The 122,313-nt window shown below is 44.3% G+C and overlaps 3 protein-coding genes, 2 long non-coding RNA genes and 2 pseudogenes across 5 annotated transcripts; 6 read left to right on the forward strand and 1 right to left on the reverse strand.

Annotated features, from left to right (window-relative positions):
* Positions 1–1,320: 1,320 nt before the first annotated feature.
* Positions 1,321–10,286, forward strand: LOC132868925 (uncharacterized). Its single transcript, XM_060902238.1, has 6 exons — positions 1,321–1,429; positions 8,541–8,855; positions 8,964–9,225; positions 9,620–9,738; positions 10,043–10,132; positions 10,231–10,286. The coding sequence occupies exons 1-6, from the start codon at positions 1,321–1,323 to the stop codon at positions 10,284–10,286; spliced, it is 951 nt and encodes a 316-aa protein (XP_060758221.1).
* Positions 10,287–14,276: 3,990 nt separating this feature from the next.
* Positions 14,277–14,771, forward strand: LOC132872100 (uncharacterized). The gene is made up of 3 exons (XR_009651384.1): positions 14,277–14,402; positions 14,508–14,573; positions 14,664–14,771. It is a non-coding gene; the product is annotated as an uncharacterized LOC132872100 (long non-coding RNA).
* A 17,966-nt stretch (positions 14,772–32,737) lies between these two features.
* On the reverse strand, positions 32,738–33,864 carry LOC132868930 (piggyBac transposable element-derived protein 3-like). Its single transcript, XM_060902250.1, has 2 exons — positions 33,511–33,864; positions 32,738–33,375 (listed from the first exon to the last, which is right to left on the reverse strand). Exons 1-2 carry the CDS (start codon positions 33,761–33,763, stop codon positions 32,738–32,740), a joined length of 891 nt encoding a protein of 296 aa, XP_060758233.1. The 5' UTR covers positions 33,764–33,864.
* A 2,691-nt stretch (positions 33,865–36,555) lies between these two features.
* Positions 36,556–43,541, forward strand: LOC132868937 (uncharacterized; annotated as a pseudogene).
* A 43,177-nt stretch (positions 43,542–86,718) lies between these two features.
* Positions 86,719–88,726, forward strand: LOC132868949 (uncharacterized; annotated as a pseudogene).
* A 4,660-nt stretch (positions 88,727–93,386) lies between these two features.
* On the forward strand, positions 93,387–97,108 carry LOC132868956 (carcinoembryonic antigen-related cell adhesion molecule 2-like). Its single transcript, XM_060902296.1, has 3 exons — positions 93,387–93,469; positions 96,351–96,668; positions 96,777–97,108. Exons 1-3 carry the CDS (start codon positions 93,394–93,396, stop codon positions 97,106–97,108), a joined length of 726 nt encoding a protein of 241 aa, XP_060758279.1. The 5' UTR covers positions 93,387–93,393.
* A 4,894-nt stretch (positions 97,109–102,002) lies between these two features.
* Positions 102,003–102,486, forward strand: LOC132872107 (uncharacterized). Its single transcript, XR_009651385.1, has 3 exons — positions 102,003–102,126; positions 102,244–102,309; positions 102,402–102,486. It is a non-coding gene; the product is annotated as an uncharacterized LOC132872107 (long non-coding RNA).
* The last annotated feature ends 19,827 nt before the right edge of the window (positions 102,487–122,313 follow it).

The raw sequence follows: 122,313 nt of genomic DNA on the forward strand, positions 1-122,313 counted from the left end.
AACATTTACATACCTCAATATGCTTCTGCAGATCGGACAGCAAGATTTTGTAGGCTGGATGTGCTCCGTTTTCGGCAAACAAAGCAAACATTTAAAACAAAACAACTCTTTATTCTTTTCAGAAAACTGAAAAATGGGCTCTAGCTATGGACCCTTTTCACGTGACGTCACGACAAACGCGGCCGCCATTTTGGACATGTACTACCAGTAGTTTACCACAGCCAGCATTGAGGAACGGCAGCAAAGAAAGTGTTTATTTTCAGCAAGACTTCCATCATGCCACTATGTTGTTGTGCACCTGGATGTAGTAACCATCAACAAACAAGGCAAGGGTTATCATTTTATCGGATCCCGGTAGATGCTGACCGACGGAGAAGATGGATAGCGGCATACCAACGCTTGTGTAGTGACCACTTTGTTGGAGGTAAGACGAATAAAATTAGCCAGAAAAGGCATTACATTGCTGTTAACATTCCATTCTAGTTTACTGTAATTATGATCTGGCAGCTATTTACACCGGATCCAGTGTAAATAGCCGCCGGAGCCAACGTCCGAGGTTCCGGAGCGCGCTCGCTCGTGGCCCGGCCAGAGCCGGCACCCGCGGAGCCAGCGCGCGCTCGCTCGCGGCCCGGCCGGACGTTGGCTCCGGCAGCTATTTACACTGGATCCGGTGTAAATAGCTGCCAGATCATAATTACAGTAAACTAGTAAATACAGTTTTCTGCATCTCGCTCCTTTTTCTTTTATGTTTGTCGCCTTCCTCGCATTCAAACCGATTTGAGCCGAAGTCCACTGCATGTCCAAAATGGCGGTCGCGTTTACGAAGGTCACGTGACTGAAAAGGGTCCATAGCCATGAGTGCATGCATTCCCCAGAAGTACCGCCTCCTTCCATTCTGCCATCAACTGATCATGTTAAATAATGCTGCGGACAAATCATTACTCTTGATTTTATCCAGTCTATGGATGAGACGCAGGGGCGTCGTAGAGGGGGGTAAAGTAGGACTAATTCACAGGGTCCTGACTACAGGGAGGGCCCCTGGCTGGGAGGTCCCCAAAAGGAGTCTATTTTTTCCCCTTTCGTTTTTTTTTTCTCAATAATGTCAATATATGTTGGTATTTCATGCAAATTCAATGTTCTCTGGGAATACATCGGTTGAAATGTATGCCCCAGCCTGCAAATAGTACCTATATCAGACACCCCCATTATTAATGCACATTGGTTTAGTCCGCCCTCTCGCGGACTTTTGATTGTATGCGCAACGGATTTTTTCATGCTTCGGCATGAAACGCAGCAGACAGTTCTTAGCCAACAAGGATCATGTCGTCAAAGAAGAAATCAGGCTTTCAGAAAAGAAAAGAAAGGCAAGAAAGGCAGAGGAAACAAGATGAAGGAAAGCAACTGCTTACTGATTTCTTTCCCAAGAAAGGTGAGCCCAAATGTGAAAATTAACAGCAGCTAACTGGTTATCCCATTCAGTTGCATACCACCGTGATAGTAGCCTAAATCAAATAATTCGAAATGAAATAATCTGTCTGTGGCAGCGGGGGCGTGGTCAAGCATCGGTCTGTGACAGGAGGGTGGAGCCGGGGAAGGTGAGTGGCAGATTCGCTACACCTGACTGTAATTAACCTGTGTTTTGTGTGTGTTTTCCCAGTAAACCGCTCCCTATTTTAAGAGGCTGAGAGAGAGCAGAGGGAGCGCGACCCGGGAGTGGAGGCTGAGAGTGTGTCTGTGTGCTGCGAGTTCGTTTAAGCTGAAAAGTTTATTAATAAAACACGCTGTTACTCCCTCCAAACGTTGTCCTGCCGTCCTCTGTGCTCCACCCACGCATTGTCCGCGCTACAGTGGTGCCGAAACCCGGGAAAAGGTGGAGCACCAGTGCTACAGCTCCATGGAATCCTCCCCGTTCGCGGACTTGGTCCACGCCCTCGCCACGGCTCAGCAGAGCCAGCACCAGGCACTCGTCACGCTCCGAACGGAGCAGGAGCGCCGCTTCGAAGCCCTGGTGCTGGCTCAACAGGAAGATCGAGAGGCGTTCCGGCGGCTCCTCGCGTCGGCGGGATCCACCAGCGCCCCGGCCGCGGGCCCGTCTCCCCTCACTGTGACCAAGATGGGCCCGCAGGACGACCCCGAGGCTTTCATCACCTTGTTCGAGCAGGTCGCCGAAGCCTCGGGGTGGCCGATGGAGCAGCGCGCGGCGCGCCTCCTCCCCCTCCTGACTGGAGAGGCGCAGCTGGCCGCATTACAGCTCCCCGCCGACCGCCGGCTGGCCTACGCTGACCTTCGCCGGGCCGTCCTCCAGCGCGTGGGGCGCACGCCGGAGCAGCAGCGCCAGCGCTTCCGCGCGCTGCGGATGGAGGAAGCCGGCAGCCCGTTCGCGTTTGGCCAGCAGCTCCGGGACGCCTGCTGGCGGTGGCTGAGGGCCGAAGATCGCGACGCCGAGGGAATCATCGACCAGGTGGCGCTGGAACAGTTCGTTGCCCGCTTACCAGCCGGAACCGCGGAGTGGGTCCAGTGCCACCGCCCGGCGTCGCTGGATCAGGCCGTAGGACTGGCGGAGGATCATCTGGCGGCTGTACCGGCGGCAGGACAACGGATGACATCGTCTTCTGTCTCCTCTTCTCTCTCTCTGTCTTCCCCCCCTCTCTCTCTGTCTTCCCCCCCTCCTCCCGTGTCCCGTCCTCGCCCCATTCCCCCACCACGGACGCGGGGGCCGGCCCCACCCCAGCCGGCCCGCCGCACCCGTGGTGCCCTCCCGTTTCTCCCTTCTGTGTCTGTCTCTCCCCCCCCTCAGGTGAGTGAGCCCCAGAACACAGTTGCAGAGGGGAGGCCCGGGCCGGTTTGCTGGCGCTGCGGGGAACCGGGCCACCTGCAGCAACAATGTGCAGCGATGGAGGTGGGGGCGGTGGTGCGGATCCCCGACGCGCCAGAGGCTGCCCTCGATCGGGCCGGAGCGTATCGCATACCGGTAAGTGTACAAGGGGCTACATATCAGGCGTTGGTGGATTCAGGCTGCAATCAGACCTCAATCCGCCAAAGCCTGGTGCAAGACGAGGCATTGGGGGGAGCACAAGGGGTGAAGGTGTTGTGTGTGCACGGGGATATTCACAGCTACCCGTTGGTGTCAGTCCACATATATTTTAGAGGGGAAAAATCTATAGTGAAGGCGGCGGTTAATCCTCGCCTTACCCACTCTTTGATCTTGGGGACCGATTGGCCGGGATTTCGGGGTTTAATGGCACGCCTAGTAAAGAGTGGGTCCTGCCGGTTGACGGGGGAGGGTCCCGGTGTCGCTTTGGCTGGAGCGGCGGTCGCAGAGCCGTCTACGTCACCTCCGCGACAGGGGGAGGAGCCGCCGGCCCCTCCTCTTTCTATTGGGGAATCCCTCGTGGATTTCCCACTGGAACAATCGCGAGACGAGACTCTGCGACACGCGTTTGACCAAGTGAGAGTAATCGATGGTCAAACGCTCCAGCCGAACGCCACCCCGTCCTTCCCCTATTTTTCCATTTTGAAGGATAGATTATATCGAGTGACGCAGGACACTCAGACGAAAGAGCGAGTCACCCAGTTATTAATTCCAAAGAGCCGCCGGGAATTGGTATTCCAGGCGGCCCACTTTAATCCCATGGCTGGACACCTCGGGCAGGATAAGACACTCGCCCGGATAATGGCCCGATTCTATTGGCCGGGGATTCGCGGCGACGTCCGTAAGTGGTGTACGGCGTGCCGCGAATGCCAGTTAGTAAATCCAGCGGCCATTCCAAAAGCGCCCTTGCGCCCCCTACCATTAATCGAGACCCCGTTCGAAAGAATTGGGATGGATCTCGTTGGGCCATTAGATCGGTCAACACGAGGGTACCGCTTTATATTAGTCCTGGTGGACTATGCAACGCGATACCCGGAAGCGGTGCCTCTTCGCAATATCTCAGCATGCAGTATTGCAGAGGCCCTCTTCCACGTCATCTCCCGGGTTGGAATCCCGAAAGAGATTCTGACTGACCAAGGCACCTCGTTTATGTCACGAACACTGAGCGAACTGTATGGGCTACTAGGTATTAAGCCGATCCGCACCAGCGTTTATCACCCACAGACGGACGGTTTAGTTGAACGGTTCAATCGCACCCTCAAGAATATTATTAAAAAATTCGTAAGTGAGGACGCACGTAACTGGGATAAGTGGCTCGAACCCTTGTTGTTTGCAGTGCGAGAGGTTCCCCAAGCCTCCACGGGGTTTTCCCCGTTTGAATTATTATACGGGCGTAAGCCGCGCGGCATCTTAGATGTACTGCGGGAAAATTGGGAGGAGGGACCTTCACAGAGCAAAAACGAAATTCAGTACGTTATGGATCTGCGCGCAAAACTCCACACGCTCACCCACCTAACTCAGGAGAATTTGCGGCAGGCCCAGGAACGGCAAGTCCGCCTGTACAACAAGGGCACGCGCCTTAGAGAGTTCACTCCGGGAGAGAAGGTACTCGTCCTGTTGCCCACATCGAGCTCCAAATTAATCGCCAAGTGGCAAGGACCCTTTGAGGTCACACGGCGAGTCGGGGACGTCGACTACGAGGTTAGGCGAACGGACAGGGAGGGGGCGCTACAGATCTACCACCTCAATCTGCTGAAACTCTGGAATGAGGAGGTCCCTGTGGCGTTGGTGTCGGTAGTTCCGGAGAAGGCGGAGCTGGGGCCGGAGGTCCCCAAAGGGTCATTGGCATCACGTACCTCTCCGGTCCCCTGTGGAGACCACCTCTCCCCGACCCAACTCGCGGAGGTCGCCCAGTTGCAGGCCGAGTTTTCGGATGTGTTCTCGCCTCTGCCCGGTCGCACGAACCTCATAGAACACCACATAGAGACGCCCCCGGGGGTGGTAGTGCGTAGCCGCCCTTATAGACTACCCGAACACAAAAAAAAGGTGGTTCGGGAAGAACTTCAGGCCATGCTCGAAATGGGCATCGTCGAGGAGTCCCACAGTGACTGGAGCAGCCCAGTGGTCTTGGTTCCCAAGGCCGACGGGTCGGTCCGGTTCTGTGTGGACTATAGAAAAGTCAACGCGGTGTCTAAATTCGACGCATACCCAATGCCTCGTATTGATGAGCTGCTCGATCGACTAGGCACGGCTCGCTTTTACTCGACACTGGATTTGACGAAGGGATATTGGCAGATCCCCTTGACTCCATTATCCCGAGAGAAAACGGCCTTTTCCACACCGTTCGGCTTACACCAGTTCGTCACACTTCCGTTTGGGCTGTTTGGGGCGCCCGCTACGTTTCAGCGGCTGATGGACCGAGTCCTCCGGCCGCACGCCACCTATGCGGCCGCGTACCTAGACGACATCATCATTTATAGCAATGACTGGCAGCGGCACCTGCAACACCTGAGGGCCGTCCTTAGGTCGCTGAGGCGGGCGGGACTCACTGCCAACCCGAAGAAGTGTGCGATTGGGCGGGTGGAAGTACGGTATCTGGGCTTCCACTTGGGCAACGGGCAGGTGCGTCCCCAAATTAATAAGACTGCAGCGATTGCGGCCTGCCCGAGGCCCAAGACCAAAAAGGGGGTGAGACAGTTCCTGGGGCTGGCTGGCTACTATCGTAGGTTTATACCTAATTATTCGGACGTCACCAGCCCGCTGACTGACCTCACTAAAAAGGGGGCACCAGATCCGGTCCAGTGGACGGAGCAGTGCCAGCGGGCTTTCTCTGAGGTAAAGGCTGCACTGTGTGGGGGGCCACTCTTACACTCCCCTGACTTCTCTCTCCCTTTTTTGTTGCAGACGGATGCGTCGGACAGAGGGCTGGGGGCCGTTTTGTCCCAGCAGGTGGAGGGGGAGGACCGCCCAGTCATATACATCAGCCGCAAGCTGTCAGTGCGTGAGGGGCGCTACAGCACCATTGAGAAGGAGTGCCTGGCGATCAAGTGGGCGGTCCTCGCCCTCCGTTACTACCTGCTGGGGCGCTCTTTCACCCTCTGTTCGGACCACGCGCCCCTCCAGTGGCTCCACCGCATGAAGGATGCCAACGCGCGGATCACCCGTTGGTATCTGGCACTCCAACCCTTCAACTTCAAGGTGGTCCACAGGCCGGGGGCGCAGATGGTCGTGGCGGACTTCCTCTCCCGTCAAGGGGGGGGGGAGTCGGCTGCGGGCCGGACGGGCGCCCGGCCTGAGTCGGGCGGTGGGGGTATGTGGCAGCGGGGGCGTGGTCAAGCATCGGTCTGTGACAGGAGGGTGGAGCCGGGGAAGGTGAGTGGCAGATTCGCTACACCTGACTGTAATTAACCTGTGTTTTGTGTGTGTTTTCCCAGTAAACCGCTCCCTATTTTAAGAGGCTGAGAGAGAGCAGAGGGAGCGCGACCCGGGAGTGGAGGCTGAGAGTGTGTCTGTGTGCTGCGAGTTCGTTTAAGCTGAAAAGTTTATTAATAAAACACGCTGTTACTCCCTCCAAACGTTGTCCTGCCGTCCTCTGTGCTCCACCCACGCATTGTCCGCGCTACACTGTCATTTTGTAGGCTGAACCAGCCAGCCCCGGAGCGCTAGCTAGCCGGCCAGCCAGCCCCGGAGCGCTAGATAGCCGGCCAGCAAGCCCCGGAGCGCTAGCTAGCTGGCCAGCGAGCCCCGGAGCGCTAGCTAGCCGGCCAGCGAGCCCCGGAGCGCTAGCTAGCCGGCCAGCGAGTCCCGGAGCGCTAGATAGCCGGCCAGCGAGCCCCGGAGCGCTAGATAGCCGGCCAGCGAGCCCCGGAGCGCTAGATAGCCGGCCAGCGAGCCCCGGAGCGCTAGATAGCCGGCCAGCGAGCCCCGGAGCGCTAGCTAGCCGGCCAGCGAGCCCCGGAGCGCTAGCTAGCCGGCCAGCGAGCCCCGGAGCGCTAGCTAGCCGGACAGCGAGCCCCGGAGCGCTAGATAGCCGGCCAGCGAGCCCCGGAGCGCTAGCTAGCCGGCCAGCGAGCCCCGGAGCGCTAGCTAGCCGCCCAGCGAGCCCCGGAGCGCTAGCTAGCCGGCCAGCGAGCCCCGGAGCGCTAGCTAGCCGCCCAGCGAGCCCCGGAGCGCTCGCTAGCCGGCCAGCGAGCCCTGGAGCGCTCGCTAGCCGGCCAGCGAGCCCCGGAGCGCTAGCTAGCTAGCGCCAGCCAGCCCCGGAGCGCGCTCAGTAAACTAGTAAATACAGTAAAGGAAAAACTTATAACGGGCCATGTCTCAACAGACTAAGAAGTTATTTCAATGACATTTAATAACATTTTGTTTATCCTGAGGACCGAAAGTAAATGAAAATGTGAACAAATCTTAGCTGTCAGTGAACAATCCTGGTGGAAGCAGGTAAACGTCGTTCTCTAAGCCTGCTAACCTCAATTTTTGCAAATACCTCTCCCTCTGCTCGCCCTGTAAATGCCCTACGTCGCTGGATAGTGAAGGTGTTTTCTGCATCTCGCTCCTTTTTCTTTTATGTTTTTCGTTTGTCGCCTTCCTCGCATTCAAACTGATTCGAGCCGTGCCGTCCAAAATGGCAGCATCACATGACTTGGTCACGTGAGTGAAATACCTCAATAAACCTTCTCCACTGGTGTGCGATGCCGCGCGCCCTCCTCAGGGGTGCCATAGAAACGTGGCCGACACTAAGATATAAAATGAAATGTAATCTAAATGATTCGGCCACAACATCCTTAACAACAATACCACAACACCCATTAATGAGGTCAAGAGATTGCCTTCTTGTCCACATCAAATTTGTAGAGTCTGTCCTCGTTACCTTATGAATGTGAATCGACGTCCATCAGCTGCCATGTCAAGGCGGCGGTGCGAATGGGCAGCGCAAGGAGGGAAAAAAAAACAACTTCCAATCGCGAATCGTTCTGTCATATCAAATAGACTGCATGCTTATATCTGTATATATTTCATGGTTGTAGAGGGCCAGTTCAAAATGTTGTACTGCCTCTGGTGTTGTTAATTTTATATATTATGAATAAAGAAAATGAAACAAAAAACTGTGCATGTGCAATATTTTCTGAGGAATCAATGCAATTGAAGCGGGGGAGGGAGGGGGGGGTCCACGGAACTGGTGGTTCCTGGGGCCCCAAATTTGGTGCTACGCCCCTGATGAGACGTGACCCAAGTGATTACTGATAGGCTGTCTCAGTGTCACCGACGAAAAAAACAATAACGTTTTAGAAAAGAAAAGAAAAAAACATCCACTTTCAAAGCTGCTTCATAGTAACAAGTAAAAAGGAGCTTGATAGAAATGTAGTGGAGTAAAAAGTACAATATTTCTCGTTCAAATGAAGTGAAGTAAGTCATAAGTTGCCAAAAAAATTAATACTCAAGTAAAGTACAGATAGTTAAAGTGTACTTAAGTACAGTACTCAAGTAAATTTACTTCGTTACTGTCCACCTCTGATTTTGTGATGAGTGGATGTTAATAAGCTGACTCATGGACTTCAGTGAGTGGTCGATGTTAGTGAGTTGTAGAGTTCCAGGTTGTCTGTAGTTGTGTAGAGTTGCTGCAGATGGTGAACTGCTCATTAACACATCATTAACTGCTGTGTTCCTACAGGCTGCAGGCTGGAAGGAAATGAAAAGATCACAGAAATCACTGCTTACACAGGAGGCTCAGTACTGCTGCCCTGCTCCTGCACTGACCTCCACACCACACCTGAGACATTCACATGGGAGAAATACATAAATGAACAGAAATGGGTAAAGATATCTCCTGAGAGTGAGCAGTACAAAGAGAGATTTCAGCTGGTTAATGATCGCTCTTCAGGAAATCTCTCTCTGCTCATATCACACCTGACTGAAGAGGATGGAGGATTTTACAGGTGTAGTGTTAAAGGGAGTCAATACAGAGACCTCAGACTCACTGTTAAAGGTAAAGGACTCATTTTTGTTCACAATGCTACTTCAGTGATAATCTCATGACAGATTAATCTGATGTTGTAACAGCGATGCAATATGTTGATGTTTGTTCATTCTCCAGGTTGCACACTAAATCAACCGGCAGTGTATATGACTGGATACGTGGGACAGTCTGTCCTTCTGCCCTGCTCCTGCTCTGAACTACAAGCCAAACCACACACTGTCACATGGACGTTTTTAAATGGTTCTGATTCCAAAGAAATCTTCCCAAAGGACCAGACAAATGTCTACACAGACAGAGTTCAGCTCTTTAATGATCATCTTCCAGGAAATCTCTCTCTGCTCATATCACACCTGACTGTAGAGGATGAAAGATGGTACAGGTGTGAGATCAGGAACAGAATTTCATTCACAGAACAGAATCTCCATCTCACAGTAAGAGGTAAAATGACCTTCTGTATATAAACCATGTGTGAAGCTGACTACAGTATGTAGGTAAAGCAAAGAAATATAAAGAAATAGATGTAAAGTGCAACATAAAATCAGAAATAAAATGTAAGAATCAGATGTGAAAAGTTTCTGTTCTGTGTTCTGCCCCTCGTCTGTGTTTGTGTTTATGATGATGGTTTATCTGAGTCCGTGTTCTGACCTGCTTTCACTCCTCACTGTGATTCCTGGATTGTTGTTAATAAAGAACACGCCGAGTTTACACACTTGTGTCCTGCCTTCACTCGCTGCATCTCACACTCTTTATTTCTAACTTTTCTCTCCTTGCAGACGCACCGACAAAACCTTCAACATCTGCACCAGTGACCACAACAACTTCATCTCATTCCAAACCAGGTACCACACACCACTGATTAACACTGGAATGAAAAAGGTTTATTCGTCTGTTAGTACATCAGCTCACAGCAACAATCTCACACTAACTTCATCTGGTCTTTTACTTCCTGTACATGTCACAACAACAGCCTCAAAATCAACCCCAGTGATTAAAGACAAAACCCCTGCACCCGCTGAAACAGGCGCTGATCAATACACTACATTACCTTCTGTTCACTTCAGAAGCACTTACCGATAATCTTCTGTGTGAATTATATAACCCCAAATTTAAAAAAAAAAATGTTGCGACAGTATGTTGAAATTAAATCTGAATACAGTGTTAAGGTAAAGTTCTGAGTGATATTGATGTCTCTCCAGAGCATCTTCCCTACGTCCCCTTCGCCGTAGTGACTGTGTTCTTTCTGCACATTATCGTGGCTGTGGTCTATTACACCACCAGAAAGAAAGGTACAAACACTTTCCGGCTCTTTGTGGAAATTTATCATCCACGTCCCCAAAATTTCAGCTGCATGAACTGAGCTTTTCTTGTGTATTTTACTCTCCAGGTCCTGATACAGTTCATTCCAGCAGAGCTGATGGAGATGGAGCAGTGAGTCTGTAGTTGAGAACTCAATGAGCTGATCCATCAATAAATTAATAAAGAGAGTTGTTCAGAAATAGTCTTGCTGAAAAACACTTCTCTAAATACTGTCGCTTCATTTTCATTCACAATTTGTTCTTTTCAGCCCTTTTAGACTTTCAGCTTTCCCTTTGATGCTGAATAATATTTTGACTAAATCACAGAATGTGTGTTTAGATTTAAACGTGTGTCATTTACAGTTTTATATCAGACACTCACATGCTTTTGAAGCCTGCTTCACTTTCACAATATTTACATCATTAAAAACGAGGCACATTGTATTTTTTTCCTCACATGATATTGTAATGTTCTTGGACCTGTACTGTAAACGCTATCAGAACTGATGTATTCTGAGTAACGCTGGTACGCTTTCCTTTTCTATTTTTAAAATTAAATAAAATTTTAAAGAGATACACATTTCTGTATTTTAGCTTCACTTTCCACCACATTTGCCAGAATAAATAAATTTGTGTCACACAGATGATTGTAAACAGCTTTACTCCCATTGATCAGTTTCATCAATGGAGTCCATCTTCCTCTGCACAGACACCCTCAGACACAATCCTGTCCTTATATCACCTGTTACCTGATGGAACTGGAGGAAGAATTCATCATCACTTTGTTTTGCTCTCTTTCATCACTTTCACATTCTTTTTTGCTCGGCATATATCCTTGACTTGCAAGTGACGTCAAAGCAAAATAGAAACCCGGATGTCAGTCATGTTGGTGGATATACAAATGCAGGGTCAAGCGACATTCTATAAAAAACAATCACGCGTGCACAACTCTCTCTGTTTTTCCACTCCTTTAAGCTTTTAGCTATGCCATATCTTTGTGCTGTATTTTACGGTTGTGGTCACAACTAGGGATGAGCGAGTACAGCATTATCTATATCTGTTAACCATATGAATTATCTGTATCCGTATCCGTACTCGGAGTGGGCCTAACCCGGAAGTGGGCGGGATTTAACCCAGAAGTGGGTCTGGTTGTCTTGAAACGGGCGGGGCTTTAACCAGTATGTTATTTTAAGCATGCAATTGATATGGGTTGATCAGAAATTGTTATATTTATTGCTGATTAGAAAACTATTTACAGGACAGCATCAGCATTGAGCTTCAGATCAATGGTTTTGATCACGATAGCAAACGAACTATTTACAGAACAAGTTTTGCAACAATGAATACAACAAATATGGTTGCAATTATAAAATGAAATGTAATGAACAAGAGTTTTCATACTCAACATAACTTTCTTTTTTTAACTTTTAATTTTTTTATGATCAGTGTGAATTTTTTTTTTTTACTTTGGTTCTTTTTTCTTTTTTTTATTTCCACACCAGGTGTGTGTGTGTGTGTGTGAGTGAGAGTGAGTAAGGGGGGAGGGGGGGAGTCTGTGTGTGTGTGTGTGTGTGTGCAGAGCAGTGTGTGTAGGGGAGGGGCGCTGTGATGCTCTGTGAGGATTTTCATTCAGGCCGAGCACAGATATTGACTCGTATTACTCGTATAATACTCGTACTCGGCAAAAGTGCTTTATCTGTACCGGATACTCGTTTCAGCCGAGTATCCGGTTCAACTCTAGTCACAACAGTACTCGTGACTGTGGCATGTTCCAATTTTTTAGAATTCCGTCCATGATTCGGAAAGAGGGCGAGGAAACGCTTAGGCTTAGTACGGAGAGGAGACGAGGGGATCAGGACACTTCATCGGCGGCACGGTCGTGTAGTGGTTAGCACGGTCGCCTCAGAGCAAGAAGGTTCCGGGTTCGAACCCAGCGGCCGGCGAGGGCCTTTCTGTGTGGAGTTTGCATGTTCTCCCCGTGTCTGTGTAGGTTTCCTCCAGGTGCTCCGGTTTCCCCCACAGTCCAAAGACATGCAGTTAGGTTGATGTGGGGCAGCCTTGGGCTGAGGTGCCCTTAAGCAAGGTACCGAACCCATGACTGCTCCCTGGGTGCTCTGGTGTGGCTGCCCACTGCTCTGGGTGCGTGTGTTCACTGCTTCAGATGGGTTAAATGCAGAGGATGAATTTCACTGTGCGTGAAGTGTGCATGTGACAAATAAAGGCTTCTTTTTCGTCCAATCGTTAAGACATCCAGTCGAAAGCCTTTTTCATACGCACTATCAATTATTTTACAGTATATTTCAGATATTCTGGGGTTTGGAAATAAAAGGCCTGTGAGAGCGCTGCCTAAAGACTTAACATGATCCAGCCGGCTTTAAAAATTAATAATTCAGCCAGTGGAGCTCATAGTGAAGCCAAATTTTACAGGCACTTCCCTCTAAGCCTCCCCCTTCAAAAGAGTATGGTCTTGGGCTGGTAGGCCCACGCCTTGGCCCAGTGTTCACGAACAAATCCCCTGCAAGAGCACTGCTCTGCGCCTGAAGATTTAATATGATCCAGCTGGAAACAAAGACATGCAAGTGAGCAGCCTGCAATGACAAGGGAGTTAACTCATCCCAGGGTCAGCAAGTGGCACGCGCCGACATGGAAACCCCCCTTAGTATGCGCTTTAGTGTCGAAACGCACATACGATGGCACTCATTTGCTTTACAAAAATGTGTTTTGCTTTGGTCAAATTCCATTGAGAATTCCTCCTTTTTTTTGAATAAACAAATACCTGAAATATAAAATAGTTGATAGGGTGTATGAAAAAGGCTTTGGACGAAATGACCTGTATTCATACTTGATGGTTGGTAGAAGCGTCTTATCTTCAGAAAAGTCTGACTTTTTTAAATAATATGGGTTAAAACCACACATTTTATTCCAAACCAGGTACCACACACCACTGATACACACTGGAATGAAAAGGGTTTGTTAGTGTGTTAGTACATCAGCTCACAGCAACAATCTCACACTAACTTTATCTCAGGGATGCAAACAGCGCGCCTTTTGGCGGATGGCGCCTTTTTCACGGCTGAATCGCGCAGATCCGAATTTTTTTTTTAGGGGGGGGGGGTGTTGGAGTGTCTGATTATAATTTCAAAGTAAATTCTGTATTAAAATTACTAAATAAGCAAATCCGTGACAGTCCATGAAACAGGAAGTATAAGGATGAGGAAAAAAACAGTTTAAATCGGGAAGCTGCGCACATTTGCGCAGTCCTGCCGCTCAGGCTGCACAAATGTGCGCAGCTTCCCGATTTAAACTGTTTTTTTCCCTCATCCTTATACTTCCTGTTTCATGGACTGTCACTGATTTGCTTATTTAGTAATTTTAATACAGAATTTACTTTGAAATTATAATCAGACACTCCAATGCCCCCCCCAAAAAAAAAAAATTCGGATCTGCGTGATTCAGCCATGAAAAAGGCGCCATCCGCCAAAAGGCGCGCTGTTTGCATCCCCGTTATCTGGTCTTTCACTTTCTGCAGGTGTCACAACAACAAAAAATTAATCCCAGTGGTTAATGACAAAACATCTGCACCCTCTGAAACAGGTATTGATCAATACACTACATTAACGTCTGTCGATTTCAGATGAAGATTCATGATGTTCTCCTGTTCTTGTAACATCTCCAGGAACAGAATTCTCTCTTAAAACTACTTTTTATAAATACAGAACTTTTATAAGCTCTAAAAATGATCCAGGTGGTGAGTTAGTGAAGCAAGTAAAGCTTAAAATTAGTCTTAGGTTATCTGAACTGTCCACCAGACTGCACCCTGGGAATGAGCCGTGACTATAGATACAATAACGTATTAGAACGAGCACATTAATATGAACCTGTGATATTCAGTTGCACTTCAGTCAGAGCTCAGAACTGATTCAGCACCGTTGATTAATCTGACCAATCAGAATGGAGAACTCAAACCTCCATGTGTCCTTTTCACTTGTCTTCTGTTCCACACAGAGACTCCCACAAAACCGAAATCCTCACATCATCATCATCTGTACGGCTGTTGGGGTTCTGCTGCTGCTGCTGCTACTCAGAGGAGTCATGTACTGGAAACACAGAGGTACACACACACACACACACACACACACACACACACACACACACACTTCTGCAGTCTCACTCTGTCTGGTTTCATTCTGTAGCACAGAGACGAGGACAGACCGAGATCGGTGATGGACAAACAGGACAGAGGACACAGCAGAAGAAGCAGGTGAATACACACATCCATGTTCCAATAACAGGATCATCACATTTGAGGTGTGGGTGTGTGTGAGAGAGAGAGAGAGAGAGTCTCATGTAACTTCTTTTTCTACAGAATGATTTGGATGTTCTGTACACAGCTATAAATCCACAAACTAAACGCAAGAAAGCAGAAGAAAAGGTGTGTATCATTCTAGATTTGTGTACCTTATATGTGCATGTGTGTGTGTGTGTGTGTGTGTGTAAAAATGTTAATGTTGTATTTCTGCAGGATGATGTGACGTACTCGACTGTAGTCCACAGCAACCCTGTGAGAGCAGCACACACTCAAGAGGCATCAGGAGATACAACAGTATATGCCAGCATCAAAACTAAGTAACTAACACACACACCTGTGCTATACAGTGGGGCAAAAAAGTATTTAGTCAGTCACCAATTGTGCAAGTTCTCCCACTTAAAAAGATGAGAGAGGCCTGTAATTTTCATCATAGGTACACTTCAACTATGAGAGACAGAATGAGAAAAAAAAAATCCAGAAAATCACATTGTCTGATTTTTAAAGAATTTATTTGCAAATTATGGTGGAAAATAAGTATTTGGTCAATAACAAAAGTTCATCTCAATACTTTGTTATGTACCCTTTGTTGGCAATGACAGAGGTCAAACGTTTTCTGTAAGTCTTCACAAGGTTTTCACACACTGTTGCTGGTATTTTGGCCCATTCCTCCATGCAGATCTCCTCTAGAGCAGTGATGTTTTGGGGCTGTCGCTGGGCAACACGGACTTTCAACTCCCTCCAAAGATTTTCTATGGGGTTGAGATCTGGAGACTGGCTAGGCCACTCCAGGACCTTGAAATGCTTCTTACGAAGCCACTCCTTCGTTGCCCGGGCGGTGTGTTTGGGATCATTGTCATGCTGAAAGACCCAGCCATGTTTCATCTTCAATGCCCTTGCTGGTGGAAGGAGGTTGTCATGCAAAATCTCACGATACATGGCCCCATTCATTCTTTCCTTTACACGAATCAGTCGTCCTGGTCCCTTTGCAGAAAAACAGCCCCAAAGCATGATGTTTCCACCCCCATGCTTCACAGTAGGTATGGTGTTCTTTGGATGCAACTCAGCATTCTTTCTCCTCCAAGCACGACAAGTTGAGTTTTTACCAAAAAGTTCTATTTTGGTTTCATCTGACCATATGACATTCTCCCAATCCTCTTTTGGATCATCCAAATGCTCTCTAGCAAACTTCAGACGGGCCTGGACATGTACTGGCTTAGGCAGGGGGACACGTCTGGCACTGCAGGATTTGAGTCCCTGGCAGCGTAGTGTGTTACTGATGGTAGCCTTTGTTACTTTGGTCCCAGCTCTCTGCAGGTCATTCACTAGGTCCCCCCGTGTGGTTCTGGGATTTTTGCTCACCGTTCTTGTGATCATTTTGACCCCACAGGGTGAGATCTTGCGTGGAGCCTCAGATCGAGGGAGATTATCAGTGGTCTTGTATGTCTTCCATTTTCTAATAATGGCTCCCACAGTCAATTTCTTCACACCAAGCTGCTTACCTATTGCAGATTCAGTCTTCCCAGCCTGGTGCAGGTCTACAATTTTGTTTCTGGTGTCCTTTGACAACTCTTTGGTCTTGGCCATAGTGGAGTTTGGAGTGTGACTGACTGAGGTTGTGGACAGGTGTCTTTTATACTGATAACGAGTTCAAACAGGTGCCATTAATACAGGTAACGAGTGGAGGACAGAGGAGCCTCTTAAAGAAGTTACAGGTCTGTGAGAGCCAGAAATCTTGCTTGTTTGTAGGTGATCAAATATTTATTTTACCGAGGAATTTACCAATTAATTCATTAAAAATCCTACAATGTGATTTCCTGGATTCTTTCCCCCCATTCTGTCTCTCATAGTTGAAGTGTACGTATGATGAAAATTACAGGCCTCTCTCATCTTTTTAAGTGGGTGAACTTGCACAATTGGTAGCTGACTAAATACTTTTTTGCCCTACTGTATTTACTGTATGAGGGTTTTGCATTGCATTATTCCAAAGTGTCTACCATTGAAAAAAAAAACTTTTTTGTATCCTAATCAAAATTTACTCTCTCTAAAGAACAATGTGACTTTATTGTCTTTATATATTCAGCTTTTTTTTGGCGTAGTGACATTTTGCATCATCTTTCGATCTTTAAAACAGCGATTTGATCCAGAGATACAACTTCATGCTCTCTGCTGAAACTGTGTACATATCATGGGTTATCTTTGAGAAAAACATTTAAAGCTGAAGAAACTCTCTCTCGGCTGGGACCGAGGTGATTTCTGGGCTGGAAAAAAAAAAAAGAGAAACCTAAAAATGAAACTGTGCAGATCTGATTGCAAGGCAGTATTGTGAATCAGAGTTGTTATAAGATATTTGAAATCATATAATTTTTTTTAGGTCCGTATAAACCTGTAAAAATGCGGAAAAGCTTACGGCTGTTGATAAAGTCGTGTTCATTGTTTTTTCCTGCAACAATTTTTGTGCATGTTTATTTCTATTCCATAAATAAATAATAAAAGCTGAAAAGCTCACTGTGGACTGTCTTCTTATTCTGCATTTTTATCCATAACACAGAGTTCAACAGAAAAAATGACTATTTACACGAGTCGAATCATTCACTGAAACGAGCAAGAAAATCTTTATTATTGTTGAAATATTTTTAAATATGAATGAACATTTCCACTTACAAAATATCCATGGTCCAAGTGAATTGCTCTTTCATGATTAAGATTTGGATTTATCCCACTTATTTGACACAATCAGTCAAAGCAGGAACTAACTGCAAGAACTCAGTCAGCAATATAAAAACTTTGATGGTTAATGGTGGGTTGTGATTTCCATCACTGTAAAATACATCAAACTGTTTGACCCCACTTTGGGAGGCAGCGCTCTAGAACATTATCATGTGATCAGTAAGTGCCTGCAATGATCATCTAGATCACTGCAGGCACTTCCGGATGTATGTGCAGGGGAAAGTGGGGAGCAAACTTGAAACAAACCCAAATCGCAAAATAAGAAGCATGGTCAAAGGGCAGGCAAGGGCCGGTCGATCGGCAAACAGGGCAATATATAAAAGACAAGTAATGTAAACAAAGAGAGATAGCAAGGGTCAGAAATACTAGAGTCAGGCAGAGATAGAAAGGCTTGGTATGGACTGGAAAACACAATGACTACGTTCAGACTGCACCCTGAAACGACCCATATCCGATTTTTTTGCCCACATGCAACCTGTATCCGATTTGTTATTGACAATCTGAACGACACCGATCCGATTTTTTCACATGTGACCCAGGCCGCTTGGATATGTGGTCGTAAATCCGATGCATATCCGTTATTTTCACATGCGACTGCAGTCTGACCGGACAGGTCGCATTCATGCGACCTACACGTCATCAACAAGAGACAAACGTCACTATTCTGCGTTGGCTAATCCCGCCTCTTTGGTGGAAAACAACAACATTTATACAGTTTTCAGAATTTAAATAGACTTTAATAGAATTGATCAAGCTAATGGTGGATTTGGTAGGGACATGGATGTTGATCTGTTAGCCTGATTAAATAAAACAGTTTCTATAACTGATTTATAACTTAAACCATCCTGTATTACAAGATTATAAGATTGTTCTGGAAATTTCCAGTAATTTGACACCTGTGGTCTCATTAGTCTGCTGCCCACATTAATCAGATTATTGTGTGAGTTCCGCCGCCGCCACAAAAACCACATCGCCAGGTCTCGCCTCATCTCCATAGCAAACTGCACTGATGTTTATGCACCTTGAGCCAGCGCTGAGAGAAGTTGCAGAATTCAGCTGGCTATAAACAATCTAAATAAATATTTATAAAAATGTAGAAAAAGTTTATTAATATGACGAAATAAATATGTGCAAAGGGCGGCACGGTGGTGTAGTGGATAGCACTGTCGCCTCACAGCAAGAAGGTCCTGGGTTCGATCCCCGTGGCCGGCGAGGGCCTTTCTGTGTGGAGTTTGCATGTTCTCCCCGTGTCCGCATGGGTTTCTTCCGGGTGCTCCGGTTTCCCCCGCAGTCCAAAGACATGCAGGTTAGGTTAACTGGTGACTCTAAATTGACCGTAGGTGTGAATGTGAGTGTGAATGGTTGTCTGTGTCCATGTGTCAGCCCTGTGATGACCTGGCGACTTGTCCAGGGTGTACCCCGCCTTTCGCTCGTAGACAGCTGGGATAGGCTCCAGCTTGCCTGTGACCCTGTAGAACAGGATAAAGCGGCTACAGATAATGAGATGAGATGAGAAATATGTGCAAATTATTAAGCCTGAATTAAGTTTGGTAATACAGTGGCCGTATCCCAAATGACTGCCTACTGAAGCTCGAGTGCACTATATAGAGTTTAAAAATCCATTACTTCCTAGTAACATGTAGTGCACTTATATAGAAATTAAAGAGACATTTAGGAGTCAACCCTCGTTACCAGGCTACACGTTTTCATTTCAGTCCAGAAACAAAAACACACACGAGACCTCACACTTTAACACTAACCAGATAATTAAACAAACAAACAAAAAAGAAATCATTAAACATGAAGAGTGCGCTTTTTTTTTTTTTGTTTACGTATTACGTAGATGTGCTTATTACGTGTCAATTTGCGCATGCGGGACACTTTTGGGTCGTTTTCTGTTCATATTGGAGATCGCATACAAGTCTCATATAATTGGTAATGTGAACGGCCTAACAAAAAAATCTGATTTCACAACAAATCGGATATGGGTCGTTTCAGGTTGCAGTCTGAACGTAGTGAATGATACCTTGCAATGAAGGTGTGTGAAAGAGAGGCTAAAGTAGTGTGGCTGATGAGTTGTGAATGAATGACAGCTGATTTCAATAAGCTGGTGACAGGGGGCACTGTGCTCTTTGGGAATTGCAGTCCTGAGTGGCCATGCTTGTAGTTTGGCTAGCACTATCATTCTCAAATGTCTTTACCTACAGAACCCCCCCTCAAGGAGCTCCCTCTGGGAGCTAAATTCTTCCTAGGGCGCCCTCTTCCCCCAGGTACAGGTTTGTCAGGGTGTTGTGTATGAAACTCTTGCTTAAGCAGAGGGTCCAGAATGTCCTTGGCTCCCACGCAACTTCATTCCTCAGGTCCATAGCCCTCCCCGTCTACCAGATATTCCACTTGACGACTTCTGCATATGGAATCAATTATTCTGTTTACCTGGTAGATGGGCTCACCTTCTAGGCTTAGCGGTGGGTGCTCTTGGACTGGAGCATTATCAGCAAGAAGGCCAAGAATTGCAGTTTTCAGACAAGAAACATGAAACGTGGGACATATCCGGCTGTGAGGGGGAAGTTCTACTCTACAAGACATTGCTGATATGCTGAAGTACTTTAAATGGGCTTTTTTATTTATTTTTCTCTCTTTTATTTTATTCATTATGATTATTTTCTTGTGTTTGTGTAGTTTGATGTTTGTTTTCGTTTGAGTGTTTTTGTCCGTCAATTGAGGTGTAGCTCTGGACCCAGTTTTGGGTGTTGGTTCCCTCCAGGCCTTGGCTCGCTGTGGGTGATGCCTATGCTCCTAGCTATGGACTGCAGTGAGCTCGTTGCTCATTTTAACCTCAGGGTTGTCCAGCGCTCTGTGCTTTAGTGCTTGGTGTGGTGTTCCAAGCAATGTTGCTCGGTGGTGTCGTGGCAGATGTGTAGGTGGTTTGGAAGGTACCAGCGCTTTGTGTGGCGGTGCTTTTGTGCTCACTTTGTGTATCCATGGCGTGGTGTTCCGAGTGATGTTGCCGGCGGTGTCATGGCAGCTGTGCTGGCAGTGTGGGACTTGTTTTCATGTGCTTTTTGGTGGGACTGTGGCTGCTACACCATTGGAATGACATCCTAGCCTCTATTTGGTGGACTTTATTTATTTGTTTGTTCCCCATCACTGTAAAGCGACCTTGGGTTTTGAGAAAGGCACTATATAAATTGAACTTATTATGATTATAATGGGGCGGCACGGTGGTGTAGTGGTTAGCGCTGTCGCCTCACAGCAAGAAGGTCCTGGGTTCGAGCCCCGGGGCCGGCGAGGGCCTTTCTGTGCGGAGTTTGCATGTTCTCCCCGTGTCCGCGTGGGTTTCCTCCGGGTGCTCCGGATTCCCCCACAGTCCAAAGACATGCAGGTTAGGTTAACTGGTGACTCTAAATTGACCGTAGGTATGAATGTGAATGGTTGTCTGTGTCTATGTGTCAGCCCTGTGATGACCTGGCGACTTGTCCAGGGTGTACCCCGCCTTTCGCCCATAGTCAGCTGGGATAGGCTCCAGCTTGCCTGCGACCCTGTAGAAGGATAAAGCGGCTAGAGATAATGAGATGAGATGAGATGAGATGATTATAATGTGGCTGTAACTTCCGACAGGTATTGGGTTGCCTGAGGTTCCTTGTGGACACCCATACTTGGTCACCTGGAGAGAAATCTGGATTGTTGCTTCTGTGTTTACCTATGTGTTACTTGTATTTGGCGTTAATGGTCTTTGTGTTAGCGTACCTCTTCCCATATGGCTTGGCTATGAGAGAACCAGTCCTCCAGAACTTGTGCTTGTGATGGTGCGTCGTCCCAAGGGAACCGGGGCAGTTGGTAGCCGAGTATTCACTGAAATGGTGTTAGTTGCATCACAGAGCGTTTGAGTGAGTTTTGAGCACACTTGACCCACGGAAGGAATCGAGACCAAGTCCCCTGGTTCCTCATATAGAAGATTCTCACAAAAACATCCAGTTTCCTGGTTGGCCTGTTCCACTTGGCCTTTAGATTGGGGATGGTACCCAGATGTGAGACTCACTGAAACTCCTAACTGTTCCATAAAACAGGTCCATAGGCATGAGATAAACTGGGGCCCCCGGTCACAATGTCCTCAGGGATGCCATAGTACCTGAATACCTGTTGGAAGAGCAGTTCAGCTGTTTGGAGTGCCATGGGGATAGCAGGTAACGAGATGAGTTTCAGAGCTTTGGACACTGTCAATAGTCACCATGATGGTGGTGTTGCCCTGGAAGGGGGGTAAGTCTGTGATAAAATCAATGGCTAGATAGGACCAGGGTCTTTGAGGGATCGGGAGGGCACAAAGCTTGCCAGCAGGAGGGGTTCATGGGACCTTTGCCTGGGCACACTCAGAGCAGGAGGCGATGAACTGGTTAATTTCTGTAAGCATGTTCTCCCACCAGTACTCATTCCTGAGCATTTGATGAGTTTGTTGGCTGCCAGGATGTCCCATGGCAGGAGGTGTGTGAGCCCAGGTGATGAGTCGCCCTTGGAGGTATTTCCGGATGTCAAGAAGGCCCAGTGGAAGATTGATTGGGCTTGTCCACAGTTGGGAGTTCTTTATCTCTTGATCCAGGTCCCAAGTCATGGACTGGATGAAGCAGTTGGGCAAGAGTATGGGTTGAGTTTTGGAGTCCTGGCGTGATGAGTTGAAGGTGCGAGACAGGGCATCTGGTTTGGTATTGTTTGGTATTGTGAAATTAAAATGTGTGAAGAGTGCCCATCTGGCTTGACATGGGTTCAATCTTTCGGCCTTCTTGAGATATTCAAGGTTCTTATGATTGGTCAGTATCACAAAGGGGTGCGTGGCTCCCTCCAGCCACTGTCTCCACTCTTTGAGGGCTAGTTTGATGGCAAGTACCTGAAGTACTCTGTTACCGATGTCATAATTCCTTTCTGCAGGGGTGAGTTTATTTGAGAAAAAGGCCACTGGGTGAAGCTTGTGTTTCTCGCCGAAGTGTTGAGACAAGACTCCTCCTACTCCCGTGTCAGAGGCATCAACTTCGACCGTGAATGGCTTGGTCAGGTCAGGATGCTGTAGGACAGGGGCAGAAGTGAAGGTGTTCTTGAGCCGATTGAAAGCCTCCTCTGCCAAAGAGTTCCATTGAAGACGCTTGGGTCCCTTCTTGAGCAGGCCCATTAGGGAAGCAGCAATTGTGCTGAAGCCTCTAATAAAATGACGGGAGAAGTTGGCAAAGCCTAAGAAACGTTGAAGCTCCTATATAGATGTGGGTGCTGGCCTGGATGTGACTGCACCTATCTTGGAGAAATCTATGCTGACTCCTTCTGCACTGATGATGGAGCCCAAAAAGGAGATTCGATCCTGATGAAATTCACATTTCCCTGCTTTCACGTAGAGATGATTGGCCAGAAGACACTGGAGGATGGCTCTGACATGTTCCAGATGACTTTTCTTGTTGGGTGAGTAAATCAGGATATTGTTGATATATGCAAACACAAACTTGCCTAGCATGTCCCTTAGCACGTCATTGATCAAGCACTGCAACATGCTTGGCACTGAAGAAAGGCCATAGGTCATTACCCTGTACTCAGAATGGCCAGCGGTTGTGCTGAAGGCGGTCTGCCATTCCTTGCCTTTCTTAATTCTGATTAGGTTGCATGCAAAGTGTAGGTCGAGCTTGGAGAAGATCTTGGCAGATGGAAGTTGTTCCAGGGCAGAAGGAACAAGAGGAAGAAGATAGGGACACTTGACAGAGACTTGGTTCAATCTTCTATAGTCTATGCATGGCCGGAGGCCACCACCTCATTTCTCCACAATGAAGAAGCCTGCTGATGCTGGTGACTTAGAAGGACATATATAACTCTGTTTGAGGGCTTCTTGGATGTACCCCTCTATGGCAGAGTGTTCCTTTAGAGGAAGGGGATAGATGCGACCACGTGGAGGTGATGTGCCTGGTAGAAAATCGATGGCACAGTCATAAGGTCAGCACGGTGGTAGCCTGCAGGCTTTCCCCTTGCTAAAGACCTCTCTCAAGTCCAGGTAACACTCAGGAACATTCTACATGGAATCCGATTGTGGACTCTCAACAGTGGTGGAGGAAAGACTGAGTTGGGGACGTGAGAGACAGTTCAGAAAACAGGTGGATGATCACTGGAGAATTTCCTTGTTCTGCCATGAGATAAGTGGGTTATGAAGCTGTAACCAAAGGTAACCAAAAATGATTCCGTGATTGACAGTGGTGGTCACGCAGAGGGAGAGGAGTTCAGAGTGGAGTGCTCCCACCTGAATGTGACCGGGAGCGGTGTGAGTGGTGACGAGACCATCACCTATTGGTCCAACATCGATGGTCCTGATGCTGAATGGACTCTGCAGAGGGGTAGTAGGCAGGCCGATATTCTGGAAAATCATGCTGTTGATGAAGTTCCACTCTGCCCCTGGGTTGACATAAGCAGACAGCATGTGTGTGGAGGATACCAATTTTAACAACACAGGTACTTTAAATAACTTTGCATTAAATCTGCTCATCGGACTCACTGCATGAGCTGGGCTTTTAACTGGGTTGGTGTGAGATGGGTGGATGGGACATTGGTTGATATGGTGCTCGGAACTCCCGCAGAAGAAGCAAAAACCCTCCTTCCTCCTTCTTTCACATTCAGCATGTTTCAGATGGGTGTGAGAAACCTCCACAGGTGTAGCCTCCTCAGAGGGCTGGACTGGTTTGGAGTTATCCTTGAGCGAGGGTCAATCGGTCAGCAAATGATCCAGTCATATTGCTAAGTCAATGAGGGAGCCTAGCATTAGAGATGAGCAATGACATACCAGTTTACTGAGAATTTCTGGACGGAGACCTTGGCGAAACACCACTTTCAGTGCCGGGTCATTCCATCCGCTGGCTGCTGCTAGCGTTTTGAAGTCTAGGGCATATTCAGTGATTCCTCAGGAACCCTGTGAGATGGTGAGCAGACTTTTGCCGACTTCAGTTCCCTCGGGTTTATAGTCAAACACTCTTTTGAACAACCATTCCTGGCATATTTTCTCCGGAATGGGGAGTTGTAATGTGGAACTAGGAGAAGCCTCAGGACATGTTAGGAAGGCCTGCGACATCACAGCTGCAAGCTGCGCCATCCAGGTGTTGAGGTCTACAAGCATCTGTTGATGTTCTCCTCGAAGACGTCCCTGAGCATTCATTGCGGTTTGCTTCGCCGCCTCTGCTGCATCCATGATAGGCAAAGTTTCCTGTCAGTGCAGACACTTATGGATGTACAGTATATGCAGGGGAGAGCGGGGAGCAAACTTGAAATGAAGCCAAATTGCAAAACAAGAAGCTTGGTCAAAGGGAAGGCAAGGGTTGGTCGAGCAGCAAACAGTGCAATGTAGAAAAGACAAATAATGTAAACTAAGAGCGATAGCAAGGGTCAGAAATACTAGAGTCAGGCAGAGATAGAAAGGCTTGGTATGGACTGGAAAACACAGAACGATACTTCACACTGAAGGTGTGTGAAAGAGAGGCTAAAGTAGTGTGGCTGATGAGTTGTGAATGAATGACAGCTGATTTCAATAAGCTGTTGACATGGGGCACTGTGCTCTTTGGGAGTTGTAGTTCTGATTGGCCATGTTTGTAGTTTGGCTAGTGCTGTCATTCTCAATGTCTTTACTGACAACATAGAGACCATGTGACTGTGTGATGCAGTGTGTGTTGAAACATGAAATTGGAAATAGCAAAGGAAGTTGAAGCAATTCACTTGAAAAATCAGTCAAAACGATTGCTACATTACATGTGGGCTCTGTGGGGGGGCATGGGAGAGAGTGGGTAAGGCTGCATTTAAAATGATTGTGTCTTTGTGTCTGTGGTCATTACTGCAGCGTGGACATTAGTGAGCTGTTTACATGAGAGCTTAATAATGCAGGTGTGTTTTTATCTTCTTCCTCTTCTTCTCCACGTCACTGCAGGTGAGTCTCCGGTTCTCTCACTCTTATTTAATAATATATAGATTTAGGCACTGCCTAAAAGCAGCGCTTCCATCTGTTTCTGGGGTGTAGAATTTTCTTATATCATAGCCAGCCTCTTTCATTTTATTTTTCGACCGTTATAGTTACTATACTGTTTCCTTATGTTGCACAAAATGTCGGGCGACAACAGTAACAAGTTACTCACTACTATACTGTCCCGAATACTACTCTACTTCACTAGTTGTTGGGTTTCCTGTGGTGGCAGGCACGCACACACAGGACCGAAACCATCAGAAAACAACTCGATGGGTTACTCATTGGGCGGCACGGTGGTGTAGTGGTTAGCATGGTTGCCTCACAGCAAGAAGGTTCTGGGTTCGAACCCAGCGGCTGGCGAGGGCCTTTCTGTGTGGAGTTTGCACGTTCTCCCCGTGTCTGCCTGGGTTTCCTTCGGGTGCTCTGGTTTCCCCCACAGTCAAAAAGACATGCGGTTAGGGTTAACATGGGACGGCCTTGGGCTGAGGTGCCCTTGAGCGAGGCACCTAACTCCCAGCTGCTCCCCGGGCACTGTTAGCATGGCTGCCCACTGTTCTGGGTATGTATGTGTGCTCGTTGCTCGCATGTGTGTTCACTGCTTCAAATGGGTTCAATGTAGAGAGGAAATTTCACAAGTGTGTGATGAATAAAGTTGTCCTTTCTTTCTTTCTTTCTTTCTTTCTTTCTTTCTTTCTTTCTTTCTTTCTTTCTTTCTTTCACTACTCAGCTGTTAGGTTTCCCATGGTGTGCCTGCCACACACAGGCCCAAAACCATCAGAAAACAACTCAATGGGTTTCTTTATGTATCCATACACTATGCCCATGGGGCTCCATTCGTGTGGGCCAAAGGAGTTCCACTAATATGAAGAGTTAAAATTTAATTACCGATAGGAGTGTGGTTCAGTTAAAGGTTAAACTGATTTCCGTGGTGAGTAAATACTGACATAGCTAGTTTTGGTGTGGGGATGTTCTAAAGCAGCCTGCAAAGCATGTCGTCTAGAATGACGAATACGCACGACTTGCAGTTGCTGCTCTCCAATCGCTCCAATACAGCCAGCCAGCCGTTTGACACAGAACACGACACATTGGGAGTTGTCATTTTCATCTTTGGCACTATGTCCATCTTAGAAAATCACTGTGCTTGCGAGATAATTTGCTATCTGATGTTATTTCTGTGGATTGAGCGTAACAGAAACCACCCCACCCCCACCCAGTTTTTTCCTCTGCTCTACACCAAAATCATAGGTGACATACTATCTTATTTTGAACACAGAATGGCAATTTTCACCGAAAAGTAAAGGAAATATAAAAGTTTTCAAGGTCTTTGGTTGAAATTTTTACCCTCGTGGGCCAAGTTGCAACAGGAGCCAAACCATGCAGGCGATATTAAAGATCATAGGCAACGGTTTTCAATTTATGCACATCTGAAACTTTGTTAAAAAACCCTCTGTAATTTTCTTCTGGTCCCAAGAAGTATTGTTAATAAATAATAATTAAAATAAGTTAGTGCGGATCGTGGCAAATTTCCGTTCAGCGATTTTCGTGACCGCTTGGCACGTGACATCATTTAAGACAAACAAACCCCTTGAGTTGAGTCTATTTCCGTTACTTGCATTGCCGTTCGGCTTGAGTGCAGACGTGCATTCAGGAATTTCCAAAGAAAAAACATGCCTTATTGTTGTGCATTGAACTCTAACAACAGGACCGGTTCAGGAAGAAGTTTTTACCTTTTTCCGAGAGAGGAGAAGAGGCAGAGAGAGTGGATTGGCTTTTTCCCCGAAGAGGAGGAGCAAGAGGATTGGCTTTTTCTGAAAAAGGAGAAGAGGCAGAGCGAGAGGGTTGGCTTTTTCCAAAAAGGAGAAGAGGCAGAGCGAGAAGGTTGGCTTTTTCCAAAAAAGGAGAAGAGGCAGAGTGAGAGGGTTGGCTTTTTCCCCAAAGAGGAGATGAGGCGGAGAGAGTGGATTGTGCATGTGAAGCCAGAGAGTTGTTTTTTTCTGGAAGAGGAGAAGAGGCAGAGAGAGTGGATTGTGCATGTGAAACAAAATCAAGTAGTCAAAGAAGAAACGGAGCAACAACACTCAAGCAAAAAGGAGAAGATTGGAGGTAAACATTTTTACTTTTGCTTGCAATTGACAAGTCAAGAATCCTGAAGGATCCTGTACAATCATTGTGGAAATGAGACAAAGGGATATTTCCTCGCTTAGAGTCGGCTATAAATAGTATAATGCCGCGGATGGCAGGCTAATGTGGCCTACCAGCGCACTGTCCAGTAATCGTTACCTATATCCACTAGGGAGGGCGGTTTAATTATTCTTCAAAAGAGCTCTTATTTAGTATTACGACAAAAGTAGGAATTTATCATAATTACCAGGATAAATCGTTTGGGCGCGAGTCTTGTTGAGGTCCTGGGTCACCGCGATCAGAGTCGGCCGGGTCGCTGTCCGATTCCGAGGCCGCACGGTCAAACCAGTGAGCCACATTCACCGATTGCTTCGCAACAGCCATAGGTTCATACATACTAGTGCATCTCAAAAAATTTAAATACCATGAAAAAGTTCCTTTTTTTCATAATTTAATTCAAAAAGGTAAACTTTCATATATTCTATATTCATTACATGTAAAGTGAAATATTTAAAGCCTTTTTTGTTTTAATTTTGATGATTATGGCTTATAGCTCATGAAAATCAGAAATCCAGTATCTCAAATTATTAGAATATTCCCTAAGATCAATCAAAAAAAGGATTTACAATACAGAAATGTCCAACTTCTGAAAAGTATATTCATTTATACACTCAATACTTGGTTGGGGCTCCTTTACCATGAATTACTGTATCAATGCGGTGTGGCATGGAGGTGATCAGTCTGTGGCACTGCTGAGGTGTTATTGAAGCCCAGGTTGCTTTGATAGTGGCCTTCAGTGTATCTGTATTTTTGGGTCGGGTGTTCTCATCTTCCTCTTGACAATACCCCATAGATTCTCTATGTGGTTCAGGTCAGGCAAGTTGGCTAGCCAATCAAACACAGTAATATCATGGTCAGCAAACCATTTGGTAGTAGTTTTGGCACTGTGGGTAGGTGCTAAGTCCTGCTGGAAAAGGAAATCAGCATCTCCAAAAAGCTCGTCAGCAGATGGAAGCATGAAGTGCTCTAAAATCTCCCGGTAGATGACTGTGTTGACTTTGGACTTGATAAAATACAGTGGACCAACACCAGCAGATGACATGGCACCCCAAATCACAGACTGTGGAAACTTCACACTGGGCTTCAAACACCTTGGATTCTGTGCCTCTCCACTCTTCCTCCAGACTCTAGAACCGTGATTTCCAAATTAAATGCAAAATGTACTTTCATCTGAAAAGAGGACTTTGGACCACTGAGCAACAGTCCATTTATTTCTCTCCTTAGCCCAGATAAGACACTTCTGACATTGTCTCTGGCTCAGGAGCAGCTTGATATTAGGAATGCGAAAGTTGTATCCCCTTTCTTGAAGATGTCTGTTCGTGATGGGTCTTGATACACTGACACCAGCCTCAGTCCACTCCTTGTGAAGCTCTCCCAAGTTCTTGAATCAACTTTCTTGACAATCCTCTCAAGACTGCAGCCATCCCTGTTGCTTGTGCACCTTTTCCAGCCACCCTTTTCAGCAATGACCTTTTGTGGCTTACCCTCCTTGTGGAGGGCATCAGTCACTATGTTTACATGTACATCCAAATCGAGCTACTGTCAGTAATCGAGCAAAGGGTCCCAGCAGGGGTGCCAGAGAAATCCAATCCTACATGCACAGTGTTTAAATCGAGCTATTGTTATGAGGTGCATTGTGCACCTGAGCCACAGGTGGAGCTACACGCCCCATCGTGTTGGTACACTTCCAGTTGTCGTCATGAAGAAGAGCTATTCAAGAGCATAAACAAAGTGACTACAGGCGGAAATTAGCATGTACTGCTATAACCTGATACAGACATCTGTCCTTACCACAAGGATAATGTTTAATTTGTACACTGTCCCTTTTAAAAAATAAACTCTAAGAAGAGTGTTTGTAGTTTGTATGTATGAACAGAAGTGTTCCTAATAAAGTGGGCAGCTAAGGTGAAGAGTCATGCCGACCGAGGCTGTTTTTTTTTTTTCCGACCGAGGGTGTTGTGTTTCTCGCTTGTAGTCTCGTCACTTGTCACTTCCGGAAGGGGCAGTGCTGAAGCAAGTAGCTGGACTGTGTGGCTCGATAGGGTTTACATGCACTAAGTAGCTCGGCAAAAATCGCATAATCTAGGTCGTGCAGTTCGATTGCAAGAAATCAAGTTCGATTCAATTTCAGCCTAGCTAAGGTGTTTACATGCCATTTAGAGCTTCGATTTCAGACGAGCTACGGCAGAAATTCGATTTTCTCTATGTGCATGTAAACGCACTGACTGATCATCTTCTGGACAACAGTCAAGTCAGCAGTCTTCCCCATGATTGTGGTTGTGTGTACTGAACTACACTGAGAGATACACTGTGTTCATACTGTTTTACTCAAACTCGAAATTAAATATTCTAATATTTTGAGATTTTTTTTTATGTTTTTGTACTGTATGACATACTGATTAAAATTAAAATAGAAAAATGCTTGAAACATTTTAGTTTATGTGTAATGAGTCTATAATATATAACATTTTCACTTTCTTAAATAACTGATGGAAAATATTGAACTTTTTCACAATATTCTAATTTTTTGAGATGCACTAGTATATGGTTTCACCTCTCGATATTCAATTTGGACAGTTCCTACTTCAAAATCGCCATCAGACATTTTACACAACCTCTCACGACCCAAGTCTGTACACGTGTGCTCGGTTCGCAGGTAAACACAGAGCTGCTCCCAGTCTGTTTGCCTTAAATGACGTCACGATGACAGCCCCCTGGCGGTGAAAGTGCGCATAAGTGAGATGTAAACAAACCTTCGGAAATTGGGCAAAACAGTATATTTTAAGCGTTTTATTCAATTTTAGGGTGCAAATTAGACACTAGGAAGATTGAATTCGCTTTTTGGGCCGTTCTTCTAGACAGTAAAGTTGATATTCTACGTTTCGCCTCCGACCCTTGCCTATGACCTTTAAAGCTAAGCTAAGGGAGCATGCGCAGTGCGCAGGCAGCCTTTTGCCACCACTTTACCATCAGCTGACCTGTCGCTAGTGTATTGCTGTTTTCTTTCCTTGTCCAGACCGTTTGAATTGATCAGTATAACTGGTTTCATAAGCCCTGCTCGGCATTAATCACTGTTTGCCATCACTTCATTTTCATGCTGTGAAATGCTCTCCCCAACTGTGCTGTGGGGAGAGCGGGGAAAGGCCTAGCAGCATTTTTGGATCCCAAATGTTTGTCATGTCTCGGTCAAAATGCTCATTGTCATTTACATCTCTCATCTGTGTTCACTTTGGCTAATATCAAGAAATGCAAATGTACACACTCATTTATTGGGTAAAACTTTGTGATGACATTTCCGTATTCACTTTACTCACCGGCATTCAAACTCTGCTACTTACGGGTTTAGGAGGAACCGAGGGACTGTACTACTTGGGTCAGATAGAGGGGTTTCGTGGGTGGGTGACGGGGGGGGGGGGGGGGGGGGGGGGGGAATAGGAAAATGTTTTGAAAACAAAAGAGACACGATTCATGAAAACACTGAGTGGATTCAGAGCAACTTGTCAGATCCCGAAGGATTTCGCAGTGATTTCAAAATCAACATCACTATTTAGAATTAAATTCCTACAACTCATTTCTATTCATTCATTTTTTAACCATTTTCTTTCTCTTTCAGCTTGTCGCTTTTCTTGTGAAAGATTTCTTTGCCCGTCTCTTGCTCTTTCATCGCTTCTTTCCTTTTCTTCCTCTGTCAAAACTCTCTCTCTTCCCGGTTTTCACTTCATCTTTCTCTCCTTGGTGAACTTGTTCTGACATCTTTTTCAAGTTTGTATTAAAGTGTGTAAAATGATGATTATTGTGTTGCACTGTGAGTTGTTCTCTGTGGAAAAACCCAATAAATATTAAATCAGTATCAGCGGATCATCAGATTAACGTTTTTAAAACGATTAGTGTACACACAGCAACGCCAATACACGATTCGCGTGCACATAGCAACGCCAATACACGGATACGCTCGGCTCTGCAGGCATCCTGCGCTCCAAATCACTCCGCCCTGAACAGCGAGTGCCCTCTGGAGGGTGCGCACTCCGGCCCTGCGCAGCTCACAGAGCGCGCGAGTGAAGTGCACAAGCAGTGATTTGGGACTGAGCCGCTGTGTGTGTGATCGCAGTGCATATCGGGCACGCGCGTCACTTACCACTTGCAAGTGGAAGGATGGCAAGCCTAAAGACAATCATAACTACACAATGGGCAGTATTTGCATCAGTATCTGCAGTATTTTCATACTTTTATACTCTTTAATGAAAGGTGATACAAGGCGGAAGTCCGCGCCGTTTTTCAGCAGTCGCGTCACATGACCAACGCCAGCGAATCAGGAAGGTGGATGTCACAGTGACGTTGTCCAATGACAACGCCAGCTAGAGCTCAGCACAGCGTATCCGCGTATTCTCAATGTTTACACAGCACCGGACCAGACACGATCTAGATTGAATACGTGGACCCTGGCGGATTCCCGTTTCCCGGCGTTTCCACGCGTATTAACCCTTAGATGCATGGACGACCAGACCTACACTCTTCCATGAGTGGGGTCCAAAATGACCCCAATTGGAATTAGGGCATTTTTGAGTGAAAACTGATTTTATGTTGTTCAGAGTTGATTGTTAATGCCATATTTTGATATTTGACATGTTCATTCACCACTTTGTTTGTTTGTGTTTGTTTTGTGTGAATTTGTTGTTTGTTTATTTTTGTATGTCTGTACATGTACAGTTGAATTTGTGTGTGTGTGTGTGTGTGTGCTCATCCGTATAGCGGTATCTCAGAGGATAACATTCTCCAGTGGAGAGAATGATGAGAGAAACAGTAATGACACAATGACAACAGTATGATGTTGTATGATGTTCTCATGCACTTTATTTACATGCTTACTTATCCCCTTAACACCCAAATATAGAAAAAAAGTCTAAAAAATTTTTTTCAACCTAATATATGTTGTTCTAGGAAGGCTCTGATGCAAAAATTGTGTTTCTTTTTTAATTTTGACATTTTAGCAACTTTTTGGGGAAATGTTGTAAAATTACAACGTTGGCTCTCAAGGGTAGGTAGCAGAATTTCACTGGCATCATTCACACACTGTAAATGATCTGGGTGTGTTTGTCTTCACTTTCCTGCTGATAAAGGGTCACAGAAGTGATTGTATCTTCACAACAAACAACAACAATAATAGTCAGACATGTTATATTGTTTTATGACAAGTAATTTATTCAAAAAAAGTAATTTCCACTCTTTAAAAACACTGGATGAATGCTGTATGTACAAATCTGAAAACAAACTTAAGATGCATTTTTACATCTCCCTTCTTTACCTATGGTAGTCCAAAAAGCATTTTCTTTGTTCTGAAAAACAAAGGCGGACATCACACTTCATACAAACAGTGTTAGTGTAGCCATTAGCACACTGTTTGCACCTTCCCCCATCAGCTCTGATGGGGGAAATGCCCAGTCATGTCTTTGCAGACATCACTTGGTGGGTGTGCATTTCTCCTCTTAGAGGGCCGAGCAGCTGGAGAACTCATAGGGCTTGAGGATGGCCGCCCTCGCTTTGGCACTGGGACAGATGTGCCAGTCAGGATAAGGGAGGATGCCAACTGGGCCTGAAACCGTCTCCTGATCAGGATCTCTTTCTTTGGAATAGCCCAGGCCTTGCAGTCCCGTTTGTACAGGAGCCAAGCGTTGATCACAGCTAGAATAATTGTGTGCCAGAAGATGTAGATGTACCAACGATGGGACTTGAGAGGAAACTTGTACTTGGCCGCAAATGAGTCCAGCAAATCCACTCCCCCCATGTTTTTGTTGTAGGTCGCCACGATGTTAGGCCTCTGAACTTCCACAAATGTTTTGGCAGTTTTGTCCCAACGTTTAACCTTTTCCACTGGTTCTGGGCCAGTAAAGGATGACACAAGTGTCACCTGACGGGTGTCGTACCATGTCACAGCACAAATGTTGTGGTTCTCCTCCACTCTGACATCAAATGTCCCTCTTCCCTTTTTCTTCAAGGTTTTCTCATCATTGAGGTTGCAGTTTGGAAGCCGTACTTTACTGTTAGCACAGTAAGCTAGTGTAATAAAAATAAGTATAGAACAACATAAGTATGCAGTAACAACACAATCACACAAGATTCATTGATGTTGAAAATAAGTTAACATTTTAGGACTATTGTATGGCGAATAAAACTGATGATAATACTTACATGTGTGTTGGTGAGTAAAAATGCTCTTCAGGGTGGTGAGAATGTAAGCAGTAGATGTGTTGATCGGCAACAAATGTATTCCTGACAACCAGAGGTGACAAAAATAAAAAGTTCCTAGGGATATCAACCGAAACTCCATATAAAATGCTTGGGGTCCGTTTGGACCCCACTTATGGAAAAGTTGGGTATTGATACAAAATATAAAATAACTTAAAAGAAAAAAAACTATACATACAAATCCAAATGAGAACATATCAAAAACACCCTATTTGAGGAATACATGGAAGGTTAGACAATATAAATGTAAAATGACAAAGATTTTGCAACAAAACTACCACTGGGGTCCGTTTGGACCCCACTTATGCATCTATTAATGTAAACGGACAGTGCATCCGCGAAGAAAACGAGACAGATACGGTCTAATGTAAACTTGGCCTCAAACACACATTTTCCCCATGCTGCTTCAACCAGCCTCAAAAGATATCCCACCCGTGATACAACACTCAGTGCGTTTACATGCACATCCAAATCGAGCTACTGTCGGTAATCGAGCTAAGGGTCCCAGCAGGGGTGCCAGAGAAATCCAATCCTACATGCACACAAGGAAATCGAGCTATTGTGTGAGGTACATTGTGCACCCAAGCCACAGGTGGCGCTACACGCCCCATCGTGTTGGTACACTTCCGGTTGTCGTCATGAAGAAGAGCTATTCAAGAGTATAAACAAAGTTATCAGTTCCGTGTTCACAAGAAGAACACATTATATGAGCATATACTAGACTATATGATTCAAAGCTGATGAATTTTACTTCGACCTTGTTTAAATTGCAGTGTGTGTATTTCTCAACTCACTACTGTTGTCATGCCGACCAAGGCTGTTGTGTTTCCCGCTTGTGGTCTCGTCACTCGTCACTCCCGGAAGGGGCAGTGCTGAAGTAAGTAGCTCGACTACGTAGCTCGATAGGGTTTACATGCACCAAGTAGCTCGGCTACAATCGCATAATCTAGGTCGCGTAGCTCGATTACGAGAAATCCAGTTCGGTTCGATTTCAGCCGAGCTAAGGTGTTGACATGGCATTTAGAACTTCAATTTCAGTCGAGCTACGGCAGAAATTCGATTTTCTCTATGTGCATGTAAACGCACTGACTGTTTCTACAGCTTGCTTGACATAGCTTTCCTATCCTACTGTATGCCTGAACACTTTTACACAATTTTTACACAATGATGCAGACTTCCCAGTAACAAACGCCAGTCTTTTAACCATACAAAAATATAAGATTGAACATTTTTAACTTATCAACACAGTACAATCAATTAACAATTTTAGTCTAAATCAAATTAATGAAATGAAATAGAAATGCTCAGGAGCTCTACAGTATGGAGCACTTGCATGTGACGTCACAGCCGATCCAGATTGTGACAGACGCCATTTTGTCGGTCAAACGCCATATTCCGCCTTCTACTTCTGGTTCTACTTCTGCTTTTACTTCTACCTTTTCTTCTGGAAAACCCTACTATATACAATTCTACTACAACGGCTGCGGCTACAAGCTCTCCCTACCTGTGCACATTTTTTATGTTTTTTGTGTGTATTTTTGCATGTTGTTCATCTGTACCGGACTTCAGTATCCACTACAACCGTATGGACTTACTGGACATTGGTTTCCAGCAGAAAATGACGGTTTGTAGCGATTTCCATCGCATGCACAACATTCCGGACGAGAAAAAAACAAAAAAACATTCCGGACGAGATAGCAAGACCAGCGGGGTCTCCGTGGATTGTTATCGGAAGCAAAGCGAAGGAGGCGGTGCCGGGAGCGGAAGCAAAAGCGAGGCTGCAGGCAGAGCCGGCCTGTTGACTAAGCTCAGAAAACAGCCACTCAAATCTCCACTGCCAAGCCTCTACCTCTCCGACGCCAGATCCATGTAAACAAGACGGACGATTTGGAATTACAGCTGGAATTACCTTATTCTATTCTATAATCGGCTGGTCAGTGCTATACTCAATACTTAAGTGACTTACCCATCCAATGAGGATTCTTGTTTACAAGATGCCACATCTGAGTCGCTGACAAATCCTGAATTTCTGTAAAGATAACTGTCCAGAGATTTATAAGCACGCAGTGCTTCACCACTGAACAGCGAGGGAAAGTTAATGAGGTAATTATACACGTCCGGGTATTCCGCTGGCAGTTCAAAATCCGGTCGTGAAAACGCCGTCCGGTAAGCCATAAGGGTCACAATCTGTAGATCGTTTATTTTAGACATATATCTAGTTATCTGTTCATTAGAAAAATGAGCCGTGTAGTCCATCGTTTGAAATTGATCCATTCTGTACACGAGTGCAGCAGTATTCAGCGGTGTTTTTGACCGACAAGATGGCGGTTGTGTACTTTCCGGTCACGTGACTGCAAGATCTCTATACAACCAAATGAAAACATCAACAGTACGGCCGCCATTTTGTTTAATTGTTTCCCACAGTAAAGAAAACTCTGTGTCCCTTAAAGTTCCCAACACCCCATTTTCTATCTTAAACTTTACTCAAACAACAATCACAAAGACTTTATAAGTCCTTCAGGATACATTGTGGTAAATTAACACACATTACTAACGTGTTGTGCAGTAAAAGTACGGACAAGAGTCGTCAGTTGTGTTGGTTCAGCAGGCAGTCCTCTCTGAGGAATGTTAGCCTGGCGCAGCTTACTACAACTAGCGCTCAATTTTGGTGATACTCCCTCTTGTGGTAGAGTTGGGGAAACGCACCTTACTAAAACCCATATAGAAAACACATTTAAATCTGGCCTTTTTCATAGAAAAATACACAACAATTCAAACAACTCAACAATTGTGACCATACATTTGTGGGTGTCACACACTCCCCCCCCCCCCCCAAAAAAAAAGGCTCCTGACATTTTACCACCTTTAACTCATTTACTCAATATCACAACTCTCAATGCTATCCTTGCCCCTTCTGAATCTCTTAGCAAGTGTAAAAAGGCATGTTATAAAATACTAGCCATGTGCATGGTGGTAGCAGGTAGGATGATGGAATGCGATGTGCTATTGGAAGAGAGTAAGGTGTTGAAGTGTATGGTGGCATGTTCAAAAGTGTCATGTGTGGCGCCTCATAAACCTCTGCACTGTTGACTGATGGTTGAACATGAAGTGAAGGCTGGCCTAAAGCATTGTAGGTGAACAGTGCTGCTGGTCACCTATCTACAGTGGACCTTCTGAGTGTTTATCCATCTGGATGTGGGGCCAGGTCTGGCCCAACATGAGTCTCTTCTGGAACGGGCTGCCCAGTTCCACTTTCATTCTCCATGGCTGGTGCGTGACTGACGCCTGACTCCACATCACTCACATTTTCCTCCTCTTCACCGAAACAGTCAGGTTCCATGCTTTGTTCGTCAGACCTCTCTTGTTCGGTTCCTCCTTGTCCATGTGTCAGTTTTACAGGTGTCTCCTTTGTGTGTCTTAATTCTCTTTCCTTTCCAAGGTTTTCCCGAACTGGCTATGTGACTGGATTCAGCAGGAGCTGAATTCCTCCGTGGAACATAGGTAGGTTCGCTGGTAGGTATCACATTCTTTCTGTTTCCGGTTCTCAGGTTGTATCTTAGTTCATAGCAGGGGGAATTGTTATCCTCACCAGAACTGGTTTCACTGTTCGGTCGCAGCTCTGTCTCTCCTACCGCTTTTTTCCTTTTTGTCTTCTCTGGGGTTGTCCTTGCTTTCTCCCCTGTCACAGGCAGATAAAGTAAGTCATTGACAAGATGCAATAAGTTATGGTGCAGGACCATAGAAATCAATGCATACACAGGAGGCTCAGTACTGCTGCCCTGCTCCTGCACTGACCTCCACACCACACCTGAGACATTCACATGGGAGAAATAGGCAACAAATGAAAAGAAATGGGTAAAGATATCTCCTGAGAGTGAGCAGTAGTACAAAGAGAGATTTCAGCTGGTTAATGATCGCTCTTCAGGAAATCTCTCTCTGCTCATATCAAACCTGACTGAAGAGGATGGAGAAGATTAAAGGTGTAGTGTTAAAGGGAGCCAATACAGAACCTTCGGATTCACTGTTAAAGGTAAAGGACTCATTTTTATTCACAAATGCTACTTCAGTGAAAATCTCATGACAGATTAATCTGATGTTGTAACAGCGATGCAATATGTTGTTGTTTGTTCATTCTCCAGGTTGCACACTGAATCTACAGACAGTGTATATGACTGGATATGTGGGACAGTCTGTCGTTCTGCCCTGCTCCTGCTCTGAACTACAAGCCAAACCACACACTTTCACATGGACGTTTTTAAATGGTTCTGATTCCAAAGAAATCTTCCCAAAGGACCAGACAAACCTCTACACAGACAGAGTTCAGCTCTTTAATGATCATCTTCCAGGAAATCTCTCTCTGCTCATATCACACCTGACTGTAGAGGATGGAGGACGGTACAGGTGTGAGACCAGGAACAGAATCTCAGACGTCCATCTCACAGTAAGAGGTAAAATGACCTTCTGTATATAAATCATGTGTGAAGTGGACTACAGCATGTAGCTAAAGTAAAGAAATATAAAGAAATAGAGGAAAAGTGCAACATAAACTCAGAAATAAAATGTAAGAATCAGATGTGAAAAGTTTCTGTTCCGTGTTCTGCTCCTCATTTGTGTTGATGACGATGGATTATCCGAGTTTGTGTTCTGACCCGCTTTCACTTTTCACTACAATTCCTGGATTGTCTTAAAAATTGAAATTAAATCTGAATACAGTGTTAAGGTAAAGTTCTGACTGATACTGATGTCTCTCCAGAGCATCTTCCCTACGTCCCCTTCACCGTAGTGACTGTGTTCTTTCTGCACATTATCGTGGCTGTGGTCTATTACACCACCAGAAAGAAAGGTACAAACACTTTCCGGCTCTTTGTGGAAATTTATCATCCACGTCCCAAAAATTTCAGGTGCATGAACTGAGCTTTTCTTGTGTATTTTACTCTCCAGGTCCTGATACAGTTCATTACAGCAGAGCTGATGGAGATGGAGCAGTGAGTCTGTAGTTGAGAACTCAATGAGCTGATCCATCAATAAATTAATAAAGAGAGTTGTTCAGAAATAGTCTTGCTTAAAAACACTTCTCTAAATACTGTCGCTTCATTTTCATTCACAATTTGTTCTTTTCAGCCCTTTTAGACTTTCAGCTTTCCATTTGATGCTGAATAATATTTTAACTAAATCACAATGTGTGTTTAGATTTAAAAGTGTATCATTTACAGTTTTATATCAGACACTTACATGCTTTTGAAGCCTGCTTCACTTTCACAATATTTACAACATTAAAAACGAGGCACATTGTATTTTTTTCCTCACATGATATTGTAATGTTCTTGGTCCTGTATTGTAAACGCTATCAGAACTGATGTATTCTGAGTAATGCTGGTGCGCTTTCCTTTTCTATTTTTAAAATTAAATAAAATTTTAGAGATACACATTTCTGTATTTTAGCTTCACTTTCCACCACATTTGCCAGAATAAATAAATTTGTGTCACACAGATGATTGTAAACAACTTTACTCCCATTGATCAGTTTCATCAGTGGACTCCATCTTCCTCTGCACAGACACCCTCAGACACAATCCTGTCCTTATATCACCTGTTACCTGATGGAACTGGAGGAAGAATTCATTATCACTTTGTTTTGCTCTCTTTCATCACTTTCACATTCTTTTTTGCTCGGCATATATCCTTGACTTGCAAGTGACGTCAAAGCAAAATAGAAACCCGGATGTCAGTCATGTTGGTGGATATACAAATGCAGGGTCAAGCGACATTCTATAAAAAACAATCACGCATGCACAACTCTCTCTGTTTTTCCACTCCTTTAAGCGTTCTTTTAGCTATGCCATATCTTTGTGCTGTATTTTACGGTTGTGGTCACAACTAGGGATGAGCGAGTACAGCATTATCTGTATCTGTTAACCATATGAATTATCTTTATCCGTACTCGGAGTGGGCCTAACCTGGAAGTGGGCGGGATTTAACCCAGAAGTGGGTCTGGTTGTCTTGAAACGGGCGGGGCTTTAACCAGTATGTTATTTTAAGCATGCAATTGATATGGGTTGATCAGAAATTGTTATATTTATTGCTGATTAGAAAACTATTTACAGGACAGCATCAGCATTGAGCTTCAGATCAATGGTTTTGATCACGATAGCAAATGAACTATTTACAGAACAAGTTTTGCAACAATGAATACAACACATACGGTTGCAATTATAAAATGAAATGTAATGAACAAGAGTTTTCATACTCAACATAACTTTCTTTTTTTAACTTTTAATTTTTTTTATGATCAGTGTGATTTTTTTTTTTTATATTTTGGTTCTTTTTTATTTTTTTTATTTCCACACCAGGTGTGTGTGTGTGTGTGTGTGTGTGTGAGTGAGAGTGAGTAAGGGGGGGGGGGGGGGGGAGTGTGAGTGTGTGTGTGAGTGAGCAGAGCAGTGTGTGTAGGGGAGGGGCGCTGTGATGCTCTGTGAGGATTTTCATTCAGGCCGAGCACAGATATTGACTCGTATTACTTGTATAATACTCGTACTCGGCAAAAGTGCTTTATCCGTACCGGATACTCGTTTCAGCCGAGTATCCGGCTCAACTCTAGTCACAACAGTACTCGTGACTGTGGCATGTTCCAATTTTTTAGAATTCCGTCCATGATTCGGAAAGAGGGCGAGGAAACGCTTAGGCTTAGTATGGAGAGGAGACGAGGGGATCAGGACACTTTATCGGTGGCACGGTCGTGTAGTGGTCAGCACGGTCACCTCAGAGCAAGAAGGTTCCGGGTTCGAACCCAGCGGCCGGCGAGGGCCTTTCTGTGTGGAGTTTGCATGTTCTCCCCGTGTCTGTGTAGGTTTCCTCCAGGTGCTCCGGTTTCCCCCACAGTCCAAAGACATGCAGTTAGGATGATGTGAGGCAGCCTTGGGCTGAGGTGCCCTTAAGGAAGGTACCTAACCCATGACTGCTCCCCGGGTGCTCTGGTGTGGCTGCCCACTGCTCTGGGTGCGTGTGTTCACTGCTTCAGATGGGTTAAATGCAGAGGATGAATTTCACTGTGCTTGAAGTGTGCATGTGACAAATAAAGGTTTCTTTTTCGTCCAATCGTTAAGACATCCAGTCGAAAGCATTTTTCATACGCACTATCAATTATTTTACAGTATATTTCAGATATTCTGGGGTTTGCAAATAAAAGGCCCGTGAGAGCGCTGCCGAAAGATTTAACATGATCCAGCCGGCTTTAAAAATTAATAATTCAGCCAGTGGAGCTCATAGCGAAGCCAAATTTTACAGGCACTTCCCTCTAAGCCTCCCCCTTCAAAAGAGTATGGTCTTGGGCTGGTAGGCCCACGCCTTGGCCCAGTGTTCACGAACAAATCCCCTGCAAGAGCACTGCTCTGCGCCTGAAGATTTAATATGATCCAGCTGGAAACAAAGACATGCAAGTGAGCAGCCTGCAATGACAAGGGAGTTAACTCATCCCAGGGTCAGCAAGTGGCACGCGCTGACATGGCTACCCCCCTTAGTATGCTCTTTAGTGTCGAAGCGCACATACGATGGCACTCATTTGCTTTACAAAAATGTGTTTTGCTTTGGTCAAATTCCATTGAGAATTCCTCCTTTTTTTTAATAAACAAATACCTGAAATATAAAATAGTTGAGAGGGTGTATGAAAAAGGCTTTGGACGAAATGACCTGTATTCATACTTGATGGTTGGTAGAAGCGTCTTATCTTCAGAAAAGTCTGACTTTTTTAAATAATATGGGTTAAAACCATACATATCTATCTTCTCTGTGTATCGAATATTCACTTGTTCGTTCAAATCATGGTAATACTGAGAAAATTCAGCATTGTTTACAGACACACTTTCAGTGGCTGCCATCCTAGTTGCTTTGTATATCCACCATCATGCCGGATGCTCATGACCGAGCACGTTTTGATCACGTGGTTGCAAGTCATCTATTCCTGAGTCCTTATTACATGAGTTTACTACCTCGTCTCCCTATGGTTTGATGAAATAAAGTGAATAAACAAACCATTTACAGCTTATCAATGATATGAGTAGAGACCTTGTGGTGCCCTGTGGAGGGTGCTTTGGGAGTATGGGGTTCGGGGCCGACTGCTGCAGACCATTCGGACCCTGTATGACTGGAGCAGGAGTTTGGTTCGCATTGCCAGCAGTAAGTTGGACTCGTTCCCAGTGCATGTGGGACTCCACCAGGGCTGCCCTTTGTCACCGGTTCTGTTCATAACTTTTATGGACAGAATTTCGAGGCGCAGTCAAGGGTCGGAGGGTGTCCGATTTGGTGGCATCAGGATCGTGTCTCTGTTTTTTGTCGATGATGTGGTCCTGTTGGCTTCATCAATCTGTGACCTACAGCATGTGCTGAGATGGTTTGCAGCTGAGTGTGAAGCAGCTTGGATGAGGGTCAGCACCTCCAAGTCCATGGCCAAGTTTCTGTTCTGTGTTCTGCCCTCGTCTGTGTTTGTGTTTATGATTATGGATTATTTGAGTTTGTGTTCTGACCTGTTTTCACTTCTCACTATGATTCCTGGATTGTCTTTAGTAAAGGACACGCTGAGTTTACACACTTGTGTCCTGCCTTCACTCGCTGCATCTCACACTCTTTATTTCTAACTTATTAAACCTCTCTCTCCTTGCAGACGCACCGACAAAACCTTCAACATCTGCACCAGTGACCACAATAACTTCACCTCATTCCAAACCAGGTACCACACACTACTGATACACACCGGAATGAAAAGGGTTTGTTAGTGTGTTAGTACATCAGCTCACAGCAACAATCTCACACTAACTTTATCTGGTCTTTCACTTTCTGCAGGTGCCACAACAACAAAAAAATTAACCCCAGTGGTTAATGACAAAACATCTGTACCCTCTGAAACAGGTACTGATCAATACACTACATTAACTTCTGTTGATTTCAGATGAAGTTTCATGATGTTCTCCTGTTCTCGTAACATCTCCAGGAACAGAATTCTCTCTTAAAACTACTCTTTATAAATACAGAACTTTTATAAGCTCTAAAAATGATCCAGGTGGTGAGTTAGTGAAGCAAGTAAAGCTTAAAATTAGTCTTAGGTTATCTGAACTGTCCACCAGACTGCACCCTGGGAATGAGCCATGACTATAGATACAATAACGTATTAGAACGAGCGCATTAATATACTGTAAACCTGAGATATTCAGTTGCACTTCTGTCAGAGCTCAGAACTGATTCAGCACCGTTGATTAATCTGACCAATCAGAATGGAGAACTCAAACCTCCATGTGTCCTTTTCACTTGTCTTCTGTTCCACACAGAGACTCCCACAAACCTGAATCCTCGCAACATCATCATCATCTGTACTGCTGTTGGGGTTCTGCTGCTGCTGCTGCTACTCGGAGGAGTCATGTACTGGAAACACAGAGGTACACACACACACACACACACACACACACACACACACACACACACACACACACACACACACACACTTCTGCAGTCTCACTCTGTCTGGTTTCATTCTGTAGCACAGAGACGAGGACAGACCGAGATCGGTGATGGACAAACAGGACAGAGGACACAGCAGAAGAAGCAGGTGAATACACACATCCATGTCCCAATAACAGGATCATCACATTTGAGGTGTGGGTGTGTGTGTGAGAGAGAGAGAGAGAGAGAGAGAGAGAGAGTCTCATGTAACTTCTTTTCCTACAGAATGATTTGGATGTTCTGTACACAGCTATAAATCCACAAACTAAACGCAAGAAAGCAGAAGAAAAGGTGTGTATCATTCTAGATATGTGTAGCTTATGTGTGTGTTGACTGACACGTGTCTGTGTAAAAATGTTTATGTTGTATTTCTGCAGGATGATGTGACGTACTCGACTATAGTCCACAGCAGCCCTGTGAGAGCAGCACACACTCAAGAGGCATCAGGAGATACAACAGTATATGCCAGCATCAAAACTAACTAACTCACACACGCGCACACACACACACACACACACACACACACACACACACACACACACACACACACACTTGTGCTATATTTGTGAAGGTTTTGCATTGCATTATTCCAAAGTGTCTACCATTGAAAAAAAAAAACTTTTTTGTATCCTAATCAAAATTTACTATTGTAGCGGGAGCAAAGGGGGCTACTGCGCCTTTAAACTCGTGAACGCGCTGGGCAGCGCAAGAGGGAGCGTTTACGAGCGGCGGGAGGATTCAGTGACAGGAGAGGCAAGCTGAAGTTGTGTGTTCTGGGAGCAGTCCACGTGTACGGATCGATAAACTCGTATTGAGTGTCGAGTAAGTGTTCCTTTGTAATTAAAAAGTGCAACGTTAGTACGTCTCGGTTGGGTAGTGGTGTGTTTGCCACCCTCCGTTTGTTTTGTTGTTGTATAACACTGTAATACGAACCGCTGGCAGTTGTAAATGGGTGTAGCTAATGCTAATGATACGGGAAGATAAACACTGAAGGGGGTACGAATAGAAAGGACAACAGAGACATCAAGACGGATGTGAAGTTGTGTAGAAACGTTCGTATTATCCGTTAGACGTGTTTATCGCTCGCTAGAGCCGTTTTATTTGCGTTGCCAGGACCGCTCTGGAAAATTGTTTTTGAACTATCCGTTACGCTAGCTGCCACTTCGCCGCCGTCCACCCGAACGTTCCGAAGCCATTCAGTAGCCTGTGTCAGAAGACAGCTGACTGTTTACCCTGCCCTCCATGTCCAGCATCGCGACGGGACTTCTGGTTGGTCGTGGATAATTAATGCACTACACTTCACTTACATCACAACCCACACACACATACATACAACACCGCTGATAACACTCGCAGAGTCAACTGAACTGAACTGAACTGGACTTGTGTTGACCCGTGCCGCTATACATACACACACACAGTGGTGTCTGGAGAGACTTTGGGGATTGTCCTCGCCACTGAGCCAGCCTCCATTCCACCCATCCACTACACACACACACACACACACACACACACACACACAGACATACATACACACACACACACAGTGGTATCTGGAGAGACTTTGGGGATTGCCCTCGCCACTGAGCCAGCCTCCATTTCACCCATCCACTCACACACACATGCTTTGCCGTGCTATGCACAGCCTACGTCCAACTTAAAGGTGTTTTGTTTTTTTGAGGTTACAAGAAGCACCTTCTCTTAGTGTAGTTACAAAAGATATGTCTTTGTGTGTTTACATGTGAATGAGATATATTACTGATGTTACAGACTGAGTTGCGCTATGATTGCCAACCGCAGTGAATGTTAAGACATTTAAGGTATTGGGTGTTAAATACATTTTCCCTACTGTGAAACTCATTTGAGGTGGTTGATGTTTTATATATTTTCTTTTCTTACTGTGAGTCTCGAATGAATATTACCAATCACTTATTACAACTATACATGTTTGGGCATTAGTTCTGTGGTACTATACATTTGGGGGGAATTATAAATCACATTGGTGTTACCATCCATAATCATCATCATTACGGGAGTAGTAACTAACTTAACCAGTAAATAACTGCAATTAGTTCCCCCGCTATAGTAGTTGTTTACACTGTGCTACAGGCCTAGTGACTGTTTTCATTTAAGTCTATTCTAACCTAGGGGTAGGGGCGCCTCACCTGTGTAGCTGGGGTTGGAATAGTAGTGGGGTGGTGACGGGTTGGGCCATACACACTCCACTCACCACATACACCCTTCAGGCAGCCACCTGACCACCTTCAGATCCTGGAGCCCACTCTACCCTCCCCAAGTAAGTGACTGCTACTCAGGGAACCACCTACTGCCACACACGACAGCACTGAGGCTACTAGGCACTGGGCGAGGGGGACACAGATCCTTTCCTGTTCAGTCCTCCCTAGGTTAGTGTAGTTTAACCCCTACAAGGCGGCGGCACCATTCTACCGTCCGCTACATATATTGGCGTCACGAACAGGATCGTATTAGCATTTTTTTTAATACAGATTCCCAATTTTTTTTCATTGAAAAAAAAAGTTTTTGACAGTGAACACAATTTTCAGACATAATGGCTGAGTTAGAAGAGTTAAAAAAACAATTTGCTGAGATGCAGGCCAAGTTCAATGATCAAGCAGAAGCTCTAGTGAAAGCCAGGACTGAGCAAAAAGAGGCTCTCACTTTAGCTAAAACTGTTCTAGACCAGCAGATGAACAGGCCCCCCACTTCTACCGTGTATATCCCCAGAGAGCGTAAGTGCCCTGAATTCAGTGGTAAACGGGGGGAGGGTGTTGAAGAATGGATCGCGTCAATGAAGTCTGCTCTACAGATGATGAAGATTCCTGCAGAGGACCAGGCCGAATTTATCAAACAACACCTTAAAGATGAGGCTAGATTGACGGTGAAGTATATGGTGAAAGCCACTGAACAGGGCGTGACGAAGATCTTCGATGCACTGCGCGAGACTTATGGCGACAAGGTGCCCTTAGGAACACGGCTAAAGGAGTTCTATGACCGGAAACAGATGCCAGGAGAGACTATACGCTCATACGCATACGACCTCCAGGAGAAGCTGATGGGCATCCAGCGTAGAGACCCCAAGCGTGTCCCGGACGCAGACCTGGTACTGAAGGAACAACTGGTGCTGGGGCTCCGAGATGACATCCTGAGGAGAGAAATGAAGCGGCGACTTCAAGACAGCGAGGAACTGGAGTTCTCCAAGTTGCTGCAGGATGCCATCTCGTGGTCAGAGGAGGAAGAGTACCAAGCCGTGGAGGGCATGAGGAGCAGCTCCCGCTCTAAAGGGGTCGTGAACGTGGCGGCGGCAACTGGAGAGTCTCCGTCTCAACTCACCATGGAGATGCTACACGACACCATGCAGAGGATAGCAACACGTCAGGACGAACTGTACCGCATGATGGGCACCCGAGGCCATGGCGCGCCACCCGAGAGGGAGGGTAAGGCTAGGAACCCACCACTGCGGGATGAGGCCGGGCAGTACATCTGCTACACCTGTAACGAACCGGGGCACACCAGCAGACGCTGTCCGCTGAACCGGGGAGCCGCCGACTTAACGCGCCCCCCACCTCGCCAGGATGGGCCACCAGGAGCCGTGGGAGGCAACTCAGAGTCAACATGTCCAGGTCCCAGCTCACCAGCCGTCCGAAGCCACCGGGCAACCCAGCCATCCGGTGCCTTAAAGGGAGGGGCCTTTGGCAACTGCCTAACGGTAGGGGTGACGATAGCGGGTGTCCTCACTGAGTGCCTGCTGGACACCGGCTCAGAGGTGACCACAATCCGAGAGTCCTTCTTCCACGAGCACTTCGACAAGTCAGACCTGTCTTCAGCCCACTGGGTACAGCTTACCGCAGCTAACGGCCTGGACATTCCTCTCCTCGGATGCCTGGAGGCAGACGTAGACTGCATGGGCAAATCAGTTGGCCGGAAATGCATTTTTGTCCTCAAGGATGACAGCCCTAACGCAGAGGAAATGAAAGGCCTACCGGGCATCCTAGGTATGAATGTGCTGAGCGACCTGAAAGATTTCCTCGGGCACCGGGAAGGCCTGAAGAAGATGAACAAGTACAGAGGGACAGAAGCCCAGGTTCATCGTGTGCTGGCCGACATAAGGAGGGACGCAGGAGCTCGGAGTCAGTGTGGACGCATAGGCTACGTGAAAGTCGCAGGGAGACAGGAAGTCACCATTCCCCCACTAAGCGAGCGTGTCTTAGAAGGCCGATGCGGAGTCCCATCGAAGGCCAGCTGCCAGGTGTTAGTGGAAGCATCCTCTGGGGTAAGCCTACCTAGGAGTCTCCTGGTAGCCAATGTGCTGGCTAAAACCACTGACGGCCGTGTACCAGTCCGAGTCCTGAACTCCAGCCCGAGGCCAGTGACGTTAAAACCCCGCGCCCGACTCGCTGTAGCGTACCAGCCCCAAGAAGTGCTGCCCAAGGAATTAGTGGAGTTTGAGGAGCGAGGGGAAATTCTGCACGTCAAAGCCATGGAGTCAGTGTCAGCCTTCGACCAGAACTGCCCTTCCACCCAGCTGCCCGTCCCAGTCCAGGTAGACCTCCAGAGGCTGTCCAGTACTCAGTGCCGTAAGCTGACAGATCTGTTGGCCAAGCATCAAGATGTCTTCTCAAAGAATGACTCTGATTTGGGCTACACTACCTCCGTCACCCACAACATACCCACTGGAGATGCACCACCCATCAAACAGCGTCACCGCCGTGTTCCTCCTCAGATCTTCCAGCAATTTAAAAAGCACATCCAAGACCTTGTCTCTCAAGAAGTTCTCCGGGAGAGCCGCAGCCCTTGGGCTTCCCCCGCAGTGATCGTGATGAAGAAGGATGGCAGCGTGAGGTTCTGCTGCGATTACAGGAGACTGAACCAAGTGACCTGCAAAGATGCTTACCCACTCCCACGCGTCGAAGAGTCTCTGGATGCCCTGGGAAAAGCACGGCTGTTTTCCACCCTTGATCTAACCTCGGGGTACTTCCAAGTGGCCATGGATGAGGCTGACCGTGCAAAGACTGCTGTGACCACCCCCTTCGGCCTATTTGAGTGGTCCAGGATGCCCTTTGGATTGTGCAACGCCCCGGCCACTTTCCAACGGCTCATGGGCGTAGTACTCGGGGACCTGGCGTTTGAGGTGCTGTTAATCTATTTAGATGATGTGATAGTCTTCTCCAATGACTTCGACACCCATTGTGAGAGGCTTGAACTTGTCTTTAATAGATTAAGGCAACATGGTCTCAAACTGAAGCCCAGCAAGTGCCACCTCCTGAGAGACGAAGTTAAGTTCCTGGGCCATGTGATCTCCGCTGAAGGAATCCAAGTGGATGGAGAGAAGGTGCAAGCCCTAGAGACCTGGCCAACTCCCAAGTCTGTGAGAGAGGTGAGGCAAGTCCTAGGGTTCATGAGCTACTACCGCCGGTTTGTCCCCAAGTTCGCTCAGCTAGCCCGCCCGCTCCACACCCTAGTGGGAAAGACAAGCCAGATGGGGACCGCAGGAACCTTCAGGTGGACTGAGGAGTGCCAGCGTTCTTTTGAAAAGCTGAAACTTAGCCTGATGAGCCCACCAGTCTTGGCCTACCCTGACTTCAACTTGCCCTTCATCCTGACGACTGATGGGAGCCTTCACGGATTGGGGGCAGTGCTGAGCCAGAAGCAAGGAGGAGTCGAGCATGTCATAGCATTCGCCAGCCGTGGTCTTCGGGGAGCAGAAAAGAATGACAAGAACTACAGCGCCTTCAAGTTAGAACTGCTGGCTCTTAAGTGGGCAGTCACTGAAAAGTTCAAGGAGTACCTGATGTACTCCAAGTTCACAGTGGTGTCCGACCACAACCCACTGCGTTATTTGGGGACAGCGAACCTGGGCGCAGTGGAACAGCGCTGGGCTGCTCAGCTGGCAGAATACGACTTCGAAGTGTGCTACAAGCCCGGTCGCCAAAATGCGAATGCTGATGTCTTGTCCAGAATCCCAGTGAGTACAGAACCGGAGGGAGAAGACTCGGGGAAGGACTTCATATGCCTGGGATCTGAAGAGGTTCGTGCATGCCTGTGGCCAGGGCAGAAGGACGTTGTCACACATGGTGCCATACAGAGTGCAGTCAGAGCAGCAGTAGATGGTTTCAGCTGGACAGAACTAGCAATGGAGCAAAAGAAAGACCCCATGGTCCAACCTGTGCTGGCAGCCGTGCAAGAACAACAAAGACCCCCAGGGGCCAGCCTGCGTCTCGCCGACCCAAAACTCCAACGGCTGTTTAAGGAGTTCGAACGACTGAGCCTCCACAAAGGTGTCCTGTTCCGCACGATAACTGACCCAAGGGATGGAGAGGAAACACGGCAGCTCGTTGTCCCCAAAAGCCTGCAACGTAGGGTGTATGAAGGGCAACACGACCATGGTGGCCACTTCGGAGAACGCAGCACCCTGGAAACCATGAGACGTAGCTATTACTGGCCCACCATGACCCAGGATGTTCAGAACTGGGTAAAAGAATGCAAACGCTGCGCCCTGGCCAAAGATGTTTTCCCCAAAACCCGAGCACCCATGACCTGCACTAATGTTTCGGCCCCTCTGGAAGTATTGGCCATGGATTACACCCTACTGGAGCGTTCAAATGGGGGCTTTGAAAATGTGTTGGTCTTGACTGACCTGTTCACGAGGTTCACAGTGGCAGTGCCAACTCGAAACCAAACGGCTCACACCACAGCAAAGAACCTTGTGAAGCACTGGTTTGTTCACTATGGCTGCCCTGCACGTCTGCACTCTGACCAGGGTAGATGTTTTGAGGCAAGTGTCATCAAGGAACTCTGTCAGATTTACAAGATCGCCAAGAGCCGCACTACCCCCTACCACCCGCAGGGTAACGCCCAATGTGAACGCTTCAATAGGACAATGCACGAGATGTTGCGTACCTTGTCCGCTGAGAAGAAGAGGAGGTGGGATGAGCATCTCCCAGAACTAGTAATGGCATACAATAGCCGACCCCATTCCTCTACGGGATATCCACCCTTTTACCTGATGTTTGCCCGAGATCCCCGGCTGCCTATGGATGTTCTGGGGGGGAAAGATCTGGAGGAAGAGGAAGTGGGTGACTTGGACGACTGGGTGAAGGCCCACCATAACAAGTTTAAAACCGCAGTGGAAGTGGCGCACGCTGCAGCAGAGGGCGCATCCAAGAAGCGAAAGCGGGCCTACGATCGAAGGTCTGCAGGTGCCCTCATCAGGTCCGGAGACCGTGTGCTCCTACGCAACCATTCCCACCATGGTCGAAACAAGATAGGAGACAAGTGGGAGCCCCACCCTTACATCGTAATCAAGCAAAACCACGGTGACATCCCTGTGTTCACAATCCGCCCAGAGAAAGGAGGGCCCCCGAAAGTGATACACCGAGACCAACTGAGACTCTGCACCTTCCCCACCCCAAGGGGCAATCCCAGTGGTCGCCGACCCACTACAAGCTCCAGCTCTGACTCAGACTCTGAGGGCCCTGGTCTCCTCTGCCTACCTGCCTTCACACCCACACACCCCACTCACACAGTTGGGGATCAGAGTCAGGGGGAGGAAACAGGTGGGGCTGGTAGGTTTAGAAGGGGTGGCATAGAGCCTACAGACGGGTCAGATGCGGGTAGTGAGGGTGAAGGGGTGGTCGAGCCTAGGCGCTCTGAGAGGTCCACCCGGGGCATTATTCCTGCAAGGTTTGACGATTATGTGTTGGGTTGACATGTTTTAGAATGTATCATGGGAACTTACCTCTCCTGGGTGCCAATTTTGAATGTTCAACCATACATTTCTGACGTTTTAATTTGTGTACGCGTGTTTTGAATACGTACCAGTGTTTACTTGTGAAAATGTTATGCACTTACCTCTCCAGGGTGTTCCTCTGAGATGTTGCCTATATTTTTGATGCCACGTATTTGCCAATGTTTTGAATACTTATCAACGTTTACCTACCTATATTGATGTAGTTCCGAGGGTGTAATGTGAAGAAAAAGAGAAAAAGAACATGTTAAATGAATATCTGTATGTGACGGAGTGATGCAAACAGGTTGCTAATGATTTATTTTATTTTATTGCCTTTCAGGAATCCCGTCACCTGGTGATGCTGGATGGTATGGCAGGGTTTCGCAGGGGGGAATGTAGCGGGAGCAAAGGGGGCTACTGCGCCTTTAAACTCGTGAACGCGCTGGGCAGCGCAAGAGGGAGCGTTTACGAGCGGCGGGAGGATTCAGTGACAGGAGAGGCAAGCTGAAGTTGTGTGTTCTGGGAGCAGTCCACGTGTACGGATCGATAAACTCGTATTGAGTGTCGAGTAAGTGTTCCTTTGTAATTAAAAAGTGCAACGTTAGTACGTCTCGGTTGGGTAGTGGTGTGTTTGCCACCCTCCGTTTGTTTTGTTGTTGTATAACACTGTAATACGAACCGCTGGCAGTTGTAAATGGGTGTAGCTAATGCTAATGATACGGGAAGATAAACACTGAAGGGGGTACGAATAGAAAGGACAACAGAGACATCAAGACGGATGTGAAGTTGTGTAGAAACGTTCGTATTATCCGTTAGACGTGTTTATCGCTCGCTAGAGCCGTTTTATTTGCGTTGCCAGGACCGCTCTGGAAAATTGTTTTTGAACTATCCGTTACGCTAGCTGCCACTTCGCCGCCGTCCACCCGAACGTTCCGAAGCCATTCAGTAGCCTGTGTCAGAAGACAGCTGACTGTTTACCCTGCCCTCCATGTCCAGCATCGCGACGGGACTTCTGGTTGGTCGTGGATAATTAATGCACTACACTTCACTTACATCACAACCCACACACACATACATACAACACCGCTGATAACACTCGCAGAGTCAACTGAACTGAACTGAACTGGACTTGTGTTGACCCGTGCCGCTATACATACACACACACAGTGGTGTCTGGAGAGACTTTGGGGATTGTCCTCGCCACTGAGCCAGCCTCCATTCCACCCATCCACTACACACACACACACACACACACACACACACACACACACACACACACACACAGACATACATACACACACACACACAGTGGTATCTGGAGAGACTTTGGGGATTGCCCTCGCCACTGAGCCAGCCTCCATTTCACCCATCCACTCACACACACATGCTTTGCCGTGCTATGCACAGCCTACGTCCAACTTAAAGGTGTTTTGTTTTTTTGAGGTTACAAGAAGCACCTTCTCTTAGTGTAGTTACAAAAGATATGTCTTTGTGTGTTTACATGTGAATGAGATATATTACTGATGTTACAGACTGAGTTGCGCTATGATTGCCAACCGCAGTGAATGTTAAGACATTTAAGGTATTGGGTGTTAAATACATTTTCCCTACTGTGAAACTCATTTGAGGTGGTTGATGTTTTATATATTTTCTTTTCTTACTGTGAGTCTCGAATGAATATTACCAATCACTTATTACAACTATACATGTTTGGGCATTAGTTCTGTGGTACTATACATTTGGGGGGAATTATAAATCACATTGGTGTTACCATCCATAATCATCATCATTACGGGAGTAGTAACTAACTTAACCAGTAAATAACTGCAATTAGTTCCCCCGCTATAGTAGTTGTTTACACTGTGCTACAGGCCTAGTGACTGTTTTCATTTAAGTCTATTCTAACCTAGGGGTAGGGGCGCCTCACCTGTGTAGCTGGGGTTGGAATAGTAGTGGGGTGGTGACGGGTTGGGCCATACACACTCCACTCACCACATACACCCTTCAGGCAGCCACCTGACCACCTTCAGATCCTGGAGCCCACTCTACCCTCCCCAAGTAAGTGACTGCTACTCAGGGAACCACCTACTGCCACACACGACAGCACTGAGGCTACTAGGCACTGGGCGAGGGGGACACAGATCCTTTCCTGTTCAGTCCTCCCTAGGTTAGTGTAGTTTAACCCCTACAAGGCGGCGGCACCATTCTACCGTCCGCTACACTATCTCTAAAGAACAATGACTTTATTGTCTTTATATATTCAGCTTTTTTTTTTTGGCGTAGTTACATTTTGCATCATCTTTCTATCTTTAAAACAGTGATTTGATCCAGAGATACAACTTCATGCTCTCTGCTGAAACTGTGTATATATCATGGGTTATCTTTGAAGAAAACATTTTAAAGCTGAAGAAACTCTCTCTCAGCTGGGACTGAGGTGATTTCTGGGCTGTACAAAAAAAAGAGAAACCAAAAAATGAAACTGTGCAGATCCGATTGCAAGGCAGTGTTGTGAATCAGAGTTGTTATAATATATATGAAATTATATAAAACATTTTTTAGGTCTGTATAAACGTGTAAAAATGAGAAAAATCTTACGGCTGTGGATAAAGTAGTGTTCATTCTATTTCATAAATAAATAATAAAAGCTGAAAAGCTCACTGTGGACTGTCTTCTTATTCTGAAATTTTATCCATAACACAGAGTTCGCCAGAAAAATGACCATTGACATTAGTTGAATCGTTCACTGCAACTAGCAAGAAAATCTTTATTATTGTCAGCCCTGTGATGACCTGGCGACTTGTCCAGGGTGTACCCCGCCTTTCGCCCGTAGTCAGCTGGGATAGGCTCCAGCTTGCCTGCGACCCTGTAGAAGGATAAAGCGGCTAGAGATAATGAGATGAGATTGTTGAAATATTATAAAATATTAATAAACATTTCCAATTACAAAATATCCGTGGTCCAAGTTAATTGCTCTTTCATGATTATGATTTGGATTCATCCTATTTATTTGACAAAATCAGTCAAAGGAGGAAATAACTGCAAGAACTCGGTCAGCAATATAAAAATTTTGATGGTTAATGGTGGGTTGTGATTTCCATCACTGCAAAATACATCAAACTGTTTGACCCCACTTTGGGAGGCAGTGCTCTAGAACAGGGGTGTCAAACCTGATCCATAAAGGGCCGTGTGGCTGCAGGTTTTCATTCCAGCCATGCAGCAGCACACCTGACTTGGCTCATTCAATCAACTGAACTGTCTTCACACAGTCAAATACTTGCAGCCACACCCACCCTTGATTAAAGGGTGGGTGTGTCAGTTGATTGAATAAGCCAAATCAGGGTGCTGCTGCATGGCTGGAATGAAAACCTGCAGCCACACGGCCCTTTATGGATCAGGTTTGACACCCCTGCTCTAGAACATTATGATGTGATCAGTAAGTGCCTGCAGTGATCATCTAGATCATTGCAGGCACTTACGGATGTATGTGCAGGGGATAGCGGGGAGCAAACTTGAAACAAACCCAAATCGCAAAACAAGAAGCATGGTCAAAGGGCAGGCAAGGGCCGGTCACTCAGCAAATTGGGCAATATATAAAAGACAAGTAACATAAAGAGATAGCAAGGGTCAGAAATACTAGAGTCAGGCAGAGATAGAAAGGCTTGGTAAACACAACAATACTTTACATTGAAGGTACGTGTGAGAGAGGCTAAAGCAGTGTGGCTGATGAGTTGTGAATGAATGACAGCTGATTTCAATAAGCTGGTGACAGGGGGCGCTGTGCTCTTTGGGAATTGCAGTCCTGAGTGGCCATGTTTGTAGTTTGGTTAGCGTTATCGTCCTCAAATGTCTTTACTTACAGAACCCCCCCTCGAGGAGCTCCCTCTGGGAGCTAAATTCTTCCTAGGGCGCCCTCTTCCTCTAGGTACAGGTTTGTCAGGGTGTTGTGTATGAAACTCTTGCTTAAGCAGAGGGTCCAGAATGTCCTTGGCTCCCACCCAGCTTCATTCCTCAGGTCCGTAGCCCTCCCAGTCTACCAGATATTCCACTTGACTTCTTCTGCGTCTGGAATCAAGTATTCTGTTTACCTGGTAGATGGGCTCACTTTCTAGGCTTAGCGGTGGGTGCTCTTGGACTGGAGCATTCTCAGCAAGAGGGCCAATAATTGCAGTTTTCAGACAAGAAACATGAAACGTGGGGCATATCCGGCTGTGAGGGGGAATTTCTACTCTGTGCAAGACATTGTTGATATGCTGAAGTACTTTAAATGGGCTTTTTTATTTTATTTTCTCAATTTTATTTTATTCATTATGATTATTTTCTTGTGTTTTTGTAGTTTGATGTTTGTTTTTGTTTGAGTGTTTTTGTCCGTCGGTTGGGGTGTAGCTCCGGACCCAGTTTTGGGTGTCGGTTCCCTCCAGGCCTTGGTCCCCGTGGGTGATGCCTGTGCCCCTAGCTATGGACTGCAGTGAGCTCGTTGCTCATTTTAACCTCAGGGTTGTCCAGCGCTCTGTGCTTTAGTGCTTGGTGTGGTGTTCCGAGCGATGTTGCTCGGTGGCGTCGTGGCAGATATGCAGGTGGTTTGGGAGGTACCAGCACTCTGCGTGGCGGTGCTTCTGTGCTCACTTTGTGTATCCATGGCATGGTGTTCCAAGTGATGTTGCCAGCGGTGTCACGGCAGCTGTGCTGGCAGTGTGGGACTTGTTTTTGTGTGCTTTTTGGTGGGACTGTGGCTGCTACACCATTGGAATGACATCCCTGCCTCTATTTGGTGGACTTTATTTATTTATTTATTTATTTGTTCCCCATCACTGTAAAGTGACCTTGGGTTTTGAGAAAGGCACTATATAAATTGAACTTATTATGATTATAGTGTGGCTGTAACTTCCCACAGGTATTGGGTTCCCTGAGGTTCCTTGTGGACACCCATACTCGGTCACCTGGAGAGAAATCTGGATTGTTGCTTCTGTGTTTATCTATATGTTACTTGTATTTGGCGTTAATGGTCTTTGTGTTGGTGTACCTCCTCCCATATGGCTTGGCTATGAGAGAACCAATCCTCCAGAACTTGTGCTGGTGCATCATCCCAAGGGAACAGGGGCAGTTGGTAGCCGAATATTCACTGAAATAGTGTTAGTTGCATTGCAGAGCATTCCATCGCTACAGGCTGGAGACTGGAAGGAAATAAAAAGACGATAGGAATCACTGCATACACAGGAGACTCAGTACTGCTGCCCTGCTTCTGCACTGACCTCCAAACCACACCTGAGACATTCACATGGGAGAAACTCACAACAAACTAGAAAAGCACTCGGAGAGCACAGACCTCCGCCAAGAATCCTTTAAAAAAATCAGAGATCCAGAAGGTGATCCGGATCACCTCCAAAATTTAATGGATTGTTACTTGTGCCCAGTCACACCTCTGGAAAAATTTTCAGAGCAATCCGTTCATTACTTTTTCTGTAATGTTGCTAACAGACAAAAACAAACAAACCAACGCTACCGAAAACAACCTTCTTGGCGGAGGTAATAATAATAACTAGAATGCATTTCCAGATAAAATGTGAAAGTGTGCTTACTCAGGTGCGCCGCCATGGCGACCCGGCAAGAGAGGCGACCGCACGCCCACACGACAAGTTTTGTGTCAACACGCGAAAGTTTGGCTAAGACACAAGGTGGATTCTCATACGGAGATGACAGGCTGGCAAGGTTCTTTACAGGGACATCCCAGAGCATCACTAAAGCCTCGGTCACAACCGGACGTACGATTTTTTGGCCGTGCGGTTTTTGGCGTTTCCCAAATCGGTGCGTTTTTTTTTTTGTTCGTGGAGAACATAGTTGTGGTGACCATGAAGGAGTAAGATCACCGCGCACCCAACATACAACCTGAAAGTCGAATGTGCGTACCACACACGAAATCTGAGGCTGCTCGGACGTACGGCTGTCGCTTCATTCGTACAGCCAACGCACCTTCAAACGTGCACTAATCATACTGACCGTGCGTTCCATGTAGGCTTCGTATGAAGGTTGCAAGAACTGCACACGATCTGTATGTTGCGCGTACCAACGGCGTTCGTTTGTTGCACTGCGGTGATTGGAGAGGGTTATATGTCGGCCGTAAGGCACTTTTTAACCCTTTAATTAACAGCAAATGCCCAGGACACAGAAGGATCACAAAAACAGAAGCTTAAAAAAATATGCATGCTTTATTTAGTAAATAGATAACTAAATTATCCTTTAAAAATAGCACCAAGCTACAAAGAAAGAAAAAAATAAAAGAAAAATAAAATTGTCCCGTCTCAGCAGTGCGCAGTCCGTGCAAAGAGGAATCCCAGTCCCAGAAGCGCTGAAATTGTGGGGAAGCCTAATGCATGGGGAAGCCCTGCGCGTGACGTCACAGCTCCAGCGTTCAGGTAGCAGCGGGGGATTCCCAAAAACGTCTATGGCTCGCCCGGAGTCAGCGCACACCTCGGGCAATAAAAGAGAAAGCATCAAACAATGCCAACGTACACAACAACAAGGCAAAAACAGCAGGGAAGGAGAAGTCTTGCGTCCCTTTACCCTGTCAAGTGCATTTTGGCGGGTTTTGAACATATTTTGGACTGGAAAACGTCAGCAGTATCTGGCAACACTGAAAGAGTGTTATGTTTACAGTGAAGGACTGTGTGCACTTTATTTATTTTTTTACTTAATACAAGAAGTTAATGGATGCCAACATTTTTGCCAAAATGGTATTTTATTTTCCATTGTTTAGGCAGCTTCAGCATCATACTGTGAGATTCTGTTCAAATTGTTTTTTTCTTCTATGAAGCCTGAGCCATTTATTTTATTAGTTTATAATTATTGTTTAATTTAGTCTTCAGGAGAGACTGCCTGCACACAGTACTAGTATTAATAGGTTTTTTTTTCTTACATGAAAGCTGAGGCATTTATATTATATTTTAAGGTAACTTCATGTTGTGCTGTGAGGTTCTATGCACTTTAACTTTTGAACCAACAGGTGCATTTGGATAAGTAAAGCCTATTTTTCTGCATTTTTGTAGTCCTGGTAATCTTTTATATTGGTAAAGTTGTTTATAGGACCATTTCTCTTTGTTTTTTTAATCAATAGTTTTTCAGTAATAACTTAATATTTAACATATCACTCAATTTTAATCACAAAAAGAGAAAATCGCAACAATTTCTCGCAACTTTCACTTCCTCCCGCAATGTAATCGCAACAAAAACCTAAAAAATACCGCAACTTTCATCGCAATTTTTTGGAAACCCCCCCGCAACATCAGACATTTTAGCCCGCAACAATCACAAAAAAGGCCCGCGGAATCCTGGGGGACTGGAAAAAGAAGGAAGTATTACCACGATTATTTAAAGTTTGGATTTTCATGGACTGGATCTGAAGATGCTCCACTGCCACAGTGTGTTGTCTGCCAAGAGGTGCTAGCTAACGATGCTATGGGATGTTTAAAATGTGTAAAACAAAATGTTTTAAAAAGCACAGATGTTTAAAATGTGAAAAAGAAAAAAATAAATGTGTACAACAACCATTTTTTTTTAAAAATACGAATGGAACATTAAGTATAGCAACAACAAAAATTGTAAGGGGGGGCACTGTTGTTTATTTGCTCTCTGAGGGGGGGCTGACTCTCCCACACTTTGAAAACCCCTGATCTAAGCAATTAGAGAGACGCAAATACAAGATCAGTGTAGGTAGCAGTCAATTACTGTAGCAGCACACAGTGAAATCACAGCAATCAACCAATTATGTGAACACACCAAAATCACAGCAACCCAAATAAATCACAGCAAACCATCACAGCAAAAATAAAAATAAGATCCCCACACAGCTAGAGGCTGACATATATACCCGAGTTTTCGTGCGATTGACGCCCTCTCGCCGTACGGCCAATGCACGGCCGACTTACTTGACACGCATGGATGACATATGAAATATCTGAACGTGCGTTGGCTGCACTAATTACGTATGTGGGGCGCACGACACACATATGGAGTCCGCAAGTGCGACGTACGAAAAAAATTGACATTTTGCCCAAACCTGACACCAGCAAATCGTACGAAAGACGCACGTCGGCCGTACGGAAGACACACGAGGCCGTAAGTTTGTCTTGCAACCTGAAAAAAACGTAAGCGCCCGTAGAGTTTGTTTGACATAACAAAGAACCTCTGCGGCCGGTCTGCGGCCAGTCTACGGCTCGAAAATCAGCACGTCACACGCGCGCCCTCCTTGCATTTCTTTGCGTTTTTTGTACGTAGACCGGCCGTAGGAGCACGTATGGCCCGTTGTGACCGAGGCTTAACATGAAAATTTAGATGTAATTCTAAATCTGTAAAGAGATATGACCCAAAACACGTTTTTGTTCATTGTGGCGCCCCCTAGTGGCCAAATGACACCAAATTTGATGAGGGTACATGAACTGGTATCGAAAGTCATTGCAACAAATATGGTCTTGATACGTCAAAGCGTTTCTGAGATATGAGCTAAAATACATTTTTGCCAATTGTGACGCCCCCTAGAGGCCAAATGACACCATATTTGATGAAGGTAGTTTGGCTGGTGTCCAAAGTCATGCCACTAAATATGGTCTTGATATGTCAAAGCGTTTCCATGATATGAGCTTACTTCCTGTTTGGTGGCTTCGCCATCGAATTTGATTGGCTGCCACGGGGGAACGCTTTGACGTATGAGAGCGAAACGAATAGCATTCATTAAGCATGGACTGGAGATCATGTGTGCCAAGTTTGGTGATGATCGGACAAAACATGCGGCCAGGGTCACTCTACATTCACTTTGGACAAAATTCAAAATGCCGGAAAATCTAATGAGGCGGAGAATGACGTCATAGGGTGCGTTGGAATCGTCTAGCTCCAAGGATTCCAACAGCACCAAACTTATGAAAATTGGACATACGGATCAAAAGTTACATGCATGAACGCATGTAAGACTGTGATCAGTTGGTGGCGCTAGACCATGAGACACACCAACATGAAACTTGATGAAATCAATCAGGGTCCACTCCTCTATCAGTGTACCAAGTTTCATGACTTTACACCTTACGGTTTGGCCTACAGAAGGAAAAATCTGTTTTTTGCGTCACGTGCCCATTCATTTCAATGGGGAAAAAATTAATCCTTTAAAAAAATCCGGGATCCAGAAGGTGATCTGGATCACCGCCAAAATTTAATGGATTGTTACTTGTGCCCAGGCACACCTCTGGAAATAATTTCAGAGCAATCTGTTCATTACTTTTTCCGTAATGTTGCGAACAGACAAACCAACCAACCAACAAACAAAGAAACAAACAAACAAACAAATCAACGCGACCGAACACATAACCTCCTTGGCGGAGGTAATGAAAAGAAATGGGTAAAGATATCTCCTGAGAGTGAGCAGTACAAAGAGAGATTTCAGCTGGTTAATGATCGCTCTTCAGGAAATCTCTCTCTGCTCATATCACACCTGACTGAAGAGGATGGAGGAGTTTACAGGTGTAGTGTTAAAGGGAGTCAATACACAGACATCAGACTCACTGTTAAAGGTAAAGGACTCATTTTTATTCACAATGCTACTTCAGTGAAAATCTCATGACAGATTAATCTGATGTTGTAACAGCGATGCAATATGTTGATGTTTGTTCATTCTCCAGGTTGCATACTGAATCGACAGCCAGTGACTGTGACTCGATACGTGGGGCATTCTGTCCTTCTGCCCTGCTCCTGCTCTGACCTACAAGCCAAACCACACACTTTCACATGGACGTTTTTAAATGGTTCTGCTCACAAGGAAATCTTCCCAAAGGACCAGACAAATCTCTACACAGACAGAGTTCAGCTCTTTAATGATCATCTTCCAGGAAATCTCTCTCTGCTCATATCACACCTGACTGTAGAGGATGGAGGACGGTACAGGTGTGAGATCAGGAACAGAATCTCAGACGTCCATCTCACAGTAGACCCCGAAGCCGTTTGTTTTCAGGATAATGGCTGGCTGATGAAATTATTGGCTGGCTAGCTGACTCAGCCAAAACCTTAATGGCTGCTGCAGCCACCAAAATATTTATGGCTACAAATGGCTGATACTGTTTCTTCACGCCTATGGTCTATGTTCAATTGATTATAAGATGCAGTGTACTGGTTACACAGGTACATAGGCTATTTCCACAACACAGTTTGGTTAAAAAACTGATTGTACTACAACAAATGGTGTATTTATGATAGCATTTATTGATTATAAGTTATTTATTTATTACATTTATTTATTATAAGTACTTAGATGTATTATTATTATCTCTCTCTCTCTCACACACACACACACACACACACACACACACATACACACACACAGGGGTCATTTAACGTGAAATCATATTTACCACAGGTCCCCTGGGCCCTGTACTATGAAGCGGGTTTTCTGGCTTACCAGGGTAACTTCGAGAGTAACTTGATCACGTGCAGCGTAACTTCCCGATTAACCCATACTACGAAAGTTGGCTATGTTCAAACCGAGGTATGCTGCCATGGCAACTTACGCTGCATCTCAAACCTGCTCGTCTCAGGTTATGTTCTTGGTTAACCCGAGGTTTCCGATTAACCACACCCTTTTTATACACCACCTCTCCACCGACATTTCCTCTAGAGACAATGCCAGCGTACCTGGATGACCCGTACGATATCGGAGCGCAGATTAGAGATGGGATTTATGGCTCTTTGATGGGATCCGCATCTTTGTGATCCGTTCTTTGAAAAGAGCCGTTCAAAAGACTGGCTCATTTGGCTCTTTTTAAATATTTATTCAGTTTTAAGAAGACAGCGTCTAAAGAAGCCAGATCCCTCTGCTTAGACAGTGACATCAATATTTCTGGACATACCTTTTATACAAAGCAACCTAGACATACATTATTGTAACCCCTAAACGCTCATAAATAGCCATTAAAAAACAACGAGGGCTTCAATGAATGTCCATGCAGAATGGCTTTTCTGTAAAAAAAAAAAAAAAAAAGAACCCACTCAAGAACATAGTTATCAAGAACGCAAGAATATTTTATAGAAAAACACTTGTTTTACAAAAATATTTAAGTCTGAGATATAAAATAGATATAACTACAATAAATATAACACAAGAACATTTTAATAGAAAAAAACTTATATTAAAAATATTGAAATTGTAACAAAAATAGATTACAACTAAACAGTCAGATAAATAGATAAAGTTATAACAAGAACACAAGATTATTTTAATAGGAAAAAACAATTAATGCAAAAAATATATTATTAGAAAAATAGATACAACTAGACAAACAGATAAATAAATAAAATACACAAAAATAGATCAAACAAAATGACAATAGAATAAATTAAATGAATGTCCGTGCAAAGTAGTTTTCCCACAATATTATCATTAATATCACACAACAACATTATAAACTATATACAAAACAATTTGAACTATTAGGCAAACAGATAAAACTTGAATAAATAAAAGGCAAATGCTGTTTAGCCTACTTCTTGTCCTTGGGCAAAAGCTTTTTCAGCTGAAACACAGTACAGAAAAAGAACGACACACACACACTTACCATTATGAATGATGTTTTTATATTTCATTTTCACCTGTTGCCAGGTGCGTTTGGCACTGCTGTTGCCTCTGAAATGTTCACAGGACCGACACCAACTTAGTCAAAGGGACTGAACAGTCAGTCATCCTAATTCATGTGACTCTGCGCACATATCAGCTTAAGTAGGCTACTCCATGAATTTACCATACCAAATTTTATTCAGGATTTTTCGGACATTAAACAAGCTATATATGACTGGGGCCACGTCGAAGGACCATTTTCTGTGACTTGTGATTGATCATGAAGCTTTCTCTCATCCTATACTTCTGTTCTGGAACACGTAGAAGGGAGAATGTACTTGCGCATTTACCCGATCGGCAATTCGTTGCCAACATGCTTGCCGCTCCTTATTGGCAGCCGCTGTGTTAGATTTTGCTCTTAATGTTGTTTTGAACTCCTCGTAGCTTTGCATTATGACAGCGCATTCTTCCTCCGTGAAGTACGGCGACCGTGCCATTGTGAACAGTGGTGATTTGCGCTGATAACCTCCCCTTTAACATGAACGCGCATTAACCCTGATTAGGTTAAACCAGGTTCAACAAATCAACTTCATAACTGGCGTCGTAGTACCGTTTAACCCCAAACAAGATAACCAGGTTTTGTCAACCCCGGTTTAGCGGGGGAACCCTGGGTTACTTCTGGGTAGGTTAACCTCCGTTCGTAGTACAGGGCCCTGGAGACTGGCTAGGCCACTCCAGGACCTTGAAATGCTTCTTACGAAACCACTCCTTCATTGCCCGGGCGGTGTGTTTGGGATCATTGTCATGCTGAAAGACCCAGCCACGTTTCATCTTCAATGCCCTTGCTGGTGGAAGGAGGTTGTCATGCAAAATCTCACAATACATGGCCCCATTCATTCTTTCCTTTACACGGATCAGTCGTCCTGGTCCCTTTGCAGAAAAACAGCCCCAAAGCATGATGTTTCCACCCCCATGCTTCACAGTAGGTATGGTGTTCTTTGGATGCAACTCAGCATTCTTTCTCCTCCAAACACGACAAGTTGAGTTTTTACCAAAAAGTTTTATTTTGGTTTCATCTGACCATATGACATTCTCCCAATCCTCTTTTGGATCATCCAAATGCTCTCTAGCAAACTTCAGACGGGCCTGGACATGTACTGGCTTAAGCAGGGGGACACGTCTGGCACTGCAGGATTTGAGTCCCTGGCGGCGTAGTGTGTTACTGATGGTAGCCTTTGTTACTTTGGTCCCAGCTCTCTGCAGGTCATTCACTAGGTCCCCCTGTGTGGTTCTGGGATTTTTGCTCACCGTTCTTGTGATCATTTTGACCCCATGGGGTGAGATCTTGCGTGGAGCCCCAGATCGAGGGAGATTATCAGTGGTCTTGTTCGTCTTCCATTTTCTAATAATGGCTCCCACAGTTGATTTCTTCACACCAAGCTGCTTACCTATTGCAGATTCAGTCTTCCCAGCCTGGTGCAGGGCTACAATTTTGTTTCTGGTGTCCTTTGACAGCTCTTTGGTCTTGGCCATAGTGGAGTTTGGAGTGTGACTGTTTGAGGTTGTGGACAGGTGTCTTTTATACTGATAACGAGTTCAAACAGGTGCCATTAATACAGGTAACGAGTGGAGGACAGAGGAGCCTCTTAAAGAAGTTACAGGTCTGTGAGAGCCAGAAATCTTGCTTGTTTGTAGGTGATCAAATATTTATTTTACAGAGGAATTTACCAATTAATTCATTAAAAATCCTACAATGTGATTTCCTGGATTCTTTCCCGCCCATTCTGTCTCTCATAGTTGAAGTGTACGTATGATGAAAATTACAGGCCTCTCTCATCTTTAAGTGGGAGAACTTGCACAATTGGTAGCTGACTAAATACTTTTTTGCCCCACTGTATTTATGAGTGTTTTGCATTGCATTATTCCAAAGTGTCTACCATTGAAAAAAAAAAAACTTTTTTGTATCCTAATCAAAATTTATTATCTCTAAAGAACAATGTGACTTTATTGTCTTTATATATTCAGCTTTTTTTTGGCGTAGTGACATTTTGCATCATCTTTCGATCTTTAAAACAGCGATTTGATCCAGAGATACAACTTCATGCTCTCTGCTGAAACGGTGTACATATCATGGGTTATCTTTGAGAAAAACATTTAAAGCTGAAGAAGCTCTCTCTCGGCTGGGACCGAGGTGATTTCTGGGCTGGAAAAAAAAAAAAAAAAAGAGAAACCTAAAAATGAAACTGTGCAGATCTGATTGCAAGGCAGTATTGTGAATCAGAGTTGTTATAAGATATTTGAAATTATATAATTTTTTTTAGGTCCGTATAAACCTGTAAAAATGCGGAACAGCTTACGGCTGTTGATAAAGTCGTGTTCATTGTTTTTTCCTGCAACAATTTTTGTGCATGTTTATTTCTATTCCATAAATAATAAAAGCTGAAAAGCTCACTGTGGACTGTCTTCTTATTCTGCATTTTTATCCATACCACAGAGTTCAACAGAAAAAATGACTATTTACACGAGTCGAATCATTCACTGAAACGAGCAAGAAAATCTTTATTATTGTTGAAATATTTTTAAATATGAATGAACATTTCCACTTACAAAATATCCATGGTCCAAGTGAATTGCTCTTTCATGATTAAGATTTGGATTTATCCCATTTATTTGACACAATCAGTCAAAGCAGGAACTAACTGCAAGAAGTCAATCAGCAATATAAAAACTTTGATGGTTAATGGTGGGTTGTGATTTCCATCACTGTAAAATACATCAAACTGTTTGACCCCACTTTGGGAGGCAGTACTCTAGAACATTATCATGTGATCAGTAAGTGCCTGCAATGATCATCTAGATCACTGCAGGCACTTCCGGATGTATGTGCAGGGGAGAGCGGGGAGCAAACTTGAAACAAACCCAAATCGCAAAATAAGAAGCATGGTCAAAGGGCAGGCAAGGGCCGGTCGATCGGCAAACAGGGCAATATATAAAAGACAAGTAACGTAAACAAAGAGAGATAGCAAGGGTCAGAAATACTAGAGTCAGGCAGAGATAGAAAGGCTTGGTATGGACTGGAAAACACAATGACTACGTTCAGACTGCACCCTGAAACGACCCATATCCGATTTTTTTGCCCATATGCGACCTGTATCCGATTTGTTATTGACAATCTGAACGACACCGATCCGATTTTTTCACATGCGACCCAGGCCGCTTGGATATGTGGTCCTAAATCCGATGCATATCCGTTATTTTCACATGCGACTGCAGTCTGACCGGACAGGTCGCATTCATGCGACCTACACGTCATCAACAAGAGACAAACGTCACTATTCTGCGTTGGCTAATCCCGCCTCTTTGGTGGAAAACAACAACATTTATACAGTTTTCAGAATTTAAATAGACTTTTATAGAATTGATCAAGCTAATGGTGGATTTGGTAGGGACATGGATGTTGACCTGTTAGCCTGATTAAATAAAACAGTTTCTATAACTGATTTATAACTTAAACCATCCTATATTACAAGATTATAAGATTGTTCTGGAAATTTCCAGTAATTTGACACCTGTGGTCTCATTAGTCTGCTGCCCACATTAATCAGATTATTGTGTGAGTTCTGCCGCCGCCACAAAAACCACATCGCCAGGTCTCGCCTCATCTCCATAGCAAACTGCACTGGTGTTTATGCACCTTGAGCCAGCGCTGAGAGAAGTTGCAGAATTCAGCTGGCTATAAACAATCTAAATAAATATTTATAAAAATGTAGAAAAAGTTTATTAATATGACGAAATAAATATGTGCAAAGGGCGGCACGGTGGTGTAGTGGTTAGCACTGTCGCCTCACAGCAAGAAGGTCCTGGGTTCGATCCCCGTGGCCGGCGAGGGCCTTTCTGTGTGGAGTTTGCATGTTCTCCCCGTGTCCGCGTGGGTTTCTTCCGGGTGCTCCGGTTTCCCCCGCAGTCCAAAGACATGCAGGTTAGGTTAACTGGTGACTCTAAATTTACTGTAGGTGTGAATGGTTGTCTGTGTCTGTGTGTCAGCCCTGTGATGACCTGGCGACTTGTCCAGGGTGTACCCCGCCTTTCGCTCGTAGTCAGCTGGGATAGGCTCCAGCTTGCCTGTGACCCTGTAGAACAGGATAAAGCGGCTACAGATAATGAGATGAGATGAGAAATATGTGCAAATTATTAAGCCTGAATTAAGTTTGGTAATACAGCGGCCGTATCCCAAATGACTGCCTACTGAAGCTCGAGTGCACTATATAGAGTTTAAAAATCCATTACTTCCTAGTAACATGTAGTGCACTTATATAGAAATTAGAGAGACATTTAGGAGTCAACCCTCGTTACCAGGCTACACGTTTTCATTTCAGTCCAGAAACAAAAACACACACGAGACCTCACACTTTAACACTAACCAGATAATTAAACAAACAAACAAAAAAGAAATCATTAAACATGAAGAGTGCGCTTTTTTTTTTTTTTTTACGTATTACGTAGATGTGCTTATTACGTGTCAATTTGCGCATGCGGGACACTTTTGGGTCGTTTTCTGTTCATATTGGAGATCGCATACAAGTCTCATATAATTGGTAATGTGAACGGCCTAACAAAAAAATCGGATTTCACAACAAATCGGATATGGGTCGTTTCAGGTTGCAGTCTGAACGTAGTGAATGATACCTTGCAATGAAGGTGTGTGAAAGAGAGGCTAAAGTAGTGTGGCTGATGAGTTGTGAATGAATGACAGCTGATTTCAATAAGCTGGTGACAGGGGGCACTGTGCTCTTTGGGAATTGCAGTCCTGAGTGGCCATGTTTGTAGTTTGGCTAGCACTATCATTCTCAAATGTCTTTATCTACAGAACCCCCCCTCAAGGAGCTCCCTCTGGGAGCTAAATTCTTCCTAGGGCGCCCTCTTCCCCCAGGTACAGGTTTGTCAGGGTGTTGTGTATGAAACTCTTGCTTAAGCAGAGGGTCCAGAATGTCCTTGGCTCCCACGCAACTTCATTCCTCAGGTCCATAGCCCTCCCCGTCTACCAGATATTCCACTTGACGACTTCTGCATCTGGAATCAATTATTCTGTTTACCTGGTAGATGGGCTCACCTTCTAGGCTTAGCGGTGGGTGCTCTTGGACTGGAGCATTATCAGCAAGAAGGCCAAGAATTGCAGTTTTCAGACAAGAAACATGAAACGTGGGACATATCCGGCTGTGAGGGGGAAGTTCTACTCTACAAGACATTGCTGATATGCTGAAGTACTTTAAATGGGCTTTTTTATTTATTTTTCTCTCTTTTATTTTATTCATTATGATTATTTTCTTGTGTTTGTGTAGTTTGATGTTTGTTTTCGTTTGAGTGTTTTTGTCCGTCAATTGAGGTGTAGCTCTGGACCCAGTTTTGGGTGTTGGTTCCCTCCAGGCCTTGGCTCGCTGTGGGTGATGCCTATGCTCCTAGCTATGGACTGCAGTGAGCTCGTTGCTCATTTTAACCTCAGGGTTGTCCAGCGCTCTGTGCTTTAGTGCTTGGTGTGGTGTTCCAAGCGATGTTGCTCGGTGGTGTCGTGGCGGATGTGCAGGTGGTTTGGAAGGTACCAGTGCTTTGTGTGGCGGTGCTTTTGTGCTCACTTTGTGTATCCATGGCGTGGTGTTCCGAGTGATGTTGCCGGCGGTGTCATGGCAGCTGTGCTGGCAGTGTGGGACTTGTTTTCATGTGCTTTTTGGTGGGACTGTGGCTGCTACACCATTGGAATGACATCCTAGTCTCTATTTGGTGGACTTTATTTATTTGTTTGTTCCCCATCACTGTAAAGCGACCTTGGGTTTTGAGAAAGGCACTGTATAAATTGAACTTATTATGATTATAATGTGGCTGTAACTTCCGACAGGTATTGGGTTGCCTGAGGTTCCTTGTGGACACCCATACTTGGTCACCTGGAGAGAAATCTGGATTGTTGCTTCTGTGTTTACCTATGTGTTACTTGTATTTGGCGTTAATGGTCTTTGTGTTAGCGTACCTCTTCCCATATGGCTTGGCTATGAGAGAACCAGTCCTCCAGAACTTGTACTTGTGATGGTGCGTCGTCCCAAGGGAACCGGGGCAGTTGGTAGCCGAGTATTCACTGAAATGGTGTTAGTTGCATCACAGAGCGTTTGAGTGAGTTTTGAGCACACTTGACCCACGGAAGGAATCGAGACCAGTTCCCCTGGTTCCTCATATAGAAGATTCTCACAAAAACATCCAGTTTCCTGGTTGGCCTGTTCCACTTGGCCTTTAGACTGGGGATGGTACCCAGATGTGAGACTCACTGAAACTCCTAACTGTTCCATAAAACAGGTCCATAGGCATGAGATAAACTGGGGCCCCCGGTCAGTATGTCCTCAGGGATGCCATAGTACCTGAATACCTGTTGGAAGAGCAGTTCAGCTGTTTGGAGTGCCATGGGGATAGCAGGTAACGAGATGAGTTTCAGAGCTTTGGACACTGTCAATAGTCACCATGATGGTGGTGTTGCCCTGGAAGGGGGGTAAGTCTGTGATAAAATCAATGGCTAGATAGGACCAGGGTCTTTGAGGGATCGGGAGGGCACAAAGCTTGCCAGCAGGAGGGGTTCATGGGACCTTTGCCTGGGCACACTCAGAGCAGGAGGCGATGAACTGGTTAATTTCTGTAAGCATGTTCTCCCACCAGTACTCATTCCTGAGCATTTGATGAGTTTGTTGGCTGCCAGGATGTCCCATGGCAGGAGGTGTGTGAGCCCAGGTGATGAGTCGCCCTTGGAGGTATTTCCGGATGTCAAGAAGGCCCAGTGGAAGATTGATTGGGCTTGTCCACAGTTGGGAGTTCTTTATCTCTTGATCCAGATCCCAAGTCATGGACTGGATGAAGCAGTTGGGCAAGAGTATGGGTTGAGTTTTGGAGTCCTGGCATGATGAGTTGAAGGTGCGAGACAGGGCATCTGCTTTGGTATTGTTTGGTATTGTGAAATTAAAATGTGTGAAGAGTGCCCATCTGGCTTGACATGGGTTCAATCTTTTGGCCTTCTTGAGATATTCAAGGTTCTTATGATTGGTCAGTATCACAAAGGGGTGCGTGGCTCCCTCCAGCCACTGTCTCCACTCTTTGAGAGCTAGTTTGATGGCAAGTACCTGAAGTACTCTGTTACCGATGTCATAATTCCTTTCTGCAGGGGTGAGTTTATTTGAGAAAAAGGCCACTGGGTGAAGCTTGTGTTTCTCGCCGAAGTGTTGAGACAAGACTCCTCCTACTCCCGTGTCAGAGGCATCAACTTCGACCGTGAATGGCTTGGTCAGGTCAGGATGCTGTAGGACAGGGACAGAAGTGAAGGTGTTCTTGAGCCGATTGAAAGCCTCCTCTGCCAAAGAGTTCCATTGAAGACGCTTGGGTCCCTTCTTGAGCAGGCCCATTAGGGAAGCAGCAATTGTGCTGAAGCCTCTAATAAAATGACGGGAGAAGTTGGCAAAGCCTAAGAAACGTTGAAGCTCCTATATAGATGTGGGTGCTGGCCTGGATGTGACTGCACCTATCTTGGAGAAATCTATGCTGACTCCTTCTGCACTGATGATGGAGCCCAAAAAGGAGATTCGATCCTGATGAAATTCACATTTCCCTGCTTTCACGTAGAGATGATTGGCCAGAAGACACTGGAGGATGGCTCTGACATGTTCCAGATGACTTTTCTTGTTGGGTGAGTAAATCAGGATATTGTTGATATATGCAAACACAAACTTGCCTAGCATGTCCCTTAGCACGTCATTGATCAAGCACTGCAACATGCTTGGCACTGAAGAAAGGCCATAGGTCATTACCCTGTACTCAGAATGGCCAGCGGTTGTGCTGAAGGCGGTCTGCCATTCCTTGCCTTTCTTAATTCTGATTAGGTTGTATGCAAAGTGTAGGTCGAGCTTGGAGAAGATCTTGGCAGATGGAAGTTGTTCCAGGGCAGAAGGAACAAGAGGAAGAAGATAGGGACACTTGACAGAGACTTGGTTCAATCTTCTATAGTCTATGCATGGCCGGAGGCCACCACCTCATTTCTCCACAATGAAGAAGCCTGCTGATGCTGGTGACTTAGAAGGACATATATAACTCTGTTTGAGGGCTTCTTGGATGTACCCCTCTATGGCAGAGTGTTCCTTTAGAGGAAGGGGATAGATGCGACCACGTGGAGGTGATGTGCCTGGTAGAAAATCGATGGCATAGTCATAAGGTCAGCACGGTGGTAGCCTGCAGGCTTTCCCCTTGCTAAAGACCTCTCTCAAGTCCAGGTAACACTCAGGAACATTCTACATGGAATCCGATTGTGGACTCTCAACAGTGGTGGAGGAAAGACTGAGTTGGGGACGTGAGAGACAGTTCAGAAAACAGGTGGATGATCACTGGAGAATTTCCTTGTTCTGCCATGAGATAAGTGGGTTATGAAGCTGTAACCAAAGGTAACCAAAAATGATGCCGTGATTGACAGTGGTGGTCACGCAGAGGGAGAGGAGTTCAGAGTGGAGTGCTCCCACCTGAATGTGACCGGGAGCGGTGCGAGTGGTGACGAGACCATCACCTATTGGTCCAACATCGATGGTCCTGATGCTGAATGGACTCTGCAGAGGGGTAGTAGGCAGGCCGATGTTCTGGACAATCATGCTGTTGATGAAGTTCCACTCTGCCCCTGGGTCGACATAAGCAGACAGCATGTGTGTGGAGGATACCAATTTTAACAACACAGGTACTTTAAATAACTTTGCATTAAATCTGCTCATCGGACTCACTGCATGAGCTGGGCTTTTAACTGGGTTGGTGTGAGATGGGTGGATGGGACATTGGTTGATATGGTGCTCGGAACTCCCGCAGAAGAAGCAAAAACCCTCCTTCCTCCTTCTTTCACATTCAGCATGTTTCAGATGGGTGTGAGAAACCTCCACAGGTGTAGCCTCCTCAGAGGGCTGGACTGGTTTGGAGTTATCCTTGAGCGAGGGTCGATCGGTCAGCAAATGATCCAGTCATATTGCTAAGTCAATGAGGGAGCCAAGCGTTAGAGATGAGCAATGACACACCAGTTTACTGAGAATTTCTGGACGGAGACCTTGGCGAAACACCACTTTCAGTGCCGGGTCATTCCATCCGCTGGCTGCTGCTAGCATTTTGAAGTCTAGGGCATATTCAGTGATTCCTCAGGAACCCTGTGAGATGGTGAGCAGACTTTTGCCGACTTCAGTTCCCTCGGGTTTATAGTCAAACACTCTTTTGAACAACCATTCCTGGCATATTTTCTCCGGAATGGGGAGTTGTAATGTGGAACTAGGAGAAGCCTCAGGACATGTTAGGAAGGCCTGCGACATCACAGCTGCAAGCTGCGCCGTCCAGGTGTTGAGGTCTACAAGCATCTGTTGATGTTCTCCTCGAAGACGTCCCTGAGCATTCATTGCGGTTTGCTTCGCCTCCTCTGCTGCATCCATGATAGGCAAAGTTTCCTGTCAGTGCAGACACTTATGGATGTACAGTATATGCAGGGGAGAGCAGGGAGCAAACTTGAAATGAAGCCAAATCGCAAAACAAGAAGCTTGGTCAAAGGGAAGGCAAGGGTTGGTCGAGCAGCAAACAGTGCAATGTAGAAAAGACAAATAATGTAAACTAAGAGCGATAGCAAGGGTCAGAAATACTCGAGTCAGGCAGAGATAGAAAGGCTTGGTATGGACTGGAAAACACAGAACGATACTTCACACTGAAGGTGTGTGAAAGAGAGGCTAAAGTAGTGTGGCTGATGAGTTGTGAATGAATGACAGCTGATTTCAATAAGCTGTTGACATGGGGCGCTGTGCTCTTTGGGAGTTGTAGTTCTGATTGGCCATGTTTGTAGTTTGGCTAGTGCTGTCATTCTCAATGTCTTTACTGACAACATAGATACCATGTGACTGTGTGATGCAGTGTGTGTTGAAACATGAAATTGGAAATAGCAAAGGAAGTTGAAGCAATTCACTTGAAAAATCAGTCAAAACGATTGCTACATTACATGTGGGCTGTGTGTGTGTGGGGGGGGGGGCATGGGAGAGAGAGTGGGTAAGGCTGCATTTAAAATGATTGTGTCTTTGTGTCTGTGGTCATTACTGCAGCGTGGACATTAGTGAGCTGTTTACATGAGAGCTTAATAATGCAGGTGTGTTTTTATCTTCTTCCTCTTCTTCTCCACGTCACTGCAGGTGAGTCTCCGGTTCTCTCACTCTTATTTAATAATATATAGATTTAGGCACTGCCTAAAAGCAGCGCTTCCATCTGTTTCTGGGGTGTAGAATTGTCTTATATCATAGCCAGCCTCTTTCATTTTATTTTTCGACCGTTATAGTTACTATACTGTTTCCTTATGTTGCACAAAATGTCGGGCGACAACAGTAACAAGTTACTCACTACTATACTGTCCCGAATACTACTCTACTTCACTAGTTGTTGGGTTTCCTGTGGTGGCAGGCACACACACACACACACAGGACCGAAACCATCAGAAAACAACTCGATGGGTTACTCATTGGGCGGCACGGTGGTATAGTGGTTAGCACGGTCGCCTCACAGCAAGAAGGTTCTGGGTTCGAACCCAGCGGCTGGCGAGGGCCTTTATGTGTGGAGTTTGCACGTTCTCCCTGTGTCTGCCTGGGTTTCCTTCAGGTGCTCTGGTTTCCCCCACAGTCAAAAAGACATGCGGTTAGGGTTAACATGGGACGGCCTTGGGCTGAGGTGCCCTTGAGGGAGGCACCTAACTCCCAGCTGCTCCCTGGGCGCTGTTAGCATGGCTGCCCACTGTTCTGGATATGTATGTGTGCTCGTTGCTTGCATGTGTGTGTTCACTGCTTCAGATGGGTTCAATGTAGAGAAGAAATTTCACAAGTGTGTGATGAATAAAGTTGTTCTTTCTTTCTTTCTTTCTTTCTTTCTTTCTTTCTTTCTTTCTTTCTTTCACTACTCAGCTGTTAGGTTTCCCATGGTGTGCCTGCCACACACAGGACCAAAACCATCAGAAAACAACTCAATGGGTTTCTTTATGTATCCATACACTATGCCGATGGGGCTCCACTCGCGTGGGCCAAAGGAGTTCCACTAATATGAAGAGTTAAAATTTAATTACCGATAGGAGTGTGGTTCAGTTAAAGGTTAAACTGATTTCCGTGGTGAGTAAATACTGATATAGCTAGTTTTGGTGTGGGGATGTTCTAAAGCAGCCTGCAAAGCATGTCGTCTAGAATGACGAATACGCACGACTTGCAGTTGCTGCTCTCCAATCGCTCCAATACAGCTAGCCAGCCGTTTGACACAGAACACGACACATCGGGAGTTGTCATTTTCATCTTTGGCACCATGTCCATCTTAGAAAATCACTGTGCTTGCGAGATAATTTGCTATCTGATGTTATTTCTGTGGATTGAGCGTAACAGAAACCACCCCACCCCCACCCAGTTTTTTCCTCTGCTCTACACCAAAATCATAGGTGACATACTTTCTTATTTTGAACACAGAATGGCAATTTTCGCCGAAAAGTAAAGGAAATATAAAAGTTTTCAAGGTCTTTGGTTGAAATTTTTACCCTCGTGGGCCAAGTTGCAACAGGAGCCAAACCATGCAGGCGATATTAAAGATCATAGGCAACGGTTTTCAATTTATGCACATTTGAAACTTTGTTAAAAAACCCTCTGTAATTTTTTTCTGGTCCCAAGAAGTATTGTTAATAAATAATAATCAAATAAGTTAGTGTGGATTGTGGCAAATTTCCGTTCAGCGATTTTCGTGACCGCTTGGCGCGTGACATCATTTTAGACAAACAAACCCCTTGAGTTGAGTCCATTTCCGTTACTTGCATTGCTGTTCGGCTTGAGTGCAGACATGCATTCAGGAATTTCCAAAGAAAAAACATGCCTTATTGTTGTGCATTGAACTCTAACAACAGGACCGGTTCAGGAAGAAGTTTTTACCTTTTTCCGAGAGAGGAGAAGAGGCAGAGAGAGTGGATTGGCTTTTTCCCCGAAGAGGAGGAGCAAGAGGATTGGCTTTTTCTGAAAAAGGAGAAGAGGCAGAGCGAGAGGGTTGGCTTTTTCCAAAAAGGAGAAGAGGCAGAGCGAGAAGGTTGGCTTTTTCCAAAAAAGGAGAAGAGGCGGAGTGAGAGGGTTGGCTTTTTCCCCAAAGAGGAGATGAGGCGGAGAGAGTGGATTGTGCATGTGAAGCCAGAGAATTGTTTTTTCTGGAAGAGGAGAAGAGGCAGAGAGAGTGGATTGTGCATGTGAAACAAAATCAAGTAGTCAAAGAAGAAACGGAGCAACAACACTCAAGCAAAAAGGAGAAGATTGGAGGTAAACATTTTTACTTTTGCTTGCAATTGACAAGTCAAGAATCCTGAAGGATCCTGTACAATCACTGTGGAAATGAGACAAAGGGATATTTCCTCGCTTAGAGTCGGCTATAAATAGTATAATGCCACGGATGGCAGGCTAATGTGGCCTACCGGAGCACTGTCCAGTAATCGTTACCTACATCCACTAGGGAGGGCGGTTTAATTATTCTTCAAAAGAGCTCTTATTTAGTATTACGACAAAAGTAGGAATTTATCATAATTACCAGGATAAATCGTTTGGGCACGAGTCTTGTTGAGGTCCGGGGTCACCGCGATCAGAGTCGGCCGGGTCGCTGTCCGATTCCGAGGCCGCACGGTCAAACCAGTGAGCCACATTCACCGATTGCTTCGCAACAGCCATAGGTTCATACATACTAGTGCATCTCAAAAAATTTAAATACCATGAAAAAGTTCCTTTTTTTCATAATTTAATTCAAAAAGGTAAACTTTCATATATTCTATATTCATTACATGTAAAGTGAAATATTTAAAGCCTTTTTTGTTTTAATTTTGATGATTATGGCTTATAGCTCATGAAAATCAGAAATCCAGTATCTCAAATTATTAGAATATTCCCTAAGATCAATCAAAAAAAGGATTTACAATACAGAAATGTCCAACTTCTGAAAAGTATATTCATTTATACACTCAATACTTGGTTGGGGCTCCTTTACCATGAATTACTGTATCAATGTGGTGTGGCATGGAGGTGATCAGTCTGTGGCACTGCTGAGGTGTTATTGAAGCCCAGGTTGCTTTGATAGTGGCCTTCAGTGTATCTGTATTTTTGGGTCAGGTGTTCTCATCTTCCTCTTGACAATACCCCATAGATTCTCTATGTGGTTCAGGTCAGGCAAGTTGGCTAGCCAATCAAACACAGTAATATCATGGTCAGCAAACCATTTGGTAGTAGTTTTGGCACTGTGGGTAGGTGCTAAGTCCTGCTGGAAAAGGAAATCAGCATCTCCAAAAAGCTCGTCAGCAGATGGAAGCATGAAGTGCTCTAAAATCTCCCGGTAGATGACTGTGTTGACTTTGGACTTGATAAAATACAGTGGACCAACACCAGCAGATGACATGGCACCCCAAATCATCACAGACTGTGGAAACTTCACACTGGGCTTCAAACACCTTGGATTCTGTGCCTCTCCACTCTTCTTCCAGACTCTAGAACCGTGATTTCCAAATTAAATGCAAAATGTACTTTCATCTGAAAAGAGGACTTTGGACCACTGAGCAACAGTCCATTTCTTTCTCTCCTTAGCCCAGATAAGATACTTCTGACATTGTCTCTGGCTCAGGAGTAGCTTGATATTAGGAATGCGAAAGTTGTATCCCCTTTCTTGAAGATGTCTGTTCGTGATGGGTCTTGATACACTGACACCAGCCTCAGTCCACTCCTTGTGAAGCTCTCCCAAGTTCTTGAATCAACTTTTCTTGACAATCCTCTCAAGACTGCAGCCATCCCTGTTGCTTGTGCAACTTTTCCAGCCACCCTTTTCAGCAATGACCTTTTGTGGCTTACCCTCCTTGTGGAGGGCATCAGTCACTATGTTTACATGCACATCCAAATCGAGCTACTGTCAGCAATCGAGCAAAGGGTCCCAGCAGGGGTGCCAGAGAAATCCAATCCTACATGCACAGTGTTTAAATCGAGCTATTGTTATGAGGTGCATTGTGCACCTGAGCCACAGGTGGCGCTACACGCCCCATCATGTTAGTACACTTCTGGTTGTCGTCATGAAGAAGAGCTATTCAAGAGTATAAACAAAGTGACTACAGGCGGAAATTAGCATGTACTGCTATAACCTGGTACAGACATCTGTCCTTACCACAAGGATAATGTTTAATTTGTACACTGTCCCTTTTAAAATTAAAATAAACTCTAAACTCCAAGAACAGTGTTTGTAGTTTGTATGTACGAACAGAAGTGTTCCTAATAAAGTGGGCGGCTAAGGTGAAGTGTCATGCCGACCGAGGCTGGGTTTTTTTTTTTTTCGACCGAGGGTGTTGTGTTTCCCGCTTGTAGTCTCGTCACTTGTCACTTCCGGAAGGGGCAGTGCTGAAGTAAGTAGCTGGACTGCGTGGCTCGATAGGGTTTACATGCACTAAGTAGCTCGGCAAAAATCGCATAATCTAGGTCGTGTAGCTCGATTGCAAGAAATCAAGTTCGATTCAATTTCAGCCTAGCTAAGGTGTTTACATGCCATTTAGAGCTTCGATTTCAGATGAGCTACGGCAGAAATTCAATTTTCTCTATGTGCATGTAAACGCACTGACTGATCATCTTCTGGACAACAGTCAAGTCAGCAGTCTTCCCCATGATTGTGGTTGTGTGTACTGAACTACACTGAGAGATACACTGTGTTCATACTGTTTTACTCAAACTCGAAATGAAATATTCTAATATTTTGAGATTTTTTTTATGTTTTTGTACTGTATGACATACTGATTAAAATTAAAATAGAAAAATGCTTGAAACATTTTAGTTTATGTGTAATGAGTCTATAATATATAACTTTCACTTTCTTAAATCACTGATGGAAAATATTGAACTTTTTCACAATATTCTAATTTTTTGAGATGCACTAGTAAATGGTTTCACCTCTCGATATTCAATTTGGACAGTTCCTACTTCAAAATCGCCATCAGACATTTTACACAACCTCTCACGACCCAAGTCCGTACACGTGTGCTCGGTTCGCAGGTAATCACAGAGCTGCTCCCGGTCTGTTTGCCTTAAATGACGTCACGATGACAGCCGCCTGGCAGTGAAAGTGCGCATAAGTGAGATGTAAACAAACCTTCGGAAATTGGGCAAAACAGTATATTTTAAGCGCTTTATTCAATTTTAGGGTGCAAATTAGACACTAGGAAGATTGAATTCGCTTTTTGGGCCGTTCTTCTAGACAATAAAGTTGATATTCTACGTTTCGCCTCCGACCCTTGCCTATGACCTTTAAAGCTAAGCTAACGGAGCATGCGCAGTGCGCAGGCAGCCTTTTGCCACCACTTTACCATCAGCTGACCTGTCGCTAGTGTATTGCTGTTTTCTTTCCTTGTCCAGACCGTTTGAATTGATCAGTATAACTGGTTTCATAAGCCCTGCTCGGCATTAATCACTGTTTGCCATCACTTCATTTTCATGCTGTGAAATGCTCTCCCCAACTGTGCTGTGGGGAGAGCGGGGAAAGGCCTAGCAGCATTTTTGGATCCCAGATGTTTGTCATGTCTCGGTCAAAATGCTCATTGTCATTTACATCTCTCATCTGTGTTCACTTTGGCTAATATCAAGAAATGCAAATGTACACACTCATTTATTGGGTAAAACTTTGTGATGACATTTCCGTATTCACTTTACTCACCGGCATTCAAACTCTGCTACTTACGGGTTTAGGAGGAACCGAGGGACTGTACCACTTGGGTCAGATAGAGGGGTTTCGTGGGTGGGTGACGGGGGGGGGGGGGGGGGGGGGGGGGAATAGGAAAATGTTTTGAAAACAAAAGAGACACGATTCATGAAAACACTGAGTGGATTCAGGGCAACTTGTCAGATCCCGAAGGATTTCGCAGTGATTTCAAAATCAACATCACTATTTAGAATTAAATTCCGACAACTCATTTCTATTCATTCATTTTTTAACCATTTTCTCTCTCTTTCAGCTTGTCGCTTTTCTTGTGAAAGATTTCTTTGCCCGTCTCTTGCTCTTTCATCGCTTCTTTCCTTTTCTTCCTCTGTCAAAACTCTCTCTCTTCCCGGTTTTCACTTCATCTTTCTCTCCTTGGTGAACTTGTTCTGACATCTTTTTCAAGTTTGTATTAAAGTGTGTAAAATGATGATTATTGTGTTGCACTGTGAGTTGTTCTCTGTGGAAAAACCCAATAAATATTAAATTTTCTCTTCTTCTTCTGTCAGGTTTTATGGCAGTTTTCAGGTGTTTCCGGCCTCAGGATGAGTTACCTGTTTTGTCCAGGAAAAGTACAGACGAGTCATCAGTTGTGTTCATTCAGCAGGCAGTCCTCGGTCTATAATAACAGGCTTTTACATTTCTTTTCACAATATTAAACATAACATCCACCAATACACAACTTCACAAATTAACAGACGTATTACTGTTAGCATAACATACATCTGGTACCCCTACATCGCGGTACGGTACATCAGGAGCGTAGCCATCATTTTAGAAGTGAGGGGGACAAATTGTTCAGAGGTCTATTGAGTGATTTATCATCCTCTCGCATTCAGTTGCACCTCTCCTTAGCAGCTAAAGAACCACATAACCACAAACAGCACAGCACCAGGGAACTGACTTTAGTTCTTTAAAATGATATACTATCAAAATCTAAAGTCAAAATCTATAAATCTATTTAGTAAAATGTATAAATAGAATTAAGAATAGTAGTAGTAGTGACGTAGCTAGTTATATTCTCTTCTCACCTGTGACCCTGCATAATCATCCCTGTTGGCCTCTGGTCCACTGTTTCCTCTCTCACCCTGCTCTTTCTATTGTGGCAATAAAGATTAAAAAAATATGTGGAAAGCAACATTTTGAAATAGAATTAGGAATACGGTAATAATAATCAGCAAATTCATGTACTTTAAACTTTAACTACCACAAAAATAAATTAAATCTTTACAAAAACAAGAGTCAAAGGAACAAAAATACATTTATACTCTTATTTTCTACCCAGAAGTGAGTAATCTTAGAGTAGCCAAAATAGTAACGTTACTCAAGTAAGAGTATTGTTACTTTAGAATAATATTACTCAAGTAAAAGTAAAACGTATTTTGCAACAAAACAACAAGAGTACAATTTATCCAAAAAGTTACTCAAGTAAATGTAACGGAGTAAATGTAACTAGTTACTACCGCCTCCAAGTTAGCTAGCTAGCTTAACTAACTAAATTGACATCTATTTGTCATCTTTTAGCTAAACATTATCTACATTCAACAGCATTACTCAACTTACACGGTTTGTTTGGAAAAAACTGTCTAAAGTCTTTAGCCTCTTGGCTGGTTAAGCACTGTCCAGATCTGAATCACACCAAAGATACTCATACAATATTTTCTAAAGCGTCTCTGATCACACACGACAACGGTGTTTGTTAGCTCCGCCTGCTCATGATGCGTTTAGAGGCGGCTCGGAAAAACGCGTTTCCACATGTTAAAAGTTAACTGAGTGGTTGTAATGGCTGTAAAAAGTGCGGGGGACAGACGGCACAAATACGGGAAGTGCAGGGGACATGTCCCCCGCGTCCACTACACCCATGCTGTATATCAGGCCAAACAAAATAATATATGTGTTTCCGGTTACCCGACCGACCCTGTAAAAACACTGCTACCCTGCAACTGTTTATGACCACGATAAACAAACTATTTCTCGCACCCGACCCTACCTGCTTGGCAGCCACCTGGCGAGTCAAACGAGAACCGCTAAGGCATGTCATATACACCACTCGGTATTTGCCAAAATACACGAGGCCCGTCAGGAGTAAATTGACAACCAACACGCCCAGTTTCCATTGTGCTATAGATGTAGTTCTGGTTCACCTTACGAGCGTACATCACGACCTTGGAAATATAGCATCTGCTAACGCCCCAATCGACGATGGTAGGTATAGAAATCACTGGACATCGTTGCTATAACGAATTTCAACTGATATATCATATTTGAAATAGATTATATGATGATTCAGGGTGAATCTGGATGGTATTTTGATAGGTGGCAATGACTAATTTTGAAGAACAATCCGACAGATTATAGCCCCCGAGATGTTAGGCATGCACCCAATTTTGATAAACACACAAGACATCAGTTTTAAGTATGAAAGTCCCCACTAGTATATAAAAATATATTTTGGAAATGTTCAGAACTGAAGGGATAGATCTAGGTACTGGACCACCACCACCACCACTCTGGCCACCACCAAATAGATCATCCACCAAAATATTCCCATTTTACCTGGAAAATGAAAGTATGCCATCATTATTAGAACAATTTATATACAAGTGCATCCTTATATCATCAACGATATCTGATGACTAGGTTTAGTTTTGAACGAGCATTTTGCAAAAAAAAAAAAAAGTTTTCAAAGGAAACTTCTCACTTTTTCCTACCTACCCTAGAAAATTTGTCGTAAACTTTTGGGATAAGCAATTTTTTTTCCCCTACCTACCTACCCTATTTTGAAAACCCAGGAAACACATTTTGTTTGGCCTCATTACTGGTACTGACTAAACTACAAATCACTGTAAACAGACAATGTACACTCAGGTGGGGTTTACATTAGACCGTATCAGCGGATCATCAGATTAACGTTTTTAAAACGATTAGTGTGCACACAGCAACGCCAATACACGATTCGCGTGCACATAGCAACACCAATACACGGATACGCTCGGCTCCGCAGGCATCCTGCGCTCCAAATCACTCCGCCCTGAACAGCGAGTGCCCTCTGGAGGGTGCGCACTCCGGCCCTGCGCAGCTCACAGAGCGCGCGAGTGAAGTGCACGTGCAGTGATTTGGGACTGAGCCGCTGTGTGTGTGATCTCAGTGCATGTCGGGCATGCGTGTCACTTACCACTTGCAAGTGGAAGGATGGCAAGCCTAAAGACAATCATAACTACACAATGGGCAGTATTTGCATCAGTATCTGCAGTATTTTCATACTTTTATACTCTTTAATGAAAGGTGATACAAGGCGGAAGTCCACGCCGTTTTTCAGCAGTCGCGTCACATGACCAACGCCAGCGAATCAGGAAGGTGGATGTCACAGTGACGTTGTCCAGTGAGACGCCAGCTAGAGCTCAGCACAGCGTATCCGCGTATTCTCAATGTTTACACAGCACCGGACCAGACACGATCTAGATTGAATACGTGGACCCTGGCGGATTCCCGTTTCCCGGCGTTTCCAGGCGTATTAATGTAAACGGACAGTGCATCCGCGAAGAAAACGAGACAGATACGGTCTAATGTAAACTTGGCCTCAAACACACATTTTCCCCATGCTGCTTCAACCAGCCTCAAAAGATATCCCACCCGTGATACAACACTCAGTGCGTTTACATGCACATCCAAATCGAGCTGCTGTCTGTAATCGAGCTAAGGGTCCCAGCAGGGGTGCCAGAGAAATCCAATCCTACATGCACACAAGGAAATCGAGCTATTGTGTGAGGTACATTGTGCACCCAAGCCACAGGTGGCGCTACACGCCCCATCGTGTTGGTACACTTCCGGTTGTCGTCATGAAGAAGAGCTATTCAAGAGTATAAACAAAGTTATCAGTTTCGTGTTCACAAGAAGAACACATCATATGAGCATATACTAGACTATATGATTCAAAGCTGATGAATTTTACTTCGACCTTGTTTAAACTGCAGTGTGTGTATTTCTCATCTCACTACTGTTGTCATGCCGACCGAGGCTGTTGTGTTTCCCGCTTGTGGTCTCGTCACTCGTCACTTCCGGAAGGGGCAGTGCTGAAGTAAGTAGCTCGACTACGTAGCTCGATAGGGTTTACATGCACTAAGTAGCTCGGCTACAATCGCATAATCTAGGTCGCGTAGCTCGATTACGAGAAATCCAGTTCGGTTCGATTTCAGCCGAGCTAAGGTGTTGACATGGCATTTAGAACTTCGATTTCAGTCGAGCTACGGCAGAAATTCGATTTCCTCTATGTGCATGTAAACGCACTGACTGTTTCTACAGCTTGCTTGACATAGCTTTCCTATCCTACTGTATGCCTGAACACTTTTACACAATTTTTACACAATGATGCAGACCTCCCAGTAACAAACGCCAGTCTTTTAACCATACAAAAATATAAGATTGAACATTTTTAACTTATCAACACAGTACAATCAATTAACAATTTTAGTCTAAATCAAATTAATGAAATGAAATAGAAATGCTCAGGAGCTCTACAGTATGGAGCACTTGCATGTGACGTCACAGCCGATCCAGATTGTGACAGACGCCATCTTGTCGGTCAAACGCCATATTCCGCCTTCTACTTCTGGTTCTACTTCTGCTTTTACTTCTACCTTTTCTTCTGGAAAACCCTACTATATACAATTCTACTACAACGGCTGCGGCTACAAGCTCTCCCTACCTGTGCACGGTTTTTATGTTTTTTGTGTGTATTTTTGCGTGTTGTTCGTCTGTACCGGACTTCAGTATCCACTACAACCGTATGGACTTACTGGACATTGGTTTCCAGCAGAAAATGACGGTTTGTAGCGATTTCCATCGCATGCACAACATTCCGGACGAGAAAAAAAAAAAAAACATTCTGGACGAGATAGCGAGACCAGCGGGGTCTCCGTGGATTGTTATCGGAAGCAAAGCGAAGGAGGCGGTGCCGGGAGCGGAAGCAAAAGCGAGGCTGCAGGCAGAGCCGGCCTGTTGACTAAGCTCAGAAAACAGCCACTCAAATCTCCACTGCCAAGCCTCTACCTCTCCGACGCCAGATCCATGTAAACAAGACGGACGATTTGGAATTACAGCTGGAATTACCTTATTCTATTCTATAATCGGCTGGTCAGTGCTATACTCAATACTTAAGTGACTTACCCATCCAATGAGGATTCTTGTTTACAAGATGCCACATCTGAGTCGCTGACAAATCCTGAATTTCTGTAAAGATAACTGTCCAGAGATTTATAAGCACGCAGTGCTTCACCACTGAACAGCGAGGGAAAGTTAATGAGGTAATTATACACGTCCGGGTATTCCGCTGGCAGTTCAAAATCCGGTCGTGAAAACGCCGTCCGGTAAGCCATAAGGGTCACAAATCTGTAGATCGTTTATTTTAGACATATATCTAGTTATCTGTTCATTAGAAAAATGAGCCGTGTAGTCCGTCGGTTGAAATTGATCCATTCTGTACAAGAGTGCAGCAGTATTCAGCGGTGTTGTTGCCCAACAAGATGGCGGTTGTGTACTTTCCGGTCACGTGACTGCAAGATCTCTATACAACCAAATGAAAACATCAACAGTACGGCCGCCATTTTGTTTAATTGTTTCCCACAGTAAAGAAAACTCTGTGTCCCTTAAAGTTCCCAACACCCCATTTTCTATCTTAAACTTTACTCAAACAACAATCACAAAGACTTTATAAGTCCTTCAGGATACATTGTGGTAAATTAACACACATTACTAACCTGTTTTGTGCAGTAAAAGTACGGACAAGAGTCGTCAGTTGTGTTGGTTCAGCAGGCAGTCCTCTCTGATAGGCCGTAAGGTGAACCCCGTTTTCGTTTCATCTCGCTCCGACGTCTCCGAACTACGAAATATTTATTTTAAAATTAAGAATGAGTACTAGAAAGTGTGGCGAAAAAAGTTCTCACCTTATAATCCTGTCAATTCCTCGCACCGAGCGATCGCGTGGCGAACTATTTTCCTCTAAAAATGACGTGTCGGGACATCACGTGACGGGTCTGGACCAATCGCGTTGCCGATTTTTGACCACAGATCAGCTGACAGCTTGCGTAATTACAGTCACATTAGTAGAAAGTCTCCAAAACACCCTCCAAAGTGGGTGAAATGTCTTCTAAGTCCTAAATAGTGCTTTAAATACATCACTAAGACAATATTGCATACATGTGGTATATTGAAGTGTTTATATTAGAATAAAAATAATTTTTATTATCACCATTATTATAGTACAAAATATGGTGTAATGGTCTATGACTAGGACCATTCATGTATTCATTCTCTTAGGTTATTAACTATAAAGTACTGATCAACCATAAAACAATTTGCTTGAAAAACAGACCTACAATGTTACACAGGCAGTAATGGAATAGAGTATTGACTCGTCATTGTGGGCTATACACACCATGGATTAGCCATAAAATGGCATATATAATATATAGGCAATGCGTGTGACTTCAGATCAAGATTTAAGAAATTGTGCAGGAAGGAGAAGAGTCCATAGGAATAATAATACACAATAATAATACAACATACACACACACACACACACACACACACATATATATATAAAATATTGCAGTTCTATTACTCAGTTCAGAAGCACAATGGCAGGGATTCAAGTATTCACTACCTATGCAGCGGCACAGTAGAGGTAGGTAAGCACTAGGCAGCACTATGCACCTGCAGCAGCGGCAACAAAGAAGATGCAAGACTGAGTCATCATACATCACACAACAGAACTATGTGGCAAATTGCATACTTTAATAGAAAATGTAAACAACAAAACAGTGATATATACACATTACAAATTTATATATATATCCCCTGTGGCACGGTGCAAAAAGGCAGGGGTCAGCATCCAGGCAATGACCTAGGTGTCAGTGACAGAGAAAGAGAGAGGGGGGGGGAAGACACACTCCTCGTCATCACTGTCAGGGCACTGGTCGTCTTCCTTGTCCTCTGTCTCCTTCATATTTGAGCAATTGCTACACCTGCACAAGTCCGTGCAACAGACTCCTGCAGAGACACAAGAGCATCTGCCAGTCCTTCGATTGACTTCACCATGTCAATGAATTTCTTTCTCAGATGGGCCATTCTCAGCACCTCCTGGTTGATAATCAGCCTTTGCCGGATGATCCTCTCACAGAACGCCTTGTAGCTTATTTCATATGTTGGCTCATTCCTTCAGAAAATACAGCAGAATATACATAAGATTTAGATTAGGTTTCAGAGTTTACTTCATTGACAGTACACAAGTACAGGGGAACAAAATACAGCTTACACAAGGTGCAATGTTTACATGCTAAATTGAATGTATGTATTATCTGAAGTATTTAGAAAAGAAATGCAGATAGATATTGCCAACCACTACTACACTGACCTAAATAAACATGCGCATGCATGCACGCACGCACACACACACACACACACACACACACACACACACACACACACACACACACACACACAGTGCTGTGACTAATTGTCTTCACATTGAACAGTAGCAAGTAGCATTCTATGGTCATGTATGAGAAGTTAGTACATGGCTTACTTGTCCTTCTCTTGTCTAGCAGGCTCATTCAGAAATCTGGTGTACTGCTGGTAGCAGCTCTTGTGGTACTGCACCTCCAGAGCCACACTTTGTCCTTAATGTGTACCAGAATACTGTGGTCATCGTATTCCACCGTTTGAAGGTAAATTCCTGGGTCACTCCGTGCTTCACAGAAGCTATATGCATACAACACTGCTTACGTGCAAGAAGTTTTCTCCTTTTTGCCGTTATTTCCAAACTTTCCTCTCCTCCACTGCTGCTAGACGAGGCTGTGGCGGCTGCCATGTTGGTCTCTTGTTTACGAAATGGGCTACGTCGCGGGTGTTTATGGGATACGTCAGCAACCGTGGAACCTGTTCTGTAGCGAAATCTTATTCCACGGTGCCAAAATATCATTCCGCGCCGATGACATTAGTTCGCTTTTTCAAGCCTTCGTGCGAAAAATTGACAGCATTACAAGGTGAGAACTTTTTGATGACATCATTTCATAATACGTCCATTTTTAAGAATTGGATATTATGTAGTTCGGAGATGTCGGAGCGGAATCTTGTTTCTGAAAGACTTTTCGGGGTTCACCTTACGGCCTATGAGGAATGTTAGCCTGGCGCAGCTTACTACAACTAGCGCTCAATTTTGGTGATACTCCCTCTTGTGGTAGAGTTGGGGAAACGCACCTTACTAAAACCCATATAGAAAACACATTTAAATCTGGCCTTTTTCATAGAAAAATACACAACAATTCAAACAACTCAACAATTGTGACCATACATTTGTGGGTGTCACACACTCCCCCCCCTCAAAAAAAAAATGGCTCCTGACATTTTACCACCTTTAACTCATTTACTCAATATCACAACTCTCAATGCTATCCTTGCCCCTTCTGAATCTCTTAGCAAGTGTAAAAAGGCATGTTATAAAATACTAGCCATGTGCATGGTGGTAGCAGGTAGGATGATGGAATGCGATGTGCTATTGGAACAGAGTAAGGTGTTGAAGTGTATGGTGGCATGTTCAAAAGTGTCATGTGTGGCGCCTCATAAACCTCTGCACTGTTGACTGATGGTTGAACATGAAGTGAAGGCTGGCCTAAAGCATTGTAGGTGAACAGTGCTGCTGGTCACCTATCTCCAGTGGACCTTCTGAGTGTTTGTCCATCTGGATGTGGGGCCAGGTCTGGCCCAACATGAGTCTCTTCTGGAATGGGCTGCCCAGTTCCACTTTCACTCTCCATGGCTGGTGCGTGACTGACGCCTGACTCCACATCACTCACATTTTCCTCCTCTTCACCGAAACAGTCAGGTTCCATGCTTTGTTCGTCAGACCTCTCTTGTTCGGTTCCTCCCTGTCCACGTGTCAGTTTTACAAGTGTCTCCTTTGTGTCTTAATTCTCTTTCCTTTCCAAGGTTTTCCCGAACTGGCTATGTGACTGGATTCAGCAGGAGCTGAATTCCTCCGTGGAACATAGGTAGGTTCACTGGTAGGTATCACATTCATTCTGTTTCTGGTTCTCAGGTTGTATCTTAGTTCGTAGCAGGGGGAATCGTTATGCTCACCAGAACTGGTTTCACTGTTCGGTCGCAGCTCTGTCTCTCCTACCGCTTTTTTCCTTTTTTGTCTTCTCTGGGGTTGTCCTTGCTTTCTCCCCTGTCACAGGCAGATAAACAAGTCAGTCATTGACAAGATGCAATAAGTTATGGTGCAGGACCATAGAAATCATTGCATACACAGGAGGCTCAGTACTGCTGCCCTGCTCCTGCACTGACCTCCACACCACACCTGAGACATCCACATGGGAGAAATAGGCAACAAATGAAAAGAAATGGGTAAAGATATCTCCTGAGAGTGAGCAGTACAAAGAGAGATTTCAGCTGGTTAATGATCGCTCTTCAGGAAATCTCTCTCTGCTCATATCACACCTGACTGAAGAGGATGGAGAAGACTACAGGTGTAGTGTTAAAGGGAGTCAATACAGAAACTTCGGATTCACTGTTAAAGGTAAAAGACTAATTTTTATTCACAAATGCTACTTCAGTGAAAATCTCATGACAGATTAATCTGATGTTGTAACAGTGATGCAATATGTTGATGTTTGTTCATTCTCCAGGTTGCACACTGAATCAACCGACAGTGACTGTGACTGGATACGTGGGACAGTCTGTCCTTCTGCCCTGCTCCTGCTCTGAACTACAAGCCAAACCACACACTTTCACATGGACGTTTTTAAATGGTTCTGATTCCAAAGAAATCTTCCCAAAGGACCAGACAAATCTCTACACAGACAGAGTTCAGCTCTTTAATGATCATCTTCCAGGAAATCTCTCTCTGCTCATATCAAACCTGACTGTAGAGGATGGACGATGGTACAGGTGTGAGATCAGGAACAGAATCTCAGACGTCCGTCTCACAGTAAGAGGTAAAATGACCTTCTGTATATAAACCATGTGTGAAGTGGACTACAGTATGTAGCTAAAGTAAAGAAATATAAAGAAATAGAGGAAAAGTGCAACATAAAATCAGAAATAAAATGTAAGAATCAGATGTGAAAAGTTTCTGTTCCGTGTTCTGCTCCTCATTTGTGTTGATGACGATGGATTATCTGAGTTTGTGTTCTGACCCGCTTTCACTTTTCACTACGATTCCTGGACTGTCTTAAAAATTGAAATTAAATCTGAATACAGTGTTAAGGTAAAGTTCTGAGTGATATTGATGTCTCTCCAGAGCATCTTCCCTACGTCCCCTTCGCCGTAGTGACTGTGTTCTTTCTGCACATTATCGTGGCTGTGGTCTATTACACCACCAGAAAGAAAGGTACAAACACTTTCTGGCTCTTTGTGGAAATTTATCATCCACGTCCCCAACATTTCAGCTGCATGAACTGAGCTTTTCTTGTGTATTTTACTCTCCAGGTCCTGATACAGTTCATTCCAGCAGAGCTGATGGAGATGGAGCAGTGAGTCTGTAGTTGAGAACTCAGTGAGCTGATCCATCAATAAATTAATAAAGAGAGTTGTTCAGAAATAGTCTTGCTTAAAAACACTTCTCTAAATACTGTCGCTTCATTTTCATTCACAATTTGTTCTTTTCAGCCCTTTTAGACTTTCAGCTTTCCCTTTGATGCTGAATAATATTTTAACTAAATCACAGAATGTGTGTTTAGATTTAAAAGTGTATCATTTACAGTTTTATATCAGACACTCACATGCTTTTGAAGCCTGCTTCACTTTCACAATATTTACATCATTAAAAACGAGGCACATTGTATTTTTTTCCTCACATGATATTGTAATGTTCTTGGTCCTGTATTGTAAACGCTATCAGAACTGATGTATTCTGAGTAACGCTGGTGTGCTTTCCTTTTCTATTTTTAAAATTAAATAAAATTTCAAGAGATACACATTTCTGTATTTTAGCATTCTTTTGCACCACATTTGCCTAAATAAACAAATCTGTGTCACAGTGATGATTGCAAACAACTTTCCTACCATTGATCAGCTTCATCAGTGGATTCCATCTTCCTCTGCAAAGCTGGATGTCCAGTCCACCTCCCAAAACCTTCCTCCTCCTCCCTCAGACACAATCCTGTCCTTATATCACCTGTTACCTTTATTTTGCTTTCTTTCAATACTTTCACATTCTTTTTTGCTCGGCATATATCTCATCTCATTATCTCTAGCCGCTTTATCCTGTTGTACAGGTTTGCAGGCAAGCTGGAGCCTATCCCAGCTGACTACGGGTGAAAGGCGGGGTACACCCTGGACAAGTCGCCAGGTCATCACAGGGCTGACACATAGACACAGACAACCATTCACACTCACATTCACACCTACAGTCAATTTAGAGTCACCCGTTAACCTAACCTGCATGTCTTTGAACTGTGGGGGAAACCGGAGCACCCAGAGGAAACCCACGCGGACACGGGGAGAACATGCAAACTCCACACAGAAAGGCCCTCACCGGCCACGGGGCTCGAACCCACATCTTCTTGCTGTGAGGCGACAGCGCTAACCACTACACCACCATGCCGCCCTGCTTGGCATATATTCAATTAAAAAGATTCCTGCACTTGATCATTATCAGGTGATCAGCTGGACAGAGATCATAATACACAGGAAAAAAAATCATCATCACCCACCTTGATAAAAGATTCTCCACTCTCAGAATCTCATCATCCTCACACCTGCACAAAACCAAACAGGAATTCTTCTCCAACTCCTGCTTGTGTGTGAGAGTTTTCTGTTCACCCAGCTCTCTCTCTCTCTCTCTCTCTCCTGATGGACACTGAACAGTCCGCCTCTAAACCTCTGCATGTGATCACACTGCTGCTCTTGTGTTCTCCTGCACCATGAAGTGCTTCCTCTTTACTGCATTCATCCATCAGCTGGTTCTTCACCTTCATTTGCTTCTTTTTCATGGAGAGATTTAACTCCCTTGTTGGCTCTAAAATAACAATTGTTAAGCAAATAAAAGCCTGACATGAGCGTACAGTGCATTGTTATTTCCAAACAGCACCACACACAGAAACAGTGCAGGTTCTCTGCAACAGGGGAACGGAATTACAGACTCTGTGAACGCGCACGTGTCCCTTTTCTCCATCGCCAGCCAGCGCGCTCCCGGTGGAGTCACGTGACCAGGTGCACACTTTTCTCCCACAGTTTGCCCACTTTTGCTGCCCGTTTACTGTTGATGTCCATCCATTAGAATCATCCCATCTCTCTATTCAAACATCTCATTTACGCCCCCTTGAGTCTGTGTGTGTTACTGCATCAGTGGGTTTGTGTCAATAAACTGTTCTCAAATATCTGATTGATAATATACTGTGTAGTGAGTGTAATAACACAAGATAATGTTAGGACCTTGGTGATAAACAACAACAGGGAAGATCAACAAAAACATCTCAGACACACAGGATATCATATAAATACAGACAACAATGTGAACAATATAACAACACCAGGGGAGCCATTAAGCAGGTAAGGAAGGAAATGAATGAATGAATGAATGAATGAATGAATGAGTATTTCATGGAATCTTGAAGTGTAAAAACTGCTGAAGCAATTGTATTTAAGTTTTGTCCTGTTCTTTGTAATGGACACTGTCTGCATTTTATCAGACACTATTTTCAGGTGAAACATTAAAATTGCAACTGTTTGTCAATTTGTACTTTGTTTGAAATGAAATGTCATATATACATGTACAGTGGTATGCAAAAGTTTGGGCACCCCTGGTCAAAATTGCTGTTACGAGTTAAGCATGTTGAAGATGAAATGATCTCCAAAAGGCATAAAGTTAAAGATGACTCATTCCCTTTATATTTTAAGCAAAAACATTTTTTAAATTTTCATCTTTTACATTTTCAAAATGATAAAAAGGGAAAAGGGCTCAAAGCAAAAGTCTGGGCACCCTGCATGTTTAGTACCTAGTAACACCCCCTTTGGGAAGTCTCACAGCTTGTAAACACTTTTTGTAGCCAGCTAATAATCTTTCAGTTCTTACCTGGGGGATTTTCATGCATTCGTCCTTGCAAAAGGCTTCCAGTTCTACAAGTTTCTTGGACTGTCTTGCATGCACTGCTCTTTTGAGATCTATCCACAGATTTTCAATGATGTTTAGGTCAGGGGACTGTGAGGACCAGGGCAAAACCTTCAGCTTGTGCCTCTTGAGGTATTCCATTGTAGATCTTGAGGTGTGTTTTGGATCATCGTCTTATTGTAGGACCTATCCTCTTTTTAACTTCAACATTTTACAGATGTGGAGATGTTTGCTTCTAGAATTTGCTGGTATTTATTCGAATCCATGCTTCCCTCGACCAATGAAATGTGCCCTGTGCCACTGGCTGCAACACAACCTCAAAGTATGATCGATCCACACCCATGCTTCGGAGTTGGAGAGGTGTTCTTTTCCTGGAATTTGGCACCCTTTTTTCTCCAAACATACCTTTGCACATTGTGGCCCAAAAGTTCCATTTTGATTTCATCAGTCCACAGGATTCGTGGCACGGTGGTGTAGTGGATAGCGCTGTTGCCTCACAGCAAGAAGGTCTGGGTTCGAGCCCCGTGGCCGGCGAGGGCCTTTCTGTGTGGAGATGGCATGTTCTCCCAGTGTCCGCGTGGGTTTCCTCCGGGTGCTCCGGTTTCCCCAACAGTCCAAAGAGATGCAGGTTAGGTTAACTGGTGACTCTAAATTGACCGTAGTTGTGAATGTGAGTGTGAATGGTTGTCTGAGTCCATGTGTCGGCCCTATGATGACCTGGTGACTTGTCCAGGGTGTACCCCGCCTTTCACCCATAGTCATCTGGGATAGGCTCCAGCTTGCCTGCGACCCTGTAGAACAGGATAAAGCGGCTAGAGATAATGAGATGAGAGTCCACAGGATTTGTTTCCAAAATGCATCAGGCTTATTTCGATGTTCATTTGCAAACTTCAGACGCTGAATTTTGTGGCTAGGACACAGGAACGATTTTCTTCTGATGACTCTTCCATGAAAGTATTTGTTCAGGTGTTGCTGCATAGTAGAACAGTGCACCACCACTCCAGGGTCTGCTAAATCTTTCTGAAGGTCTTTTGCAGTCAAACGGGGGTTTTTATTTGCCTTTCTAACAGTCCAGTGAGTAGTTCTTTCAGAAAGTTTTCTTCATCTCCCAGACCTCACCTTGATCTCCACTGTTTCTATTAACTGCCATTTCTCAATAACATTACAATCTGAGGAAACAGCTACCTGAAAACACTTTGCTACGTTCCTGTAGCCTTCTCCTGCTTTGTGAGCGTCAATTATTTTATTATTCAGAATGTGACGGAGGTGCTTAGAGGAGCCCATGGCTGTTGATTTTAGGCACAAGTTGGAGGAGTCAGAGAATTTATATAGCTTTGAAATCTGTATCATCTGACCTTTCCTAACGAAGAATTTGAACAAGCCACAGCTCAATAAGCTAATTAAAGTCTGGAACTTTGGTAAAAGTTACCTGAGAACTCAAATGTGTTGGGGTGCCCAAACTTTTGCATGGTGTTCCTTGTCTTTTTTCACTCTCCAGTTGTACAAAACAAAAATAATACATCTTGCAGAAAACGCTGAAAAGAAATGTGTCATCTTTACCTTTATGCCTTTTGGTGATCAGTTCATCTTCTGCTCACTTAACTATTCACAGTAACAGACATTTTCAGTAAGGGTGCACAAACTTTTGCATGCCACTGTATGTATAGCTTTATTGTGGTGCACTAACCCTGAAAGGCCAGTAGATGGCGGTTAGATTAGTAATGCAGGAGACTGCAGATGACTGTCATTACGTCATGTACAAGCTCATGCAAAATGTAAGACACAATAAAATGCATGTTTTCCAAGAAGAAATGAAAAATGCAAAAAAAATGCTTTTGTTTAGTTGAAGGCATGAAAATGAAGAATAGTTAATATTTTATTGGTGTTGGATGATTTATTCAGAACATAGACTCAGTTCTGCTGTGCAACAGATATGGGAGATTTTCTCACCTCTATGTGGTCAGTGGCAAACTGCTCAGTTTGTACTTCCTGTCTTAACTGTGAAGGTCTGCATGTGGCTTTTCCTGTGTGTTCATTCTGATGAGACACGGTGCACGAGTCGGTCAGTGTGTGTTTCACTCCAATTCTCTCTTTGGATAAATGTGTGTGTTTGGGTCCTCAGTAAGAATGCAGGTGTGTTTTCTTCTCCTCCTGATACAGCTTCATATCACTGAAGGTGAGTCTCCTCTTCTCTCTCTCATTGAATATATATCAGGAAATACTACATGTAAGATTTTATGATTTAAAGCCTTTAAAGCATAAAGTCATTCAGTAATCTTACTCGTGATGTGGAAATATAAAGTGAACATTGAACAACTGAAATTATTGGGGTGAGTTATGGAGGTTTTTTTTTTTTTTGGCCGTCAAACCAAATATAAACATGAGAAAATGATCATCATGTGACTTTTATAAAAGCTGCTTAACACTTATTAAAGAAGAATTTTCTGCCAGAGTTTTATTAATCCCCGTCTATATCCTGGGCTCATGTAGAACGCTGAGTCTCCGCCATCATGATTGAGGTTCTGGTGGTTTCTGCCTCGTCCCCCTACAGTTTCCTCTTGCTCTCTCATTGGCTGTTACTCATCGACGTTCTTACAGCGTCATCTATGTGGCCAAAGAGGCTTGAAACACTGGGGTGTGTCCACTGTTCACAGAATGGGTGGTTGATGTCAGTAAACTGCTTACCCGTGTGGTGTGATCACAGCGCCGCTTCCTCCACCAGCAGTTGGCCTCTTTGGTGGCGTGTCATTAAGACGGAAGGAAGTTTCGCTGTTCAGATTAAAATACATTCAGAGTTTCAGTGCCTCAGTGTAACACAAAATACAACAGAGTTGGTGTGTTGCAGGTTTTAGATCTTTTTTGTGTGTTTGTTTATATGGCTTGATGGCTCATGTTTCCTTCACAAACAAAAATCTGCCCCATTCCAGCCATGCTGAAGCACCCTAAATCATCACCGATCCTCCACCAAATTTCACACTGGGTGCGAGACACTGTAGCTTGTAGGCCTCTCTAGGCCTCTGTTTAACCATTAAACAACCAGGTGATGGGAAAAGCTGAAAGCTGAACTCCTCAGACAAGAGGAACTTCCTCCGGTCCTCTGTGGTCCAATCTTTATGGGGTTTAGCAAACCTCAGTGTGTGTGTGTGTGTGTGTGTCTCACTTTTAACAATCTAGTGTCTAGACGGTTGCACCGACTAAAATATCCTTAAAAATAACATACAACTGCAAAACTCTTTCAGTTTGACTGTCCAGCTGTGGATATTAGAGTTATTGAATTTTGTGCAGAGGTGGGCAAAATCCCCAACTCCATTACTGAAGTCAAAGTACAGATCCCACTGGTCAAATGTTTCTCCAATACAAGTAAAAGTTGTCCAGTCAAAGTTTTACTTAAAGTTAAAGTACTGAAGTACTTGCTTTTAAAAATACTTAAGTATTAAAAGTACATTTTCTGTCAATGCATTTTTGTATTATTGCCACAACGCTTACAAAACCTAATGCGTCTGAAGCAACCTACTGGATTTACTGGCCTTGGGTCCGGCGATCGACAAACAGTGTTACAAGGACAAGACAAAGATCGAGAAAACGAGGAAGAACAAGTGAGGGTCAAAAGTCAGTAAAGCAGTCAGAAAGATACAAGGCTTGGTATGAACTGGAGACTCAGGACAATACTTCGCAATGGGCGAGAGTGTGACTGGGGTTTATATAGATGGACAGGTGATTGCGGAAATATGAGTCAGTTGTGATTCAGTAGGCGGGAGATAGAGGGCACTGTGTGAACTGGGAGTTGTAGTCGGGGTTGTCCATGATTGTAGTTTACTCGTTTTCAGCGGGTTTACAGACAACATCAAAACAAAAAATGTCAACAATTTGTTGTGACTGATTAGTACAATTACCTCACAGGTGGTGTGTGAGCACACACACAAGTGCATGTATTCATGCACATATGAATCTGTCTGTGGAATGATTGTGGTCAGTGGATCACCACCTGACATGCTCGCAAACTCTTTTCAAACTCAAAATCATATTGGGTAGATAACGCTACTAAAAAAGATTTCTATATTTTGTTTATTTGGCAAGATTATGCGAAAACATTTCTGAAAGGACTTCAGATAAGTTAATGTTACTCATGTTAGTGTAACTCTGTTTTTACATGCTAACTAACAGTGTTCAAGTTAACTAGCTATGTGTTATCATTAGCCATGGAAAAGGCGATGGCAACTTTGTGGGCAAATCCATAGAAAGTCATTTGACTAACCAGACTGCACAGCTATTGCAACATTATCGCGAGCTCTAAAAGCACAGACAACTTCACTGCAAGCTTTCTCTTGGAATAAAACATTTACATACCTCAATATGCATCCGCAGGTCAGACAGCAAGATTTTGTAGGCTGGATGTGCTCCGTTTTAGGCAAACAAAGCAAACATTTAAAACAAAACAACTCTTTATTCTTTTCAGAAAACTGAAAAATGGGTTCTAGCTATAGCCATGAGTGCATGCATTCCCCAGAAGTACCGCCTCCTTCCATTCTGCCATCAACTGATCATGTTAAATAATGCTGCGGACAAATCATTACTCTTGATTTTATCCAGTCTATGGATGAGACGTGACCCAAGTGATTACTGATAGGCTGTCTCAGTGTCACCTACGAAAAAAACAATCACGTTTTAGAAAAGAAAAGAAAAAAAAAACATCCACTTTCAAAGCTGCTTCATAGTAACGAGTAAAAAGGAGCTTGATAGAAATGTAGTGGAGTAAAAAGTACAATATTTCTCGTTCAGATGTAGTGAAGTTAAAGTCATAAGTTGCCAAAAAAATTAATACTCAAGTAAAGTACACATAGTTAAAAAGTGTACTTAAGTACAGTACTCAAGTAAATTTACTTCGTTACTGTCCACCTCTGATTTTGTGATGAGTGGATGTTAATAAGCTGACTCATGGACTCAGTGAGTGGTCGATGTTAGTGAGTTGTAGAGTTCCAGGTTGTCTGTAGTTGTGTAGAGTTGCTGCAGATGGTGAACTGCTCATTAACACATCATTAACTGCTGTGTTCCTACAGGCTGCTGGCTGGAAGGAAATAAATACTTAATAGAAATCAGTGCATACACAGGAGGCTCAGTACTGCTGCCCTGCTCCTGCACTGACCTCCAAACCACACCTGAGACATTCACATGGGAGAAACTCACAACAAATGAAAAGAAATGGGTAAAGATATCTCCTGAGAGTGAGCAGTACAAAGAGAGATTTCAGCTGGTTAATGATCGCTCTTCAGGAAATCTCTCTCTGCTCATATCACACCTGACTGAAGAGGATGGAGGACTTTACAGTTGTAGTGTTCAAGGGAGTCAATACACAGACATCAGACTCACTGTTAAAGGTAAAGGACTCATTTTTATTCACAAAGCTACTTCAGTGATAATCTCATGACAGATTAATCTGATGTTGTAACAGTGATGCAATATGTTGATGTTTGTTCATTCTCCAGGTTGCACACTGAATCTACAGCCAGAGACTGTGACTGGATACGTGGGACAGTCTGTCCTTCTGCCCTGCTCCTGCTCTGAACTACAAGCCAAACCACACAATTTCACATGGACGTTTTTAAATGGTTCTCCTCACAAAGAAATCTTCCCAGAGGACCAGACAAATCTCTACACAGACAGAGTTCAGCTCTTTAATGATCATCTTCCAGGAAATCTCTCTCTGCTCATATCACACCTGACTGTAGAGGATGGAGGACGGTACAGGTGTGAGATCAGGAACAGAATCTCAGACGTCCGTCTCACAGTAAGAGGTAAAATGACCTTCTGTATATAAACCATGTGTGAAGTTGACTACAGTATGTAGCTAAAGCAAAGAAATATAAAGAAATAGATGTAAAGTGCAACATAAAATCAGAAATAAAATGTAAGAATCAGATGTGAAAAGTTTCTGTTCTGTGTTCTGCTCCTTGTCTGTGTTTGTGTTTATGATGATGGATTATCTGAGTTTGTGTTCTGACCCGCTTTCACTCCTCACTGTGATTCCTGAATTGTTGTTAATAAAGAACACGCCGAGTTTACACACTTGTGTCCTGCCTTCACTCACTGCATCTCACACTCTTTATTTCTAACTTTTCTCTCCTTGCAGACGCACCGACAAAACCTTCAACATCTGCACCAGTGACCACAACAACTTCATCTCATTCCAAACCAGGTACCACACACCACTGATACACACTGGAATGAAAAGGGTTTGTTCATCGGTTAGTACATCAGCTCACAGCAACAATCTCACACTAACTTTATCTGGTCTTTCACTTCCTGTCCATGTCACAACAACAGCCTCAAAATCAACCCCAGTGATTAAAGACAAAACCCCTGCACCCGCTGAAACAGGTGCTGATCAATACATTACATTACCTTCTGTTCACTTCAGAAGCACTTACCGATAATCTTCTGTGTGAATTATATAACCCCAAATTAAAAAAAAATCTTGCGACAGTATGTTGAAATTAAATCTGAATACAGTGTTAAGGTAAAGTTCTGAGTGATATTGATGTCTCTCCAGAGAATCTTCCCTACGTCCCCTTCGCCGTAGTGACTGTGTTCTTTCTGCACATTATCGTGGCTGTGGTCTATTACACCACCAGAAAGAAAGGTACAAACACTTTCCGGCTCTTTGTGGAAATTTATCATCCACGTCCCCAAAATTTCAGCTGCATGAACTGAGCTTTTCTTGTGTATTTTACTCTCCAGGTCCTGATACAGTTCATTCCAGCAGAGCTGATGGAGATGGAGCAGTGAGTCTGTAGTTGAGAACTCAATGAGCTGATCCATCAATAAATTAATAAAGAGAGTTGTTCAGAAATAGTCTTGCTGAAAAACACTTCTCTAAATACTGTCGCTTCATTTTCATTCACAATTTGTTCTTTTCAGCCCTTTTAGACTTTCAGCTTTCCCTTTGATGCTGAATAATATTTTAACTAAATCACAGAATGTGTGTTTAGATTTAAACGTGTGTCATTTACAGTTTTATATCAGACACTCACATGCTTTTGAAGCCTGCTTCACTTTCACAATATTTACATCATTAAAAACGAGGCACATTGTATTTTTTTCCTCACATGATATTGTAATGTTCTTGGACCTGTACTGTAAATGCTATCAGAACTGTATTCCGAGTAACGCTGGTGCGCTTTCCTTTTCTATTTTTAAAATTAAATAAAATTTTAAAGAGATACATATTTCTGTATTTTAGCTTCATTTTCCACCACATTTGCCAGAATAAATAAATTTGTGTCACACAGATGATTGTAAACAACTTTACTCCCATTGATCAGTTTCATCAGTGGAGTCCATCTTCCTCTGCACAGACACCCTCAGACACAATCCTGTCCTTATATCACCTGTTACCTGATGGAACTGGAGGAAGAATTCATTATCACTTTGTTTTGCTCTCTTTCATCACTTTCACATTCTTTTTTGCTCGGCATATATCCTTGACTTGCAAGTGACGTCAAAGCAAAATAGAAACCCGGATGTCAGTCATGTTGGTGGATATACAAATGCAGAACTCTCTCTGTTTTTCCACTCCTTTAAGCGTTCTTTTAGCTATGCCATATCTCTGTGCTGTATTTTACGGTTGTGGTCACAACTAGGGATGAGCGAGTACAGCATTATCTGTATCTGTTAACCATATGAATTATCTGTATCTGTATCCGTACTCGGAGTGGGCCTAACCCGGAAGTGGGTGGGATTTAACCCAGTAGTGGGTCTGGTTGTCTTGAAACAGGCAGGGCTTTAACCAGTATGTTATTTTAAGCATGCAATTGATATGGGTTGATCAGAAATTGTTATATTTATTGCTGATTCGAAAACTATTTACAGGACAGCATCAGCATTGAGCTTCAGATCAATGGTTTTGATCACGATAGCAAACGAACTATTTACAGAACAAGTTTTGCAACAATGAATACAACACATACGGTTGCAATTATAAAATGAAATGTAATGAACAAGAGTTTTCATACTCAACATAACTTTCTTTTTTTAACTTTTAATTTTTTTTATGATCAGTGTGATTTTTTTAAATATTTTGGTTCTTTTTTATTTTTTTTTTTATTTCCACACCAGGTGTGTGTGTGTGTGTGTGTGAGTGAGCAGAGCAGTGTGTGTAGGGGAGGGGCGCTGTGATGCTCTGTGAGGATTTTCATTCAGGCCGAGCACAGATATTGACTCGTATTACTCGTATAATACTCGTACTCGGCAAAAGTGCTTTATCTGTACCGGATACTCGTTTCAGCCGAGTATCCGGCTCAACTCTAGTCACAACAGTACTCGTGACTGTGGCATGTTCCAATTTTTTAGAATTCCGTCCATGATTCGGAAAGAGGGCGAGGAAACGCTTAGGCTTAGTACGGAGAGGAGACGAGGGGATCAGGACACTTCATCGGTGGCACGGTCGTGTAGTGGTCAGCACGGTCACCTCAGAGCAAGAAGGTTCCGGGTTCGAACCCAGCGGCCGGCGAGGGCCTTTCTGTGTGAAGTTTGCATGTTCTCCCCGTGTCTGTGTAGGTTTCCTCCAGGTGCTCCGGTTTCCCCCACAGTCCAAAGACATGCAGTTAGGTTGATGTGAGGCAGCCTTGGGCTGAGGTGCCCTTAAGCAAGGTACCTAACCCATGACTGCTCCCCGGGTGCTCTGGTGTGGCTGCCCACTGCTCTGGGTGCGTGTGTTCACTGCTTCCGATGGGTTAAATGCAGAGGATGAATTTCACTGTGCTTGAAGTGTGCATGTGACAAATAAAGGTTTCTTTTTCGTCCAATCGTTAAGACATCCAGTCGAAAGCCTTTTTCATACGCACTATCAATTATTTTACAGTATATTTCAGATATTCTGGGGTTTGCAAATAAAAGGCCCGTGAGAGCGCTGCCTAAAGATTTAACATGATCCAGCCGGCTTTAAAAATTAATAATTCAGCCAGTGGAGCTCATAGCGAAGCCAAATTTTACAGGCACTTCCCTCTAAGCCTCCCCCTTCAAAAGAGTATGGTCTTGGGCTGGTAGGCCCACGCCTTGGCCCAGTGTTCACGAACAAATCCCCTGCAAGAGCACTGCTCTGCGCCTGAAGATTTAATATGATCCAGCTGGAAACAAAGACATGCAAGTGAGCAGCCTGCAATGACAAGGGAGTTAACTCATCCCAGGGTCAGCAAGTGGCACGCACTGACATGGCTACCCCCCTTAGTATGCTCTTTAGTGTCGAAGCGCACATACGATGGCACTCATTTGCTTTTCAAAAATGTGTTTTGCTTTGGTCAAATTCCATTGAGAATTCCTCCTTTTTTTTGAATAAACAAATACCTGAAATATAAAATAGTTGATAGGGTGTATGAAAAAGGCTTTGGACGAAATGACCTGTATTCATACTTGATGGTTGGTAGAAGCGTCTTATCTTCAGAAAAGTCTGACTTTTTTAAATAATATGGGTTAAAACCACACATTTTATTCCAAACCAGGTACCACACACCACTGATACACACTGGAATGAAAAGGGTTTGTTAGTGTGTTAGTACATCAGCTCACAGCAACAATCTCACACTAACTTTATCTCAGGGATGCAAACAGCGCGCCTTTTGGCGGATGGCGCCTTTTTCACGGCTGAATCGCGCAGATCCGATTTTTTTTTTTAGGGGGGGGCGTTGGAGTGTCTGATTATAATTTCAAAGTAAATTCTGGATTAAAATTACTAAATAAGCAAATCCGTGACAGTCCATGAAACAGGAAGTATAAGGATGAGGAAAAAAACAGTTTAAATCGGGAAGCTGCGCACATTTGCGCAGTCCTGCCGCTCAGGCTGCACAAATGTGCGCAGCTTCCCGATTTAAACTGTTTTTTTCCTCATCCTTATACTTCCTGTTTCATGGACTGTCACGGATTTGCTTATTTAGTAATTTTAATACAGAATTTACTTTGAAATTATAATCAGACACTCCAATGCCCCCCCCCAAAAAAAAAATTTGGATCTGCGTGATTCAGCCATGAAAAAGGCGCCATCCGCCAAAAGGCGCGCTGTTTGCATCCCTGTTATCTGGTCTTTCACTTTCTGCAGGTGTCACAACAACAAAAAAATTAACCCCAGTGGTTAATGACAAAACATCTGCACCCTCTGAAACAGGTACTGATCAATACACTACATTAACGTCTGTCGATTTCAGATGTAGTTTCATGATGTTCTCCTGTTCTTGTAACATCTCCAGGAACAGAATTCTCTCTTAAAACTACTTTTTATAAATACAGAACTTTTATAAGCTCTAAAAATGATCCAGGTGGTGAGTTAGTGAAGCAAGTAAAGCTTAAAATTAGTCTTAGGTTATCTGAACTGTCCACCAGACTGCACCCGGGGAATGAGCCGTGACTATAGATACAATAACGTATTAGAACGAGCACATTAATATAAACCTGTGATATTCAGTTGCACTTCTGTCAGAGCTCAGAACTGATTCAGCACCGTTGATTAATCTGACCAATCAGAATGGAGAACTCAAACCTCCATGTGTCCTTTTCACTTGTCTTCTGTTCCACACAGAGACTCCCACAAACCCAAATCATCATCATCTGTACTGCTGTTGGGGTTCTGCTGCTGCTGCTGCTACTCGGAGGAGTCATGTACTGGAAACACAGAGGTACACACACGCACACACACACACACACACACACACACACACACACACACACACACACACACACACACTTCTGCAGTCTCACTCTGTCTGGTTTCATTCTGTAGCACAGAGACGAGGACAGACCGAGATCGGTGATGGACAAACAGGACAGAGGACACAGCAGAAGAAGCAGGTGAATACACACATCCATGTTCCAATAATAGGATCATCACATTTGAGGTGTGGGTGTGTGTGAGAGAGAGAGAGAGAGAGAGAGAGAGAGAGTCTCATGTAACTTCTTTTTCTACAGAATGATTTGGATGTTCTGTACACAGCTATAAATCCACAAACTAAACGCAAGAAAGCAGAAGAAAAGGTGTGTATCATTCTAGATTTGTGTACCTTATATGTGCATGTGTGTGTGTGTGTGTGTGTGTGTGTAAAAATGTTTATGTTGTATTTCTGCAGGATGATGTGACGTACTCGACTGTAGTCCACAGCAACCCTGTGAGAGCAGCACACACTCAAGAGGCATCAGGAGATACAACAGTATATGCCAGCATCAAAACTAAGTAACTAACACACACACCTGTGCTATACAGTGGGGCAAAAAAGTATTTAGTCAGTCACCAATTGTGCAAGTTCTCCCACTTAAAAAGATGAGAGAGGCCTGTAATTTTCATCATAGGTACACTTCAACTATGAGAGACAGAATGAGAAAAAAAAAATCCAGAAAATCACATTGTCTGATTTTTAAAGAATTTATTTGCAAATTATGGTGGAAAATAAGTATTTGGTCAATAACAAAAGTTCATCTCAATACTTTGTTATGTACCCTTTGTTGGCAATGACAGAGGTCAAACGTTTTCTGTAAGTCTTCACAAGGTTTTCACACACTGTTGCTGGTATTTTGGCCCATTCCTCCATGCAGATCTCCTCTAGAGCAGTGATGTTTTGGGGCTGTCGCTGGGCAACACGGACTTTCAACTCCCTCCAAAGATTTTCTATAGGGTTGAGATCTGGAGACTGGCGAGACCACTCCAGGACCTTGAAATGCTTCTTACGAAGCCACTCCTTCATTGCCCGGGTGGTGTGTTTGGGATCATTGTCATGATGAAAGACCCAGCCACGTTTCATCTTCAATGCCCTTGCTGGTGGAAGGAGGTTGTCACGCAAAATCTCACGATACATGGCCCCATTCATTCTTTCCTTTACACGGATCAGTCGTCCTGGTCCCTTTGCAGAAAAACAGCCCCAAAGCATGATGTTTCCACCCCCATGCTTCACAGTAGGTATGGTGTTCTTTGGATGCAACTCAGCATTCTTTCTCCTCCAAACACGACAAGTTGAGTTTTTACCAAAAAGTTCTATTTTGGTTTCATCTGACCATATACCATTCTCCCAGTCCTCTTCTGGATCATCCAAATGCTCTCTAGCAAACTTCAGACGGGCCTGGACATGTACTGGCTTAAGCAGGGGGACACGTCTGGCACTGCAGGATTTGAGTCCCTGGCGGCGTAGTGTGTTACTGATGGTAGCCTTTGTTACTTTGGTCCCAGCTCTCTGCAGGTCATTCACTAGGTCCCCCTGTGTGGTTCTGGGATTTTTGCTCACCGTTCTTGTGATCATTTTGACCCCACGGGGTGAGATCTTGCATGGAGCCCCAGATCGAGGGAGATTATCAGTGGTCTTGTATGTCTTCCATTTTCTAATAATGGCTCCCACAGTTGATTTCTTCACACCAAGCTGCTTACCTATTGCAGATTCAGTCTTCCCAGCCTGGTGCAGGTCTCCAATTTTGTTTCTGGTGTCCTTTGACAGCTCTTTGGTCTTGGCCATAGTGGAGTTTGGAGTGTGACTGTTTGAGGTTGTGGACAGGTGTCTTTTATACTGATAACGAGTTCAAACAGGTGCCATTAATACAGGTAATGAGTGAAGGACAGAGGAGCCTCTTAAAGAAGAAGTTACAGGTCTGTGAGAGCCAGAAATCTTGCTTGTTTGTAGGTGATCAAATATTTATTTTACCGAGGAATTTACCAATTAATTCATTAAAAATCCTACAGTGTGATTTCCTGGATTCTTTCCCCCCATTCTGTCTCTCATAGTTGAAGTGTACGTATGATGAAAATTACAGGCCTCTCTCATCTTTTTAAGTGGGAGAACTTGCACAATTGGTAGCTGACCAAATACTTTTTTGCCCCACTGTATTTATGAGGGTTTTGCATTGCATTATTCCAAAGTGTCTACCATTGAAAAAAAAAAAAAACTTTTTTGTATCCTAATCAAAATTTACTATCTCTAAAGAACAATGTGACTTTATTGTCTTTATATATTCAGCTTTTTTTTGGCGTAGTGACATTTTGCATCATCTTTCGATCTTTAAAACAGCGATTTGATCCAGAGATACAACTTCATGCTCGCTGCTGAAACTGTGTACATATCATGGGTTATCTTTGAGAAAAACATTTAAAGCTGAAGAAACTCTCTCTCGGCTGGGACCGAGGTGATTTCTGGGCTGGAAAAAAAAAAAAAGAGAAACCTAAAAATGAAACTGTGCAGATCTGATTGCAAGGCAGTATTGTGAATCAGAGTTGTTATAAGATATTTGAAATTATATAATTTTTTTAGGTCCGTATAAACCTGTAAAAATGCGGAAAAGCTTACGGCTGTTGATAAAGTCGTGTTCATTGTTTTTTCCTGCAACAATTTTTGTGCATGTTTATTTCTATTCCATAAATAAATAATAAAAGCTGAAAAGCTCACTGTGGACTGTCTTCTTATTCTGCATTTTTATCCATAACACAGAGTTCAACAGAAAAAATGACTATTTACACGAGTCGAATCATTCACTGAAACGAGCAAGAAAATCTTTATTATTGTTGAAATATTTTTAAATATGAATGAACATTTCCACTTACAAAATATCCATGGTCCAAGTGAATTGCTCTTTCATGATTAAGATTTGGATTTATCCCACTTATTTGACACAATCAGTCAAAGCAGGAACTAACTGCAAGAACTCAGTCAGCAATATAAAAACTTTGATGGTTAATGGTGGGTTGTGATTTCCATCACTGTAAAATACATCAAACTGTTTGACCCCACTTTGGGAGGCAGCGCTCTAGAACATTATCATGTGATCAGTAAGTGCCTGCAATGATCATCTAGATCACTGCAGGCACTTCCGGATGTATGTGCAGGGGAGAGCGGGGAGCAAACTTGAAACAAACCCAAATCGCAAAATAAGAAGCATGGTCAAAGGGCAGGCAAGGGCCGGTCGATCGGCAAACAGGGCAATATATAAAAGACAAGTAACGTAAACAAAGAGAGATAGCAAGGGTCAGAAATACTAGAGTCAGGCAGAGATAGAAAGGCTTGGTATGGACTGGAAAACACAATGACTACGTTCAGACTGCACCCTGAAACGACCCATATCTGATTTTTTTGCCCATATGGGACCTGTATCCGATTTGTTATTGACAATCTGAACGACACAGATCCGATTTTTTCACATGCGACCCAGGCCACTTGGATATGTGGTCCTAAATCCGATGCATATCCAATATTTTCACATGTGACTGCAGTCTGACCGGACAGGTCGCATTCATGCGACCTACACGTCATCAACAAGAGACAAACGTCACTATTCTGCGTTGGCTAATCCTGCCTCTTTGGTGGAAAACAACAACATTTATACAGTTTTCAGAATTTAAATAGACTTTAATAGAATTGATCAAGCTAATGGTGGATTTGGTAGGGACATGGATGTTGATCTGTTAGCCTGATTAAATAAAACAGTTTCTATAACTGATTTATAACTTAAACCATCCTGTATTACAAGATTATAAGATTGTTCTGGAAATTTCCAGTAATTTGACACCTGTGGTCTCATTAGTCTGGTGCCCACATTAATCAGATTATTGTGTGAGTTCCGCCGCCGCCACAAAAACCACATCGCCAGGTCTCGCCTCATCTCCATAGCAAACTGCACTGGTGTTTATGCACCTTGAGCCAGCGCTGAGAGAAGTTGCAGAATTCAGCTGGCTATAAACAATCTAAATATTTATAAAAATGTAGAAAAAGTTTATTAATATGATGAAATAAATATGTGCAAAGGGTGGCACGGTGTAGTGGTTAGCACTGTCGCCTCACAACAAGAAGGTCCTGGGTTCGATCCCCGTGGCCGGCGAGGGCCTTTCTGTGTGGAGTTTGCATGTTCTCCCCGTGTCCGCGTGGGTTTCCTCCGGGTGCTCCGTTTTCCCCCACAGTCCAAAGACATGCAGGTTAGGTTAACTGGTGACTCTAAATTGACTGTAGGTGTGAATGGTTGTCTGTGTCTATGTGTCAGCCCTGTGATGACCTGGTGACTTGTCCAGGGTGTACCCCGCCTTTTGCTCATAGTCAGCTGGGATAGGCTCCAGCTTGCCTATGACCCTGTAGAACAGGATAAAGCGGCTACAGATAATGAGATGAGAAATATGTGCAAATTATTAAGCCTGAATTAAGTTTGGTAATACAGCGGCCGTATCCCAAATGACTGCCTACTGAAGCTCGAGTGCACTATATAGAGCAGGGGTGGCCAACCAGTCGGAGCCCAAGAGCCACAATTCTTACTGTGTTACGGCAAAGAGCCACATCGGCACATGAACATGGGCACACAATTACCCTTCCTTCTGCGCGCGCGGACACACATACACACAGCCACATTGATGTCACACTCCAACTTAACCAATGCCCCACACCAACATGATGATACATTTACTGCAGTACCAAGACCACAGGTCAGTCATTTTCAACAGTGGCGACTGGTGAAGAAAATTGTAGGTGGGGCACAAAGGCAGACATTGTTTACATGTGGGGATTCCCCCCATTGGGGGGGTTCCGGGGGGCCGCCCCCGAAAAATTTTGGATTTCTTAGATGCAATTTCCTGTATTCTAGTGCATTTTGGAGTTACCTGTTTAACATCGAAAATGCAAAAGCCATTTTGATTCAGCTTGAATTCTCAATTGCATGACCTGCACAAGACCTGCATTCAAATAAATAAGTATTCAAATAAATACAGTCAGTCGGAAAATGGAAATTACAAAGTGCTAATTTTATTTCCTCAAACAGTACAAGCTCCATAGGCACTGGGAACAGTGATCAGTGCAAGTGCAAATATAGATAAAATATAATACAATGCTCAAATTTTTGAAAGAAGAACACACGCACACACACAAATTGATAACTGGAAAACAAATGAACAAATACATAATGTATATACACTACATGCCAAAAGTTTGGACACACCTTCTCATTCAATGTGTTCTGTGTTCTCATGACTATTTACACTTACAGTATACTCTACTCTCACTCAAGGCATCAAAACTGAATGAGCACTCACCCACTACTCAGGCTTGCGCGCCCAGCGCGTATCCCAAGCCTCAGCAGCAGGGATAGTACAATACTCACACACGCAGTTAGCATCACAAACGGTCACCCGCTACTTCAATGAGAAGGTATGTTCAAACTTTTGGCCTGTAGTGTATCTGAATTCACATCAGCACATATTCACATACTCAAATGTACACACACATACACACACAGCAGCAGAAGTGCTACTTGTAGGGGAATTTAGCATATCATCTCACGCACCTGCGCATTTGTCATGATGTGAAAATACCGTAATGAAACCAAGCAAAGCACCTTTAATAAAATAACCGTAATTAACTGCAGTGAAGCGAAAACGCACATAAAACCACAAACGAACACCAACGTGGACGTGAAGGTGAGAGCCGCATGACACCAGGCAAAGAGCCGCATGCGGCTCGCGAGCCACGGGTTGGCCACCTATGATATAGAGTTTAAAAATCCATTACTTCCTAGTAACATGTAGTGCACTTATATCGAAATTAGAGAGACATTTAGGAGTCAACCCTCGTTACCAGGCTACACGTTTTCATTTCAGTCCAGAAACAAAAACACACACGAGACCTCACACTTTAACAATAACCAGATAATTAAACAAACAAACAAAAAAGAAATCATTAAACATGAAGAGTGCACTTTTTTTTGTTTACGTATTACGTAGATGTGCTTATTACGTGTCAATTTGCGCATGCGGGACACTTTTGGGTCGTTTTCCATTCATATTGGAGATCGCATACAAGTCTCATATAATTGGTAATGTGAACGGCCTAATAAAAAAATCGGATTTCACAACAAATCGGATATGGGTCGTTTCAGGTTGCAGTCTGAACATAGTGAATGATACCTTGCAATGAAGGTGTATGAAAGAGAGGCTAAAGTAGTGTGGCTGATGAGTTGTGAATGAATGACAGCTGATTTCAATAAGCTGGTGACAGGGGGCACTGTGCTCTTTGGGAATTGCAGTCCTGAGTGGCCATGTTTGTAGTTTGGCTAGCACTATCATTCTCAAATGTCTTTACCTACAGAACCCCCCCTCAAGGAGCTCCCTCTGGGAGCTAAATTCTTCCTAGGGCGCCCTCTTCCCCCAGGTACAGGTTTGTCAGGGTGTTGTGTATGAAACTCTTGCTTAAGCAGAGGGTCCAGAATGTCCTTGGCTCCCACGCAACTTCATTCCTCAGGTCCATAGCCCTCCCCGTCTACCAGATATTCCACTTGACGACTTCTGCATCTGGAATCAATTATTCTGTTTACCTGGTAGATGGGCTCACCTTCTAGGCTTAGCGGTGGGTGCTCGTGGACTGGAGCATTATCAGCAAGAAGGCCAAGAATTGCAGTTTTCAGACAAGAAACATGAAATGTGGGACATATCCGGCTGTGAGGGAGAAGTTCTACTCTACAAGACATTGCTGATATGCTGAAGTACTTTAAATGGGCTTTTTTATTTTCTCTCTTTTATTTTATTCATTATGATTATTTTCTTGTGTTTGTGTAGTTTGATGTTTGTTTTCGTTTGAGTGTTTTTGTCCGTCAATTGGGGTGTAGCTCCGGACCCAGTTTTGGGTGTTGGTTCCCTCCAGGCCTTGGCTTGCTGTGGGTGATGCCTATGCTCCTAGCTATGGACTGCAGTGCTCTGCATGGCGGTGCTTCTGTGCTCACTTTGTGTATCGATGGCGTGGTGTTCCGAGTGATGTTGCCGGCAGTGTCACGGCGGCTGTGCTGGCAGTGTGGGACTTGTTTTCGTGTGCTTTTTGGTGGGACTGTGGCTGCTACACCATTGGAATGACATCCTAGCCTCTATTTGGTGGACTTTATTTATTTATTTGTTTGTTCCCCATCACTGTAAAGCGACCTTGGGTTTTGAGAAAGGCACTATATAAATTCAACTTATTATGATTATAATGTGGCTGTAACTTCCGACAGGTATTGGGTTGCCTGAGGTTCCTTGTGGACACCCATACTCTGTCACTTGGAGAGAAATCTGGATTGTTGCTTCTGTGTTTACCTATGTGCTACTTGTATTTGGCGTTAATGGTCTTTGTGTTAGCGTACCTCCTCCCATATGGCTTGGCTATGAGAGAACCAGTCCTCCAGAACTTGTACTTGTGATGGTGCGTCGTCCCAAGGGAACAGGGGCAGTTGGTAGCCGAGTATTCACTGAAATGGTGTTAGTTGCATCACAGAGCGTTTGAGTGAGTTTTGAGCACACTTGACCCACGGAAGGAATCGAGACCAGGTCCCCTGGTTCCTCATATAGAAGATTCTCACAAAAACATCCAGTTTCCTGGTTGGCCTGTTCCACTTGGCCTTTAGATTGGGGATGGTACCCAGATGTGAGACTCACTGAAACTCCTAACTGTTCCATAAAACAGGTCCATAGGCATGAGATAAACTGGGGCCCCCGCTCAGTACGTCCTCAGGGATGCCATAGTACCTGAATACCTGTTGGAAGAGCAGTTCAGCTGTTTGGAGTGCCATGGGCATAGCAGGTAACGAGATGAGTTTCAGAGCTTTGGACACTGTCAATAGTCACCATGATGGTGGTGTTGCCCTGGAAGGGGGGTAAGTCTGTGATAAAATCAATGGCTAGATAGGACCAGGGTCTTTGAGGGATCGGGAGGGCACAAAGCTTGCCAGCAGGAGGGGTTCATGGGACCTTTGCCTGGGCACACTCAGAGCAGGAGGCAATGAACTGGTTAATTTCTGTAAGCATGTTCTCCCACCAGTACTCATTCCTGAGCATTTGATGAGTTTGTTGGCTGCCAGGATGTCCCATGGCAGGAGGTGTGTGAGCCCAGGTGATGAGTCGCCCTTGGAGGTATTTCCGGATGTCAAGAAGGCCCAGTGGAAGATTGATTGGGCTTGTCCACAGTTGGGAGTTCTTTATCTCTTGATCCAGGTCCCAAGTCATGGACTGGATGAAGCAGTTGGGCAAGAGTATGGGTTGAGTTTTGGAGTCCTTGCGTGATGAGTTGATGGTGCGAGACAGGGCATCTGCTTTGGTATTGTTTGGTATTGTGAAATTAAAACGTGTGAAGAGTGCCCATCTGGCTTGACATAGGTTCAATCTTTTGGCCTTCTTGAGATATTCAAGGTTCTTATGATTGGTCAGTATCACAAAGGGGTGCGTGGCTCCCTCCAGCCACTGTCTCCACTCTTTGAGAGCTAGTTTGATGGCAAGTACCTGAAGTACTCTGTTACCGATGTCATAATTCCTTTCTGCAGGGGTGAGTTTATTTGAGAAAAAGGCCACTGGGTGAAGCTTGTGTTTCTCGCCGAAGTGTTGAGACAAGACTCCTCCTACTCCCGTGTCAGAGGCATCAACTTTGACCGTGAATGGCTTGGTCAGGTCAGGATGCTGTAGGACAGGGGCAGAAGTGAAAGTGTTCTTGAGCCGATTGAAAGCCTCCTCTGCCAAAGAGTTCCATTGAAGACGCTTGGGTCCCTTCTTGAGCAGGCCCATTAGGGAAGCAGCAATTGTGCTGAAGCCTCTAATAAAATGACGGGAGAAGTTGGCAAAGCCTAAGAAACATTGAAGCTCCTATATGGATGTGACTGCAGCCATCTTGGAGAAATCTATGCTGACTCCTTCTGCACTGATGTTGGAGCCCAAAAAGGAGATTCGATCCTGATGAAATTCACATTTCCCTGCTTTCACATAGAGATGATTGGCCAGTAGACACTGGAGGATGGCTCTGACATGTTCCAGATGACTTTTTTCTTGTTGGGTGAGTAAATCAGGATATTGTTGATATATGCAAACACAAACTTGCCTAGCATGTCCCTTAGCACGTCATTGATCAAGCACTGCAACATGCTTGGCACTGAAGAAAGGCCATAGGCCATTACCCTGTACTCAGAATGGCCAGCGGTTGTGCTGAAGGCGGTCTGTCATTCATTGCCTTTCTTAATTCTGATTAGGTTGTATGCAATGTGTAGGTCGAGCTTGGAGAAGATCTTGGCAGATGGAAGTTGTTCCAGGGCAGAAAGAACAAAAGGAAGAAGATAGGGACACTTGACAGAGACTTGGTTCAATCTTCTATAGTCTATGCATGGCCGGAGGCCACCACCTCATTTCTCCACAATGAAGAAGCCTGCTGATGCTGGTGACTTAGAAGGACATATATAACTCTGTTTGCGGGCTTCTTGGATGTACCCCTCTATGGCAGAGTGTTCCTTTAGAGCAGGGGTGGGCAATTATTTTTTCCATGGGGCCACATGAGAAACAGAAAATTTTGTGGAGGGCTGGACCAAAAGGCTGAACTAAATTCTGCATAATATTAATTGTACTTCTTTATATAAAGCAATAAATAACATTGTTTTTTCAAGCTGCTAAGACTGGTAAAAGTATGGAAAAAACGAGGTTGCCTTACAAAAATGTCATTTATTCAATCAAATTTCCCAAAACAATGATTAACAAAATATGAACGTTTGTACCATTTTTTTTTCAGTCACATTCACCCCAAAACACAATAAAGGCATCACAATATTGTCTTTCTACTCCAAATATCAAGCAAGATACATCATATTATAATAATGATGCCCACATTTGTAGTTTAATCACCTCATTTGGTGCTTTTCGCCAGAGATCAGCTCAGGCTCCGGCGCCTGCTGGTGACGTCACATGATGTGATTGGCTGGACCATTTGAAGGATGACGTACAAGTTTGTGGTTGGTCTGGACAAATTACGGAAGTAGTTATCGCGGGATTAGGTTTCGTGGGATTTCATGTCATGTTCCTGTCGCGCGCATTGTGTTTTTGTTGAACACAACTTCACAATAAAAGCAATGCACATTCAGTCCATGCATGAGGTAAAATTAGAAAATACGTTTATTTTGTAATTTCTCATTAACCTTACGCGGGCTGGTCAGAATGAACCAAAGGGCCGGATGCGGCCCGCGGGCCGTAAAATGCCCAGGTCTGCTTTAGAGGAAGGGGATAGATGCGACCACGTGGAGGTGATGTGCCTGGTAGAAAATCGATGGCACAGTCATAAGGTCAGCACGGTGGTAGCCTGCAGGCTTTCCCCTTGCTAAAGACCTCTCTCAAGTCCAGGTAACACTCAGGAACATTCTACATGGAATCCGATTGTGGACTCTCAACAGTGGTGGAGGAAAGACTGAGTTGGGGACGTGAGAGACAGTTCTGAAAACAGGTGGATGATCACTGGAGAATTTCCTTGTTCTGCCATGAGATAAGTGGGTTATGAAGCTGTAACCAAAGGTAACCCAAAATGATGCCGTGATTGACAGTGGTGGTCACGCAGAGGGAGAGGAGTTCAGAGTGGAGTGCTCCCACCTGAATGTGACCGGGAGCCGTGCGAGTGGTGACGAGACCATCACCTATTGGTCCAACATCGATGGTCCTGATCAGGGGCGTAGCTTGGGTATTGTGACAGGGGGGGCGGTAGATGTTTCAGAGGCCCCCCTACCCATAGGCTATAGCCTAATAAAATACCGGCGATAAAGGCATTTTTACAATTTCGAAAATGCGACCATAATCTTCAGCAACAGACTCACGCATGACAATAAGTGCAAACTAACAGGCTTTAATTTTATTTCACATCAATTATAAATCATACAGCTCGCTCTGGGTGATTATATCATTCGAACTCTGCAGCACTGCGTAGCGCACTGGAACTGCGCATTGCAAACAAGTACAAACCAGTGGCAAAATATCATTTGGTGGAAATTATTGTATGTCCATCAAAAAAAGTAATGCCTATGCCCATAATGATTGATTATTAAGATTGCGTCTGTGGGCTCAACTGAACAAAAAAGGGCAGCCTTAACACATTTAATTTAGTTTCAGCTTTAGCTTTCTCTCCTTCATACTAGCAAATCTGTCAACAACGCTTTCCTTATTCACATCGACGTCCCTCTCGATACAGATCAGCGCCAAATCTGACAAGCGCGTCTCACCCGTGTTTGATCGTAAAAAACTCTTTATGAGCTTCAGTCGGCTAAAACTCCTTTCAGCCTTCGCACTGCTTATTGGGATAGTCAAATAAATACGATACAAAATACGATACAAAAAAAAAAGCACAGCTAGAAGTCACAGCATCTCTCCTCTGTTGCTCCTCTAATCTTTCTCTCCTTTTACGTGCGCCGGATTTAAACCGCCTCATACTTGTTTTAACACTGCTAAGAAAACCGTACCATCACCACACCACAACTCAGCTAGCAGATTAATTCTTTGTTTGAGTAACCATAGCATTAGAATCCTGAGCAGCATGGACCACTGCGCAGGGGCAACTTCAGAATCTGGAGGGTACGCATAAACAAGCCATAAGCCTATGTCAGTGCCAGTAGGCCTAGTGTGTCTTACCTTGATATAAGCTGTCTCGTCACAGAAAATAGAATAATTATATAACCATATTCCACGTTATGTGTAGACGCCACCGGCGCAGGCACATAGTGTAAATAAAGTTTGACCAGCACGTCCGGTGATTGGCAGGGGCCCCCCCTAGTGGTGAGGCCCTGGGTTTTTGGCGCCGATGCCCCCCCCCAAACTACGCTACAGGTCCTGATGCTGAATGGACTCTGCAGAGGGGTAGTAGGCAGGCCGATGTTCTTGACAATCATGCTGTTGATGAAGTTCCACTCTGCCCCTGGGTCGACATAAGCAGACAGAATGTGTGTGGAGGATACCAATTTTAACAACACAGGTACTTTAAATAACTTTGCATTAAATCTTCTCATCGGACTCACTGCATGAGCTGGGTTTTTAACTGGGTTGGTGTGAGACGGGTGGATGGGACATTGGTTGATATGGTGCTCGGAACTCCCGCAGAAGAAGCAAAAACCCTCCTTCCTCCTTCTTTCACATTCAGCATGTTTCAGATGGGTGTGAGAAACCTCCACAGGTGTAGCCTCCTCAGAGGGCTGGACTGGTTTGGAGTTATCCTTGAGCAAGGGTCGATCAGTCAGCAAATGATCCAGTCATATTGCTAAGTCAATGAGGGAGCCAAGCATTAGAGATGAGCAATGACACACCAGTTTACTGAGAATTTCTGGACGGAGACCTTGGCGAAACACCACTTTCAGTGCCGGGTCATTCCATCCGCTGGCTGCTGCTAGCGTTTTGAAGTCTAGGGCATGTTCAGTGATTCCTCAGGAACCCTGTGAGATGGTGAGCAGACTTTCGTCGACTTCAGTTCCCTCGGGTTTATAGTCAAACACTCTTTTGAACAACCATTCCTGGCATATTTTCTCCGGAATGGGGAGTTGTAATGTGGAACTAGGAGAAGCCTCAGGACATGTTAGGAAGGCCTGCGACATCACAGCTGCAAGCTGCGCCATCCAGGTGTTGAGGTCTACAAGCATCTGTTGATGTTCTCCTCAAAGATGTCCCTGAGCATTCATTGCGGTTTGCTTCGCCTCCTCTGCTGCATCCATGATAGGCAAAGTTTCCTGTCAGTGCAGACACTTATGGATGTACAGTATATGCAGGGGAGAGCGGGGAGCAAACTTGAAATGAAGCCAAATTGCAAAACAAGAAGCTTGGTCAAAGGGAAGGCAAGGGTTGGTCGAGCAGCAAGCAGTGCAATGTAGAAAAGACAAATAATGTAAACTAAGAGCGATAGCGAGGGTCAGAAATACTAGAGTCAGGCAGAGATAGAAAGGCTTGGTATGGACTGGAAAACACAGAACGATACTTCACACTGAAAGTGTGAGAAAGAGAGGCTAAAGTAGTGTGGCTGATGAGTTGTGAATGAATGACAGCTGATTTCAATAAGCTGTTGACATGGGGCGCTGTGCTCTTTGGGAGTTGTAGTTGTGATTGGCCATGTTTGTAGTTTGGCTAGTGCTGTCATTCTCAATGTCTTTACTGACAACATAGAGACCATGTGACTGTGTGATGCAGTGTGTGTTGAAACATGAAATTGGAAATAGCAAAGGAAATTGAAGCAATTCACTTGAAAAATCAGTCAAAACGATTGCTACATTACATGTGGGCTCTGTGTGGGGGGGGGGGCATGGGAGAGAGTGGGTAAGGCTGCATTTAAAATGATTGTGTCTTTGTGTCTGTGGTCATTACTGCAGCGTGGACATTAGTGAGCTGTTTACATGAGAGCTTAATAATGCAGGTGTGTTTTTATCTTCTTCCTCTTCTTCTCCACGTCACTGCAGGTGAGTCTCCGGTTCTCTCACTCTTATTTAATAATATATAGATTTAGGCACTGCCTAAAAGCAGCGCTTCAATATGTTTCTGGGGTGTAGAATTTTCTTATATCATAGCCAGCCTCTTTCATTTTATTTTTCGACCGTTATAGTTACTATACTGTTTCCTTATGTTGCACAAAATGTCGGGCGACAACAGTAACAAGTTACTCACTACTATACTGTCCCGAATACTACTCTACTTCACTAGTTGTTGGGTTTCCTGTGGTGGCAGGCACGCACACACAGGACCGAAACCATCAGAAAACAACTCGATGGGTTACTCATTGGGTGGCACGGTGGTGTAGTGGTTAGCATGGTCGCCTCACAGCAAGAAGGTTCTGGGTTCGAACCCAGCGGCCGGCGAGGGCCTTTCTGTGTGGAGTTTGCACGTTCTCCCCGTGTCTGCCTGGGTTTCCTTCGGGTGCTCTGGTTTCCCCCACAGTCAAAAAGACATGCGGTTAGGGTTAACATGGGACGGCCTTGGGCTGAGGTGCCCTTGAGCGAGGCACCTAACTCCCAGCTGCTCCCCGGGCGCTGTTAGCATGGCTGCCCACTGTTCTGGGTATGTATGTGTGCTCGTTGCTCGCATGTGTGTGTTCACTGCTTCAGATGGGTTCAATGTAGAGAGGAAATTTCACAAGTGTGTGATGAATAAAGTTGTCCTTTCTTTCTTTCTTTCTTTCTTTCTTTCTTTCTTTCTTTCTTTCTTTCTTTCACTACTCAGCTGTTAGGTTTCCCATGGTGTGCCTGCCACACACAGGACCAAAACCATCAGAAAACAACTCACTGGGTTTCTTTATGTATCCATACACTATGCCCATGGGGCTCCACTCGCGTGGGCCAAAGGAGTTCCTCTAATATGAAGAGTTAAAATTTAATTACCGATAGGAGTGTGGTTCAGTTAAAGGTTAAACTGATTTCCGTGGTGAGTAAATACTGATATAGCTAGTTTTGGTGTGGGGATGTTCTAAAGCAGCCTGCAAAGCATGTCGTCTAGAATGACGAATACGCACAACTTGCAGTTGCTGCTCTCCAATCGCTCCAATACAGCTAGCCAGCCGTTTGACACAGAACACGACACATTGGGAGTTGTCATTTTCATCTTTGGCACCATGTCCATCTTAGAAAATCACTGTGCTTGCGAGATAATTTGCTATCTGATGTTATTTCTGTGGATTGAGCGTAACAGAAACCACTCCACCCCCACCCAGTTTTTTCCTCTGCTCAACACCAAAATCATAGGTGACATACTTTTTTTATTTTGAACACAGAATGGCAATTTTCGCCGAAAAGTAAAGGAAATATAAAAGTTTTCAAGGTCTTTGGTTGAAATTTTTACCCTCGTGGGCCAAGTTGCAACAGGAGCCAAACCATGCAGGCGATATTAAAGATCATAGGCAACGGTTTTCAATTTATGCACATTTGAAACTTTGTTAAAAAACCCTCTGTAATTTTCTTCTGGTCCCAAGAAGTATTGTTAATAAATAATAATTAAAATAAGTTAGTGCGGATCGTGGCAAATTTCCGTTCAGCGATTTTCGTGACCGCTTGGCACGTGACATCATTTAAGACAAACAAACCCCTTGAGTTGAGTCCATTTCCGTTACTTGCATTGCCGTTCAGCTTGAGTGCAGACGTGCATTCAGGAATTTCCAAAGAAAAAACATGCCTTATTGTTGTGCATTGAACTCTAACAACAGGACCGGTTCAGGAAGAAGTTTTTACCTTTTTCCGAGAGAGGAGAAGAGGCAGAGAGAGTGGATTGGCTTTTTCCCCGAAGAGGATTGGCTTTTTCTGAAAAAGGAGAAGAGGCAGAGCGAGAGGGTTGGCTTTTTCCAAAAAGGAGAAGAGGCAGAGCGAGAAGGTTGGCTTTTTCCAAAAAAGGAGAAGAGGCAGAGTGAGAGGGTTGGCTTTTTCCCCAAAGAGGAGATGAGGCGGAGAGAGTGGATTGTGCATGTGAAGCCAGAGAGTTGTTTTTTCTGGAAGAGGAGAAGAGGCAGAGAGAGTGGATTGTGCATGTGAAACAAAATCAAGTAGTCAAAGAAGAAACGGAGCAACAACACTCAAGCAAAAAGGAGAAGATTGGAGGTAAACATTTTTACTTTTGCTTGCAATTGACAAGTCAAGAATCCTGAAGGATCCTGTACAATCATTGTGGAAATGAGACAAAGGGATATTTCCTCGCTTAGAGTAGGCTATAAATAGTATAATGCCGCGGATGGCAGGCTAATGTGGCCTACCGGAGCACTGTCCAGTAATTGTTACCTATATCCACTAGGGAGGGCGGTTTAATTATTCTTCAAAAGAGCTCTTATTTAGTATTACGACAAAAGTAGGAATTTATCATAATTACCAGGATAAATCGTTTGGGCACGAGTCTTGTTGAGGTCCGGGGTCACCGCGATCAGAGTCGGCCGGGTCGCTGTCCGATTCCGAGGCCGCACGGTCAAACCAGTGAGCCACATTCACCGACTGCTTCGCAACAGCCATAGGTTCATACATACTAGTGCATCTCAAAAAATTTAAATACCATGAAAAAGTTCCTTTTTTTCATAATTTAATTCAAAAAGGTAAACGTTCATATATTCTATATTCATTACATGTAAAGTGAAATATTTAAAGCCTTTTTTGTTTTAATTTTGATGATTATGGCTTATAGCTCATGAAAATCAGAAATCCAGTATCTCAAATTATTAGAATATTCCCTAAGATCAATCAAAAAAAGGATTTACAATACAGAAATGTCCAACTTCTGAAAAGTATATTCATTTATACACTCAACACTTGGTTGGGGCTCCTTTACCATGAATTACTGTATCAATGCGGTGTGGCATGGAGGTGATCAGTCTGTGGCACTGCTGAGGTGTTATTGAACCCCAGGTTGCTTTGATAGTGGCCTTCAGTGTATCTGTATTTTTGGGTCGGGTGTTCTCATCTTCCTCTTGACAATACCCCATAGATTCTCTATGTGGTTCAGGTCAGGCAAGTTGGCTAGCCAATCAAACACAGTAATATCATGGTCAGCAAACCATTTGGTAGTAGTTTTGGCACTGTGGGTAGGTGCTAAGTCCTGCTGGAAAAGGAAATCAGCATCTCCAAAAAGCTCGTCAGCAGATGGAAGCATGAAGTGCTCTAAAATCTCCCGGTAGATGACTGTGTTGACTTTGGACTTGATAAAATACAGTGGACCAACACCAGCAGATGACATGGCACCCCAAATCACAGACTGTGGAAACTTCACACTGGGCTTCAAACACCTTGGATTCTGTGCCTCTCCACTCTTCCTCCAGACTCTAGAACTGTGATTTCCAAATTAAATGTAAAATGTACTTTCATCTGAAAAGAGGACTTTGGACCACTGAGCAACAGTCCATTTATTTCTCTCCTTAGCCCAGATAAGACACTTCTGACATTGTCTCTGGCTCAGGAGTAGCTTGATATTAGGAATGCGAAAGTTGTATCCCCTTTCTTGAAGATGTCTGTTCGTGATGGGTCTTGATACACTGACACCAGCCTCAGTCCACTCCTTGTGAAGCTCCCAAGTTCTTGAATCAACTTTTCTTGACAATCCTCTCAAGACTGCAGCCATCCCTGTTGCTTGTGCACCTTTTCCAGCCACCCTTTTCAGCAATGACCTTTTGTGGCTTACCCTCCTTGTGGAGGGCATCAGTCACTATGTTTACATGCACATCCAAATCGAGCTACTGTCAGTAATCGAGCAAAGGGTCCCAGCAGGGGTGCCAGAGAAATCCAATCCTACATGCACAGTGTTTAAATCGAGCTATTGTTATGAGGTGCATTGTGCACCTGAGCCACAGGTGGCGCTACACGCCCCATCGTGTTGGTACACTTCCGGTTGTCGTCATGAAGAAGAGCTATTCAAGGAGTATAAACAAAGTGACTACAGGCAGAAATTAGCATGTACTGCTATAACCTGGTACAGACATCTGTCCTTACCACAAGGAGATTGTTTAATTTGTACACTGTCCCTTTTAAAAAATAAAATAAACTCTAAGAAGAGTGTTTGTAGTTTGTATGTACGAACAGAAGTGTTCCTAATAAAGTGGGCGGCTAAGGTGACGTGTCATGCCGACCAAGGCTGTTGTGTTTCTCGCTTGTAGTCTCGTCACTTGTCACTTCCGGAAGGGGCAGTGCTGAAGCAAGTAGCTGGACTGCGTGGCTCGATAGGGTTTACATGCACCAAGTAGCTCGGCAAAAATCGCATAATCTAGGTCGTGTAGCTCGATTGCAAGAAATCAAGTTTGATTCAATTTCAGCCTAGCTAAGGTGTTTACATGCCATTTAGAGCTTCGATTTCAGACGAGCTACGGCAGAAATTCAATTTTCTCTATGTGCATGTAAACACACTGACTGATCATCTTCTGGACAACAGTCAAGTCAGCAGTCTTCCCCATGATTGTGATAAGTGAGATGTAAACAAACCTTCGGAAATAGGGCAAAACAGTATATTTTAAGCGTTTTATTCAATTTTAGGGTGCAAATTAGACACTAGGAAGATTGAATTCGCTTTTTGGGCCGTTCTTCTAGACAGTAAAGTTGATATTTTACGTTTCGCCTCCGACCCTTGCCTATGACCTTTAAAGCTAAGCTAACGGAGCATGCGCAGTGCGCAGGCAGCCTTTTGCCACCAGTTTACCATCAGCTGACCTGTCGCTAGTGTATTGCTGTTTTCTTTCCTTGTCCAGACCGTTTGAATTGATCAGTATAACTGGTTTCATAAGCCCTGCTCGGCATTAATCACTGTTTGCCATCACTGCATTTTCATGCTGTGAAATGCTCTCCCCAACTGTGCTGTGGGGAAAGCGGGGAAAGGCCTAGCAGCATTTTTGGATCCCAAATGTTTGTCATGTCTCGTTCAAAATGCTCATTGTCATTTACATCTCTCATCTGTGTTCACTTTGGCTAATATCAAGAAATGCAAATGTACACACTCATTTATTGGGTAAAACTTTGTGATGACATTTCCGTATTCACTTTACTCACCGGCATTCAAACTCTGCTACTTACGGGTTTAGGAGGAACCGAGGGACTGTACCACTTGGGTCAGATAAAGGGGTTTCGTGGATGACAGGGGGGTTTATAGCAAAATGTTTTGAAAACAAAAGAGACACGATTCATGAAAACACTGAGTGGATTCAGGGCAACTTGTCAGATCCCGAAGGATTTCGCAGTGATTTCAAAATCAACATCGCTATTTAGAATTAAATTCCTACAACTCATTTCTATTCATTCATTTTTTAACCATTTTCTTTCTCTTTCAGCTTGTCGCTTTTCTTGTGAAAGATTTCTTTGCCCTTCTCTTGCTCTTTCATCGCTTCTTTCCTTTTCTTCCTCTGTCAAAACTCTCTCTCTTCCCGGTTTTCACTTCATCTTTCTCTCCTTGGTGAACTTGTTCTGACATCTTTTTCAAGTTTGTATTAAAGTGTGTAAAATGATGATTATTGTGTTGCACTGTTTGAGTTGTTCTCTGTGGAAAAACCCAATAAATATTAAATTTTCTCTTCTTCTTCTGTCAGGTTTTATGGCAGTTTTCAGGTGTTTCAGGCCTCAGGATGAGTTACCTGTTTTGTCCAGGAAAAGTACAGACGAGTCATCAGTTGTGTTCGTTCAGCAGGCAGTCCTCGGTCTTTAATAACAGGCTTTTACATTTCTTTTCACAATATTAAACATAACATCCACCAATACACAACTTCACAAATTAACAGACGTATTACTGTTAGCATAACATACATCTGGTACCCCTACATCGCGGTACGGTATATCAGGGGCGTAGCCATCATTTTAGAAGTGAGGGGGACAAATTGTTCAGAGGTCTATTGAGTGATTTATCATCCTCTCGCATTCAGTTGCACCTCTCCTTAGCAGCTAAAGAACCACATAACCACAAACAGCACAGCACCAGGGAACTGACTTTAGCTCTTTAAAATGATATACTATCAAAATCTAAAGTCAAAATCTATAAATCTATTTAGTAAAATGTATAAATAGAATTAAGAATAGTAGTAGTGACGTAGCTAGTTATACACGGAGTGCAGAATTATTAGGCAAGTTGTATTTTTGAGGATTAGTTTTATTATTGAACAACAACTATGTTCTCAATCAAACAAAAAGACTCATAAATAGCAAAGCTGAATATGTATGGAAGTTAGAGTGGGGCGTTTTTAGTTTTGGCCATTTTAGGAGAATATGTATGTGTTCAGGTAACTTTCACTGTGGAGAATTATTAGGCAACTTAATAAAAACCAAATATGTAGCCATTTCACTTATTTATTTTAACCAGGTACACTGATATGACAACTCCAGATTTGCAAATAAACATATCTGACATTCAAACACAAAACAAAAACAAATCATTGACCAATATAGCCACCCTTCTTCATGAGGACACTCAAAAGCCTTCCATCCATAGATTCTGTCAATTTCTTTATCTGTTCATGACCAACATTGTGTGCAGCAGCAACCACGGCCTCCCAGACGCTGTTCAGAGAGGTGTACTGTTTTCCCTCTTTGTAGACCTCACGTTTTATAATGGACCACAGGTTCTCTATGGGGTTTAGGTCAGGTGAACAAGGGGGCCATGTCATTATTTTTTTCACCTTTCAGACCTTTACTGGCTAGCCACGCAGTGGAGTATTTGGACGCATGAGATGGAGCGTTATCCTGCATGAAAATCATGTTCTTCTTGAAAGATGCTGACATTTTCCTATACCACTGCTTGAAGGTTTCTTCCAGGAACTGGCAGTAGGTCTGGGAGTTGAGTTTGAGTCCATCCTCAACTCGAAAAGG

Source organism: Neoarius graeffei, chromosome 2 (assembly GCF_027579695.1).
Source record: "Neoarius graeffei isolate fNeoGra1 chromosome 2, fNeoGra1.pri, whole genome shotgun sequence".
In the NCBI taxonomy this organism is placed as follows: domain Eukaryota; kingdom Metazoa; phylum Chordata; class Actinopteri; order Siluriformes; family Ariidae; genus Neoarius; species Neoarius graeffei.

Bases quoted from the DNA above. Each gene is read 5' to 3' on its own strand.
- LOC132868956 (XM_060902296.1), top strand. From the start codon at position 93,394: ATGTGTGTGTTTGGGTCCTCAGTAAGAATGCAGGTGTGTTTTCTTCTC. The intron at 93,470-96,350 runs GTGAGTCTCCTC...GTGTTCCTACAG, and splicing joins ACAGCTTCATATCACTGAAG to GCTGCTGGCTGGAAGGAAAT. The intron at 96,669-96,776 runs GTAAAGGACTCA...TTCATTCTCCAG, and splicing joins CATCAGACTCACTGTTAAAG to GTTGCACACTGAATCTACAG.
- LOC132868930 (XM_060902250.1), bottom strand. From the start codon at position 33,763: ATGTTCTCATTTGGATTTGTATGTATAGTTTTTTTTCTTTTAAGTTAT. The intron at 33,376-33,510 runs GTAAGTATTATC...TTATTACACTAG, and splicing joins TTTTACTCACCAACACACAT to CTTACTGTGCTAACAGTAAA.
- LOC132868925 (XM_060902238.1), top strand. From the start codon at position 1,321: ATGTCGTCAAAGAAGAAATCAGGCTTTCAGAAAAGAAAAGAAAGGCAA. The intron at 9,226-9,619 runs GTGTGAGATCAG...CTCTCCTTGCAG, and splicing joins GAGGATGAAAGATGGTACAG to ACGCACCGACAAAACCTTCA. The intron at 9,739-10,042 runs GTACATCAGCTC...ATGTCTCTCCAG, and splicing joins AAAGGTTTATTCGTCTGTTA to AGCATCTTCCCTACGTCCCC.